The 144,179-nt window shown below is 42.3% G+C and overlaps 6 protein-coding genes across 8 annotated transcripts; 2 read left to right on the top strand and 4 right to left on the bottom strand.

Moving 5' to 3' along the window:
• Nucleotides 1–22,096: 22,096 nt before the first annotated feature.
• Nucleotides 22,097–49,915, top strand: phldb2a (pleckstrin homology-like domain, family B, member 2a). Of its 2 annotated transcripts, none has more exons than XM_056284994.1 (17): nt 22,097–22,159; nt 25,328–25,450; nt 26,942–27,924; nt 28,519–28,851; nt 32,489–32,623; nt 33,032–33,169; nt 37,178–37,324; nt 40,302–40,412; nt 40,929–41,018; nt 41,188–41,325; nt 41,478–41,577; nt 44,635–44,833; nt 46,860–46,950; nt 47,036–47,182; nt 47,365–47,584; nt 49,009–49,094; nt 49,356–49,915. In XM_056284994.1, exons 2-17 carry the CDS (start codon nt 25,405–25,407, stop codon nt 49,494–49,496), a joined length of 3,105 nt encoding a protein of 1,034 aa, XP_056140969.1. In that variant the 5' UTR covers nt 22,097–22,159; nt 25,328–25,404; the 3' UTR covers nt 49,497–49,915. The 2 variants fall into 2 exon arrangements, with proteins under 2 accessions (XP_056140969.1, XP_056140970.1); XM_056284995.1 differs by lacking the exon at nt 22,097–22,159 and adding an exon at nt 23,513–23,568.
• A 12,968-nt stretch (nt 49,916–62,883) lies between these two features.
• Nucleotides 62,884–73,241, bottom strand: LOC130117280 (organic solute transporter subunit alpha-like). The gene is made up of 8 exons (XM_056285489.1): nt 73,130–73,241; nt 71,685–71,836; nt 70,540–70,613; nt 64,634–64,792; nt 64,264–64,375; nt 63,994–64,140; nt 63,532–63,637; nt 62,884–63,214 (listed from the first exon to the last, which is right to left on the bottom strand). The coding sequence occupies exons 1-8, from the start codon at nt 73,203–73,205 to the stop codon at nt 63,048–63,050; spliced, it is 993 nt and encodes a 330-aa protein (XP_056141464.1). The 5' UTR covers nt 73,206–73,241; the 3' UTR covers nt 62,884–63,047.
• A 13,106-nt stretch (nt 73,242–86,347) lies between these two features.
• Nucleotides 86,348–96,938, bottom strand: LOC130116962 (palmitoyltransferase ZDHHC20-B-like). Its single transcript, XM_056285076.1, has 13 exons — nt 96,815–96,938; nt 94,573–94,667; nt 94,212–94,332; nt 93,592–93,661; nt 93,444–93,476; nt 92,896–93,016; nt 90,797–90,929; nt 90,498–90,624; nt 90,089–90,175; nt 87,939–88,018; nt 87,652–87,692; nt 86,857–86,904; nt 86,348–86,368 (listed from the first exon to the last, which is right to left on the bottom strand). The coding sequence occupies exons 1-11, from the start codon at nt 96,930–96,932 to the stop codon at nt 87,658–87,660; spliced, it is 1,020 nt and encodes a 339-aa protein (XP_056141051.1). The 5' UTR covers nt 96,933–96,938; the 3' UTR covers nt 86,348–86,368; nt 86,857–86,904; nt 87,652–87,657.
• A 3,386-nt stretch (nt 96,939–100,324) lies between these two features.
• Nucleotides 100,325–106,543, bottom strand: LOC130116586 (choline-phosphate cytidylyltransferase B-like). The gene is made up of 8 exons (XM_056284534.1): nt 106,420–106,543; nt 104,049–104,148; nt 103,089–103,205; nt 102,372–102,523; nt 102,185–102,263; nt 101,929–102,071; nt 101,603–101,791; nt 100,325–101,469 (listed from the first exon to the last, which is right to left on the bottom strand). Exons 1-8 carry the CDS (start codon nt 106,495–106,497, stop codon nt 101,209–101,211), a joined length of 1,119 nt encoding a protein of 372 aa, XP_056140509.1. The 5' UTR covers nt 106,498–106,543; the 3' UTR covers nt 100,325–101,208.
• A 7,066-nt stretch (nt 106,544–113,609) lies between these two features.
• On the top strand, nt 113,610–120,740 carry LOC130116585 (lipase member H-like). 2 transcript variants are annotated; one of them, XR_008810588.1, is made up of 11 exons: nt 113,610–113,692; nt 113,803–113,887; nt 114,342–114,712; nt 115,468–115,576; nt 116,750–116,851; nt 117,018–117,107; nt 118,181–118,348; nt 118,761–118,850; nt 119,958–120,066; nt 120,204–120,372; nt 120,513–120,740. XR_008810588.1 is itself a non-coding variant. In XM_056284533.1 (11 exons), the coding sequence occupies exons 2-11, from the start codon at nt 113,830–113,832 to the stop codon at nt 120,598–120,600; spliced, it is 1,359 nt and encodes a 452-aa protein (XP_056140508.1). In that variant the 5' UTR covers nt 113,610–113,692; nt 113,803–113,829; the 3' UTR covers nt 120,601–120,740. The 2 variants fall into 2 exon arrangements, 1 of the variants encoding a protein (XP_056140508.1); XM_056284533.1 differs by having other exon boundaries at nt 120,199–120,372.
• Nucleotides 120,741–129,826: 9,086 nt separating this feature from the next.
• Nucleotides 129,827–143,813, bottom strand: si:ch211-114c12.2 (uncharacterized protein LOC336578 homolog). The gene is made up of 9 exons (XM_056284677.1): nt 143,770–143,813; nt 137,766–137,827; nt 136,798–137,532; nt 135,842–136,462; nt 132,809–132,933; nt 132,288–132,399; nt 132,079–132,151; nt 131,168–131,236; nt 129,827–131,057 (listed from the first exon to the last, which is right to left on the bottom strand). Exons 2-9 carry the CDS (start codon nt 137,804–137,806, stop codon nt 130,917–130,919), a joined length of 1,917 nt encoding a protein of 638 aa, XP_056140652.1. The 5' UTR covers nt 137,807–137,827; nt 143,770–143,813; the 3' UTR covers nt 129,827–130,916.
• Between the last annotated feature and the right edge of the window lie 366 nt (nt 143,814–144,179).

The following is a 144,179-nucleotide window of genomic DNA, read 5'->3' as shown; positions in this document are numbered from 1 at the left end:
TGGTCAATCTTCGTTCCAACCCTCACCTATGGTCATGAGCTTTGGGTCATGACTGAAAGGTGAGATCGCGGATACAAGCAGCTGAAATGAGTTTCCTCCATAGGGTGTCGGATCTCAGCCTTAGAGATAGGGTGAGGAGCTCAGACATCCGGAGGGAGCTCGGAGTAGAGCCGCTGCTCCTTCGCGTCGAAAGGAGCCAGTTGAGATGGTTCGGGCATCTGATTAGGATGCCTCCTGGGTGCCTTCCTTTGGAGGTTTTCCGGACATGTCCAACTGGGAGGAGACCCTGGGGTAGACCCAGAACTCGCTGGAGGGACTACATGTCCAATCTGGCATGGGAACACTGATCCCCCAGTAGGAGTTGGAGGGCATTGTTGGGGAGAGGGATGTCTGGAGTGCCCTACTTACCTTGCTGCCACCACGACCCGATCCCGGAGAAGTGGCTGATGAGATGAGATGAATATGCGGTAATACCTATTGCTCTCATTTTTGCATTGAGGATACTTTATACTCTTTCACTTTTAATTACAGTGGTATTGGTACCCTACTCTGCCTTATATGCACACAATCAGATCACTATTTTCCACATTTACCACATGATATTCTCACATGTGCAGGCCTGGGTATGCGATACATTTGAGGCATCGATCAAATCAAATCACATCAATATCAAGTAAATCTGCATGTTGCCTTGCTAATTTCAGCCTCAATCTTTGTAGCTTAGCCATATTCTTATATTTAAGTGCAGAAGCGATGCCTTCTTCATCAAGGTGTGCTGTCATATGCACATCTCTGCACATCACGTCCTCTTGTCTTATCATATTTTGTTTTTTTATTTCTGATTACAATTTCTGATGACACTATAAGATTGTATCTGTTCATCTGTTTAATGTTTAATGTTCTCTACCATATGATTTTGTTTTCTTATGCATCTTAGTGTATGTTTTCCGATCATATGTGCTCTTCTACTCATCTGTAATTGGTAATTATATATTTCCTTTAATGTCTTCATGTAGAAATTATTTTGACTAGCATCTGAAACCTTATTACCTTTATGTGTCCAGGCATCCAGAAGGTTTCTGAAGTGAATCGGATTTATGAACTCTTCGATGTCTTGCTCTCTCACATACTGCAGGTCTTCCTCTGTCTCGACTCCTTGCTATATCAGCTTCTCCGCCATATGACCTAGTGACTCTACAGGGATACTGGGAAGTGTAGAGAGGATACCCTCCCTGGTCAGATCACTTAAGTCCAGCATCCTATAGAAATGGAAAAGAGTCGTGGAGTGAGATCACTGACAAACCCAGCATATTATACTGTGGCAGGGGATAGAAGTATATTAACCTTTTATGATCAGTGCAGACTTAGTATGTACTTTCTGTGAGACAATAAACCCCTTGATCAACAAGGCGGACAGATTGGCACTTTCCTGTGACAAAGTAGACAGCAGTAGCATTGTGAATTAAAATTAACTTAATCCTGCCAAAGACAAGTCCTTCAGGACAACACACAATCTTTTTATAGAGTGTGCCTTTAACACTAGCTTCATGTGCTGCAACAGTGCTACTTGGCTGAAAGATAAGAGGAGCAACTGGTTTTTGTACCTTATCATTGTATAGTCCTGTACACACAAAAAAAGCCTTTTTCAATCCAACACATGGCGGAAGGACATAAACACAGCATCTACTGCACGTTGTCCGTCTTGGGAGAGAGATCGCTGCTCTGTTGCTCTCCCTGATGTTTCTTCCTATTTTCCTCCCTGTTAAAGGGTTTTGTTTTTTTAGGGAGTTGTTCCTTATCTGATGCGAGGGTCTAAGGACATGATGTTGTGTTGCTGTAAAGCCCCTTGAGGCAATTTTGTAATTTGTGATATTGGGCTATACAAATAAAACTGACTTGACTATGGTAAGCTTGCAGAAGCTGATACTTTTCAGCAAGAGTGGAGCAGAGGTTTTGGAAGTTGTGCAGTTTGCGAGCACACTGTTTGAGATATGTATGCTTACTCTCAAATCATAAAGTCCATAAACGTATAAGAGGCCCAAAGCAAAACAGTTAGGTCTGGGTAATGAGACAAATAATGGTGTTTTGGTTTCAGTGGCTGATCTTAGAAGCTTTACTTTCCACTTAGTAAGTACTCCTCTATCAAAACTTTGAAGTATGCTATTTGACCAGTGGTTATCTTTGGAGCATAAATCAGCTCGACTATTTGTCTGAGTTGCAGCATCAGTTGTCAGACATCATTGTCCGTTGGATTGTGAATCTTGTCCCCAATCAAGACTAGCAGAAGTCTCAGTAGACACCAGTTCTGCACAGCGTGCCTTCTCAGTTTCTCACTTTCAGGATTTACATCACTTGATTTGTTGTTGGCATCACTGCCAAGGTAACAAAAGTGATTTATACGGCTGTTAAGCTCTATATAACTGAAATCATTTTGCTTTGTTATAAGATGGCTGATGTACAGGGCCAGATCACAAGACACAACACCTTCAAACAGATCATGGCCTGAACAAGGAGGTAGTCCATGTTGGCATACATGGAAGAAGGAAAGATAATTGAATTTTGAATCAAATTTGATGCCTGCAGATGAATTTAAGTCTGCTGTAACCAGCTGCTGCACATGGCCATTGTAGGATTCAACTGTCCTGACTGAGGCTTTTGCCAAGGTAGAGGAAGTGAATGTTTCACGGTCAGTATCACAGAATCTGCAGAAGTGAGTACTCTCTCTTCCTAAAGTTCCCACTGAAACCACCAATACTGTGTGATCCCAAGTTGTCACCAGTGATGGCACACAGCGTGCCTCTGTACACCTGTCCATCAAACATGACCAAACCAATTTCTTCTAGATCTTTCAAATCTCTTATAAGAGAGTTAAAGACTTTTTTTGGCCAAAATATTAGTAACCCTGCTCTCGATATAATAAAGCCAGTTGCATTTGAGCCACACTTGAGCTGTTGTGTAATACAGCAGAATACTGTTCAGATTTCACTGTAAATTTACATTAACGATTATCATTATGTATCAATGATCAGAGGCAGTGGTCCATTTCGTCTTGAGAAACGTATCCTCATCTGCGACTGGGCTTGATCCATCAAGGCAATTCAAAGATCACACTTTAGGCCATAGACAACTTACCCACTGACCTCCTGTAGTTGTTTTAATCAAAAGAATGTGCAGACTATACAGATACAGATATCTGATGTTCATTTTAGCAATAACCTAAAATGAAAAACGGGAACTCTTCCCTGTATAATCCACACAGTGTAGTACCACAAAACCATAACCCTGTGCATGGCAGATACCCCAAAACTGGATTGTATCAAAATTTACAGTGAAGAATTGACAAGGATGTAATGATAGGCAAATATTTCATTCCGAATTAAAGTATGTAATGGTCAAGTTCAGTTTGCTTTGGTTGGTTACTCTGACCAGCAGTCTGTACTTAAGTTAAGCTGTCTGTCATGCTACTTCCTCCGGTCTTTCCTTTTAATGCACTTGCTCTCTTCTCAAATTTGCAGAGTAAAATACAGCGGAAGCATTTTGCAACGAGAACACCACTCTCCAGAATTTAATCCATGTGGGGGTAGATATCATATTTGACCTGCTGTTGACTGTATCAGCTGTAGGTCGCTGTTGATCTGTAAGTGGACAGAAAACTCATTTCCTGACAGATGATGAATACAATAATACCCACCTGCACATGCGGAGGAAGCGGTTTTAGAGGAACATTTTTGAACATGCTTTTTGAAAAATATTTCACCACCTAGCAAAATGGAGGGAAATATGGGTTTAAAAAGTTGTAGATATTAGTTTTAGGTATGCTTTTTAAGGCAAACTTTTTGTGCATTCATTCAGTTTTTTTGTGCATTGGCTGTGCAATACAATGTCTATTAAGACTAATACTTTATCCCACTACTCATCCTATTTATTTTTTAAATTATTCAGTTTGATCCAAAGGTCAGGGGAATATTGAGAAATGCTTCAGCAATATATCATTAATTACGTATGTTCATCTTAAAATGAATGAGGCTTTTATTCAACAAAAATGTGGCAAATCAAATCAAAGTTTAATTGTCAAATGCACTGTAACAGTACAACACTGTTGTGGTAGACACTGGTACACTAACTGCTTGATCTACAAGCTCAATAAATGACTGTGTGCCACTGAGAGTGGTGTGTTTCTCCAAGATAAACACCTTTACCACATGTGGATATGGCACGGCAAAGTTCCTCAACAGTTTGAGAGGAACAAATACATACTTTTAGGCACATTTATATTCATCAGTTAACTATGACGGCCACATGTTTTTTCCTCAGTTATAACTTAGTTTTAGATGCATTTCCCAAATTAAACAGTTTCAGAACGGGCCGCCATGCAATGTCCACCACTATGTTGACCACTTAGAGGGACGCTGGTTAAACTTTTACCTCTCTAGTTAATTAGTCCGAGTTTTATTGGTGTTAGGGAAGGATTTGAAATGGAATCACACTGAGAAACACTCACGGTTCACTGCACATCAATGTGCACACACACACACATGCATGCCAATGTGTACACACTCCCACGTACTACTATCACAGGATTAACTCTTCACAGCAGACCCTCTGAAATGGCAGAGACACATGGACTTGTAACTGTGCTTCTTATGTTCTTGGAGATACTGTCGCTGACAGAACCAAAAGGTAGGCTATTGTAAGAGGAAAAAAAAACCTACTCATACTTTATTTTAGAGAAATAACTTTTTTTCAGATACAACAGAAATAATCATTTTTGCAAGGAACCACTGAAGTTACTGTAAACTTAGTCTATCTACAGTAGATGAAAGTTCATAAATAATTTGTTGATTCTTTGAATGATAAAACAGACCATGGACTGCACATTTCAATTTTTCAATGTATGCTACCAAGACTACTTGTCTGAGTTCAGTTTACCCATACAATGTAATCTTAACATAAGTTTGCAACAAAGCATGCATGATTTGGGCTTCGGTCAATTTTAGATTTGTGAAAAAGTCTTCACTTAATTAGTGCACTGTGAAAATGAACAGCCAGACTAACATCTGGCACAGCCACTCCCACCCCAGAAAGAACACAAGATTCTTTACTCAATGGAAATATTTCTTCACTATTTCTGTAAATCATACAAATTTTGCAACAAACTCAAAATAGAGAAAATTGTTCTTGAATGATCCCATTTATAAAAGCAATCGATCAGCAAGCAGACGGTTCATGAGATGGCTTCACACGCTTACCGGCAGGAGGTTGCAGTTTGGCAGTCGTGCATTGCTTGAGTCTGTTCATCTCGCTGTCCACTTCATGGTCATCCTTGCTGTGCTAAATGTCCTTCAGATTAGCTGTAGGTTGCAGTCAGATGTTGCTGTGAGAAGCATCAAGAAATGGAGATAACATGCTGTTTGAGGAGCTTTGACAGTAATCATGATATTGATGCCACATGGTCAGGATGGAGCTCCCTTTGCAATATGAGCCCATTCAAAACTCGAGGGATCTTGTTTTGACAATTTGTTGGCTCCAGCAGGGCAGGAAGGATGCAATCCTTGTGGAATGCTGTAAATCCAAAGAATAAAAAGAGGAAAAAGAGGGGATGTGTTGCAGTCATGTGGGTGGACTGCAATCCACAACATATTTGTGTCCGAACACACTACTCTCACCACCTGAAGCCATCAGGTCAAGTTGATAAGGTTATGAAGTGCCTTGAAATTTAGTATCACCCCACATGGCATTGGTTAAACAAATGGGTGAGAGACTGAGAATTTACCATAGGAACAAACCCACCTTTCTCTGCTTTTCTCCACCCTGTTTGTTAGGAATTATTTCAAAGTACATTATTGGAGGAGACAGGATGAAAACAATGTGGTTTACTGTGTATGGAGAACTGAAACATACTGTTTCTGTTCTCCTCGAGCGAAAAAAAATAAGAGACAATTAAACGTAAATGCCCCCCTTTTGAAGCCCATTTCACATCCTCCATCGTCTGTGCCAAGACATCTTTCAGCAAAACACTGCATTCCTACTAATTTCAGAAGAAAGTGATCTGTGGTTGACCATGTACTGTGGAGAGCATTTTCCCTGTAGGAATCAATATGGGATCGAATCTGATTTATCATAGTTTACTGTACTTAATCTGGCATACTGCAGCTTCCATTTATGAACAACGATTACAACTGTACACTATTTTCATGTTGCATTTTAGATTGTGAGGTGTAATTCTGGAAAATATTGCACATTAGGGAAAACATTAGGACATAACACAAATATTTATTTTGATGTTTTCAAAATGTTGAGTGGAATAGCCATCCACTCTTCTCCTAAAATAGGTGAGCGTTTTAAAGATTGAAAGCGGTTGCTACGTTAATGAGTGTTGGACTTAAAGTCCATAATTTGGTGAGATTGATAAAAATAAAGAAAATAAATGTTTGCAAAAGAATCCAAAGCCATTGCTTTGATGAACTGTTCTCCTGCGTTCCTCAAACCCCACTGCAGGTTAATCACCAAGTTCTCTTTGCTTCTTTTTTTTACTTCACGCCTCTCTATTATCCCATTAATTTGCTGTTCTTACTTTTATCTATTCTGTTTAGCTAATTTTACATTGTATAGTGTCCATGAGCTCTGAAACTATACAAATCTACTATTATTACTACGACTACTACTACTACTAGTACTACTACTACTACTACTACTACTACTATGTTCGGCTGCGGATCATCCGTTCCCATTTCTTCCTGTCCTCTGCATCTTCCTCTGTCCCACCAGCCACCTTCATGTCCTCCCTCACCGCATCCATAAGCCTCCTCTTTGGCCTTCCTCTTTTCCTTTTGCCTGGCAGCTCCATCTTCAGCATCCTTCTCCCGAGCCATCTGAGCCATCTCAATCTTGCCTCTCTTCCTTTGTCTCCAAACCGTCCAACCTGAGCTGTCCCTTTAATATACTTGTTCCTAATCCTGTCCTTCTTGGTCACTCCCAATCAAAATCTTAGCATCTTCAACTCTGCCATCTCCACCTCCACCTCCTGTCTTTTCGTCAGGGCCACTGTCTCCAGACCATACAACATAGCTGGTCTCATTACCATCTTGTAAACCTTCCCTTTAACTCTTGCTGGTACCCTTCTGTCGCAAATCACTCCTGACACTCTTCTCCACCCACTCCACCCTGCCTGCACTCTCTTCTTCACCTCTCTTCCACACTCCCCGTTACTTTGACCAGTTGACTCCAAGTATTTAAACTTATCCAACTTTGTCACTTCTACTCCTTGCATCCTTACCATTCCACTGTCCTCCCTTTGGCAATTAGGCCATTTGATTTGGCAAAGGTTTTACTTGCGAGGCTTGGGACCGACTATAAGAATGCACTGGCTTGTGCGTCCTCAGTGGCTGGGTTCTGGGACTATACAAATACATGTTATTATTTATTCTGTTTTTTTATTCATTTGTCTTTCTTCTTTTTTTCCAGAGGCCAATGTGACATGTATTATCCATGATGACTGCATACTTCCCTGTAGCTTCAGGCCCACTGGCACTGTGGTTATCCATTGGTACAAGCAGATAATCCCTGTTCACAGCTATTACTACAACAAGGACCAGTTTGGACTACAGAACAAGCATTTCAGTGGCAGGACGTGCTTGTTCAACTCTCAGATTACCAATGGCAACGCTTCCCTACTCCTGAGGCGGGTCAAAGTTCAGGACAAGGGCAGATATAAGTGTTACACCAGTACAAGAAAGGGCAACCAGGAGACCTTTGTAAACCTGGAGGTGAAAGGTCAGTAAAACGTGACATAGTCACACTGACAGTGGTACATTTTCCTTCAGCGTGTTGTAAAAGGTTGTAGTGTGAGTATAGCCAACCCCCTTTTTCAGCAAATTACAATGCTTGAATAATTTTTCTTCTAAACATTTGTACAGGTACAACTCAACAACTATGCCATTCGCCAATACCTAATGTTGTCTGGGTCTGTGTATGTCAGGATAGCTGGTGCTGGCAGTCTGCCCTATCCTTTAACACTGGAAGTACACGTGGCAGTCGAGCATTAGAAAAAAAAATCAAGAAGCCATTAATTTTGTTCGTTCTTTGTGGGAGCATGAAATAATTTACTAAACAACTTAGATAAAGTAATGTTTATTCAACTGCTTCCATTTTCATAGTTAATCAAATGTATGCAAAATCAGAATGGGGAAAGAAAAACTCCTTAAGACTCGTGAGTAAAGATATGCTTCATTTTGGCAAAATAAACGATGGTATATTTGCAAATAAATTGAAAATGCAATTAATTACAAATTATGCTTGAAACCTCTGCTGGTTTCCTGTTATGTTGCAGCCTTTCAGCATAAAGCTCTGGCAGCACATTCCTGATATAATATCCACTGTTCTTTACAAACCATGTACTCATCACTTTCAATTTAACTTTGCAATGTTCTACTGAAGAACCTAATTTATATCATTTAAATGGCTGAATGCAAGGCCTTACGAAAATGGAGATGAAATGATAAAAGATTAAGTTCTGATTATTAAGAACGTGTGGATAGGTTTTATATAATGTAATCTAAATAGGTAATCTACCCACAGGTTTCAAGTTTAGTTGTCATATATGAAAAGTAAGTTATGGTTGTTCTCATAATGAGGCGCTCGTTTTGCAGGCTCAACACACCAGTGGCAAATAAAAGTACTTAGCGAGTACTTTTACATACGATAAGGCTGTGCGTGTTAACACTGACACACATCATAATCACATAGGACAAAAAGAAAAACAAAATGCAAATGTCAAGTCTTTGTTGCTCTTCCTAAGCATGGATCACCCGCTTGAACCATAACTTGGAGTGAAGCCTTTATATAAATGGCTGCACCAGCACATTGGGTTTTGTGATAGGTAGAAGAATTTTGCCACATACAGATGAGAATATTCCTCACTTGGATATTGAGGCACCAGATTTTCAGTTGGAGAGAGAGAGTGGAGCAGAGATTTATGCATGTCCCCATCAAAAACCAAAAAAGAGCATACTTAGCCAGCTCCTAATGTGTCTTGTTCCCCTTCATTTTCCAGCCCTTATTCAGTCAGTGAACATTGAGATGACTGAAGACACAGTCTCCTGCTCTTGTCACAACGTCTACCCTGCCCCTCAAGTGACATGGGCAACAGAACCTCCCTCCTCCTCAGCAGCACAGCAAAACTCCACCACGAAAGTTACTGACTACAAGGGTCTGTTGAAGGTGGAGAGCGCACTAAAGATTGTGGGTAACCTCTCTGATCATGCCTACATCTGCACTTTTACGTCGGCTGACAAGACCCAGGTGTGGACTGCCTCTAGGAGGAATCAAGGTATGTTTAGTTCAGAAAATTGTGGGGGTTTTAATATATATAACAACAAATTGTCACAGATGCAGAGTACAACTGCTGTGTGACTTTACTGTAAATGATATGGAAGCAATGCCTAAAGTTTGTAATTGGAAGTTTGCCAAATGCTGACTGCGTCTTGTCAATTGAGTAGCTAAGGTTACGTATTCTTCAACTTTATACTATCCTGATTGGACGCTCAGCACTGACATTGTAAAAGAGATGCTTTTACACCGGTTCAACAGAACTGAAGTTAGCTCATGTGAATTATGTTGTTTACATAACTGACTACAACAATAGGATTGTTGTTCCTAGTTTGTGTTGTTCCGGGGAACTATTAGTGTGAAACAGACCACAAGTAATGCTGGCTGGAACCGAGTCTAATGTGAAGACTGTTATGCTAATAAAGTCAAAAGTAAGCAAGTTCAAGTGCTTTAACCATCCATTCTGTACAGTTTAGAAAGAACAGAACAGAATGAAACACTGACAACCCAGAAAAGCAAGCTGACATGTCAAAAACACTTAAAAACTTCTTAGATCAAAAGACTGATTTGTGTCCAGGTAGTGTAGCGGTCTATTCCATTGCCTACCAGCACGGGGCTTGCTGGTTCAAATCCCTGTTACTTCCACCTTGGTTGGGTGTCCCTACAGACACAATTGGCCGTGTCTGTGGATGGGAAGCCGGAAGTGGGTATGTGTCCTGGTCGCTGCACTAGCGCCTCCTCTGAGCGGTCAGGGCGCCTGTTCAGGGGGGGAGTGGGAACTGGGGGGAATAGTGTGATCATCTCACACACTGCGTCCCCCTGGCGAAACTCCTCACTGTCAGGTGAAAAGAAGTGGCTGTACACATGCACCGGAAGAGGCATGTGGTAGTCGGCAGCCCTTCCCGGATCGGCAAAGTTGGTGGGGCAGTTACTGGGAAGGTTCGAAAGAGTGGGATAATTGGCCAGGTATAATTGGGGAGAAAAAGGAGGAAAAATAAAAAAAAGAAAAGAAAAAAAAAAGATTGATTCGTTTGAGCGCATTAAAAGTGATAGATTATATATCTTACATCTCTGTAGATGGTGTTTCTGTGAAATCCTACATCAAATGAAACCTCGTGGGCAATACCAAGTGATAAAATACAATGGAGAAGCTAAGAGAGAACAGCGGTGGATGTACAAGATGTATATTTCCAATCTTACCAGTGATGATTATAATGTCAATTAAAAAAACAAAGTCCTCATGAAGTGCTTTGCATCTTAAAATACAGAACAAGAGGAAGTTATTTTTTCTTGTAGATACAATGGCAAGGGAAGAGGGTCATAAATTATCCATCCCGTGCATCTCGCCGCTCAGTCTTCAGAACTTCTCCCTCACCTGGACCTTCACCAAATCCAGTGAATCCACGGTCATACTGCGGTACGACAGCAGAATCAGACACACCTTCAACTTATGGGAGGGCCGGGCCGAGCTGGACCAAGACTTGGTTCTGGTTGGGGACGGATCTCTTCTGCTTGACAACTCAGACAGTCAGGAGCATAGTGGGACCTACACCTGTATGTTCTCAGGCCCGCAGAGTAGACACACGGTCCAAACAAGAGTCAACCTAACCGCTGCCTCAATAAGTGAGTACCAGACTGCTCCAATTAGAAAGGAAAATGCTTGTGATATCTATAATATTGTCAACATTTAGGGAGAAGAAAAATCAATTATTATTCTAGATTGCTCTCAAAAACCCAACAAACGTTTTCTTGATAGGTGTGGATACGCTGAGCATGGAGAGGTCATGCTGGAGCACTGCAGCCTCTGTGGCCTTTGTCCTGTTCACCATCTCTGTGACCTTTGCTCAGTGTTTGAGACATAAAGGTAAGCTTTAAAGTATTTACCAAATGATTTGATGTGACAAAATCATTCATATTTATGAATCAATTATTATCTACATATATGCTGCACTGCCATCTTAACACCTACTGTCAATCCAAAGGCAGGCTCACATAATCAGAGCCTATAAGACAAATCTGAGGGGGGGTCATGTAAAAATATGTTTTTTCATTTGAAACACAACTTTTAATAGGAACATGTACAGACAGTCCAATCAGAATTATAGTTTTTTTTCCATCATTCATATTCAGAGGAATCATCAAAATGTGCAAGTTAATCTGAAAAATGGGGAGTACATCATATCAGTGTGGGCCCACTTATTATTTTTTCAGATAACTTTTTAGGGAAGTTGCCCAGAAAGATGAAAATAATTATTTTTTACGAAATTGTACTACCACACTTGCAAATTGTGAAATAGAAATGAGATTTGTTAAGAAAAAAAAAGTGTATTAGAATTAACAAAATTCTTGTGAGACTCATCCTTAAAGCCGATTATCATCAGGGCGAAAATTCACAGGATTGATTTGGGAGTTTTAGAGGCCAGTAGTGTTGATTACAAACCCCCTCTATTGAGAATTGGGTCCATTCTTTTAATACTTCTTGCCTTTCCATCCACATCTATGAATGTGGTAAGGGGTTTGCTACAGTTATGGACGTATTTTAAAGCGATACGTATTTTTAAAAGAAGTGTCTTGCTATTGTAGTAAACTTTGGGTGAGGGCGTCCGGGTAGCGCAGCGGTCTATTCCATTGCCTACCAACACGGAGATCGCCGGTTCGAATTCCCATGTTATCTCCGGCTTGGTCGGGCGTCCCTACAGACACAATTGACCGTGTCTGCGGGTGGGAAGCCGGATGTGGTTATGTGTCCTGGTCACTGCACTAGCGCCTCCTCTGGTTGGTCGGGGTGCCTGTTTGGGGGGGGGGGGCAGGGAACTAGGGGGAATAGCGGGATCCTCCCATGCGCTACGTCCCCCTGGTGAAACTCCTCACTGTCAGGTGAAAAGAAGCAGCTGGCGACTCCATATGTATCGGAGGAGGCATGTGCTAGTCTGCAGCCTCCCCGGATCGGCAGAGGGAGGTGGAGCAATAACTGGGACAGCTCGGAAGAGTGGGGCAATTGGCCGGATACATTTGGGGAGATAAAGGGGGAGAAAAAAAACTTTGGGTAAGTGATTAATGGCCCAGTGAAATGTTTTAATCTAACATTAGAAAAATAAAAATGACCAAATATGAAAATGTTAATATTTGTGCAGGTTGTCTCTCACAAGACAAAAGGTGAGGGTAAACGCACGCTCAGTTAACAAGTTAAATGGACAGTGCTTGGAAGGCCAGAGCTGTCCAATCTACATCAGTTCCAGCGAGAAAGGCTCCATGAAACCTTTTATAATGGGTCATTGCAAGTCACTATCACAGGGTATGCCCAACAGCCCCAGAGAGTCATCTGGTATCAATGATGAAAATGTCTGTTGTTCCTGACTTCAGCTGGTTCTGAACAAGAGCCATGTCAGGGGATCTGTAACTGGTAACTGAATTCAATTTAACAAATATCTGCAGCTGTGCAATAAACCATGCTGTTTTTGCCATGTAGATACAGCCATCGAGACCAGGGCTACCTCACACAGACAAAATGGAGTACTTCCCCATGGAAGTGGACCAGATGAACATCTAAGTATCGCAGCTTCACATTTAACTGGGCCACATACAGCTGAAGCCATCATACTTCAAATACAATCTAAGGCGCAAGAACTGGAGGATTGTATGCCAGACATAGGGGGAAATTGTCCAGTGGAATCATCAGCAGGTACTAAGATAGAGCAAACAGAAGGACCACCTGTGGCAGAAAATGACGGACTACAACCCTGCAATCTTGAGTGTGTTGAATGTGGAAGCATTCAATCAGGGCCTCATGTTCCACAACAGCACCTTGTAGAAATGAGACCGTGTGCTCAGGAAGGAAACTCAGTGGTAGACTGATGATGGACAACAACTCACTATCTACGGTACATCCACATTAAGAGGTCACCACAGATCAAACGCTAACAGAGGGGAATCTTTTTAAACAATCTACTTAGGCAAGGAGAAGATACAAGTAAGCCAGGGTTTGCCGTGTAGTAGCACATCTGAATCTTGCAAAGTGGAGAGAATTAAAGGGCTCCAGACTTTTAATGCAACTGTCCCTCGTGAATTTCAAACCATCCCTTCCCATCACAGATTTTGGATGCCAGTGATTCCTCCTGAAAGGGGAGGATGGTGTAATTAACCAGATGGAAGTCACTGAAATATCTCTAGAGCCTCCCAACTCTGTACACCTAAATCAGTGTTGCCAGATTGGAGATTGGGCAACTTTTTATTGAATTGGGCGGGTAACAATGGCTCTGATAAACATAATTATTATTACATACATACACCGGACGGACAGAGAAAGCTTCTACTAAACGGCAGTTAAAAAAAAGGGCTATTTTGGGCAGGTTTGTGGCTCTGATTGGGCTATTTAAATCTGGCAACATAATTCTAAACTAATTTCAGCCTAATGGGGTTAATCTCAGTAGCCTGGAACGCTTCCCGTTGAGGTGCTCAGAAACACAGCTGTATTTACAACTCAAAGCAAAGAGATGGCGACATTGCTGAACTGTGATTGTCTGTTGAGCAGTTCAGAAATCACACACATGTAACAGAGGTTTATGTAACAGCTTCCCTATCTGAAAAAGATTGACTTCGAAATAAACGAATGAGATGAACAGCTTTTTTTTGGGGGGGGGCATTTTAACTGAAATTGAATTAATTTGTTGTTTTTGTTTTGGCATTATTTACTTCCATTCTCTAGACAACATGCATTTTACTTTCATTGATCATAATGCCTCTGAAACACAGTCGGCATGTTGCATCACGGTAAAGAATTCCCAGGCCATACAGTGACGTGACCAGACTTCTCTCGGCGGTGCTCGGCGATGCCGTTTCCATTGTGGAAAACAGCTCAGTTTGCCATCAATAGTGAATGGTTATCTTACCAATCTACCTATCTAACTTAATATTATAATATTAAGCAAACCACTTTGTGAAAACAGAAGAAGTAAATGCTTTAAGTCACATCTCTAAGAAAACATAATAGTCTTAATGTGACTGGGAGCCTCCTTTGTTGTAGCTTTTCTTTGTTTATGTTTTTTTGTTTTTTTTCCAGTACCACAACTACAAATCTAGTTTTCTCTTACTGTCTGTCTTCACTGAGGTTTTGAATCTCCTCGTATATCTAACCATGAGCCTGCGAGAGCAGAACTCCGTGCTCGTGTCTCTGCGGTCAGGGAGAGACAATAAATTATATTTTGTTGCGTGTATTTTTTCAGCTTGAACTTTGAATCTCCACTCACTTATTTCATGTTTTTTTTATTATCTGGGAAAATACTGTTAGACTTCTGATTAAACAGTTGAATATGCCTTCAGCCTCTTTTTGTCTTTCAATGTTTTTGAAATATTGAATATTTTCATTATTACTCGTTCCATGTTATATATAAAACAGTTGACCTCTGGATAAAATGCTCTTAGCAAAGAAAGTATGTCACACATGCAAAAGTCCCACCAAATTTTACCATTGGATAATGTGATATGTTTTCCAGGTTGTTGTAAATGTGTTGCAGTTACAATAGGGTTTGGTCCTTTCACTCTCTATGTAATAAAACATGATGTGGTAAGAGTAAAACACCTGCAGCCTTGTGTATTCACTTAGAAAGAATACATAATATTGACCATTTACAGTCAGACATTAGCTGATGCTCATGTGTTGCAACATCCCAGATGTGTTCCTACCTACACTGTTGTCTAGCTGTTAGTGTACCGGTTTGTCCACTTGTGTATTGTACATGCCCCAGCATCTAGGTTCATCACGCACATTAAGACTTGTGTCACAGACTTCTCTACTTCTACTACTTTCGGCTGCTCCCGTTAGGGGTCACCACAGCGGATCATCCGTTTCCATCTCTTCCTGTCCTCTGCATCTTCCTCTGTCACACCAGCCACCTGCATGTCCTCCCTCACCACATCCATAAACCTCCTCTTTGGCCTCCCTCTTTTCCTCTTCCCTGGCAGCTCCATATTCAGCATCCTTCTCCCAATCTACCCAGCATCCCTCCTCCACACATGTCCAAGCCATCTCAATCTTGCCTCTCTTGCTTTGTCTCCAAACCGTTCAACCTGCGCAGTCCCTCTAATATAATCATTCCTAATCCTGTCCTTCTTCGTCACTCCCAATGAAAATCTTATCATCTTCAACTCTTTCCCCTCCAGCTCTGCCTCCTGTCTTTTTGACAGTGCCACTGTCTCCAGGCCATATAACATAGCTGGTCTCACAACCATCTTGTAAACCTTCCCTTTAACTCTTGCTGGTACCCTTCTGCCGCAAATCTCTCCTGACACTCTTCTCCACCCACTCCATCCTGCCTGCACTCTCTTCTTCACCTCTTTTCTGCACTCCCCGTTACTTTGGACAGTAGACCCCAAGTATTTAAACTCATACGCTTTCGCCACCACTACTACTTGCATCCTCATCATTCCACTGTCCTCCCTCTCATTCATGCATAGGTATGCTGTCTTGCTCCTACTGACTTTCATTCCTCTTCTCTCCAGGCTCTCCTCAACCTGCACCCTACTCTCCCTACAGATCACAATGTCATCCTTAAACATCATAGTCCATGGGGACTGCTGCCTGATCTCGTCCGTCAACGTGTCCATCACCATTGCAAACAAGAAAGGGCTCAGATCCGATCTTTGATGTAATCCCACCTCCACCTTGAACCCATCTGTCATTCCAACTGCACACTTCACCATTGTCACACTTCCCTCATACATATCCTGCACCACTCCTATACATATACTTCTCTGCAACTCCCGAGTTCCTCATACAATACCACACCTCCTCTCTCGGCACCCTGTCATATGCTTTCTCTAAATCCACATTGTGTCACAGACTTCAATCGATGGAATTTGCGGTTTGTAATCCTCAAGAGGACATTTTATAATCTACTTTAGGGCGCCAAGTTGCTCAAGGTCTTTGTCGACTCCCTTACCACAGGCATCTCTGAAGTCATCGGAAACAACACAACAGAAATTGTTGAGGGGCTACTCGAACCCCTCTGAAGAGGTTAGGTGAATTATCTAAATTGTTATCCTGGATATTACAAGTTTTTAATTGCTGATGATTATGCTCAGAAATGAGACCTATAATTACTTTGTTTATTATTGTGTCTTTTAATTTAGTAAAATATGTTTCTGGCCTCACCCACACCAAAAGGAACATACTTGATTTAGTTTTTACCTTGGGTTTAAATCCAAATTTAAATCCATTTCTTTGCTTGACTGATGCCAATGCATCCAATCGTTCAAGTATATTTTTGATTCTGTCACCCAAATAGCTGTCATCGACCACAAGCAAATCCCCTTTCATATCATTATGGATGAGTTTCCTACAAAACTCGTTTCTATTTTCACAGGTCTGGGTAAGAGCATGGCTTAGCCTGACCACATCAGAATTTATTGCTACTGTTAAATGTCATGCCCTTGGCTGAATGGTGGAAATGTATTGATTTAAAGGGGAACGCAGAAAGGCTGGGCATAAGCGGAAAAAAAAACTTCCTCCAAATCATCAAGTCCACTACCGCCCTATTAAAGTCTTATCTTTTTAAATGAAATTACCAAAGATGTCAGCACTATTGATTTTCATAAGCCTAACCCTTGATTTCTGCTCTCTGGCGGCCTTGTAAAATCTGTTCCCTGTGTGTTTACTACTTCACCGCTTTAGGGATGTGAAAAAAAATCTTTCTTTCTAGGAAAAAAAAAATCAATGACGACAGATCCCTTTCTGGGTGAACTCTTTCCTACAGTTCACTGACACTGACGATTTTCACCTTCAGTATGTCTTTGCTGGGCAACTGATAGTGTCAAATTTAAGATAATATTGTATTCCTCTGGGTTTCATTCTCATCAAATTCCTCAATCAAGTCCTGGGTAATGTGGACAGAAATGTTAAGTTAGTTTGCGTGTAATGCCTCTTCTTAAAATAAAAAGCCTAGCCACGCAAAGTCTAAATTTGGATTTATTTGCATCTCTATAAGCAACTCTTACAAGCAACTTGAAATGACCGACTCAGGAATTTATCAGTATTATAGTCAAGACACCTGCCTGTTATAGTTCAGAATTTGGTGAATGTTTCAATACTGTTAGATTAGTGTGGCCTTTCATACAATTGATTATACATCATTGTTCAACAGGCTTTAGGCAATTAGTTGCTATATCTGAGGCTGCCCTTAGCTAATTTGGTAAGGTAAGGAGGTTAATTTGCATATGAAACCAATCATTGATTTCAGTCGTTCGGTCGTATTGTTTATAAGGGTGGGGATACCTGCAGTCAGTTGAGACTGAAGAGGTCACTTAGATGAGTGATGAAACGTATCTGTCAATAAACATGTCCAGATGAGCTGATTCAACTTTCTGTGACGCTTTGAGCTTGTTGTCCTCTTATTTATCAGATACAAATGCGTTGTTTGTTGGTAAAAATGTTTCATCCTTTTCTTTGATTACTGTGAGGTGCCTCAGGAGTCAATTCTTGGACTTGCTCTGTTTCTGTGACACAAAAATTGTTTCAAGAGATACGTTTTTTTTAAATATCTGCATTGCGGCTAATAAAGAAAGGCTTTGTTTCAATTTCTTCCAACTGAACTCTGACAAATTATGTTCTCATAGACTCCTCTAAGAAATTGGTTGTTTAACAACACAAAGAACGTTCTGCATGTTCCTGTGTTGTTGTTTTTTTAAAAGAGAAGAAAGTCATTTTATTTGACATTGTATTCTTACAGCAAATTGTATTCTTACAATGAATTTGTTCTCTGTATTTAACCCATCCTATTGCATAGGAGCAGTGGGCAACTGCAGCACCCGGGGACCAGCTCCAGTTCTTCTTTCCATTGCCTTTGTCAGGGGCACAAGCAGGAGTATTAACCTAACATGCATGTCTTTTTGATAGTGGGAGGAAACCAGAGCACCCGGAGGAAACCCATGCGGGGAGAACATGCAAACTCCACACTGAAAGGACCTGGGACAGCCTGGGGTTCAAGCCCAGGATCTTCTTGCTGTGAGGCAACAGTGCTAACCACTGGGCCACCATGCCATCTTGCTCATGGACTGCTACTTAGCTTTGTTTTCTTGCCTCAAACTACTGTAGCTTGACTCAAACTGATTAAAATTGCGGCAAACCCCTCAGTTTACAAATACCAAACACAAGTCTCTCATTAATCCAGTGTGTATGCCATTCCGAATTGGCAACCAAAGAAGTTTAGAAACATTCTAATTTTAATTTATTGTGTTTGTAATTTGCACAAACATATTGTATTTATTTGGTACTACACAGTAAAGAACTTGGCAATAATTCGACTTTCAAATCATTCCTGATGAATGTGGCAAAACTATCTCAACCCTATATTTACCCAATATTTACAGTCTACAGATAATTATGTTGGTGAATGACTTATGTTGCTTAAGAATTCAGCAGAATGGTTCACATTGTTCTTTGGGATTACCTCATTTTGTTCACAAAGTAGTCTACCCAAAACTGGCCATATGGGAAAAGCTATGGGGCGGTTCCTGTGGTCCTTATTAATACTTTTAGCCATAAAACAGAGCAGAAGTATCGGAATCATTGGGAAGAAAACCAAGATGTGGATAAATAAAAAAAGACAGTGAATAAGAAGATGTGGAAGTGTTTACTCTGGAGAATGCATCCCTTTAGCTTGATAAAGCACAGTCACGAGTGGCCTACCAGTTCACCATGGGAAAAAGTCAGAACTTGCAAGGGTAGAGCACTTTCTACTCATGGGGTCAAATTAAATGGTAAGTAACACAAGCTGTTTTCCGCTGTTTTATGAACTAAAAAGAAGAAGAAGAAAAAAAACAGACAGTTGGGTTTAGCCTAGCATGCTGGCTTGCATACCCACCAGCTGACTAGCAAAATAACCAAAAGAGCAAAAAGGTGAAGAATGTCTTAAGGTCCTAATCAAGCACCAAATCTCCTGTTGAGTTGGTTACCGTGAAACAAACTTAGGTAATGGATGATTTCCTTGGGTGGTGAACCACAAAACCTGACCGTTGCTAATGCCAGGCTTCTTGCGATTGGCGAGAGGCACTTGTTGGATTGAATTTTTTCGGTGTGACTCAGACCTTCCTATCATTAGTAGAGTCGATACACCCACTCCCACCAGAATATGAAACCCACTGTCTTCCACCATTCCCTGGCTCCTCTCGCCTCTGGTCTGTTCCCACCGGCCTCCACATTTTCAGACGCTTTTTTTTTTCTTATTTTACCAGACGCGAGGGAAAAGTTGTCTGCAGCTCTGACTTTTCTGCACGCGCACACAATCTTTTCAGCTAAAGCAGACATGCTGTTTGCATGAATTATACCTTCATGATTCCCTTACTTCTTCCCCTCCTCCACACAATAACATTCCACTGCTCAGCTTCTTTAGTTTTTGTCCCTGGCAAGGCTTTTAATGTAATTTTTTTTAATGAATATAAGATGTATGAGTGTACATTCATTTTAGGGAGGGGGGGTAGAGGGGGGGACGCAGAGAAGGGAGAGTGGAAAAGTAAAGAGAGAGAGAGAGAGAGAGAGAGAGAGAGGAGAGAGAGAGAGAGAGAGAGAGAGAGAGAGAGAGAGAGAGAGAGAGAGAGAGAGAGAGAGAGAGAGAGAGAGAGAGAGAGAGAGAGCGTACCCACATGTAGACTTAAAACAAAGACCCCCAGATCTGCGTCTGGAAATAATCAGTGAGTCTAGGCCGAGCTCCAGAGCCTCCTCCCTGTGATGTAATTGGAGTTTTTAGTATGATGTGAGCTTGGCGCTTTTGGATTTTCAACTTGAATGCAGCGTGATATCTCCAAACTAACGTTCATTCATTCTAGTCACTTAACCGGTACTGGTGATACGATAATTCAGCTGCTCATCCGGAGCTGAGGGGGTCATAATATATGTGTTCAGCTTTCATGGGTGATGGTGGCATTCACTTTTGATGACCCCCCCCCCAAGGTGTGTGTTCGGTGGAAGGGTGAACGGAAGTGGGTCATTATATTTTCTTTATGCGGCCCTATGGTCTGCACCCCCCCCCCCTCCCCGCTGCTTACAGCTTACACAGGATTTGTCCCTTTTTGGAGCTGCGTTAGTTGTCGTCAGGGGGAATAGAAACGGTCATTGTTTCAAATGGTGCCATGAGCGCTGCTCTCGCCTCGACATCACATCAAATGATAGCTCTTTGCTCTGTAGCGTAGCCACCACTGCTCTCACGGACTAATGGAGTACAGCCATGGTATGAGGATTTGGGGAGATCCGCAAAGGTGGGTTTGCCTGTGAGGGATTGAGCACTGTAGAGAGGCCATACAAAATGTTCATTGCAAACTGAATCATAATGGCAAATCATTGCTGTCTGGGAGAGATTATCTAGGCATATGTGTCACAAAATGAATGTCATTTGCTAAATCATTAAACACGGTGGGGGGAGATGAAGAGAATCTTAAACGAAACCGCTTAAACAATCACCAACCGGACGACACTGCTCGTTTGAACGAGGCTGCATTCTTGGCTGTTGTTATCAGCTTGCGTCATGGAGGTATAATAAGTGTGATAGGCTGCAGATGGCGGTGATGCTGTTTGAAGTTTTTTGATCATAGCAGGAGACGATCTCAAATACACGGAGAGAGCTTTCGCAGTGACGCTGACCCGGGATCTGGATGCAAGAGGAGGACACAGACCACAGCCACACTTATATGTGCATCCAACATGCCCCACCTCTATCCAAGGGATGCTTGAAGGTGCCCACCTAGAAATGACCCATGATGCTTTTTCACAGTATGAATGTTCTGCTGGTGTCGACAAAATACTGTGGACGATAAAGTATCGCTGCAGGTGGAGAAGGAACACAAACATGGAAACCCCCAACCCGCCTGCCATTTATCTCGTAGGCCAGGATAATGCCCAGTGTACTTAAGCCGACATGAGCGGCCCGTTAAAGTGGAAACTATTCACCAAGTCTTTAAAATGTATGAATGAATAAAAAAGCATGCAGAGAAAAAAAAGGGGATATTAAGGATTTGTTAGGAACTTTCTTATTTTCTTTCTCTTTCTTTCTTTTGCTTTCTTTCTTTCTTTCCTTTTCTCTTTTGTCCTTCTTTCTTTCTGTCTTTCTCTTTTTTCTTTCCTTTTTCTTTTCCCGTCCATTCGTTATCATCTTTCTTCCCTTCCTTCCTTCTCCCCTTCCATCCTTTCTACCTTCCTTCCTTCCTTCCTTCCTTCCTTCCTTCCTCTTTCCTCCCTTCCTTTCTTCCTCCCTCCCTCCCTCCCTTCCTCCCTCCCTCCCTCCCTTCCTTCCTCCCTCCCTCCCTCCCTTCCTTCCTTCCTTCCTTCCTTCCTTCCTTCCCTCCTACTAGGATATGAGTACAATTCTTTGTTTAACCGAAGGAAGGCAGCAATGAGCTTGTTGCCTGATGTAACTGTCTACTTCACACACGCGCACGCACGCACACAGAGACACGGCGAGAGACCGAAAGACAGTGTGTGTGTGTGTGTGTGTGAGAGAGAGAGAGAGAGAGAGAGAGAGAGAGAGAGAGAGAGAGAGAGAGAGAGAGAGAGAGAGAGAGAGAGAGAGAGAGAGAGAGAGAGAGAGAGAGAGAGAGAGAGAGAGAGAGAGAGAGAGAGAGAGAGAGAGAGAGAGAGAGAGAGAGAGAGAGAGAGAGAGAGAGAGAGAGAGAGAGAGTTTGTATCGGGGAGGAGTGTCTGAGGAGCGAGTCAAGCAAGGTAGGAGGGTGTACCGTATCATGTCCATTCCTTTGTCATGCTAATCTCTGGGATTTTACTCCGCGACTTTCGGCAAAGGGAAAAAGACTCGAGAGTCAGTCAGCACTGTGAATGGGACAGACAATTAAGGTGAGTCTCTGCTGTCCACCCGGGAATAGAAGGCGAGCTGAGGGAAGTCGCTCTGGTCAGCGGAAGGTGGATAGGAAGATCTGGGATGTCCCGTTATCAGCGCCGCGCGCGCACTTTCCCCCTCCAAGCCTCCTGTCCTAATTTGCACCATTTCGTTAGGGGGATGTGTTGTGTTTGGCTAGTTTCAGAGCAGGAAATAATAACTTTACAAAGTTCAAGTTTAACCGGTCCGGGTTATTTTATTTTGCACAGTGTAATACTGAAAACAGACGATTCAAATAATTTAATAATTTAAGAAACTTATTAGCGCGGCAGAATGTGCACAGAGTATTCCTAAAACCAGGCTATGAAAACTTTCAAACTAGTTTCAAGTTCGCCAGTTTTGATAACAAACCATCTGAGGATCTGTTGGGAAGACCGCTCTGTGATATTGTTCCATCGTCTGTCACCCTGTCTTTCCTTTCAGGCATGTGCAACAGATTTTACAGCCTTTTTTTAAATTTTTTATTGACGTATAGCTGAAGTATAGTGTCACATACATTCTGAGCAAGTACAGATCATTTAACAAGCCCAAGATGGGGCTTCAGTGGAATACTCGCCTTAGCAGTTTCCTCTGTCTTGGATTCACATTTGAAGTGGGAATGCTGTGAAACAGCCTAAAAGAACCAGTATGGACAAGCTGCTTTCAGGTGAATCATATGTCTGCCATGATGCTGCTGTTGTGCAGAGCCTATTGGTCCCAGAGGGACCTTGAGTCAAATGATAGAGCCCTTCGGCAAGTGTGGGACCATGTTGAGGCTTATGTGCAATGTACCAACACATATTTCCACAATAGAGTTATCACATCTCTAATGACAACCATGTCAACAGTGCTAAGCAGTAGGTCTTCAAACTGTTGGGTAAGTGTGTGTGTGTGTGTGTGTGTGTGTGTGTGTGTGTGTGTGTGTGTGTGTGTGTGTGTGTGTGTGTGTGTGGGTGTGTGTGTGTGTGTGTGTGTGTGTGTGTGTGTGTGTGCGTGCGTGCGTGTGTGTGTGTGGGGGGGCAGTTGCGTGCACCAAAAAATATCTTGGTCTGTTTATGCTCTGAGCTGCCCTGCTGGCCTGAAGTCTGGATGATGCAGTAAAAAGTCTTGCCTGTGACACGGGGCTGGGTTTCTTCAGGGGGCTGAGGCATGAAGTCATGCTGATTGATTGTTGGCCCTCAGTGACTGTGTAAAATGATACCCCACTTCCTGTAAGCCGTCTCTCCATCCAGGAAACCTTGGTTCAGACATCCCCGTCTTGCTCTTGCCTGTGTGTGTGTGTGTGGGGGGGGGGGTGTCTATGCCTGCAGATTGAGGCAACAGTAATGTGTCCCCTCGAAAGTAACTCTACTGTCTAACCAGAAACAAAGGATAATCCCATTCACTGGTATGTATGGGTTTAGAAGGTGGAGTTTTTAGAAATAATTTTTCACTTTTAATCTTTCTTGTACCCCGGACGTGTTGAATGAGCACGTTTGCTTTTCTCAGTCTTACTATTTATTTTTTTTCTTGCTTTAATACAGTTACATCCACATTTAGGAAACGCTCCAACTCAACCGCTGTCTTCTCATCGGAGAATGAGCATGCCCAATGAAAACACTGAGGACTGAGGGCCTTGCTCAAGGGTACTCAAGTGGTAGTAGCTGAACAAGGGGATACTGATCTTTTTCACCTCCCAAGTCCAGCCTTTCTGATCCGGTCCAGTGATTCGGTTTCAGCCTCTACTTTTCGGGCTATACTCCCAGGACAATGAAGTCTGGGGGTCTGAGGGGGTCTCCTCTCCAGGTCTGGAAGTGGGTTTAGACTAAAAGATTAAAATCACAGTTCAAGGGATATAGCACTTTTTTTTTCCATACATGGTTTTATTGGTAAGAGTGAAGTGGACTTTGTTTCCATCTCTGCCAGCAGTATCATGAGAATCTAAATGCTTTCCCCCGGATCTGTTTTTCTCCTCAGTCCTCAGCCAGCGCACACTTCTTCCATTCAGTGCTCACATCCAGTCAGATTAGTCTGAATTTAGGCTGTTTTTTTTTAAATTTATGAGCGCTTTAGGAGGCTGAGATGCCATAAGAAGCGGGCTTGGTGTACGTAATGTACTTTTAAATCTTGCTTTCATAGATTAACACGTTGCTGCGATGTGTGTGTGCACAGGGATGCTGACCCAGCTCGAAGGTGGAGCAGAGAGGTGGATATTAGCGTCAGACTTTTTGGTTGATATGTCAGTATTTCAGCATGTAACTATAGCAAGAGTCCGTTTTTACGTTATCACACGCTGTTTCATTTTGATAGTGATTTTCTATTAGAGTCTTACCACCTCAGAGGCAGGGTAAGACAAATCCATGCATAGACTCTTATAATAGTTTATAAGCAGAATGTGCAAAATATGCAGGCAAAGGTGCAAAATAGTCCTATGGGTCCTGGTTTTTCTGTGATAAACCCATCAGAGCACAGTACAAATGAAATATCATTCCTCTGCAGTTTATTGTTTCTTACAAGATTGCCATGTGTGAGCGCAGCGTGGTGGCTAGCACTATTGCCTTACAGCAAGAAGGTCTTGGGTTCGAATCCCAGGCCGTCCCAGGTTCTTTCTGTGTGGAGTTTGCATGTTCTCCCCGTGTCTGCATGGGTTTCCTCCGGGTGCTCCGGTTTCCTCCCACCATCAGAAAGACATGCATGTTAGGGTTAATACTCCTGTCTGTGCCCCTGAGCAAGGCAATGAGAAGAAGAACTGGAGTTGGTCCCCGGGCGCTGCAGCTGCCCACTGCTCCTAGCTACACAGTTAGGATGGGTTAAATGCAGAGAGTAAATTTCATTTGTATGTCTGTACAAAATGACAAATCAAGAGTATTCTATTCTATTCTATTCTATTCATGCGAGAGTAGCATCGCCTTCAATACACAAGAGAGCAAGAAAACTTAACTATTATCAGACATACCCGGACTAGCAGGCACGCTATAATACACACACGTACGTAATACACCAGGCTCCCACACAACTGTGTTCCCAATGCACATTAGAGCTCTATTTATATCTGACAGACTTATTTACAACGTTCTCAAATGCAGAATATACTTATTCCATTTTATTTTTTCCAGTCTTTGTTTTTAATGCAGATTTGTTTGTCTTTTCTTTTTTTTTGTGTCCAGGACATTAAAAACGTAGGAGCCAGGTAAACCTCACCTCATCGAAGTATATAAGGAACAAGGCCAGTCGAGATAATAAGATGCTCCCTCAGAAGAGTCCTGTCATCACGTTGGGCTATGGCTCAGGTAGGTCAACCATCGGCCAACAGTGCCGTCTCGCTGTGATGCATGCAACATGAATCCTCACGTGAAAACCATGTGAAAACCAGAATGCACGGTTTTGTTCTCTGGTAAGAACTGAGCTCACAAAATCCAGCCACGTTGAAACTGTAACTTGTTTTATTCAAGCACGTGTTGGCTTAATTTGATGTAAGTTGATGTTTCATCCTGTTGGTGCAGTTTCATTGCAGAAGGTCAGAGCAGGCAGCTGCCAGCATTTTCCGTCACATGGCATCTATTGGCATTTTCGCCAAGCCCTCTATACTGATATTGAAAATTATCTCTTGGGAAAGATTAACTCAAATATAATCCAGGGTTACTTTAGATATGCGCATGAGCCAAATCCTGTCAAAACAGTATAGGAATGGAGATCTTGGAAGTGAACTAGCAAATATCTTGTCTGTTTCGCTCCATAATTTCAGGGCCATAATGCTTAAAAGAAAGCGCCACAGAACCGTCCCTGTGTTAAGGAAAGCTGCAAGTCTCTGCCAGTGGCTTTGCTTGGTTGTTATTCCACTATATTTTTCCAGATGCAATTATCATATATTATCAGATCACATGTTCTTTAAACTTGGAAAACTTTAGCTTGGAAATTTGGAAAACTTTGCATGTAAAGTATCTGCCATGTGGTAGTACTTAAGTTTTCGAGCCAATAAAAAAAAAAGTGTCTACAAAGACTGTTAGCACGAGAGAGACATTACAAATAGTCAAGGTTGAAAATAAGGAATTTCCCTTTAAGGAGCATTTGTACTTCCTGCTTTGACACTGTGGTAACTTCACTACTCCAGATGGTTGTTTATTTAGCTGAATAGCTTTGCTTAGTTTTGGTTATACTGGTAAATTGTCTGCGTATGTGCGTGCGTGTGTGTGTGTGTGTGTGTGTGTGTGTGTGTGTGTATGTGTGTGTGTGTGTGTGTGTGTTTGGGGGGGGGGGGTGATAAAAACATTCAAACTGTCCATGTAAATTACACAAGAAATTCCCCCATTTTGCCCCACTCTGGTCCTAAGTTTATTTAGCAACAACAAATTCCAGTACACGGTCAAAGGTAAACAGTGTCCAAATTAGGTCTAGCTCCCCACATCTTTGTGCAGCATCCTTACAATACATGTTAAGTTGTGTTGGCTACAGTGGGAGGTGTTCTCCCGGGTCCAGCCTTTGTCTTTTGCATGAGAGAGTACAAAGACATTTTGGTCTGTCTTGGTCCACCAGAATACTTCCATTTTTAGAAGAAGCTTAACCACCGAGCCAATGTTTGTATTGGGCTCAGAACTGTATGAGAAAGCATTCTTCGCTGGTTTCCCCCTTCTTAGTCAGCACACGTGTGACTGTGCTCCTTTCAGCTCAACCGGCATTTATTGAGTAATGCACATTTAACCTGGGGCTATGGTACGGCTCCAGAGAGAGCCAGGATTACAGAGTTCTGAATTTGCAGACTAATTACTTGCTGTTTTCAACAGACTGTGTGAAGATTGAGCAAGGCAGCAGTGGCTCAGTGGGTGGGACATTGCTGAGGGGCTCCCGTTCGAGGGCAGAGCTGCAGGAGCTGATGGAGACACTGCAGCACAGGAAGAGTGCATTGGAAGCCAGTTTAAGGGCAGCTGAATGCAGCCGCAACTACCTCAGTGCACCGCCACCTGTCGGGCCCCTGTCCACCAGGCAACACCTGCAAGGTCCCCTCTCAATCCTCAGCAACGCCGATCGCCCTCCATCCGCCACCAGAACGTTCTCCTACATGACCAGCAGCAGCGTGCCTCCTTCGCCTCGCCAAGGGGAACGCCCGATTAGCCATGTTCACTCCCGCCACCAGTCACAAGATAACCTGCTCCTCTCCAGCTTATCGGATGGCAGCTCGCTGCTCTCCACATATGGAGACCACTTGCCTCGTTCACCCAGGGTGAAAAGCGGAGCAGCCAGCATGCCCTCCAGTCCTCGCATGACGCGCAGGATTTACTCTCAGGGCAGAACGGGAGATTCACGTCAGAGGAAGTACTCCACTGGATCCCTCAATGGCCTGAGCACACACAGCCGGTCCCTGCCGCGCCTCCACCGGGTAGCCGACACGCCCGCGCTCTCATTGCCCACGCGGCATTCGATGGGTTCCCAGAGAGGAGAGCGGATAGTAGTGCCACGGCGTAGCCTGTCCTCTCTTGAGCAACCACCGGATGTGACTGTACCAGCCAGTGTGCCCAGTACCCCCAAAAGGGCCAGTCTGGCCTCTCTGTCCTCTCTGGGCTTTGAGATGGAGTGTGAGGGTCTCAGAGACTCCTCCACATGTTTAGACTTGGGCTTGGGAGAGAGGAGGTTGTCCTTTGGCAAGGGTGGTCTGGGACCAGGCCAGAGGATGGGCAGCATTAGCTCTCTGAATGGGAAAGAGGAACTGAGAGACTACCACCAGCACCAGAGAGATGAGAGACTGAGGGAGCAGAAAGTGCAGAGACTGGTGAGTCTTTTCCCACTCAACTTAAAAAGTAGAGTGTTTTGTTTTTTTTCTGCTGAACTTTAATGGCAACTGGTAAAGTGTAGGGCTGAACGATGTTGGGGGGAAAAAAATCTATTTTACAACATTTTTACATCAGACATGTATTGCTGTATTAAAGAATTGAAATGGGTTAGACTATTTCACCAGATATATGCAGCTTTTCCAAGCACCATTTGCAAAGGATTTATCACTCGTACAATGATCAAGGTGATTCTAAAGGAGGAAATAAGGCAGTTGTCTAAGGAGTCATTAAATCAGACTAAATTATATTATTTATCAGATGCAATAGGATATTTTTCTTTAAGAGTAGTCATAAAAAAGCGGTTCTTGCTGGATTTTGTTTTTGATCAAGCAAGAATTCTTGCCTGACATTATTGATGGGCCTAATTCGCCTCATATTGCATGCTTTACATGTATATTACAATGCCAATGCTGAAACAATACATTGCTCAGCCCTAGTAGAGTGGTAGTTCTTTCAATGATAGGTTCAGGGATTGGAGCTCTGCAAAGTAATTTACTGTGTTTTGAATTTACGCTCTTCCTCCCTGCTTGTAGGAGTGCCAGCGTCTGGAGACCATTTTGAACCTGTGCACTGAGCTTGGCCAGGTGGAGCGAGAGCCGGTGGGCTCAGCCGTGTCAGACCTTCAGAAGATTAACAAGGAGTTGGAGAAGTTACAAGTCTCGGATGATGACTCTGTGTTTTCGGAATCTCCCAGCAGCACGGCTCCAGAGAGCTGCTTTGGGGCCAAAGCCAGGGACTATCAACTTGCAGAGGAGCAGCGGGTCTGCCAGCGTCAGCAGATTGGCTATAGGGATGCAAGGTCCCAGTCACCTGCCATCAGCCTGCACAGTAGTGCCCCTTCACCTTCCTCCCATCACAGAACCAAAGTAAGACCCTCCTGCTTCTTCCAAACCATCATCAGTCTCACTGATATAAGGTCACAGGCACTGTTCATAGAGAGTTGGGAAACAAGTCGTTTTCAGTTGAGTCTGTTGCGAAACGGATGATTATCCTTCAAAATTCAATTCCTGGAGGCATTTTACCATAGTAGATTCCATAACATCATTTATTTAGAATCAATATTCAATATTTGGAAATTGCTGTTTCAGTTCACATTATGAATTGCCTTTACCTACAGCAGGTAAATAATGTATTTTTGTATTTGCCTATAATATTCCATCTGTATCCTTGTACCCATGTCCCACTGAATGTCCTGTGTCAGTGGTTAAAGTATGTAGTTGTACCTGTGAGCCCATGTATGAGCGAGTGCACACGTGTATATGTATGGAGGTAAACATCTATCTATCTATCTATCTATCTATCTATCTATCTATCTATCTATCTATCTATCTATCTATCTATCTATCTATCTATCTATCTATCTATCTATCTATCTATCTATCTATCTATCTATCTATCTATCTATCTATCTATCTATCTATCTATCTATCTATCTATCTAACCCTCTCTGTGTGTCTCTATCTATCTATCTATCTATCTATCTATCTATCTATCTATCTATCTATCTATCTATCTATCTATCTATCTATCTATCTATCTATCTATCTATCTATCTATCTATCTATCTATCTATCTATCTATCTATCTATCTATCTATCTATCTATCTATCTATCTATCTATCTATCTATCTAACCCTCTCTGTGTGTCTCTATCTATCTATCTATCTATCTATCTATCTATCTATCTATCTATCTATCTATCTATCTATCTATCTATCTATCTATCTATCTATCTATCTATCTATCTATCTATCTATCTATCTATCTATCTATCTATCTATCTATCTATCTATCTATCTATCTATCTATCTACTACAACTTCTTCCTCAGCCCAATTCGTTTTTAAGATTTAGTCAATAGGTCTCTTTACAGCCAAAATGAAAGACAAATTTAGCCAAATCAATAAATTATACTGCTACGATAGTAGAGCAACACATTTCCATGGGTAAATCAGCCAAATGTGTACATTGCCCTGGAAAACTGTATTGGGGATGTTTATCACGGTTGCACACAGACAGCCAGTGTTTTATGCATCATGTGTGTCCCCCCACCTCACCGCAGTTCTACACCTAAATGTCCTCCGATGTGTAACACAATTGGATTAGGACATCAGCTGTCATGCGTCCCCTAATACAGTAAATCCTCATTAGTTCATCATTGGCTTTATTTAGTTGTGAAGATGCTTTAAAATTATAGGTGTGATTATGAGAAGCAATCATGTAGATTCACCTATGCACAGACGACAAGTTGTACATTTCCTGATGTTATAATGAGGTTTTACTGTGGCCATGATGGTGCGCTGCAATTTAACCAGTCACAGTGCATCTTAGTGCAAAGGTAAAATGCAAAGTATATATATATATATATATATATAAAGTTTGCTGGATGTTTACAAGCAAGCCCCTTCAGGTTTGATTCGTTCTCAGAGTTAGGGTGGAGCACCTCGGAGAGCATTCTGTACCATATATGTGCTGTCACTATACTACTGTCTGCATCTTTATCTAGTTATCCACATGAACTATTTTATTGCCATTTTTGAGCCATTTCCAATGAAAGCATTAACTGAATTTAGCAGCTGTGGTTGCTTTGCAAGTTGTTAGAAAAGCAGGGTTCCTCTTATTATTTTGCTTTTTTTGTTCTTTCCTTTGTGTTTTGCTAAGCTAGCGTGCATTTAGGGGTATTCCCCCCCCTTTTTTTTTTACATATTGGGCAAATAAGAGTGCAACTGCATTTTAACACTTTCATCATAGGTCTACTATCTGTAAGAAAAATATCCTTGGATGGCTATAAAGACAAATCCAAAAGTGGGCGCACTTCTGCATTTTCCTCTCAAATTGAAAGGGTAGTATACAAATACAAAAAGATACAATATTGAAATATTTACCTGCAAAAACTGCACTGAATTGTGCAACTGGCAAACATACAAATTTTCAACACAGTCGCTAAATGCTCATAACCGGTGAACACACACATGCACAATTATTCCTATCAGGTGTTGGTATAGTTGGTTTCTGAACTGTTGATAGCAGCCTTTACTGTAGCATACTGTCTCGTGGAAAAATGACAAGGTATTGGTATTATGGTATCGTGACTGTGAGCTGGGTGTAGATGCAATATAAAGTGGACTAATCAGTCTAGAAATTGGGTGTAGAGAAGGGTGGTTCTGGAACTCCAAAATGTACTGCTGAGCCCTGTGGAGGTGTTATGAGCTTAGTTCAATGAAACATCTGTGATGGGAGGGGCCCGCTTCGCATCCCACCCCTCTCTCCCTTGTAACATCCAAGATTTCTACATAACTGCTAGGACACACACACACACACACACACACACACACACACACACACACACACACACACACACACACAGTCTTCCTGGACTTCTGCCCCTAAAAAGGCCTGTATCTTTTAGTCATCTTAGTCGTAGTCTCTGTAAAAGTGTGGCCGTTTTCCACTGTAGAGCAGTAACAACCTGATGGTGTGTCTGGTTTTAATGAAGAAGTTCTCCCTCAAAAAGTTTTGCTACAGCAGTCAGCCATTGAAACTCTTCAAGGAGGAAGGACAGGAAATGACTTTATCCCCAGAAGAATTATTCTGTGTGTGTGTGTGTGTGTGTGTGTGTGTGTGTGTGTGTGTGTGTGTGTGTGTGTGTGTGTGTGTGTGTGAGTGAGTGAGTGAATGTGTACAGCTAAGGTATTTCATTTTCCAGATGTCTTACTCTTTACAGTAAGGCTGAAATAATGGAGAACCTTATAAATACTATGCCCCTGCTACTTTATACAGCAACATTACAACATGTGCCAGTTTGTCTACGATGTGTTAAAGACACCATTTTAAAACTGTTCCTCAGCTAATAAATGATATTTCAGAGTTGTTATAACATTTTTCTCCACACTCTGAGGTTTATAGACACCAGTCAGCGTTGACGCTCCCAGTACCCTGTCCTCCATCTCGGACATTCCTTAGGGCAGCAGTGTGCCAGAAGAATGAATGCTCACATACCGCCAAGGAAACTACCTATAAATCCTCAAACTGCTTGCCATGTGAGACAGTAACATTCAGAGATAAGTGTCTCTTGGCTCCTGTAAGAGAAATAGGACCTAATATCAGTGAGTGTGAACGAGTGGTGTGACAGATGAGCACTAGGGGAGATCCCGCAATGTGATAGTAGTCTATTGCCCGGATATTTCCCGGGCACAAAGTGAAAAAGACCACCCACTTATTGGTTGGAACAGCTTTTGCATTTCAAAGGCTTTGCAGTGGCAGGTAAAACTGATAACGCGAAATACGACGAGAGAAATGATCTATGTTCTGATAGGGTTGGTTCTTAAGTTTATAACTCGTATCACCGGCTCATTCAATATGAAATCGTCAAGAGGCAAAACCGCCATTAAAGTCAAGGCGAAGGCAGTGACCGAGGTGTTGTTTTGATAGTTTAAGTGCAGGATTTGCACACAATGCTATATTCTGGAGCTACAAAAATGTATGGCGTTAATGTGATCCGCAGGCCTTAGAGAACTTGCAGCTGAAACAGGAAGTGACGCATATCGAGGAGGAGAGGATTCAGGTTCTGAACAATATTGATGAGCTGGAGCAGAAGATCAAAGACCTAGACAACCAGATGGAAGAGTCCATTAGAGAGGTATGCCTCTGATCATACATCTCTCTCTGATGCCTCAGGAAGAGCGCTGGCAAGCGCCAAACACAGCTGAACAGCTTGTTTATGTTTCTCTCAAATGTTTATCGTTCCAAAACTCCCAGTTAAAAAAAAAGAATAAAGAAAGCTGGACATGAGAGGTGAGCTGAAAATGCTAAAAATGTCCACGCTTAGAGGCGTCACTCATCATGGCATGCTTTCATCATTAGAAGTTGCATATTTCTTTAAATATGTAACATACAGCTCTAGCTGTGCTATGCTATGCTTTTAGATTGTATCATCTGATTATATATTATCACCATTTGGTTTATTTTGTACTTAACCACAGCAAGGCCAAAGGCAAATATCCCATGTGTAGACAAAGTTTCTCCCTCTCGTGTCTGTCGTGTGCAGATGGAAGTGGAGTGTGCTTTGCTGGAGGGCGAACAGGACTCTGAGATGGCCCAGCTGCAGAAGGAGAAGGAGATTCTGGACCAGCTCAATGAAAAGATTCACAGCATCGACAAGAAAAGCCTCATTGACAAGTCATTGGTAAAAGTGTATGACATTTTTCAACAATTGTGATCTCTGTTTAAAGAAGTGTGGGGCAATGTTTATGTAGAGACAGGAGAGAATGACTAGATAAGGTTTTGTATGAAACAGCTAAGAAGGAAAGAAACACACACCATCCCAAATTACTACACCCAGAATGGTGTCACAGCCCTCCAATAGAAATCCAGCATCACGCAGTCTCACAGTGGACCAATGCCTATGAAAACAAAACAGCACATGGTGCTCCGTATTTCATAAAATTTAATATGGACCTAATTAGGTTTAGTCTTTTCTGCAACAGGAGTATTATAAAGTGAATGTATTGTTGAAGGAATCACCCATGAGTACACATTTCTTTTTAAACTCTGGCTACGACTGTTTTAAAACTCTCACATGCATTTATAATTATAAACACTAACATATTTTTTTCCAAATCTTGCTGTTTAACTATCCTGTAGTGTAAGTATGTAAGTTGTTCCTTCACAATAAGTTAAAACCTATTTATATTCACAGTAGTTTGAAATGTGTGTATACCAAAGATAACACATCAGAAATATCTTCACCATGGAGTAAACACAACATGTTAGCCCCATAGGGTAACTATTTCCATCCTGATTTGGGTGGCATGTTTTAGGGGTTCAGTGCCATCAGCCACCGAATGTGAGTGGTTATTTGATGTGCACAAATACAATATTTACTATGGTCATATGCTGTGGCTAACTGTATAGTATGGCTGTTCCAGTTACCAGCTCTCTACCTAATTGAGCACTTATGTAAGGCCCTGGAAAGGCGCCTGAGACAGCGTTTTCCACCGCTACCATCAAACCACCAAACGATGGAATTTCTTATGGAAAAATGGTGTCACATCCCTCCATTAAAGATCCAGAGTCTTTTCGAGTCCACGCCAAGGTGCACTGAAGCTGCTCTGGCAGCCGATAACTGCATATTTGCTGGCTTTGTCATTTGTCTTCAATAACTAATGACAACTCATTTACTGAAAAGCCTTTATTACTTTACCAATGTTGAGAAGCATGTCATTGAAACTAAGATGTGGGCAAACAGTGAACTGTTACATCATAAGTGCAGCTTGCGAAGTACAGCATTAACACTTTATCAACGTTCGACACTCATATGTAAACACTGTCTTAAAGCGGCAGTAGACAACTTTTCAACTTTGCCCCCCTTGAATTTCCAAGTGGTATTATTATTGTTTGCGTCTGGAGCACTTTCCATTTATTAAAGCACTTTCCATTCATTAGCATCCTGGCTACTGTCCAAAGCAAGAAACAACTGTCAGAATACCAAGTTGAACTAGAAACCCCGATCTCAGTGCTATGATAAAGGCAAAGTAAAACATCCAGTAGTATTAATAAGTAGGCAGGTTGTGTTACGTACTGATCCAGCAGAAAGAATGCCATGTGAATGTCGGTTTGGAACACGCTCAAGACCCCGGTGTTGTATCGAACTCTGTTTCTCTGTTGAGATCTGCCCCCCCCCCTGCCCCCAGCCACAGTTCGATAAAACACCGGGACGCTTGATTAACCTTAACCATACCCTAACCTCAACCTAACCCTAACCTAACGCTTACCTTAACCTAATCGTAACTTGATAGCTAATCTGTTTCCATGCAAACACTTTCATCTGGCTGGGGGGGGGGGCAGATCTCGATGGGGAAACAGAGTTCGATTTAACACCGGAGCTCGCTCCATCGCCCGTTCGAGGTTCACGCCTGATATCTGCCAGGCGGTAGCTTGGAGCAGATCATGCATTTGGTTGCGTGCGTGCGTGCGTGTGTGTGTGTGTGTGTGTGTGTGCGCGCGCGCGCGTTTGCAGCTAATCTTGCAAACTACTGGACCTATTAGCCTAAAGGTTTTTGTGCAGTTATGACTGTATGAAGAAGAACCTCTTGTGGTTTTGGTGACGAAATACCTGGAAAAAACATTTGTTCTCATTATCGCTGCTCTCTCTCTTCATTTACTCTCTAGCTTGCTCAACCAACACTGCTCTACGTCACTGCCCGCCCTGAGTCAAGCGTGCACATGTACGACTCACATCTATGGCTGAGTCAGATCAGGCAGCAGTGATAATGCCAAAACCAAAACACGGTGTATTTGCGTATGATTCTTGAACGTAAACGAGAAGTCGATCGTGTTTTGCAAGCCAGCAAACAATTCACTGCTGATCTCAGCACAGGAGAACTGGAGGAACACTGGATGAATCAAAAATAATTTGCCTAATTCACGTCGCTGCCATGCGGAAGTGCACTGTCTCCAATGTTAAAACGCCACTATAAAAATACAATTTCAATAGATCACAGTCACAGCTGGAAAATATCTCAGTAGCTAAAAAAACAAATCCCATGGCTGAGCTGTTTTCTTACCGTTGTTTTATGAATGAAAGTCAATCAGCAGAGGAGCCATCCGCTTAAGTTAATTGTATATCATGAAAATCATGAAGTTAAACACATTAGAAGTCTTTTAATAAGGGCTTTGAAATGATGACAGCCTAATCGCTGTCATTTCATGTCAGACTTGGTCGCATTCACGCGAGACTGACAGGCAAAACGTGTTTATTATGTAGGTGTTTTAGCTTGAGTGCAGCATATTCACAACTTTTTTTTCTGTATTTCCCGTTCAATCGACTTGTAATTGCAGGGAAAACACTGGTTTTCCGTCATCTCCTTGTAGGCGAGAAGGGGGGGGGTGCCGTCTAGTCTGAGCACCGGAGAAGGGGAGATACTACGTGTGCCTGGCGGAGATCTGCAATCTACTGAGTGTTTCTATCCCTCTTCGCCTTCTTTGCTTCCTCTGTCAACAGGGCTCTTTTTCTCTTGCTGGGTAGGGTGTCCACTTCGGTTGTTCCACCTTCCGCCATTTCTGTTTCTGGGGATTGCTACCGATACCTACCAGGGGAAACAAAAGCCCTACCCTCTTCCTGTTTCGGCTGCGAAGTAGTCGACGCACTTCCTTTGTGCCATAAATCGAGCTTTCGTTTTCCCTCGGGATCGTACCCGGTGGCAGACAGAACGGCATAGTGAAAGTGAGGCTTTTAGGGAACCAATCTACTCTCAGATGGTGTCACTGTTCTACAGCTATTACACTGTGCAATCAGCATTTGCTTGATACTGATAATGTAAACTACTAATAAGACATGTTAGCCCCTACCCATTAGCAGAGCGGTTAGTGACGTCGCCTTGTGTTGCAGTACACCTCGTATCGAATCCCGCACAGGGCAAGAAAAAAACTGGTTATATTAAGTTAAAGTAAACAAGTTGTCTACCGTCACCTTAAAAGTAACAGAAACATAATTAACAAAATGTGAGATGTTCTTTAAGCTTGTTTAATTCATTTCATAGAAGGGGATAGAATAGTCATAAAATAGTGTGACTATTTTACTGTTAATCAAGTGTAAACTACTAATAAGACACGTTAGTCCCTAGCTTACGGGTCTGGCCTTTTAGCCGAGCGGTTAGTGATGTCACCTTGTGGTGCAGTACACCCCGTATCGAATCCCGCACCGGGCAAGAAATTAACCGGTTACACAAGTATGTCTGAAGTATCATGACTAGCATTCAATGACCTATTTGAGGGTCATTGCCACAGAGGAGTCTCAATGCCTGTGTAACCTACGAAAAGACCCACTGGCCGATCGCCAAAGTCGGCCCGCTTTAGTCGAGCGGTTAGCAAAGTGGTGGTGCTGTACAAGCCTGGATCGGATCCCGCAGCGGGCAGAAATTTGCTCGGTTACATTGGTGGGGTCCGGAAGTGTTCATAGTGCGCTTTGTTATTCCTGAGGAGAATAATGTAACCTACTACTGTAACCTACAAAAAGACTCACGGGCCATTTGCCCGGGGGGTCTGCCCCCCCACCTTAGTTGAGCGGTTAGCGATGACACATTGTGGTACAATACAACCCAGATCGAACCCCGCGGCGGGCGAGAAAGTAGCTCGGTTACACCTGTTTGCTTGCAAATTCACTGAGTGTGTGTGTGTGTGTGTTGTTTCATAGGAAGCTGAAATGCAGACAAAGTCTATTGAGGACCTGGAGTTCCAGCGGCTGGAGAGAGAGATTCATCAGGATGAGGTGAAGGAGAATCAGACACAGCAGCTACTCAGAGAGATAGCCGAGTACCAACGCAGCACTGTCACCCGCAAGGTACAATGTGTATGAGTTCATACACAACCATTGTAGCCAGCAGCTGTGGCGCTTATAACACCTCTGAAAATTGTGATTAATATACATAAATGCTATGAAAAGGGTTTGTTTTGTTCTTTTTAATCTTCCACCACCACTCCGCCAATATAAGTTTCAAATTGTAAGTGCGCCTTTATTTGAAAGGTGTCATTTCAGCTCATACATCTTTTCCAACAAGTCTAACATTAAAAAAAATTGTGTTAAAATATCCTTTCACCTTAGCTGACCCCAGTGATATTGGCAGTGAAATAGTGAAATAGTGCAAATTCATAAAAATCATTATTAAAGAGCCCCTCCAATGAAAATCAAGATTTTTTTAACCTTGTTAATATGTACATGTGGTGTTAGGGTAATGTTACAAGACATATCAGGGGCAAAATAAGCAGTCAACGCCATGGCTGAGCATATCTGCTTTGAAACTGCAGTATAACAAAGACAGACTCAAAAAATGGATTCACAGGCAGGATTTCATACGTCACAAGCCCAAGGAACCAATCCGGTTAGTGAACAGGGTGGCGCTTTACATATATTATATGCACCCGCTTTCGTGATGCGAGCCGAAGGAGAGGCCGGGATCGGTTGTAGCTACTTATTGTAATTTTGCCAGCTACAAGTTTCATGACTTTCAAAAGATGGCAGAGATGTTTTGTTTGCAAAAGGAGAAACGGGTGAGCTGTCATATATTACCGAAGGATCTGAAAATCGGAGCGAAATGGGTGCAGTTTATGTGGAAAATGCCCCAGCCAAACTTCCTGAGAAAACGGGGATTTGCAGCCATTTTCAAGAGCCTCGTTTTGAAAATTTAATCACCAAAACAGATGGGTTTTGCCACAAAATTCATATTGAACCTCAACGCTTTATTTTGAATGTCCCCATTTATCCTGGGTACACAGCGAGTAGCCCTGTGATGACCTGGCGGCCTGTCCAGGGTGTCTCCCTGCCTGCCGCCCAATAACTGCTGGGATAGGCTCCAGCATCCCCGTGACCCTGACAGCAGGATAAGCGGTTTGGATATTGGATGGACACAGCAAGATGCAGAGGCGGATAGCAGAGCCGGGCCGCACCGGATGAAGGAGCGAGCGCAGGCTGGACTGCACCGAGCTTGGGGACCAGCAGGCAGGCAGATGAACCAGAGTGGTAATACTAAACACAAGGAAAAGGTGGCCAGACTAATAAGCAACACCACTGGGCAAATACTTTTGCCGAGCACATGAGACTTACGTAGTAGCTCAAACAACGATCCAGCGATGAGTGGTTGAAGAGCCGGGTTTCTTGTGCTGCTGGGATTGATAATCATTATGGGAAGCAGGTGTGTGGCTGAGCCGGCGAGGTGACTGTAGTTGTAGTTCATAGACTCGACATTTCTTTTAATGAGGGAGAAGGAGTGGGTCAATCAATCATCCATCCATCCATTATCCAAACCGCTTATCCTGCGCTCAGGGTTGCGGGGATGCTGGAGCTTATCCCAGCAGTCATTGGGCGGCAGGCGGGCAGACACCCTGGACAGGCCAATCAAGTTGCATTTTATATGTGATTTTAAAAGATTTTAACAACATAATCAAACTAATTTTGCAGAAAAAAAAACATATCAGACAATTTATTATGTATATCAAACAGCATTTTGAATGTATTAAAACATGACTGGAGGGGGGTCTTTAATTGATGATAAAGCCATTGCAGTTCTAAGAATATCTTGAGTTGTCCTGTCCAATTTGTTGTTTTCCACCTCCAAGTACATAACAGACGGGTTAGAAAATATAGAGAGGAGAAAATAAACCTCAAAAGTGGTCCTATTAATAAAAAAATTTCAAAAAATAACAACAATTCTCAAAATGAGTACAGCTTTCCTTAAATCTCTAATTATCTGGCGGCCCAATGGTTAGCGCTGTTGCCTCACAGCAAAAAGATCCTGGGTTCGAACCCCAGGCTGTCCCAGGTCCTTTCTGTGAGGAGCTTGCATGTTCTCTGCGTGGGTTTTCTCTGGATGCTCTGGTTTTCTCCCACCATCAGAAAGACATGCATGTTAGGGTTAATACTCGTGTCTGTGCCCCTGAGCAAGGCAATGGAAAGAAGAACCGGGGTTGGTCCCCGGGCACTGCAGCTGCCTACTGCTCCTATACAATAGGATGGGTTACATGCAGGGGACAAATTCCATTGTAACCATACAATGACAAAATAAAGTGGCTTTCTTTTTTCTTATCTATCATTAGCCTTACAAAAGCTAGAGCTGGATGCAACTGGTTTAGTTTAGCATACAGAGCTAGCCACTCTTAACAATATGATTTTGGCTCCTTGATTAAGTTTTAAACTGTCCACAGTCTGAACAGCCGTGGTGAGTACTTCACTGGTTGGCGCTTCTTTGAAATACAATTAACATGATAACATAGAAAACCACCGGGAAACACATGGTTACCGTTTTGTCAAACACTAACTTTCAGGGAAAGTGTGGTTTGTCGCTAACACTCATTCTGCAGATTGTGCATTAAGGAGTGGTATGCACAATGTACTTTTAGATAGTCACAAGTGCCAAAAGAATAAATAGCAAGAACAGTCCCATGAGAAGACAATACAGAGGCCGGAGTGTTTGCATCTTGAAACAGAAAGGCCCATTAAAATACTTCCCCACAAGAGACCGGCTCAAAATAGTAAATAAGTTTTATTTGACTTGAAATGGATACAGAGGAGTGGTTACGCAGGGGGAAAAAAAAATCCATAAAACCTCAGAAATCCCCCTCCACCAAATGGGAACTTTTCCCTTGCCGGGTCTGCTACTACTTAAGAATAAAACAGCCCCGCAAGCACACTGACACGAGTCAAAACCCTCGTACCTGTTCCCCATCTAGTGTAAAGGCATTACTTTACTGTAAACACACTGTACTGTTTGTTTATGAAAGTTGTCTAATATCCTTGTGATGTTATCTTGTTTGGTTTCCCACAGGAAAGAATCATGACCCTGAAAAAACAATCAACGCAGATCACCCTCCAGGCTCAGCAAGAGAGAGAGAATTTCCAGAAAGAGAAAAACAATTTGCTCCTTATGCTTCAGAAGGTAAGAGGGGTCCTTGCATGCGGATGTTGTACTTTATTCACATTTACATAATCTGTACATGATAATTTATTTATATTCAGCTTGCACTGCTCCACACACTTTTTACTTGTTGCCACAAATGCACTTATTGTGCAATAGCTGTTCATATCATTTTGTAGAAATAGTTCATTTACACTTAACACCACTGTGGTCTATGTGAGTGTCCCCTTGCTTGCTACTGTAGGCATGCATGTATGCATGCATGTATGCATGCATGTATGCATGCATGTATGTATGTATGTATGTATGTATGTATGTATGTATGTATGTATGTATGTATGTATGTATGTATGTATGTATGTATGTATGTATGTATGTATGTATGTATGTATGTATGTAAGTTCATATGTAAAGTACAAAGTGAGTTCTGACGACCAAATATTAATTCCTTGTCCTGTATGTATAAAAGCATGCTTGGCCCTAATAAGACCTGATTCAGAGTGTCATTTGCCTGAATGACTGTTCTGATGTCCATAGGAAAAGGAGAATCTGGTGTCCTTGGAAGGGAAGTATGCCGAGTTGTCAGGTGGCCAAGCCTTAGCTGACAGCCCTGCATCCATTAAAGAGGTATAAAGGTTCAATATGTCTATTAGGTCATTACCATGCACCTCTGTTTTACAAGAAAATACCTCACACAGTGGCTATCTATCTGACAGGTTAAGAATTCAGGATGAGTGCTCTCGTTTACTGTCATCTGTGTACTGGGTTTGTTTTTCTCGGTTCCCGATTCCCGCAGCATTTGCACTCTTTGAAAGAAAAGAGAAGGGGCAGCAAAGAGAACTCGTCCCATCCAAGTGACGGTCTACCTCCCAAGAGGAGCCAGCAGCTCCTCAGTCCTTACAGCAGATCCTTGGGACGTAGTCTGCCCCCAAAGGTGAGCTCCAGGATACAAATCAATTCGTCCATCTTAATTTTTTTTTGGCTGACCCAAATTCAGACATAGGTGTAGATAACCAAGATTAGAAGTTGCTTGAATCCTGAAGAGCCAAGTCCTAACCACCATGTGTGTTGCTGCATGCTGTGTAGTCCCATCTGCCGCTGACCCAAACCTCCAGCTGTGGAAGTGTCATCCCACAAGGCTTCTCCATCTCCTCCAGGGACCTGAGCTCCCGTCGCTTGCTCAAGAGTGAGTCAGAGCGCCCAACTGCTCATTGCATCAAACCTATGCACCCTGACCAGCTACAACCCTCAGGATGTATACATTGAGGAGCTATGTAACCCAATTTACTGATGCTTTCATGTGCAATAGCTCTGCAAGGCGTGTTTATTCATAATGAATCAGAAAACCTACCTTATAGTAAGCAAATGTTACTCTCCTAAAGGAAACCTATTCATAAATACCTGAAGAACCGTGGTATTGAAGCTAATATTTTGCTTAGCAGAAAGAATTAATGTACATATAATCCCTTTATCTATGCTCCCTTATTTTAGGATCATGATTTAGTATGTTTAAGACTTGCCTGATACTATATCAATTGAGATACAGATCCTTTTTCTTTGGCAAAAAAAATTCTGTATCTCAAAAGATGTCAAAAAAATAAATGTTCTCACTGCACAAAGCACTCTTTCACATCATAAATCAAATAAAAGTAAATGGACAATGTAGTACAATACCAATTAAGGGGGAAAATAGTATAAAGACTTATTTAGTAAGTCTCTTTTAGTTCAGAGTTTGAACTGGTCATCATAAAATGCTATCTGTTTGGTGACCTCGTCCAGCAGAGTTTGGACTTTTTTGCAAATTATTTGTTATGAAACGATGCCGTATTGCAGTATCTTGTGAATAGTTGTCCATCAAACCTGTGGATACAATGCTCCATAATGAGTGCACCTACTGCAGTATTGGTAATCAGACTGGGTATACTGCAGTATAGTTTATTAAGAATCAGAATCATCTTTATTCACCAAGGTACATTACATGCACCAGGAACTTTACTTGGTGTTCTCCGTGCAGCTCAGTACAGTACAGCAGCTAAAGAGAATACACATTTAATACAATACAGTGTGCAATACAACAGTGGATATGAGACGTACAATATACAATGCACAATACCAAACCTACATTAAACAATACAGTATACAATACAACATACAGCACCACAGATAGTGGGTACTATTAATTGAATATGAATATAAATGAATGCTAAATGAGAGATGATGTGTAAAATTCACAGAAGGTAAGAAAGAATTACCTCATCACAATCTGCAGACTAACCGTCCAGTGTGACTGACACTGGTTTACCTTTCACATTCACATGTCAAAGCATGATCCCAGTTTGTACATAAAGTCAACATTTCAAAGTTTGACATTGAAATGGCATGTTATTATCTCCCACCTGTTTAGACGTATTCGAATCAAGAATCTTCAGGAATGTCTCTCTGACTCCGTCTTTTTTGCTGGACTTGCTGTAACTCAACTTGATTCAAAATGTATTCAGCAGCACCCATCTGTTGCTGTTGTGTCCTTGACAAAATGCTGCTCAAAGGGTTATTTTTTTCTCATTGTGATTCTTGTCACCCTGCTTAAACGTGCAAAACAACATTGTGCAAATTTTAATTTGAAACTTGCACCCTCAGTTAGTGAAATCTGGACTCGAGCTGTGTTCATGTGACCTTACAACAAAAGAGAGGAGTTTACATTTTCACTGTTTAACTGATATTTTACTGGAGAAGAAGAGAGGACTCACAACTTTAATGAAGGGTGGGGAACGGAGACCTGCTTGTCAAAGCATGACGAGATCCTCACCACATGGTGTTATCGACCTCCAGTTGCATGGTGAAAGATGCAGTCTGTGCAGAGAGGTTAATGGCAGAAACGGAGGGAGAAATATTACAGTTACATCAAATTAAAGGAGGAGGATTTGAACCACTAGAGGGAGCAACAAGCTTGATGTTCTTTGGAAATATGGAACTGTATATAAACCTATAAGTCATATCTGTACAACGTTAGGAAGACGTCTTTCATGTTTGCAAGGCAATATGCATGGATTTTTATCAGGAGATAGATGGATTTAGTCTCACCGTACATCACCGTCATGTTACTGCAGGCAACACCTTCACATAAAGGGGATTACTGGACGCTATCAAACACTGTGCTGTTATGTTAGCTGCAGCACGATCAAGCATACATTGCAAATTATGGGCAAAACAATGACAGGAATACCATTGGACATATAAATGGTATTCATACAGTTTTTGTCCTCACAAAGATTTAGTTTGTCGTGAACATTTGAGGTAAAGCACAATCTTATGTTGTCTCTTTTTCCAACTTGGTGAGTTTTTGGGAAGCAACCAAGCTCTCTGCGTCTCCCGTTGAATTAAGGAGAATTAAGGTGAAGGATTCATCCTGGTAACATCTCTACACCAGTGGAGAGCCATTTAGGGTCTAGGCATGACAATTCATTTATAGACTTCCTGTTTCTTGACTTGTTCACAGTTTGAGTCGTGGAGATCCTATGGATGAAAGGTCCTTTTTTGTATACCACAGGTACAAATATTCCCCAATTCAGAAAGAATCTTATGGAAGTCGCATAGCTTGATGACCCTTTAAAGACACTCTTAAGGTTTGATTTTATAGAGATTTGTATTCTCTGAGCCACAAGTCTAGAAATAAAGAGTGGCGTCACGTGACTAAACTCATAAATGAAATATAATCTGTGACAGAATGAGGACACTGTTTTTGAAGATATTTTGGGAGCCATTACTTATTTATTCAGGTTAAGTCAAGTCAATTTTATTTGTATAGCCCAATATCGCAAATTACAAATTTGCCTCAGGGGGCTTTACAGCAACACAACATCCTGTCCTAAGATCCTCGCATCGGATAAGGAACAACTCCCTAAAAAAACATTTAACAGGGAGAAAAAATAGGGAGAAACCTCAGGGAGAACAACAGAGGAGGGAGTTCTCTCCCAAGGTATTTTGGGAACCATTACTTATTCATTCAGGTTACTTATTTATTTGCATCTACTCTATCCCTTTTATTATCCTTGACGTTTTATATCCAATTGTGTATCTGTCCTTATCTATATCTTTCTTCCCCTGGCCAGGTGGAATCTGTCTCATATCATCCTTCCTGGGCAATAGTTTCGTCTTCTTTAGTTGCAGTTGGTGATGTGTTGTGATGTGATCATCCTCACTGAGGGCATTTCCAATTCTTCTCCGTCCTATTTGGTTCTGTCAGCAGGCAATAACCATGTGCAAATGAATGAGGACAGACAGAGACGGAGCGACTTCTGCAGCAGGGCAGTCTCTGAGTCCAACGTCTTCCTGGACCCTTTCTCCTACACAGACAACAGCCACACCTCAGACACGGTCAGTGTGGACAGCTCCGACAGCCTGGAGACCAGCTTCTCTGCTTGCTCCCCGGACAACATCTCCAGGTCCGTGACTAACGATGTTAACTTACGGGTAGAGTTCAGACCTCCCACATGAAAAAGTGATACAAACACCTAAAAAGGTTTTACTATCATTTACCACGGCACAGTGGTTAGCGCTGTCGCCTCACAGCAAGAAGGTCCTGGGTTCGAACCATGGGGTTGTCCAACTTGGGGGTCATCCCAGGTCGTCCTCTGTGTGGAATTTACATGTTCTCCCCATGTCTGCGGTGGGTTTTCTCCATGTGCTGCAGTTTCCCCCACCATCAAACAGACATGCATGTTAGGGTTAATACTCCTGTCTGTGCCCCTGTGCGAGGCATGGCAAGACGAACTGGAGTTGGTCCCCGGGCGCTGCACAGCGGATACCCACTGCTCTTAGCTACACAGCTAGGATGGGTTAAATGCAGAGAAAGAATTTCACCACGGGGATCAATAAAGTAGACCAAAATCAAAAATTAATTATGTAAAACATACTGTGCAGCAATATTCCTTATGAGTCTCATCTCAATAAATGGGCCACAGTTACAGAATGTAATTTTTGCGCGTACAATATGTATGTGGTTCTTCAGTGATGAAATAAAGTTGGACTCTGAAGTGAATTTGGTCGTGATTTCCCGACAGCAGAAACTATATGTTTCTCATAATGCTTTTTCATATGCGTAAGGAAAACTGATGGCTTCTTCATGTTTGTTCCAGTTAAAGGACAAAACGTTGATTAGAAGACACAGACACTTTATTATTTGTCATTGTGCATACATACAATGAATGTGTTCTCTGCATTTAACCCATCCTATTGTATAGGAGCAGTGGGCAGCTGCAGCGCCCGAGAACCAACTACAGTTCTTCTTTCTGTTGCCTTGCTCAGGGGCACAGACAGGAGTATTAACCCTAACATGCATGTCTTTTTGATGGTGGGAGGAAACCGGAGCACCAAGAGGAAACCCACGCAGACACAGGGAGAACATGCAAACTCCACACAGAAACGACCTAGGACGGCCTGGGGTTTGAACCCAGGACCTTCTTGCTGTGAGGCAAAAGCTGGGCCACCATGCTGTAGGGATAACACGCCATTTGCAGCCATAATACTGAGCAGTCTTCTGAGTGCCTTCGAAACACTGCCGAAATTATGATGTCACTGGATATTTATATGGCATTTCACTAGCAAGGACCATGCCACAACAATGTGAGGTCTGTTTAGGCCGGCCTGGGACATCTTGACATACGGTGGCTGAGGAGAAACAGACTGAGGGTGGGGGGTCAGTCTCACGGGATGGTTTTCCCGAGTCGTCAATACCCCCCCCCCAAAAAAAGGAGGCAAGAAGGGATGAGGGATGTGAAGAAGGATGGGTAGGGTGAGGGATGAACGATGAATGGATATGAAGAGGGATGGGTTGGAGGAGGGATGAGGTAGGAGTGTGAATGCAAGAGAGGGAGAGAGTGGGGAGTGGGAGGGTGGGGGTCAAGAGAACGGAGATAAACAGTGATAAACGTGAGTTGAGCGGATATAAGCAGGCCTACCAGGAGATTAGAGGAGTGGTTGAGGCATGGCCCTGCTCCCGAATCTTAGTGAACAAGCTAGGTGTATTCACTTTAACAGCTGTGTGCAATCATATTTGTAGCATATTTTGGTGTAGCCCACCTAAGATAGATCATCACACTTCTCAGCACAATCCCAGAGGCACACAGAAAACCGCTCTGTATCATCCCTACAACATGTATGTGTAGAGATAATGCTGAGGGTCGCGATCATCTCCCTTGAATGGTTGAATAGCAGGTAGAGGAAGACTTGCAAAGAAGAAAGAGCCGGTTGCAAGCGTGAGAAAGCTAGCGGGATGTTGAGGAGCATGAGTCACCCTGTTTTGTTGGGTGTCAGGTCTCAAAAACATCTGTTCACATATTTGTATACCCCCCCTCCCACACACTCCCACACACACACTTATAATTTATTGCACTTGTCTGAGTTTTCATTGGACACTTTGCTCTTCCTCCCGCTGTGTTTGACCGATGGTGTTTCTTGTGTCTCTCACAGTGCCAGTACATCCAATATGGCAAAGATTGAGGAGATGGAGCGTTTGCTACGAGAGGCCCATGTTGAGAAGCAGAGGCTCCTACAACACAGGGTAACGTGTCCAGCCTAACCCAAGAAATATCTTGGACAGAGCACAAGTGATACTGTGTCTAATTCCCGGTATTTGGCATCTTCAGGAACGTGAGATGGAGGCGCGCAGGCTGGCACTGGAGGAGGAGCGAAGAAGGAGGGAGGACCTGGAGAAACGTCTGCAGGAAGAGACAAACAGGAGGCAGAAACTCATTGAGCGAGAGGTGAAACTACGGGAGAAACAAAGATCACAGGTGAGCAGAGCATGAAAAATACAAGAGGTTGGGGCGTGATCGTATTCCTTCACAGTTTCCCTCTATAGAATCTCTGATGAGACAGACAAACCTTTGACAGGTTTTGTTGTTGTTGCTGTTGTTGTTGTGAAATGACCCATGTGATTTAGGTTGGTAACTTATTTTCCTTGGCTTGTCCGCAGTCCCGGCTGTTGACACGCTACCTCCCCGTTAGGAAAGACGACTTTGATCTCCACGGCCATATCGAAGCCGCCGGGCACAACCCAGACGCCTGCTTCCACTTGGCCATCACCGATAAGACCTGTCGAGGATTTTTGGTCAAAATGGGCGGCAAGATCAAAACCTGGAAGAAACGCTGGTTTGTCTTTGATCAGAATCGTAGGACCCTGACCTACTACGCAGGTGAATACATATACCCCTCCCTCTACATCCATCTTTTTTTCTTTTGTGATCAAACATTTTAAAAAAAAATTATTTTCTCAAAGTAGAGAAAATAAATTACATCCAATACACATATAATTAGAGAGTATGCAACATTTGTAACCATTTTACTCCAGTTTCCCTGCAAACCTTTTGGTGGCAACCCCCCCCCCCCCAGATCTCAGGATAAGTTGAAATGTTACAGCATCATACTTGCAACAAAAGACAGACACCACCCTCATTTCACTATCTCCTTTACCTTATTGTACGCACCGGCCCATTGTGTAACAGCTCTCTCACTTGCGCCATGCGTTCTAGCCACCGAGCTCTGAAGCTGTTCGGCCATTGTGGATGTGTAAGTGTGTGAGGAGGTTGCCAGCGAAGAGCCAGAACTTTCTTAGATGCGGTTGGGCCTGCTAACAATACACGTTTCCCCGGATATAACTGGAAGTCATCTAAGAGTGTGGCTGTGGGTGAACATGGTACTACAGTTCCCAACACATCTGATGGGACAGCTGACTCCAAAAGTCCATCAGGGCAGAGATCACACAGTGGGGGGGGGGGGTATATTTCTCTGTCTTTTATGCATAAGGGGCTGTGGCAATTTGCTGCCACTACCTGGGTTACCCTGTACAGAGCCACGGACACAGATCGAACCTCTTGGACAATGAAAAAAATCATTGTCCAAGAGAACGAACGCCAGGATGGATTACTGTCAGAACTGCCGGGCTAGCAGTTAGCTTAGCCTGCCGCGCTTCCGCGTCCTGTCAGACCGCCCTTGGTGTTTCCTGCTCAGGCACAGCTCCAGGCAGGGACGTGGTCCCTGGGCCCACCGGACGCAGCTGACCAGGCTCCCCCACCCAGACACCTTTGACACACCTCCCCGCACTCCACATGATGACACCTAAAACAGTCACCGCGAGACGAGGCCGCCGCCAGACCACCCTCGGTGTCATCAGAACTGCCGGTCTGCATGGGCTAGCAGTTAGCTTAGCCTGCCCTGCTTCCGCGTCCTGCCAGACCGCCCTCGGTGTTTTAGTGTTGAATGAGGGCACAACAGCCCATTTATTAAAACAATGATTAAAAACACCGGAGCTGAAACCACATGAAAAAGACTGAAAACAAAATGTTCATTAAAAGTCCCCTCTGGCTTTGGCATCTTAATTTGGGGTTGTGGAACTAATTTATCTGTCCTGAGGTAATTAGGACCAAGTCCGAACAGCTGCTCCACACCCCACTCTGCCACGGGGGCTACTAAAACCAAGCACATTGTGGCAACAGTGACATCACAATGAAGCTGTGGTGGGATTTGGACTCGTTGGATGCGGAGTGTTGGCTTTGATCACAGTGTTTGTGTTGCGCTGCCTATACAGTAAACAGAGTTCTGTGTCTCCTCTCTGCTGCAGACAAACATGAGACCAAGATGAAAGGAGTCATATACTTCCAAGCCATAGAAGAGGTTTACTATGACCATTTAAAGAATGCACACAAAGTAAGTAATGCATGTTTGTGCATGTGTGCGTGTGTGCATGCACATAGCCCCACATTAACAAAGCTTTCAGTGTGTTACAGGACATATATATCACACTGAAGCTTTTTCAGGAACGTCAGAGATATACATGTTTCCTACCTTTCCTCCAGCATTGACTTTCCCTGTACATCCCCTCTCACACACAACTTCCCCCTCTCCTCTCCCTACCGTACTCTTCACCAGGGTGTCCGTCTCTAAATGTCCTTTGCTTCCACACCACAGAGCCCCAACCCTTCACTGACGTTCAGCGTCAAGACCCATGATCGAGTCTACTACATGGTGGCTCCTTCTCCTGAGGCCATGCGCATATGGATGGATGTCATTGTTACCGGTGCTGAAGGACACATGCATTTCATGGTGTAACACCCCCCCCCCATTGGCATATTAGACACCTGTGCAGACCACACTCATGACTCAGTGTTGTCTTTGGGAAATATGTCTTCCCAACCAATCAGTGGGGTAGAAACCAGACAACATGTAGATCCGAAGTGGATCCTCCTCAGGCCAATAGGAAGTGTACTCATCCACAGATATAGACGGTGTGTACTCCAAATAACAGCACCATGGTGCCGAGTAAAAAAAGAGGCACGTCAACACATAATAAACTACAATAGATTATAAGGCTGCACATATATATACCTGTTTCTGAAATATCAGCACATCCAAACAAAAGCTATAGCCATCACCTTTTCCAGCTGACTCCCTCCCAAGCTCTTTATCGCTAATCAACATGTCAAAACTTCTTAAACCAGCCAGTGGTGTCTCTGATGACAAGTCTGTGAATTACCAGCAACACATTTACTGTATGTGAAAGATTTCATCAGCACCTATGTATGCAACCGCTCCCAACACACACACACACACACACACACACACACACACACACACACACACACACACACACACACATACACAAACAAAACTACTATATGTAGAGACGGTAATGTCCAACAGGTTTAGCTTGTTCCCCAGATGAGCCACTTCTAACTCTCCCAGCCACAGTAACCAACTCACACTAACCAAGCTAGCCACAGTATACAAAATATACTCTCCATTTTGATTCAAATGTGTGTGGTATCAGGTCCGCAACTCTTCCATCTAAATGGCACGTGTTCAAATTACAGTCGACATTGAAGGCCAAGCCTTCTTCTTCTTTTTTTCCTCCTCCTCTTTTTGCCCCCCTCCGGGTGTTTTCCAGTAAAAATGGCGTATTAAATCAAATTATTTCCTGCACCCTCCCGGAAATCTTATCATTGGGTTGCAGTGTCCCATCAGACCTTGCTCACCCAAACTGTATTAGTGGTTGTGAGATGACACAATTTTTGATCTTGTTTCAGTTTTATTATGTTCATAACATTTTCACTGGTACTCAGACATCACGATTATAAGTACTCTAATGCATTTGCAGCTCACAGGAGTATTGCTGTTACCGTGGCTATGAAATACCAGGATGCCAATTTGTCTTGTCTGTTCACTATTTGAATTAGGTAGGCATCTATTTGATCATCTCCAAACCACCCAATTGTTTATAAAGAAAAAAAACCTTTTAGGTCACTGCCCTCCACTTTTTTGATTCATTTCTGTTGACAGACGTGTTCCTTAACCTCTTTGGTCGTTTTAAGTAAGGTTTAGGATATACTGCTCCATCAGCACGCTCTGCAAGAGACATGGGAGCAAATCATTTAAGTGGTGGTCATCCACGACATGCCATTATATGACGACGAGGGGAGATAATTATACACCCAGTGGACTTTTGTATGCAACATATTTTGTATGGATGACCAAAGTGTCAGATTATTTCACAAAAAATGCACACAGCTGTACAATTAATGTGCAATCAATGTGTATATCGATGAGTGTACGATCAGGTTCCTCGGTCTGCGACGGGGTTGCTGAGACTGCTAACCAGCATGAAGAGGCAGCTGTAGGTTGAATGAGGAGGCCATGTTGTGCAGCACTGCTGGGAATCTACGGTACTGTCTCCTATAGCCATTTGTTTCATCCCGTGCTTCCCCAGCAGAGGTCCTCAGTGCTCCTCGAAGATGTTGCCTGCACATGACGTCATGGGGTTACACTCCTTGAGTAAATACAGTTGATAGGGATAACAATGGAGCACTGACACAATCTCAGCTAATCAATAATATACACCAGTTATGAGATTTATATATTACGCGTAATCAATATATCTAATATGAGACTTTATCTTCACGTGACAGTCGGCCACAGGAGTCAGCCGTTCTGTGGTCAAAGAGAAATTATCATGTTTCAGGGATGAATTTGTACACAGAGACTGAAAGTATTTTTGAAAATAGGCTATCCAATCCAAAATTAGTATTCAGTGTTGCCTATTTTTCACAGTCAGACTGTTGTTGGTGATTTAGGGAACTTTTAACTAGTAAGTGTGACTTGCTGCCGTTTCACAATACCACAAGGCTCGCCGTTTCAGTCGACTGCTCGTGTTGGTTGACTCAATAATACAGGAGAGGACGGATCCGGTGACAGGACTGACAGTGCTGCAGATGTGTTCTCGCCCCTTTCGGGCGTCCCTCCGTGTAGACAGGTGCTTGACAAGGTCTCCGGTGGCCTGTTAACATTAATCTCGTCTCCAGACTGTCATCCAGTATATGGTACTTCTTCACATTATCAAAAAGCCTTGCAACAAATAGCTGACACATTGAGATATAGTTTGCATACAGTTGGTGTTTTCATATTTTGTATATGAACAAAGGTTATTTCAATGGACACTACTTTTTTTTAAATTGATGTATGCCATGCTTCTTTCTATACATATGAGAATAAATACTTTTCTCGTTAATCACCTCTTTCGGTTATGGTTAATCTATCTGTGGGATGTATTTATTTACATTGCAAAACATGTTGCATGTAATACATATTCTAAACGACATATTACAAGTTAAGCTTCAACTGTTGCTGTGGTGTAGTTTTTGGGGGGGGTGGTAGAGGTGAAATGAGGCCATACAACTTAGAAGGGTAAGCTGCTGTGACGTCATGCAAGAAGAGAGGACAGGGATGGGATGAGTATGTCTTGTTTGTTGCAAAATATGAATGCATCCCAAGGCAGAGATTACAGCACTAAATTGTTTTCTTTTTCTTTACTGGACTGACTTACCGCACAAATTGGATTTTGCAGACAAATGTGAAACGGCATATGCTATTTATGTTATTTATTTAGTATATGGTATTTGAAGTGCGTGCAGCATATTCAATTAACTATCACAGCGGACGCAGTCGTTGGAATCTTCTCTGGGATAAGTCGATGTCTAAACTATACGAAGTCTCTGAAACATCACTGAATATCCTATTAGTGTGTGTGCTGTATGTGAGTGCACTTGTTCAGGTCCTGATGGGTTTAAACCCCACCTCCCCCACATTCACGACATCTCATTGGTTGACCTAGTGGGGTTGTCATGGAAACCCAGAATGAAGCATGCTAAATTAGGTTCTAAAGAAGCATGCATTCTCTCTGGAGGCGGAGGCAGACACAAACATATGCTCACAGAGGCCATAGGCTCGATCGCCTCCGTGCACGATGGGTGTTGTAATATGTGTAACATCTGGGATGATGGGTTGGCCTCAACAGTAGTACAACCACTTCGGGGGAAACAGCAGCATAGACATGCAAGTTAGGGTTAATACTCCTGTCTGTGCCCCTGACCGAGGAATGGCAAGACGAACTGGAGTTGGTCCCGGGTGCTGCACAGCTAGGGTGGATTAAATGCAGAGCAGATTTCCCAATGGGGATTAATAAAGTATATCAAAATTTAAAAAAAAACAACAACAAAAAAACAAGCTGTCTAGAGATGCCGAGACAGCTTCTGTAACTGAACAGCAAGAAATTGAGTAGTACTCCAGCATCATAGTTCTCATTAATTCTTTATGGTCATTCTTATGATGTGTCACTTTTATTATTGCACTGATAAGCACGGAGGTAGCATCACTGTGGGATCACATGAATAGGATTTAAACAGAGGGCTCTATTCATGGAACACATACATACACACACACACATATTATATATATATATATATATATATATATATATATATATATAACTTTGTTAAAAGAAACACTCAACAGTGGGAAAAGTGCTCAACAAGTAAGGAGCAAAATAATCCAGTGGTGACTGCTTATGGCATGAAACAGGCTTGTACTGTCTCATAAAGAATTTACTTGATTCACTGGATTGAGTGAGAGAGAGCGATTTTAACATTACAGCATCTATAGTCTTCTCAATGTTCACTTTAAAACTGCAGACTTAGTCTTCATCTCAGCAGGCTTTAAAATGCGGAGCATAATTACATTTATAATAATGCTTTACAATGTGGTGTAATGTGAACCGTCCCTTATACATGATAACAGTTGGGCCCCTGTCTTTTTTTACAGTTCATGCTTTTCATTTAAAATCACAAGATCCTATTTGCTGGTGAACTTCAGACCCCATGCCCTAGTCAGTTTCTATCAATACCAAATCCCCGGTGTTACTTAAACCCACCATGTCTTGAGAACGAGCCTGAAGGTGATATTGTTCTTTCTTGCAGCGAGGTGGTTTTACACTTCACTGCTGTTGCTGACGTCCACATCAGCATCTGATGTGGTGAAACCCCTCGTGTTTTCCTTGGACAAGTGATTTCCTCTCAGCTAATGGCCTTTGGCTTCACCGGGATACAGAGCTCTTTTTGTTTTGCCCGTGTGATGCTTTATTTGTGAAAATTCACCCTTTGTTTCTTGATCATCATTTTTCCAACAGAAGCCTCTGCCGTACACCTCCTTATGACCGAGATCAGCCCCCAAACCCTAAACCAAGGTTTAACCCTTTTGTAGGGTCTTGTAAAGTTCTTCTTCAGAGCTCTTCTTTGAATCAGTGCAGCAAGTTTTCAAAATGCTTTCTCTCTGTACTTCGTTGCTGTGTATGAAAAAAACGTAGGTGGGCTATAAATTATGCTCTACTTCCTCATAAGATAATTACAACATCTTTGTTCAGCCATTGTACTGCTATTCAAACAAAGTGGTGTGCATATTTTAACGTACCACAATGGTTCATTAACACTGAGATGTCCAAATCGCAAAACTCACCCAGTTTCAGTGGGAGAGTTAGTCACTCAGTGCAGTTCACACTAAAAATAGCAATGACACACATTCATGAACCCTTTTTTTTTTTTGCCTGATAACAAACACTGTGTACGTGAATTGTACTGGCTCTCTGAGCTCATTGGCCAGGCTGTACTGACATTCATGCATTACATATTCAGGTCAGTGAGCATGGAATATGGAAAATGGCGGAATAAACTTCGTATAATGACCCGCTGAGCCCACACTACAGTCATCCATGTTAAACAGTGGGAATTCATTGGTAAACGGGAAGATGTCCTTTTCTCATTCCTTCGTTCTGGCCCTTCTCCCTTAAATTACATAATCTGGTCCCACTTCACATTAAGTAACATGGCATGCTGCACACTCTTGCATGCATATGCCTTGGTGTCGATGAAGATCCATCTGCCTGGCTAGCGCTGATGTGCACAGTTATACAGACACTAAAAGCCTACATGTTCTCACCACAGAGGAAATTAGATGCAACTCAGGACTGAAACACGGTTCATTTCGCTAAGGGGTATCATATTGTTTTATTGATTAAATAGGAAACAGGACAACATAGATGAGACTATAAACACAGAAACGGTTCTCATCCGAGTATAGCTATAAGTGGGATAAGGAGTGGGGATGCACCTCTGTTAGAGTTGAAGATCTCATCTCAGCATCCATTCTCAATGGCTGCTGCCTCATGTCTATATCATCCAAAGGGGTGGCCATTTGCACCCCCGTATCTAAAGCTGCAAGCTTTCTCATTATTCACAGTGTGATTTGATCGTGTTACTTTAGAGCAGGCAGACATACAGTCTTTGTATGGTCAACATAATGTGCAAAATTTACATGACTAAATGTACAGTAGAAGATGGAGGATATATCCCCTTGCTCATAGTGGCACACAATATGCTACATACAATACACCCCGAGACGGATGCTGAATATGAATTGATATCTGCATTTGTTTATAGGTAAGCTGCTGATTCTCTGCTGATAGGAGTGAGGAAACAAAGTCACAAGTAGATATCAAAGAGATTCACTGTAAAGAAAGTCATAGGGTTTGAACGTCCTACAAAAAGTGGAAGTAACAAAAGTTAAAAGTGTCGTAGAAAAGATTGATTTCATTCTGACAGTCTGTAGGAAAAGCACCCTAAAAAAGGCACTCGCCTGTGTAAGTGTTTGAGGCTTCTGTGCCCTGTCCTTCAGCTGCACATCCCAAAAGATGTTTTGCTATGCTTATTCGTAGTTCCATTTCTGCTGTGTGTTCAGGTCTGCCCTGAACCGTACCTGAGTTCATGTCCAGTTGATCAAGCACAACAGAGCCAGGCTTGGTGCTTTGGCTCCCTGTGGTGATGCTTTGTGCTTGAGTGTTTTCAGCCTCCTTAACTTTTTTATACCATTGCATGGATTATGGTGTACTTTTGAAACCAAGAAATGACAGAGACAAAAGCCAAGAAATGCAAAACAAATGTCGAATTAGCCAAGGGTGCTCATGATGTTATATTAAAAAAAGCCATAATATGTGTTATTGATTGATTCAGTCAATTGTTTTCATTTCCTTATTTGGGTGCTGGTACCTGCTGCTGTGGTCTTATTACCAATCCTGCGCACAGGGACCCTGGATACTGGTATCTTCGTGCGAGGAGGTTCTTTAGCTTGAGGGATCTGCAATGTGGGGTGATACTGTGCACTCTGCTTTACAGGGATCTTTGAATCACGCGGCAAACTGGTGATGACTTTAGGCTGGTGTTGCTGCTGACTCTCCTCTTGGCTGTGTTTTGCAGTGGTCACACTTGCCTCAACAGGACTTATTTTATCTTTGCTTCCTTCATCTCGCAAAAAGAGACGTGGGCGCTCCTCTTCCAGCACTGGAGTCGGCGGGTCCCAGCTCCCTTCATCATCAATATGTTGGTTTTCCCGGACAGGCAGCTTTCCTGTTCTGCCCCCTCCAACCACGGGTATTTTACTGAGTCCTGATGCCTTCACTGGAAGTGTCTTTCTTTCTTTGACGCTGCCCCGGGGGGTAGTATGTGACTCATTCTGAGGTTCTTCTCTTTTGGGTGATATGGTCTGGGCCTCCTGAATATTCATGCCAGTTGGACTAACCAGTCCTTCATCCATGGAGGCCTGCCCGCTGCTCTTCCACTTAGCAGAGGCTGGAGTTTCACCCAGTAATGGGGTAGGAATAGGAGCAGGAGATGAGACAGGACAAAGGGCAGGGGAAGCAACAGGGGGAGTTTTGGATAGGGAACTCATGGTTGAGCCCGGTATAATGGGAATAGGGTCTGGGAGAGAATGGATGGGGGTTGGGGTAGGTGGGGTTCGGGCTGAGGAAGATGATTTAGGAACAGGGGTAGTTGAAACAAGAGCTGGGCTAGAAAGTTGGGGAGCTGGGGTAGATGAGGTTAGGGTTGGGGTAGTCAGAACAGGGGCTGAGGTAGACAGTTTAGGAACTGGGGTAAGTTGACCAGGGGCTGGGGTAGATGGTTTAGGAACTGGGGGAATTGGACCGGGGGCTGGAGTAGATGGTTTAGGAACTGGGGGAAGTGGACCAGGGGCTGGGATAGATGGTTTAGGAACTGGGGAAAGTGGACCAGGCGCTGGGGTAGATGGTTTAGGAACTGGGGTAAGTGAACCAGGGGCTGGGGTAGGCGATTGGGGAGCTGAGGTAGGTGGGAGTGAGGTTGGAGTAGATGAAACAGGGACTGGAGTAGATGGTTTAGGAACTGGGGTAAGTGGACCAGGGGCTGGGGTAGACAGTTTAGGAACTGGGGTAAGTGGACCGAGAGCTGGGATAGGCAATTGGGGAGCTGAGGTAGGTGGGATCGAGGTTGTAGTAGATGGAACAGGGACTGGAGTAGATCGTTTAGGAACTGGGGTTAGTGGACCAGGGGCTGGGGTAGACGGTTTAGGAACTGGGGTAAGTGGAGCAGGGGCTGGGGAAGACAATTTAGGAGCTGAGGTAGGTGGGGTTGGGGTCGGAACAGTTGGAACACCGGCTGGGGTTGATGGTTTAGGAACTGTGGTCGGTGGGATAGGGCCTTGGGTTGATGGTTTGGGAGCCGGAGTAGGTTGGATTGGGGCTGAAATTGGGGCTGGAGTAGGTTGGATTGGGGCTAAAACTGGAGCTGGAGTATGTTGGATTGGGGCTGAAATTGGGCCTGGAGTATGGGCAGAGACAGCAGTAAGAGTTGATGGAAGTACAGAAGGTATCTTATCCACAGACAGTGGCACCAGCGTAGGTGTAGTTGTGGAAGGAACCTTGTCTGAACAAACCAGAGTAGGACTTGGCACAAATCCAGGGCCAGGTTGGAGCTTGTCTGAACAAACCAGAGTGGGACTTGGCACAGATCCAGGACCAGGTTGGAGCTCAGCTGAAGATATCAGTGGTGAGGAAGGTTTAGTGGTAGGACCTGTGGTAGGTCTAAAGGAGGGGGGATTGTCATTTAAAGCCATGGGAGAAGAGGGCTTTGTAGGATCAGAGCGGCTCATAGGTGGGGACTCTCGGGCCGTTCTACCTGTAGTTACAGTTGGTATCATTGAGGTGACAATGGGGGCAGCAGATGACGGCTTAGTTGAAATGGCACAAGGTGGTGATGCTGATATTGGAGCTTTAGATTCACCTGCAACTGAACTTTGGAAAGGTTTGTGGATGGAGGTTTGGAGGTTCAAGGCATTATTTGAATTCAATTTAGCAGAAGGGGTATGAGTAAAAGAAATAAGGGTGGGAGGACTTTGGGTTGCTGGAGCTGTTTTATCTGAGGCAGGAGGTGCAGCAGCTACTGTATCAGGTTTACTCACTGGAGTAATAGTTGGAATAATTTCTGGAATTAATTTAGCAGCCAGAGAGGGAAGTATAGAACTAACTGAGGGAGCCATGACTGCAGCTGCAAGGAGTGTAGAAGAGGTTGTGGTGGCAATAGAGGTGGGGCATATTGTTGATTTCATTGTAATTGAGGGGGAAGACATTTGCAGAGCTGATAGGCTTGTTACATGGGTAGCTGAAGGTTTTGTAACATCTGTAGAGGTAGGGGTTAATTTGTTGAGAGTACTCGCAATAGACTCAGTGGCTGAAGTAAGGGCTGCATCAGATTTAATTGAATTAGTGGTCAAAGTGGAAGATTTGGTTGAAACGGAGGTGAACAAGCTAGGTTTACTAATGGGAGAAAATGCTATTGTTGGCTTTGTTGTAGTAGTAGAAGTTTGGGCAGTAGTCGTGTCGAGTGTGGTTGAAGGAGAGGGTTGTGTAGTGGTGCTAATGGAGAGAGCAGAAGTAATCGGAGATGACAGGAAAGGTTTGGATGCTACAGTTGTTGAGGAGGACTTCTCTTCAGCACCTAATGCACTGATAGTGCTGCTGGCCTTGCCCCATTCTGCCTCCACATCAGCAATGATGTCTCCAACCCCTGATATTGAGTCAAAGGTCAACAGCGAGGAAATGTCTGCGAGCAAGCAGCTCAAACTAGTATCACCAGGCTCCATAGGCAGCTCAGTAGTAGGTGAAGGCAATACATGCTCATTAGTTCTACTCACATTGTCTGTGGCTGTCTGGGGAGTCTTAGTCTCTGTTGGGGTTGTGGCTGAGCTGTCCTGTGTCATTAAGTTGTTGACTTGCTCACAAGTCTCAGTGTCATGACTGTCAAGAGAGCGAGGCTGTGGTTTGGGAGTGAGTGTGAGGTCCTCTTTGATTATCTCCACACTGTTAGACCGGGAGGACATGAGAAGTGGGCTCGGCGGAACATCCTCCTTGTTCTCCTTATCCTTCTGACGAAACTTCACATTACCAAAGAGACCTTTCAGTCCCCGGCGCTTTTGACCCCCTGTCTGGGACACTGTGTGGACTCGCCGGTCACCTCCTCCTCTCCGGCTACCCCTCAGCAATGACAGGAAGCTCAGGGACCTGACAGAGCAGGTTGATGAAATGGAGGTTCGAGGAGGAGCGGCAGCCATATAGCCTTCCTCATATAGGTGCTCCTCCTCTGTCTGCCCATTCTCTCCGTGACTCACCTCCAGTTCCTTCTCCTTGTCCAACTCCTGCTCTGACTCTGGTGCAGCGTTCTCCGGTAATCCATCTTGGGTTATGGCAGTAGGTGACTCTTTGTTTCCATCACCTTTGCTGCGAATGGAAAAGATGCTACCTGGTTTGCGTTTGCCGAACAGCTTGAATCCTTTCCTGATTTTTCCCGTCGGCTGGGTTTCACCAGGCAGGGGGTCACTGTTCTCCAATTGTACATCCATCTCGCCTCTGTTTCCTCCAGTCTCTCTCTCCGTCCACTCTCTTATATCCCCACTTCAAATGCAGAAATAATCCCTACCCAGCCAGCCAACTGAGTGTTCACGTTTTTTCCTGCTATCTTCTCTCTTTGCCTCCGTAGCCGCCGCTCTGTTTCTTTCGGTTGTCTCTGTCCCTCCCTCTGTCTCTTCCATCCAGCTCTTTCTCCTCTATTTCTCCCTCCAATGCCCCTCCCCTTTGCCTCTTTTTCTCTGGCTGCTCCTGCCAGTCGCCATAGCAACTGAGGAGCTAAGCAGCTTTCGTCAGCAATGCAGAGCCAGGGGCTATCATCAGCCCACCCTGAACACAACTCTCTCTTCCTCTCTCTCTCTCTCCATCTCACTCTCTCTATCTCTCTGTTTTCCCCAATGACTATGTTTACATAAGTGGCATAGGCAACTTAACTGAACCCTGATCTGATTAAAAATTCAAAGATGATTTTTCGCATATCAAAAATTTTTTTTTGAAATTGATAGCACAACTATACTCTACTTAAGTGCAGCTGAGCAGTAATTGGGCTGTTAATGTTTGCATAATGTTTACTGATTTCATTCTCACATTTGTCTGCACGAACTGCTGTTGTTTTACGGGATTTTTTTTTGTGTAAACGTGGATTCATGTCTCTTTTCTTGTAGGGCTGTGTCTAAGTGCTTTTAGAGGACATGTGAAAAGTAAATCTTGTTTCGTGAGTGACAACAACTTTCAGTGCCAGGGGGTTGTACAGTGTAAATGGTGATGTTACCATTATTATCAAATCAATGAGACCGAGAGTGAACCCAGACACTTGCACGACCTTTTGAATAGTTTATCGAAGTACACATCAGAGCTGAAGAAAAAACAATCTATTCAGGCTGATTACATAAATCTAACCGAATCACACTGGGCTATATGTAAGCGGTATGGGGCCAGTTGAAGAGTATTGAAAACACTCACGCAAAAACTAACGCTGATATGTATAATTTCCTATTTTTAATTTATTCTTTCCTTCTTTGTCTTTTTCTCTTACTTCTTCGATATGATCGCTCAATGGGAGCCACATGGACAACGAAAGAAAAAAAAAACGTAGTCGATGAGGGGAGCTGCCCTTGTCTTTCCATTTACATAAAGGCCTGAAACCTGGTTAATTTGTTTACCCTGCTTTGCTGAACAAAGTTACAAAAAGGACCCATTAGGTCTGGAATTAATTCTTGGTCACACTTTTAGATTTCCTCTAGGGAAAAAAAAAACGAAAAAAAAAATCAAGATACTTAAAACAGACTGAAATCTAGAATGACGTTTGTGTGGGAAAACCTTTAAGGGTAATTTCACTTTTCCCCCCCCTTTTCACTTTCACTAATTTCACTTAATAATTAATATTTAATTTCACGTTCACTTAATTGATCTCACTTTTTAATGTTTTAATTTAATTTAATTTTTAACTTAATTAAAAAAAAAATTTAATTTCACTTTTTTTTTTAACTCAGACATCATTAAAACATAGTTGGTCTTTTTTTTTTTTACTGTTGGTTTCAATACCAATAAAGATTCCACTCTACCGAATCTTGTCACTGGGCCTCAGTACAGTCCAAGTAAGCCTTCAAATTCCTTTATCAGCTTCATTTCAAGAACAACACTGTGGTGAATGCAGGGGAATACAATATTCAGTTGTCCATCTCTCCAGCCATTATCCAAACCGCTTATCCTGCTCTCAGGGTTGTGAAGAAAACAAATGTGAAACAAAATACTCATGCAGTAAATCACTGATTCATATTCTATTTGACCTGTCACTTATTTTGATCTTTACCATGTTTCAGCGAAATAATCTATATTGGCCAATGGACGGGTAGCACAGATAAAACACCACTATCTGAGATAAATTAGTTTCTTCAAATTTCTTTTATAAAAACAAAATATGAACGATGTTTTTTATTCTGAAAGAAAATATATGAACATCAAATTTGACTCTTAAGTTTCATAAAAAATACATCAATAGAGTAAGGAAAACCCTGTGTGTGTGTGTGTGTGTGTGTGTGTGTGTGTGTGTGTGTGTGTGTGTGTGTGTGTGTTTTTGTGTGTGTATGTGTGTGTGCAGGGGGGGGATTACATATTCTAACAATAAAGTAACTACATAACTAACCAGGAGTTATTTATCCAGTCTAACAGGAGGTTTGTAACGTGAGCATGACCTCTTGTGGAGTATTAAGGAAACATCACGTTACGCAGACTTAAATCCTAAACTTTTACCTAAGTTCAAACCATTGCTTTTACCTTTGGGTCTCGCTGAAAGAGAAAAGGCTGCCGTCTGCTCCATAACACTCACATAAACGGAGAAACTAGACTACTGCCCTGTCACCATCATTACCTTTACACCATGCTCCGAGCAGAAGACACACCTCCTACGTATCTGGACAATCGATTGGCAACAACATTGCTGGCGTTAAGTCTAGCCAACTAGACGCTAGTCGTATTTTTCCTGTGACAAAGTTCTCAACCTGTTGGGATGTTTGCATCTACTGCATGTGTTGCACAAGATAAAACACACAACAGTAGTCTTCAGTTATGCGGGGAAGCAATATCAGCACTGCCAACAGAACATCCTCATTTTGGGAAGACATTCTGCTGATTTATGCCAATGTCATGTAGTGTCTATGAAGATATGACGGGGCCATTGCATGATGAGTTATGAGGCGGCGCTAATGTCAAGTGTTACCCTCAGAATACATGAGTGAGTTGTGATATACTGCGCATAGAACAGATCACAAACAGCACAACAGTTTATTTTCTATTTCTTGAACACAGAAATAGGCACAGAGGTCAAATGCATTAGCCTTGGGCACAACTGAGAATGTCAGACTACCATGGAGCCAGACAACTGTTAACAGAATCTGAATGTTAAATCAGCGTATCTGGATCTTTCCGTGGTGTATTTCATTAGTATAATTTTTAAATGATGACTTTTTAGTTTTGAATTTCTTTAGAGGTGAATTTAGCTGTCGAAATTTCATTATTTGTCATTACTAGTTAAAAAAGAAAATCAGATTTGACCAGCTAAATTCACCTCTAAAGGAAATTCAAAACCTAAATGTCATTATTCAAAAATTATAATTCTATTGACAGGTGGCTCTTTAGACTTATTTCTTTCACGAGAAGAAATCACATTCTCAACCTGATAACACCTAGTTAATGAATCTCAAACACTAAGCAGAAAAACACTTGTGGTAAACCAATGGTCTCTTTCTCTTGAAGTCAAACACACACACACACACACACACACACACACACACACACACACACACACACACACACTAATAAATAGGTGAGCTTTTTACTTAAATCAAGGCATTTCTAACAAACCCCCTGCAGTCCCTCCCAGTCTTTAATCCAACCAGTCTTAAATCCAGTGGCTCATCCCAGAATGACATGAATTTCAGTGAGTTTTATAAACCCTTGACACAAGTAACCCTATCATTATTCATTACATCATTAGCAGTATGTGGACTTTATGCACAGAGCCATCCTCTTTGTTGCTTAACTCTCATCTCCCTTCTCTCTTTTCCTTCTTATACTATGGTGTCCACCTGATTGGGCGGCAGGTGAATTTTGAGATTCCTGTCGTTGTCATCAGCATGCACGTCGGATGGAAGTGGGTCGTAGGTACGACGGTACAAAATCCGGGTGACGAGAGTGATGATGAACATCTCCATGATCATCAGCTGCTGACTTAACACTGTAGCAAATACAGAAGACCAAGTTTGGGGACTGTTCACTGTCATTCGTCTCACAGCTCAACGGTCCTCAGTCATGTACCACCGATGACCATATATGCGCTGGCTTTCTTTCCAACCCAACAGTACATCGACTGATTTCTCAAACTTGCATGCTTTCAACCAAAATAGGGAGAACTAATGGGTGAAATCAGCCGGTGTGGTGTCGGGTTGGAAAGAAAACCCACACATAGGCTGCTCTCCACTGTACAATATTGAGTACCACTGCTTTAGCTGGTACAATATAGAGTATATTGTATGATTTTGAGATGTTTCTTACTGGATGCACGGGCTTGGGAGGAGAAGGGAGGGGCACAGGCAATGGTTCCATCCAAGGCCAGGATGTTAATGATGGATGTCTGCAGCTGACTCAGCACAAGCACCAACTGTGGAGAAACAGCCATTTCTAGATAAGAAACATGTCTTTTTTTTTTCTTTTTTTTTGCATAGTTGGAGAGATACTTTGACCTTCGGTTTCCTGTAATTCTCCATGGCACACTTGACTGACTATTATTGGGGGGAAAAAATGCACTGACTTCATTCTACTGAAAAAGGGCATTTCATCTTTGTTTTGAATCAACTCTGAAAACAAGGGATCCAACCACTTGAAGAAAAAAAAAATCCAAAATTTGAATTATTTTATCTGTCAAAGCACGAGTAATGTGTTGAATCAAAATAATTTCCTGAACCCGAAAGCCCTATAGAGTAAATACAGTAAGCCTGTCAGTTGTGTTTGACTTACTTGATACATGGCGTACTTTGGGATCATCTTCACCCTGCGCAGTGTGTTGCGAGTATTCATGAACATAATGCCGACTGGCCAGAGGGAAGTGATGGTGAGCACACCGATAAATGGGTTGATCCATATTGCTGCACCGGTGATCTCTAGCTAAAAAGAGGCAAGGAATATATAAATAAATCACATAATAGACATCAACGGCATTAAATATAAAGCTCACATACTTTTCTATACAAACAGATATTTGCAGAAACTTAAGAAAAAGAAACTCACATCAGAAAGATCAAAGTTTCCATTGGTCCACAATATTATGGAGAGGACTGAGAGCACTGTCTTCAGGATTGCATACTGAAGAGCACCCAGCTTCATTAAGAACAACATTCTCCTGAATGAGACAGCCCAAATGAGTGATATACCCCGCAACAGAGATATATGTAAATCATATTTTGACAGTAAGTGCTAAAAAAATGACAATACTTACATATCTGGTTTGTCTTTTGAACAAAGTTAATCAAGGAGAATAATCAAAGAATATTATATTGCACTGAAAAAATTAATATGTTCCATAACACGTTCCATTGCACACTACCTAGCCAGTATTGCATGACCAACACATATATTACAAGTGTACGTGGCTAAATACCTTGTCATGGGCACAAGGGGTAAACAGAGGCAGCAGCAGCAGCAGGGTCCTGTGCTGATCTTGAATCTCTCTCCAGAGTATTGCTTCAGAAAGGCATCACAGCCCCCAAACTCCTCTATCATCAGAACCAAGACCTTGTACACCACTACTGCAAAGTAGCTGAAGAGAAAAAGACCAGGGAAGGTATAATTTGAACGTGTCAACAAACTTGCCATTCTCAACATTTTGGCTTTTTGTGGAAAGGGAGAGTGACCTCCAGCTGTTGGACTTGGGTTCAAGCACCCAATCTCCACAATCCACCCTACTGAAGTGTACTTGAGCAAAATACGCTGACACTGGAGAAGTTCAATACGGAAATCATAAAAATGGTATATCATTATTCTCTGTCTCTAGATGAATGCTATGTCACTGTTGGTTTTTAACCTTTTCAGTGGGGGTACCCAAATAAATAAAAGTAAGTTTCTTGATGGGTACCAAAGCACATTAAAACACATTCAAACTCTTGTCAGAGTTGGAGATCCACCAAAAACAATTCAGATCCAGCCATACAGTTTGAATATGGTCAGGGTTGAATACCATCAAGTGAAAATCCTGCTGGCTATAGTGCTAATGCAACACTGATGCATTGTTCATAGCTTTGTAAAACACATGAAATAGGCCATGAAGTACACAAGATGAGTAAAGCCAATGGAAATATCCTGCTTTTTATTATACCACTTAACATTCTCCATTATGTGGCGTGATCTTTGCTCCCACACACCTGAGAGTGCAATGTTTGTTGGCTCAGTTGAGTAAAGGTTAAACTATACGAGAAATTGACAAGATTCTTTCGCTTTGCCTATCTGTCACTGAAGTCATTCAGATGACTTACTTATTTAATGCAAGTTACGATGGCTGGCGATGGTCAGAATTCAGTGTCTCATTCAATTATGCCTCAACATGGCACGTGGCTACATATGGGATCAAACACCAAGAACATCGACACTGATTTGCTTACTTCATTTCTCCAGTCAGTGTAGTAAAATGAGGACTTAATTCTAGGTTGCCTGAAAGGGTTATTTTTTTCTCAGAGTTGCTTTTTAGCCTCTTAACAGAGTCTGCAAGTAAATGAACTGAAATTGAATTAAATTGAATTCAGACAGCAAAAGGCAAGGCCAGGACATGTGACATGTAGGAAGATTGCTCAACTAAGGCTTTGTTCAGTCTGCAGGCAAATCGGATTTGTTCCTCAAATCAGATCCTTAAGACGGACTGACCACACTGTTATTTTGAAGTGGTCAGATCGGATTTGTGTGTCCAGATAGGTGCGGGTGTATCGATCCCAAAATATCGATACTACGATATGTTTTTGAAGATCGGTTCTAGCATCAATAGGATCGATACCAGTTGAAGTTTCAGTTTCTCTCTTCTATGTTGTACCCATTTCATCAAAGAGCAGAACTGTGTGTGTGCAAACAGCGTTCTGTTGTCGCCAACATCTCCGAGTGCGTGCACTCTGCTTCCCCACTGCTGTTGTCTGTTCCGTGCACTCCAACTAACTACCGGCACCAATTGCTGGGTTTCAGTCACGTGACTTTTGGCCTGTGGTTTATGTTTTACCAGCAGTACTGAAAACAAAACTTTTTTTCCGCATTCAGTTTAAAATAATTAAAAAAAATGTTGTTTGCCTTTAAAAACCGTCCTGTGTTGTGTGATTAAGTAATTAACAGTGGCAAGCAACAAAAAAAAGGCTTCATTCATTTATGAAGCACTTTGTAAAAAAAAGGTGCTACATAAATGAATGGAGTCAGTTTTGCTTGCTACATACACATTTGGGAATCAAACCAGGGTCTCACAGGTGGCAGGTAGAACTTCTACCACCCACCTTACAATGATTGCTAACCTTTGGCAAATCATAATGAATTCAGATTTGACATATTGATAATGCATTCACCTCATAAATAATGACACACTGTTCTCCCTTACATTAAAGTACATAAGCTGCTTTTAATAATAAAAAAAATCGGTATTGATATCAGTGATTCTGGCCCTGTATTGCTTGATATTGGATTGAAACAAAATTTTGCAGTATCTCCCACCCCTATGTCTAGACATCACCAACCTATCTGCATGGGTTGCTGTGTCAATGACAGAGGCATGAAAGGCAGTAGGAGCAAGACAGAATACATATGTGTGAATGAGAGAGAGGACAGCGTAATGGTGAGGATGCAAGGAGTAGAGGTGATGAAGGCATATCAGTTTAAATACTTGGGTCAACTGTCCAAAGTAAAAGGGAGTGTGGGACAGGTGAAGAAAAGAGTGCAGACAGGGTGGAGTGGGTGGACAAGAGTGTCAGGAGTGATTTTTGACTGAAGGGTACCAACAAGAATTAAAGGGAATGTTCACAAGATGGTGGTGAGACCAGCTGTTATATGGTTTGGAAACAGTGGCACTGACGAAAAGACAGGAGGCGGAGCTGGAGGTGGCAGAGTTGAAGATGCTAAGATTTTCATTGGGAGTGATGAAAAAGGACAGGATTAGGAACAAGTATATGAGAGGGGCAGCTCAGGTTGGATGGTTTGGAGACAAAGCAGGAGAGGCAAGATTGAGATTGTTTGGACATGTGTGGAGGAGAGATGCTAGGTATAATGGGAGAAGGATGAATGAATGAATGAATGAATGTCTTTTATTTGTCATTGCACAGCTGTGCAATTAAATTAAGTGCAACTCCCCAGTGGTACAAAATAAAAAAATAAAATATATACAAACAGTCAAAATACAAATAGACACACATTTGCAGCACAATCAACATATAATGTATGTGTGAGTGTAAAAATAAGTGTAATATCTATTACACTAGATAAATAGTCTGTGTATCGCACTTACTCGAGTTAGCATATTTCTTTTGCACATGCCAAATGTACAGGTGTTATTGTACAGTTTCAGGATATTATTGCAACCTTAGAGTTTTTTAACAGAGTTCCGTTCTTTAATGGCACTTGGGAAGAAACTGTTCAAAAGTCCGGAAGTACAGGTCTTGAAAGACATATAGCGCCTCCCAGAGGGCAGCAGAGTGAAAAGGTGGTTGCCTGGGTGAGATGAGTCCTTGATTACGTTTGTGGTCCAATGTAGGCAGCGGGATCTGTATATGTCCTCAAGTGAAGGTAGCTGCGGGCCAATGGTTTTCTGTGCTGACTTAATCACTCGTTGCAGAGCTTTCTTATCAGCCACAGTGTAACTGGCATACCACACTACGATGCCATAAGTGAGTGTGCTTTCAATGGAGCAGTGATAGAAGGCCACCAGCAATGGCTGGGACAAATTAGCTCTCCTCAGTGTCCTTAAAAAGTAAAGCCGCTGCTGTACTGTCTTCACTAGGGAAGTTGTATTGACAGTCCATGTGAGGTCCTGGGAGATGTGTGTGCCAAGGAATTTTAAGCTGGTTGCCCTCTCCACCATGTCTCCGCCAATGCATAAGGGAGCAGGTTCCTCTTCCTGTTCCCTGAAGTTGATGATGATTTTCTTTGTTTTGGAGGTATTGAGTGCCAAGTTGTTACTGGAGCACCATACTGACAGTTTGTGGACCTCATCCCTGTAGGCAGATTCATTGCCATTTTGTATTCGCCCCACCGCAGTATGTCATCTGCCAATTTTACCATGGTATTTGTACTGTGGGTTGGTGTGCAGTAATGTGTGTAAAGTGAATAGAGAAGGGGACTCAGCAAGCAGCCCTGTGGAGCTCCAGTGCTGAGTGTCAGGGTCGATGAGTGTTGTGTCCCCAGCCTGACAGTCTGTGGATGATTTGTTAAAAAGTATTTTATCCATCTGCATGTGGACAGGCCGACACCCAGCTCAAGCAACTTGATCACCATTCTGCTGGGGATTATTGTGTTGAATGCAGAGCTAAAGTCTACAAACAACATCCTCACATATGTTCCCGGGTGCTCCGGATGTGTCAATGCAGTATGGAGAGCTGTGTTACTGGCATCCTCCGTTGACCCTTTTGGTTCTGTAGGCAAACTGGTGTTCCTCCAGAGTGGGCGGGAGTGCAGATTTATGTGTTTTAGGACCAGTCTCGCAAAACACTTCATTAGAGTGGAGGTGAGTGCCACAGGTCTGTAGTCATTACGGCTGCTGATAGATGTCTTCTTAGGGAAAGGCACAATAGTGGCAGACTTAAAGCATTTGGGGGTAGTAAATAATGACAAGCAGAGGTTAAAGATGTTGCTGAAATCCTCTGCCAGCTGATCTGCACAGTATCTGAGTGCCCTCCCTGGAATGCCATCTGGGCCGGCAGCCTTCCTGGGATTGAAACTGAGGAGCACTCTCCTGACATCATCTGTGCTCACATGAAGTGCCAGGCAGTTTGTGGTTGGTGTCAGTGAAGTCTCAGTCTCCGCCTCTTACACCTCATTCACCTCAAAATGGGCAAAGAAGTGGTTGAGTTCCTCAGCTAGTGAGTCGCTGAATATGGAGCTAGTAAGGATGCTGAATATGGAGCTGCCAGGAAAGATGAAAAGAGGAAGGCCAAAGAGGAGGTTTATGGATGTGGTGAGGGGGGACATGCAGGTGGCTGGTGTGACAGAGGAAGATGCAGAGGACAGGAAAAGATGGAAATGGATGATCCGCTGTGGCGACCCCCAACGGGAACAGCCAAAAGTAGTAGTAGTTGTGTGTCCCATTGCAAGCGACACAAAATAATGAATAACTTTTATATAGCACTTTATCTAGACACCTAAACTACGCACGAAACTCACCTCAAGCACCACCAATGTGTAGCACAAACCTGGGTGATGCACGGCAGCTATTTTACCCCAAAATGCTCACCACACATCAGCTTGAGGTGGAGAGGGAGGAATCATTGAGCCAGTTACATGGGGGGATGATTAGGTGGCCAGATGGAGAGAGCCAGTTTGGGAATTTTGCCAGGACACCGGGGGACCCCCTACTCTTTGCAATAAGTGCCATGGGATCTTTAATGACCACAGTGAGTCAAGCCCTGGGTTTAACATCTCATCCGAGGGACAGCATCTCCTACAGCAGAGTGTCCTAGTCACTGCACTTGGGATTTTTTGTTGTTTTTATTAGGACCAGAGGGAAGACTGCCCCCTACTGACCCACGAACACCACTTCCAGCAGCAACTCAGGTTTCCCATGAAGTCTTCCATCCAAGCACTAGCCAAGCCCACATCTGCTGAGCTTCTGTCATTCAGCAGAACCAGGGTACATGTTGGTATGGCTGCCGGCAAAAGACAGTTTGAAATCCGATTTGAGCAGTCAGAGCATCCAGACTGAGACGAATCTGTAGAAATCCGATTGGAATTGCATTTTAAACCACCCCCAAATGTGGTTTAGATACAATTTGCAAAAATCACATATCATGTGGGGTTTTGGTTTTTTTTGCTGTCCAGACTTTCTAGAACCAACCTCGATACGATCTGGACATGCCAAAAAAAAAAAATTTTGGGCTGGTAGTCTGAACAAGGCCTCTGAGACTGCTGGATCCTCGTTGACGCTTATCTCTAAACGTTTTGACAGCTTCAATGACTGTGTTAATGCTGCCCCCTGTGTATGTACAAATCTATGCATATTTGCCTTTTGTGAGAGCAGCTAGTGAAACACGCGTATATGTTAAGCTGAAAATGTTAAAATGGTGTGTCATTTTCTATTACGTGTTCTAAGATGACGTTATATCGCTGTATCTTTGAATCAGGACAGACAACAGACCAAGAAAGATTGCAACATAAAATCGTTTTGTTTGTCAGTCCTTTTTTCTTTTTGCCTTGAAACATGAAATGAGTATAAATGCATTACGTCCATTCACAGCACTGTCTGGTAATACAAACTTTTAACTGTGACATTTTTAACAGAGCTTTCATTGTCCTTAAAAGTCTATTTGCCTGTCTAGACTAGGAAAAAAAGCATACCAGTTAGAGGTCATGTCTGTAAACATGACTGCCCGAGGGACCCACATTCCAAAACAGGACATGGTGGCAATAACCTGAAACAGAGAAAATCGACCCATGATAAATATCAGTCTTTATTCAGTTGGTCAACAGATCAGTTATGGTTGGTGCGGACATTTTTGAGACAGTTTTTCATTAATCATGACTTTATACATGTCTTTATTAATGGGATATCACTTGAGAATAATAAGAGCATTACTGGCATCACAGCATTTCCATTGCCATTCTTCTTAACACTTATGTGGGTATTTTGTATAGTTTATTTTCAGGGGCAATTATCCAAATTCACAGATTTGTCAAGTATACACACTATACACTATACAGTTTGTCAACCGAAGCTTGTCACTTAAATATTTTACTTACTGGTAAGAGCTATATAGATTACATGTATTCAATTTGATTGTGTTTAGTTTTAAATTTGGTTTTATCTCATTGTTACGCACAGATTTTTCAGTTTTAATTATTTTACCAGGTAGCTCACTTTCTGTCAGTTTTTGATAAGTGCCCCACAAATAAAGTCATTATTATTATTATCATTAGTATTAATATTAGTATTAGGAGAAGTTGCAGAGGTAGTATTAATATTGATAGTGCTAGTAGTAGTTGTAGTAGTCAAGTCATGTTATTTTTGTATGGTCCTAAACCGCAATTGCAGTCTTAGAGGGCTTTACATTTACAGTGAAATATACATAGACAGCAGATGACAATAGACAACTAGTAGTAGTAGTAGTAGTAGTAATAGTCATAGTAGTTGTAGTAGTAGCAGTAGTAGCAGTAGTAGTAGTAACAGAAGTAGCAGTAGTAGTAGTAACAATAGTAGCAGCAGTAGAAGCAGTAGTAGTAGTAGCAGCAGCAGCAGCAGCAGTAGTAGAAGTAGTAGAAGTAGTAGTAGTGACAGTAGTAGTAGCAGTAGTAGCAGCAGTAGTAGTAGTAGCAGTAGTAGTAAGTGAAAGTGCTAATAGAATTAACAGTGGTAGTATTAGTAGTAGCTGGTGTTGTGCTAGTACTAGTAGCTGTAGTAGTGGTAGTAACTAGAGTAGTAACAGTACTAGCAGCATCAGCAGGAGCAGTAATAGTAGCACATCAAAAGATGCCTGAATGCTTACTGGTGCTGCACCATTGATCCAAATAATGGTTGTCTTCTTGGGGTGGGGCAGGTTTCTGTACACATATATACATTCATCCAGATAAAGCAGTAAGGACAAGGAGGACATTAAGGTGAGTATGGAGTATAGGCAAATCTCGAACAAGTCCAAATCTGTTTGATAAAGAATAAGAGGAGAGAAACAGAAGATACAGAGAAGAAGTTTCAGATTATTTTACGTAAATGAGAATATATGAAAGTATATCAAATCTCCACTTTCCCCCTGTTCAACGGGAAAGCATTGCCTCCCATACAGTTAGTAACCCTCAAGCGAGTTTACACACAGTTGTCAGAAAAAGATGAGCATCTATTTATGCAGCACACACACAACTGACTTTAGATTTAAAGAATAAATCTGAGTACAAATAAAAATGCTGACAAGCTCTATAAAGTCCTCTGTAAATTCATTCATAATAATGAAGCCAGGTGAATGGAGGAACATTGCAACAGCCCTCTTTTATAATTCCTAATCCCAGATAGCAAAATTGCTGTGGCCCGGACCAGTCCCACACTGACACTTCCCACATACCACATGGAATAATGGCACTTGAGCGGTTCGCTCCTGTTTGCCAAATCTGGGCCAGAACCAAGCCATAGCAATACCACATGTGCCACATATTTGTCAAACATGGCCCATGTTTGTTTTGTGATATTTGGGCCATATTCAGCATTTACCACACGGGCCACTTCAGAGTCACATCCGGATTACATGTTACTGAGAGCACTACATCTTTGCCAAAAAAGGCCCATATTTGATTTGGCATATTTGGGCCATATTTGCTATTATACATGTGGGCCACTTCAGGCTCACATCCATTTTGTCAGGGCCAGAAGAAGGCCACCAGTGCCGCATCATTGCCTGAAGTGGCCCACATCCGGATGCTATCTGGGTTGTGACACAAGCAAGTTGAAAGCTGGCAGATAGCTTGTATCTCCCTACGTTACCTTTTCTCATATTATTCCCCTTATTAAAAGCCACATGGAAATTACATGAGTTTGTACACATGCCGTTTCTAGGTATGTGTTTATTTCGCATATAATTGTGGTTCAAACGTGCATTTTACATTTGGGTGTTTCACGTGTTTTCCACACAATTTCAGTTCACATCTGTGATTCAAATCACACAGAATTCATAGAAATCCTCATGGAAAAAACTGCACAATGTCTTCACTTTTCTTCTTTTTTTTTGCAGGGGTTATGGTTTTGTTTTAGGGCTATCCCCAACATCTCATCACACGGCTTTCCAGCTTGCAAATCTGCTTATTCATTCAATGCAATCAGAGAGAGCTGCCCGACTCACAAGGTGTGCAGAGAGAGCTGCTGACTGAGTCCCTTGAGTTATTAGGTCAGTTCAAACGATAACAGCACATTATCTGCAGGGCAGGTGGGATAATATAGGTCACTTACGCCTTATCACGTCAATAGCCAATGGGGGTTCTTGTAAACAAGCCGGATCAATTGTGATGTTGAGGTTTTCCTCCATTGCACGTGTAATTTCCTCCCGTGGAAACCTTGACTTGTAGACACACTCATAAAACCAGAGATCCGAAAAAGGTGAAAACTTCACTTTGTCTTCTCCCCCGAGTAGAAATGTCCTCCTTGACAAGTGGGACGTTTAAACTTCACTAGCCCGTGCTATGTGGGGATGTAGTATTCTAGGTGGTAGCGAGTGATGTGAGGAGACAGACAGCAAGCTGCAATCTCCCAACAGTTCAGCTGACTTTCAAGGAATGAAGGGGTGATGACGAGGGTAAGGTTCCCAAGTTTATGAGAGCATTTCTTCACATGACTGAGCCTTGTTCTCTGGGAGGCAATTGTCTGTCATTCATTCATTTTCCCTTTTATTGTCTCTCGCAGCATTGCAATAGCGGTTGAGGCTGGAGGAGGTCAGAGTGACGACACTGTCGTAATGTAATGTTCTGTACACAGGCGTTATAACAGCTACGTTGACGGCATAACACTCTCTTAGCTGCCATGGGATTCTGACGGAGGTGGGGGGGGGGGTGTAAGCACTTATTTAAATATGATGCCTGCCTTACGACAGCGTCCCAGGAGGTAGAGCAGGTCGTCTGGTAACTGGAAGGTTGCCGGTTCGATCCTCGGCTCCTCCTTGAAAAAATGTCGAGGTGTCCTCGATGAGCCCTGCATGGCTGACACCGCCGACTGCGGTATAGTTCGGTTTATAGTGGGATGTTCGGACTTGGAGCTTCAATATAGCTCACGACCGAAAACTTCAAAATGAAATAAAAACACTAAAATCTCAAAACTGGCATCGTAGGCAGTCAGCTACTGCCCCCCCCCTACCCCCACCATAAATAGTTGGGGTTTATAACTGGAAATCACATTAATCTCTGTGGCAAAGCGTCAGCGCGCCGAGTGTTTAGGGATCGTCAACAACGACAAGAGGTGTAGAGATTGAAAATGCCTAAAGCTTCCGGTGAATGTGAATATCCCTTAAACTCAACCCACTGTCCAAGGATCTTGTGAAGATAATAGTAAAGCGTTTACGTTTGGAAAGTTCACATTTATTAATGTATTTTATGCAAGAGAGGGATGTACCTTCTGTTTCATATTGTTTATGTTCTTATAAAAACAGCTTTTAAACGAAGACAACTTGTCTTGGTATTTTGTTGCAGTTTTTCTTGACAACATTATTTCAGGTTTAAATTCTGAAATCTGAGAGTCTGACTATTCCCAGTAGGGCTGATAGCTCCCATAGTATACATCCCAATTAACAAGCTGCTAGATTATCTTTATTTGGCCTAATTGATACGAAGACACGATGTCTTTGTCTAAAAGCTGTTTTTATAAGAATATAAACAAAATGAAACAGAAGGTAGCTACATTTCCCTTTTTCATAAAATAAATTAAATGTGACATTTCCAACCTAAACGGTTTATTGTCTTCATATTGTTGACGGTCCCTAAACACACAGCGAGCTGACGCTTTACCACAGAGATCAATGTGATTTCCAGTTTAAAACCACAACTATTTAGTAGGAGGGGGGGAGCTGTAGTTGACGATGCCAAGTTTGAGAAGTTAGTGTTGTCATTTCATTTAAAGTTTTCGTGAGCTCTTGCAGCTCGAAGTCCGAATATGCCAAAACCAACATCGCCGTGTGTGTGTGTGTGTGTGGGGGGGGGGGGGGGGCACAAATGCAATTTATTAAGCATTTTATCACTAAAGCGCTTCGTGTGGATGGCAGTGAAGTCAGCCCCCTCCCTCCAGCAGAAAAACAAGCCAGGATAAGTTAACCTGGCTACAACACTATGCAAATATTATTAAAACACTTGTTAAAAACACAAGAGGAGATATTTTCGTCCACCGACTGTAATTTCTAAACTGACATGCCTCTTGACAGTTTCATGAAACTCAAACCGCTGACAAATTTTCAGCTAATGCCGGAGCCTGCGCTGCAGGACAGATTTACCATGGACATCTTTTAGCGGTTGCATTGTGTGTGTGTGTGTGTGTGTGTGTGTGTGTGTGTGTGTGTGTGTGTGTGTGTGTGTGTGTGTGTGTGTGTGTGTGTGTGTGTGTGTGTGTGTGTGGAACATAACGAAGTCCATTTACTCAAGTACTGTGCTTAAGTACAAATTCGAGGTACTTGTACTTTACTTGAGTGTCTCTCCGTTGTACGCAACGTCATACTCCTGTTCCACTACATTTCAGAGGCAAATATTGCACTTTATACTCCACTACATTTGTCTGACAGCTTTAGTTACTAGTTACTTTTCAGATTACAATTTTTCATACCCTTCCTGTCTATTGAAAACCATGTGTCTCCCATTTTGGTGATTTTGAATTTGATTTTTTTTCTGATACACTGGATTAAGTGTTCCTTTATGGGTTGAGCAAATTCTCCTACTTCTTACGTTGAATAAACTATTTAAAAACCCTCTTGGATTAGTTGGAAAATGCCTTGTCACCAAGCTGAAAGCAGGCTGTTTTTCTGAGCTCATGAAAAGTTGACTTTTACGTGGTTCTCACAGGACAGCAACGCTACAAACATATGAGGATCTTATAGAAGGTGGTGCATCGCTGTAGATTAAACTACCCAACAGTATATAAAGTACTTAAAATAGCTCAACCTTAAACATCTACAGCAGCAGTAATCCAAAAACCATCATATATAATATTACAGACAGGGAAGGGACCATTTTTCTACAGAATGAGTACTTTTACATTTCATACTTTAAATACATTTTGCTGATAATACTTTCATACTTTTACTTAAGCAAGGTTTTGAATGCAGGACTTTAACTTTGTAGCATTTGTGAATTCTTGTAAATGTATTGTACATTTTTAATTTCAAATATGATTTTATTGTACATTTTATTGTGATTTTATTCTGCGTCTTGTACTGTATGTCATTTCTTAAATCTACCTGACCAGTGACTACATATAGAAATTAGCTATTAGCTAAAACTAATACAAAGCATCATCGAAAAATAATAGGAACATACAAGGAGGAAATCAGCACAAAGGGCCAATCCCTTATTAACCACAATCTGACCTTAGTGGGACACAGTGAATCACACCCATTCTGCCCCTCACTTATCAGTCTTGACCTTGAGATAAGAAACAAGCCCAACTTGAAGCTATAACCCCACCAAGAGACATCCATATAAAACTGCCATGTCGCCATACAAGACAATATTCTTTGTAGGCAAACCATGCCTCATTTTTAATGATCAGTCTAAAGTGTAGGGTGTGGGCTCATCCTTGTTGGGTCAATGACATCTCGTTCAAAGTTTCTCCATTTGTGCTGATACCACTTTTATTTGTGCGTGTAACGTGCTTATCACTTCATTGCTGCCTACAGTGTGACAAGTTATCTTTAAACAATGAGTGATTAGAGAGCCTGCTAGGCTTAAATCTAGTGCGGATGTGGAGTCAACTAGTTTAATTCATGTGCATAGTTAGGGAATTTCTAATGCACTATATGTACAAAAGTATTGGGACACCTGGCCATTACACCTACAGGAGCTTTTATGACATCCCATTCTAAATCCATAGGCATTAATATGGTGTTGGTCCCCCCTTTGCAGTTATAACAGCTTCCACTCTTCTGGGAAGGCTTTCCACAAGATTTTGGAGTATGTCTGTGGGAATTTTTCCCCATTCATCTCAAAGAACATTTGTGAGGTCAGTCACTGATGTTGGACAAGAAGATCTGGCTCGCAATCTGCATTCTAGTTCATCCCAAAGGTGTTTGATGGGGTTGAGGTCAGGGTTCTGTGTGGGCTAGTCAAGTTCTTCTACACCAAACTCACCCAACCATGTCTTAATGGACCTTGCTTTGTGCACTGGAGCACAGTCATGCTGGAACAGAAAAGGGCCCTCCCCAAACTGTTTCCACAAAGTTGGAAGCATAAAATTGTCCAAAATGTCTTGGTATGCTGAAGCATTAAGATTTCCCTTCACTGGAACTAAGGAGCCAAGCCCAACCCCTGAAAAACAACCCCATACCATTATCCCTCCTGCACCAAACTTTATAGTTGGCACAGTGCAGTCAGGCAGGTAACGTTCTCCTGGCATCCACCAAACCCACACTCATCCATCAGACTGCTAGATAGAGAAACTTGATTCATCACTCCACAGAACACATTTCCACTGCTCCAGAGTCCAGTGGCAGCGTGCTTTACACCACTCCATCTGATGCTTGGCATTGTGCTTGGTGATGTAAGGCTTGCATGCAGCTGCTCGGCCATGGAAACCCATTCCATGAAGCTCCCGGCACACAGTTTTTGTGCTGATGTTAATGCCAGAGGAAGTTTGGAACTCTGCAGTTATTGAGTCAACAGTGCGTTGACTCAATAACTATTATGCACTATGCGCCTCAGCACTCGGTGACCCTGCTGTGTGACTTTACATGGACTGCAACTTCGTGGCTGAGTTGTTGTTGTTCCTAAACGCTTCCATCATTCAAATATACCACTTACAGTTGACTGTGGAATATCTAGCAGGGAAGAAATTTCACGAACTGACTTATTGCAAAGGTGGCATGCTATGACAGTACCACACTTGAATTCACTGAGCTCTTCAGGACGACCCATTCTTTCACAAATGTTTGTAAATGCAGACAGCATGGCTAGCTGCTTGATTTTATACACCTGTGGCAATGGGTCTGAATGAAACACCTGAATTCAATGATTAAGAGGTGTGCCCCATTACTTTTGTAAATATAGTGTAGTATAGATTATCAGATTGACAACTTGGTCTATAACATTGACCCATATAGAAGAAAACTATCTATATGAACCTTTTCAATTGGCTTTAAGTGCCTGTCACTCCATTGATACTGCACTGACCAGAGTGGTGAATGATCTTTTACTAGCTATGGACTCTGATTCCACTTCTGTGCTTCTACTACTGGACCTCAGCTCAGCCTTTGACACCATTGATCACTGTATACTATTAGATAGAATAAACTGTAATTTTCATGTCTCTGGCTTAACTCTCTCTTGGCTTAAGTCCTACCTATCTGCAGTGGCGCCCCCAAGGGGTGGCCAAGGGTGGCCACGGCCACCCTGATACTATCCCTGGCCCCCCTGCTGGCCCCCCCAGCCACAAGTCGCATATGCAGAATATGCTTCTGATTATGCATAATATGCTTCTATCTGATATTTTACATTAGGTGCTGTTCATTTAAATCAATAATGTATATTTTTCTTAACTCTCATATTGACAGTTTTCAACTAGCCTATACAGTATACTACAACAGCATCATAGAACTCCCGAAATTCAGTCATGGCTTTTGGTTTTGGAGTGCCACCCCAAGATTTTCAGTGGCCCCATTTGGCCACCCCTATGAAAAATTTCTGGGGGCTCCACTGCCTATCTGGAAGAACACATTGTGTCTGCTGTAATAATATTGCATCAAAATTCTCTGATGTTAAATATGGTGTACCTCAGGGCTCATCTTGGGAGAGAGATCCCTCCTCTGTTGTTCTCCCTGAGGTTTCTTCCTATTTGTTCTCCCTGTTAAAGTTTTTTTTAAGGGAGTTGTTCCTTATCCAACGTGAGGGTATAAGGACAGGATGTTGTGTTGCTGTAAAACCCCTGAGGCAAATTTGTAATTTGTGATATTGGGCTATACAAATAAAATTGACTTGACTTCAGTTGTCTAAAAAGTTAGCAATTTTCTTAATTGCTTACTGCTACACACTTTATACCATTTGTTCAGAGAAGACACAAAGATTGGATTTCAAAATCTGTGCTTTGTTTAAAAGAACAATAGACTTTACACTTTAGTGTTAATACAAATGCATTAGATGCTTTTTTAACATGAACAACAGCACATGGCGGTCCAATCAAGTCAAATGGAAAGATACAGTAGAAAGTGAGAGCGTGAGCATGCATGCACACATGTGCACACCCATATGCCAATTTAAACACACACACACACACACACACATACACACACAAAATATTGCTCTTGAAATATTTATATGTCATGCCAGTTATGATCTGGATCGATGTTTTCACTTTGCATTGATGATATTGGATCGTTGATCATCAAATTGATAGATAGATTACACGCCTACTGATTTTTTTTGTCTTTTTTTTGGAAATCATCAATAATTAAAAGTAGCTACTGTTATGTTCTTGTAACTGATGTTTTATATGGGGAACATATTACATGATTGGTTGTATTTATGCTCCAAATATCTACCAAAGGGAATTCTACTTGACATTATTAGCTGAAGTTTGCTCTCTTTCTTTTTCCTATATCGTGTTAGCAGGTGACTCCAACTGTGTCGTGGAGCCTGAGGTGGACCATAATCCCCCAACCAAGGCTGCTCCTTCTAAAATGACAAGGGCTGTGAGGGCAGTATACTCAGATCTAGATCTGTTTGACAAGTGCTCCATCCCGAACAAAGGGACTAGACCTTTATGTCCAGCCCTTATCAGCGTTTTTCCCCGAATAGACTATTTCTATATTTCGAGGCAGGTGCTTGATATAGGGATGACATCTCTACTTTAGTTACGCCATCATTCTCTCGACTTCCCTCATGTCATTGGCATTTAAATCCTTCCATTTTTTAAATTTATTTCTCGTTTTTCCCTTATCCCACCCGATCAATCCAATGGTATATGGCCGGAACTCTTGTCGAATAACTCCCCTGGCTCACGTTTCCACAGGAAGAAGATAGTCGTTACACCAGCTTTCTTCAAACTCGTGTCGGCTGCTCTCGCTATTTTACACGCTGAAGCCTCTCATGGATTGCATCACCTTCAGGCCGCAAAGGAGGCGTAGGGAGAATGCTTTCGGTTGCTTGGCTGCAGGCGCCCGGATGGGCCAGAGGGGTCGCTGGAGAATGACGAGTCCCCGAACACTACACCGATCTACACCCACTATCCCTCGGGTAAGGGTGGCCTAATGAATGCCTTACCCTGTGGACGCCCTGGCCGTGACCGGTTATGGCGAGTCTGGGATACGAACCTCCCAGCCACATGACGAGCAGGTTGCAAGAACGGCGGTTTATTCCGCTCGGCCATCAGAGCGGCCTAAATCCTTCCATTTTGAGCAGCCCCTTTTCCATGGCCTATTTAGAAGAACAAATTGAACTTTTTCTTTTTTTTTGCAACTAATGATAATGCAGATACAAATCCTTCAAACACTTAAGGCCCATTTGAGGGGGGGCTATTATCTCATATTGTACAGCCAAGAAAAGACAGGCCTTAAAGTCTCAGCTCTGTTTACAAAACCAGTCATGAGAACTTGAAAAGCAGGTAAAGGATAATCCATCTGAGGCCTTGCTTAGCAAAACAGACATCACGCAATCAGCTCTTAGACAAATGTGAACTCAAAAAGCTGACACGGGAGGTAAACCTGGGCGGCTGCTTACACATTTAGCAGCAGGTAGACAGAAATCAAACCCAATCTCATCATTAAAAGATGATTTGGGGAAGAACCATCATGAGACTACAGGAGCGGCATGGCTCAAGAGGTTGAACGGGTTGTCTAGATTGGAGTCCACCCGTAGTAAATTCAATTGATTGGACATGATTTGGAAAGGAACACACCTGTCTATATAAGGTCCCACTGTTGACAGTGCATGCCAGAGCAGAAACCAAGCCATGAAGTCAAAGGAATTGTCTGTGGACCTCCGAGACAGGATTGTATCGAGGCACAGATCTGGGGAAGGGTACCAAAAATTTTCTACAGCTTTGAAGGTCCCGAAGAGCACAGTGGTTTCCATCATTCGTAAATACTAGAAGAAGTTTGGACCCACCAGGACTCTTCCTAGACCTGGCCGCCCAGCCAAACTGAGCAATCGGGGGAGAAGGGCCTTGGTCAGGGAGGTGACCAAGAATCCGATGGTCACTCTGACAGAGCTCCAGCATTCCTCTGTAGAGATGGGAGAACCTTCCAGAAGGACAACCATCTCTGCAGCATTCCACCAATCAGGCCTTTATGGTAGAGTGGCCAGACGGAAGCCTCTGCTCAGTAAAAGGCACATGACAGCCTGCTTGGAGTTTGCCAGAAAGCACCTAAAGGACTCTCATACCATGAGAAATGAGATTCTCTGGTCTGATGAAACCAAGATTGAACTCTTTGGCCTGAATGCCAAACGTCACGTCTGGAGGAAACCAGGCACCTCTCATCACCTTGCTAATACCATCCCTACAGTGAAGCATGGTGGTGGCAGCATCATGCTGTGGGGATGTTTTTCAGTGGCAGGAACTGGGAGACTAGTCAGGATTGAGGGAAAGATGAATGGAGCAAAGTACAGAGAGATCCTTGATGAAAACCTGCTCCAGAGTGCTCAGGACCTCAGACTGGGGCGAAGGTTTACCTTTCAACACGACAACGACCCTAAGCATACAGCCAAGACAACGAAGGAGTGGCTTCGGGACAAGTCTGTGAATGTCCTTGAGTGGCCCAGCCAGAGCCCAGACTTGAACCCCATTGAACATCTCTGGAAAGACCTGAAAATAACTGCGCAGCGACACTCCCCATCTAACCTTATAGAGCTCGAGAGGATCTGCAGAGAAGAATGGGAGAAATACCCCAAATATAGGTGCGCCAAGCTGGTAGCTTCATACCCAAGAAGACTTGGGGCTGTAATCGCTGCCAAGGGTGCCTCAACCAAGTACTGAGTAAAGGGTGTGAATACTTATGTACATGCAATATTTCAGTTTTTTATTTTTAATAAATTTGCAAAAATTTCTACAAAACCTTTTTCTTTTTGTCATTATGGGGTATTGTGTGTAGATTGATGAGAAAAAAAGGAATTTAATCCATTTTGGAATAAGGCTGTAACATAACAAAATGTGGGGAAAGTGAAGGGGTGTGAATACTTTCCGGATGCACTGTAATTAAGGTACATATTTGGACAAGGAGCGACTCAGAGAACGAGCGCATTTGCTCTGCACCGTGTGTGTTTTCCTAATTTGCCATCGTATTTCCACAATTACTATTACTATTTTTTATAATGTGTAGTTTTTATCTGTTGTTGCTTTTTGTATTTGTTTATCTTTGTACATTGTCCTTGAGTGTCCAGAAAGGCGCTTGTAAATAAAATGTATTATTATTATTATTGTTACTACTATTAGTATTTAATTAATTACATACTCATTCAATACAAATAAAAGGATGTACTGCAGTGTATGCATGGGCTTACCTTTACTTGAAAATGAAGTCCATTCTCCTATCCTTCAGCACAAAAATCTCCGTGACTTTGTTGTAAAAGTCCTCCTTATCTTCTTTTAGTTTTAGAAGTCTTTCCGTCCTGTAAACCCGTGGGCTCACGCATACGCCCCCTTCAGTGAGGCAGAGGTACTGGCTGCCTCATCTCGCGCATTTTCAGTGCGGTTTTATGTAAGATCAGCAAGACTAAATATGTTATACACATACATGAAATACATTAACTATTTTAAGGAAAGTGAGGACATATAATACAAGTGTCTACAAACATTACATTGGTGACAAACAGTGAGAAAGCAAAAGGCACGCGCTCAACCCAGTTTGTGAGGGATTGCGCAATCCGAGGTGAGGCTCCACTCCTCGCTGCCTCAACTCGCGTATCTCCCCTCTAATTGAACAGGAAATATGCAAATTCAGCGATTTTGATAATCAAAATTATTGAAATTATTGGAATTGTACATAAATTACATTTATAGCACAGATCAGTAGACCAATATTAATATTTATTTTATTTTATCATCATTTGTTTTTTCTTTTCACGATGAAAGGCGAGGTTCTGCCTCACCTGCCTCCCCTGACTGCACGTCCCTGCCGGAGGCCCAGCTACAATTCACTCTATGAATGATTTGTATGTAAGCAATAGTGTGAGAGGAACAGTGTGTATATGTGTATAAAATGTTTCTTGCTATGATTAACATGTGTGCTGATGATTTCATTTTCTCTTTTATTTTATTTTGTACTTTTTCTTTACTAATTTGATATTCATCTGTTAACTATTTTATCAACCTTAGGCCTGCAACAAAAAATATAATGTTGCTATTAATGTGAAAAATAATACAATTTTATCATTGAAAAAAGCCTCTAATATGTATTCATTTTGAACTCTTTATTGACTAGAATCTGTTTTTTAGGCACGGAGAGTTAGTAGGCAGGTGGTTTTCAGCTTGCGTAAGTAGTACAGGTGAGCTGAACAGGCTGAACTGAGGAAAGGTCACCGCTTTATGTGGGCAGACATCATCAAAGGTACATCCAGTAATCTGAAACCAACCCTTGAAGGTGTGAGGGGCAGGCCCGCCCACAGAAATGGCACACCCCTGAAAAGATCCAGTGAATCCCCCCCTGCCCCCCCCCCCAAAAAACTGCTTTACATGTATCAATGCATGCGCGTGCTCTCTCTCTCCTAAACACATACATGTGAACTGAGAGAGACTTACTCAGTAACGGGGACTACATAGGCATAGGTGCGCGCACACACACACACACACACACACACACACACACACACTATAACTCTTTGACACACAAACACACCGAGGTCAACAAAGATCTACTACACTTACACCACACATTTCTTTGGAGAAAATGCAATTTCTTACCTTATGGCTTCATCTTTGCCTCTTTTACAGCCATCTTCCTTGTCTTACTGGATGCAAGTTCCTTTATAACGTCTTTACCATCCATCTGTTTAGCCAGTTCACACTCACTGGCAAGTATTGCCATTATCATTGTTTATATTTAGGGTGAACATGATTAGTTTTGGCCTCCATACCCCCCCCCCCCTTTATGGCCGTACCTGGTGAGGGGCAATCAGATGGGCAGTGTGAAGAATACCTTGAAGCTTTCATCTCCGCCAAAAGGTCACACATGAGGAGTTAGTGTCATTCGATGATTTTTAACATCGGATAAGTGTAATAATAAACCTTCATATCATCTGTATGCTGGTATAACAAGTCATACATACAAAATCTCACTTAAAACAGAGAAGTTCCTTTTCCCATGCAGTCATGTGTCTGAGACCATACACAGCAGTTACATTTAGAAATGACGGCAAAGCGGCCACAACCAAACCAGTGTTGGAGATGAAGAACCACATCTCATTAGTTTCTCTCATTACATTTATTGTTACAATGTGGATCACATGTTGGAAAAACAAAGGAATAATAAAAAAATAACATTTGCACCTCATGCCAAAAGGGGGTGCACTAACAGTTTAGAGTTCAGTCAGTCTAGTTAGGAAAAAAAGTAAATCCCCTTTTATGAGGTTGTATGAGTATACTTAAGTATCAGTCCTCAACCATCTGATGACCCAAGCACTCCAACACTATGTCAATTCCAGTCAAATGCAAGTCACAAAGTCATGAGTAGAAAAAAAACGTTTGTCCCGGAACAAAAACTGCTCATCCATTAACAACTACTTTGTAGAAGGTGAAAAGAAAACAATTGAAACCATAAAAGATTCTCTGCAATAAATAAAAAGGGAACATGATGAGCTTAATATTACACTTAATGAATTTCAAAAGCAAATTTAAATACCTATAAAAATCAATACAGACAACAGCAATTTAGACTTGGAAAAGCAATTTCCATGAACTTCTAAATGCTGGTTTAAAAAAATATATACAGAAGATATGTAGTGCAATGAAAGACAACAAATTCACTGGTAATTAGCCCGTAGTATGAACATCTACTTGGTTAATACTTGGGGTCAACTGTCCAAAGTAACGGAAGAGAGGTGAAGAAGAATGTGCAGGCAGGGTGGAGTGGGTGGAGAAGAGTGCCAGGAGTGATTTGCAACAGATGTGTACCAGCAAGTGTTAAAGGGAAGGTTTACAAGATGGTTGTGAGACCAGCTATGTTATATGGTTTGGAGATGGTGACACTGATGAAAAGACAGGAGGCAGAGCTGGAGGTGGCAGAGTTGAAGATGCTAAGACTTTCACTGGGAGTAACGAAGGACAGGATTAGGAATAATTATATTAGAAGGACAGCTCAGGTTGGATGGCTTGGAGACAAAGCAAGAGAGACAACATTGAGATGGCTTGGACATGTGCAGAGGAGAGATGCTGGGTATATTGAGAGAAGGATGCTGAATAAGGAGCTGTCAGGGAAGAGGAAAAGAGGAAGGCCAAAGAGGAGGTTCATGGATGTAGTGAGGAAGGACATGCAGGTAGCTGGTGTGACAGAGGAAGATGGAGAGGACAGGAAGAAATGGAAATGGATGATCCGCTGTGGCGACCCCTAACGGGAGCAGCCAATAGAGGAAGAAGATGGATGTCTACTTGGTTAAAATTGTTAAAGCAAGGTCACACCATTATACATATAAGAACATTTTAACGACCACTCTTAAAATTACCTCATCAGTACTACAGGCTGTGATAAAGAACACTCAAATTTCCATAGGTAGGATTTGGTCCTCAAAGCTTAAGCCTATAATCATCGGTGGCTTTCCTATCCCCTAAAATTTGGAATGCTTAAAACACAAATCATAAAACTGTAAACACAATGACATTTCCCTTAACTTCACTGCTTTTCATAGCTGTAAACTGTAAAGTAAATTAGATTACGTGAAAAATTACGCTTTGTAATTGCACCGTGCCAGACCCTGAGCTAGCAGTTACAAGCCAATGTATTACACTCAATTTCAATAGTATTGAGAGGTATTGCCATTAATGGAGTCATCAGCACTAGAACTCTTGTTGATCTAGAAAACAGACGTTGCTTTGGAGGTCAGCAGGGTCTACTTAAATAGCTTACAGGCTTAACTCTTAATACTGGCATAATACTGATAATGCCTATTTTACTCACGCATGAGGCGTAAATAAATTCAGAGTGATGACACAAAAAGTGTTTTGGCTTGAAAACCAGTTCTAGAGTAATTCAGCTGCAATTATTAAAAAGTCATAAAAAAAACAAAACAAATACGCTGTGTCCATACTTGAGTCGAGTGCAGTCGGTGAGGTTATCATAGTGCGGTCCTTTTTGTCTATGGTAAAAATGATATGTACTCAGAGAGAGCAGCGCATACCAACTGGCAAAAGGGAAAGTGGTCCATTGAATGGTGATATGTGGCTTGAAGCTACACTGCCAAAAAAATGAATCAAATGATGATGGAGGAGGCTTCCGGTGGAAGAAGACCTGCTCCTTGTTTAAGGCATCAGCTGACGGTTTAGATTCCTCATTGGTCATGTCTTCACTGGTGTCTCTATGCCCTGCGGTAAAGGGGGGAAAAAATACTGACTTGTAGAATCAAGACAATTCTTTTGGGGGGGGGGGTTCCCCAATTGTATCCGGCTAATTACGCCACTCTTCCAAGCCTTCCCGGTCACTGCTCCACACCCTCTGCCGATCCGGGGAGGGCTGCAGACTACCACATGCTTCCTCCAATACATGTGGAGTCACCAGCCACTTCTTTTCACCTGACAGTGAGGAGTTTCACCAGGGGGATGTAGCGCATGGGAGGATCATGCTATTCCCCCCAGTTCCCCCTCCCCCCTGAACAGGCGTCCTGATTGACCTGCAGACACGGCCAATTGTGTCTGGAGGGACGCCCAACCAAGCCGGAGGTAATACGGGGATTTGAATGGGCGATCCCCGTGTTGGCAGGCAATGGAATAGACCGCCACCCCACCCAGACACTCAGAAGCAAGACAATTTAACCAACAGTTTTGATGTTGGGTTTCTCGCACACAACCTGTACCTGTCTATGATTCGCTTTCCACTGTGACAGAGACGATCTGAGCTCCATCTGAAAGGTAAAAAATGTGAAGGGGAAGTCAGTATCAAGAACCACGTGATGGGGACACATAAGGCTGGACGAGCACTAGAAGATTTCAAATGCTGATGGACTGTGGAAACACACAGCATCACACTCACAAGGGCAGATTTCACAAATGCTTTTGTCCCCAAGTTGTAACTGTGTTCACAGAAGAGAGATTAACGCAAACAAGACATCATAGTCTACAAAGAATACCAGATTAATAGTCCAAATCCTGACAGGTCAATGATATTAGGGCATCTAGTCTCATGGGGAACTTACATGCACCATTGGGAAACCAATCAAAGTAACAAGGGATAGGGCAATAGACATTTTTAAATTGTATGGCTGTCTACTACTACTGTTATTTTCAATGTTATTACCCTTGACCTTGGATGATTACGTGAGATCAGAGGTGTTAACATCAGTAAAAAGTCAAGAATTGTCAGGATAATCTCATTTATATCATTAAGCATGTGAGACCCCTTAATTGTGATGATACTGACAACCGAGAAACCAGATTTCAATGTATGTAATGTGTATGATGCAATAATTTTCCCAATCACATTTTAAAAGTCTTCTAGTATGTCCCAGGCAGACAGATGCTTTTTGGTAAAGATGGACCTAAGATGATTACATGAAAAAATGTGCTATGGTATAGAAATTACTCAACATGGAAAAGAGTGGAAAGAGTACCCAAAAATCCCAAAAATCATTTGAGTAAAAAGATTTAAGTACCTGATATTAAATGTACTCAAAAGTATAAGTAAAAGTAGATCCTGTTAATCCAGGAAGAGGACTTGTATTATTATTTTTATTAGTGTTCCGAATTTAAGATTTAGATTTAGAGAATATAGTGAAGTAAAATTACCCCCCCCCCCACAAAAAAAAATCAAACAAGTACAAATACACCTAAAAATACTTGGATAACAAAGTATTTTTTACTTAATTACTTTACACTACTGTTTGAAATGTGGGTTTCTTAACCAAAGAAACAAAGTGGAAATGTGGGATCAATAACGTACCAATTTTCTCTGCATTGCCATCCATTTTGTCTTGCATGTTGTTACCAAGCATACAAGCATTGCTTTCATCATCAACAGGACTGAAATAAGACAAGTTTAGAGATTACTACACAACAAAGGAAATATGAAGAGAACCAGGGACAGTGGCTTCAGAACGTATTCAGACCCATTCACTTTTTATACTCTTTGTGTTGTATATTTAACTTTAAATGGATAAAATTGCCATTTTTGCTCATCAAGCTACACTCAATAACCCATAATGATGAAGTGAATACATGTTTTTAGAAATTTATTAAAAATCAAAAACTGAAATCTCTCATTTACATAATTAGTCAGACCCTTTGCTGTGGCACTCCAAATTGTAGTCCGGCACATCCTGTTTGCTTTAATTATCCTTGAGATGTGTCTAGAACTTGAAGTCCAAGGAACTCTATGCAGACTGCCGTAATACAGTTGTGGTGAGGCATAGATGTGGGCAAGGCTGCTGCGTACCTGTGTCATCATGTGCATCCAGGGCTGACGGAGCGGCAGCAGCAGCAGGAGTCATTGGAGTTGGACCCTCCCTTGACCCAGAGCCCAGCACAATTGACCCGATGTTACCCCGGTGTCAGCGGCCCTGTGTGTACCTCTATCCACATGCTTGATTAATGATGCTGTTGCATCTGTCAGCTGTGTGTGTGTGTGAATATGTGGCCGCTGTGCCAGGCTATGCGATTCTGTTAATGTTCATCTTGGATCCTGTAACATTACCTCTGATGATGTATAAGGCTTGTATGATTAAACTGTGGTGCATTCAGGCAAGTATAGTTGTAATGGCGTATTTTGGTTAACATCTGCATTTCAGAACTTATTTAAGTATGATTGGTCTTGGACGGGCTTGGCCCACCTGATTTTTTCTGTACCCACCCACCCTGTGATTTCTGCCTATGCCACAGGAGCAAGAGTAGAAAAATATTTCTAAAGCTTTGAGTGTTCCAGGAGCACAGTGGCATCAATAATTGTGAGATGGAAGAAGTTTGGAACCACCAAACACTCTTCTAGCCAAACTGAACAACCTGGCAAGAAGGGCCTTGGTCAGGGAAGTGACCAAGAACCCAACAGTCACTCTAACAGTGCTTCAGATGTCCTCTGCAGAGAAGGGAGAACCTGCTGGAGAGATGACCATCTCAGCAGAACCCCATAAACCCGGCCTTTACGATAACGTGGCTAGACAGAAGCCACTCGAGTGAAAGGTATGACAGCCTGCTTGGAGTTTGCCAAATGCCATTTAAAAGAGGCTGAGGGCATGAGGAAAAAGATTCTCTGGTCTAATGAGACAAAAACTGAACTCTTTGGGCAGATCTCCAAGCACTATGTCTTGTGAACACCAGGCACTTATCATCATCTAGCTAATACCATCCCTACATGAAGCATGGTGGTGGCAGCATCATGCTATGGGGGTGCCTCTCAGCAGTAGGGACAGGAAAACTGGTCAAAATTGAAGGATGACTGCAGCAAAACAGAGGAATAAATCCTGCTCCAGAGTGAATGCAACCTCAGACCGGGGTTGACGGTTCCCCTTTCAGCATGACAATGACCCAAAGCATACAGCCAAGCCAACACTGTAGTGGCTTCGGGACAAGTCTATGACTGTCCTTAAGAGGACCAGCCAAAGCCCAGACTTAACCCCAAAAAAAAAATCTGTGGAGAGACCTGAGATGGCAGTTCACAGATGCTTCCCATCCAATCTAGTGGTGCTTGAGAGGATCTGCCAGGAAGAATGATACACTGCCCAAATCCAGCAGGGATTTACCCAAGAAAACTCAAAGCTGTAAATGCTGCCAAAGGGGTTTCTACAAAGTACTGGATTAAGGGTATGAATACTTATATAAATGAGAGATTTCAGTTTTCAGATTTGAGTTGATTTAATAAATTTGCTAAAATTTCTAAAAACGTGTTTTCACCTTGTCATTATGGGCTATACAGTGTAGAGTGATGGGGCAAAAATAGAAATTTTATCCATTTGGAATTTAATCTACAGCACAATAAATTGTGCAAAAAGTGAAGCGAGCTGAATATTTTCTGAAACCACTGTATTCTGAAACCACTGGCCTGTAAAAACTGTTACTTTCAAAATAACTTGATATAAAAGAGTCACAAACCATACTCACATTTTGCCGTTTTGCTTAAGGATAGCATTTGCATGCTCGGGTTCAATGTGCACCAATCTCGTTATGAAGGAATGCCCGTCACCCAAACTGACAAAACAAAGACAGAGGGTCAGCTGATATTTGGACACTGGGGGGTACAAGGTTCATCTAGCTTCATGATTTTCAGTAGTTTAATCCCTTATCATTAAAAGGGATTAATGCCTACTCTTGATCAAACTTCTGCTATTGGCATGAGGTTTGCAAGTTTGATATACACCTTATTTTTGGGGTATATATTCTCGACCAGTCCTATCTAGTTTTTCGTATTGTAGCAAAATGTTTCTTCTGTGCCTTGTTTTAGGTAACTTTATTGGCCTCTTTATGACTGAAGCGGTCCAAAAAACATGTATGTTGAGTGCAGTAGATTTACCTGGTGAAAACTGGAAACATCCAAACCTTCTTCTGGTCACCAAACACCTCAGCCACATTTCTGCTAAATCCCAAAGAAAATCCGTTTTTGTCTGCGCCATAGCTGAAGACAGGGGCCCTAAATGCCTCTGGAAACAAACAACATGCAAATAACATGTCACTTTTTTTGACAAGGATCTTAACAGGTCAGTGAAAAAGCAGTAAAACATGTGGTAAGTTTTAAGGGGAAGTTTTACTTTCAGCATTCTGGTGGTTACTCATGTAAATATTTGTTTTTTGAAAAGCATGACTGATAGCCACCTATAGTGGTCCTGTTCTTTCCCACAAGCCATAGATGGTAGATGAAAAGTGACAGGATGCTGATACAGAACATGGCCGCCACGAAAAACAGAAACAAGATGTGGAATTTGGCATGAGTGTCAGGCAGTTGTTTCTTCAAGGAAGAAAGGAGAGAGCATAAGGGTTAATCACATCACTCTATCTCTGCAACAGCAATATTCACATTTGGCTTGTACACATAAACATTTCCTGTTGATCTCAAGCCATCTTTACAAAGCTGACCTCAACAAAAATGTGGGCACCTGTGATGAGAAAATTTCCTTTTCACACCAGATAGGGAAACGATCTCACAAAAAAGATATTATTCAGAGTGCAAGAATAGGATCTGATTGTGAGAGCAAACATAAAGCTTTGTAGAGGTCAAGAAATGCCAAAGAGCTCCTCCTCTATAGCTCGAGTCCGACCTACTACTTGAAAATCCTTCAGGCTCCTTGAAGGGAAGGACTTGCACAGCACAATACAGCAGAGAAATGCGAGGGTCTCAGCAAATGTGCCTTTTATAGCTTATTCGGGGCACTATTTAGACTCCTCATTCATCTTCCATCTTATTTTCTTTCTATATCTAGGAGAAAATCTCCAATAGACACCTTTAATGTCTATATGCATATTAGGCAGGATGAAATTCATGGATTTATGGTAAAGTATGATTTAGATGTGTTCCACAGTATATATATATATATATATATATATATATATATATATATATATATATATATATATATATATATAAACTATCCACAAAAAGGTGATTAAGTAAATTCATCTACCACAACGGATGGAGTATTCAATTTAAATGGAAAATTAGTCAATAATGCTGCGGATTATTTCATTTTTTTCAAGTGCAATGCAGGGTTATTATGCTGCTTCCGTGACGGCAGTTACGTAATACAGTTCGGGCTAACACTGGCAATTTTAAAGAACCGGAGTAAAAAGAATAGAAACAAGGGAATTCTAAGCAGGCGATTGAAACCATCTTCCCATAATCCCTCTCACCACTGGGTGAAATGACAGGGGCTTTTGTCTCCTGTAATGTAGTATGGTAGCAGATGCTGGGAGACAGACCTAGGCTTAAGCTCTCAGCACGAACAAATAACAATAAGATCAGACACTGAAGAGGATCCTCCAATAAGTACCCCCATGTGACCCACTTGATCGTCAAAGTGACACTTGTGTAAACCACTTTGGTCGATGACATCTCTGTTCTGATGCATCACCGATTGTAAAAGAAGAGGATATAATTTATTTTAAGCTAAACATAACGCACAGATGACCTGTACTTTTGAAAGTTTTCACAAAGCAACATTCTTATGTTTGACGTGCCATCATATTGATCACCACAGACTACCTGCTAACAGTGAATGCATTTCCTGCAATATTTCGCCTTTAATTATCCATGAATCTCCCTGATGTTTGAACATTTTGACTTTCTGCAAGTCCACTGTAGTTCTGCTTCAAGTGAAAATGGAAATACTACACATTTTAAGCGTCAACTTGTCGATCGGTTTAGGGTTGTTCAATAAGATTGGTCATCATAGGTGACTTGACCTTCTTAACCATTTAATTTTCTCCTCTTCAACTTGCTCAGCTAGGGGGACCCTATATGCCTCAATAACCAGTCAGTCCAAATTATCCCCCTAACATTTCCTTGCCCCCAGACCCTTCATTCCCCACTCTGCACTGCTGATGGTTCTATTCAAGCCAAGTCAAGTCACGTTTATTTATATAGCACATTTAAAACAACCACAGTTGAGCCAAAGTGCTACACAAGCTTAAAATACAATATAAGATAACTGACCCATATAAATATAAAAATATATGTAAAGAAGACAAAATAAAATAAAGAATATAAATTGTAAACAATAAAACATAAGAGTAAAAGTATATTTGCACAATAAAAATCACGGTGTCAAGCTCAACTTGAACTGAATGCCAGCGAGAAGAGGTAGGTCTTTAACATATTGATAAATTAAATAGGTGCCAAAGGACCCTACACCCATCCCATGCATGACACACGACAATCACAACCCCACACCTGAAGAGAACAACACATATGTACTTACTGTCCAGAACTTGATGAAATACTGGATGACTGTGGAAGAAATTACAACACAATACAGCATGGCGTAGGCCAGGAACAAGACAAAGTACTTGTAGTTTGAGAATCCAACACAGTTATTCACCCTGAAAGAAAGGTAGACATGGATAGAAATAGGAGGAAAACCCAGAGGAAAAAAAGTGAGGAATCAATGCAATGCAAACCAGCCCATCGGCTCCCTAAAGACTAAATCAAAAACATGGACACGATATCACAGCCCACAAGGTTTAGGAGAGATTTTTAATCAAGTCAAATCTGATTAACAGTAATACTTTGGGTAAATATCACTGATGGAGAGGGGAAAAAAACCTTGTGCAATCAATGCAACAAAAAAGTTCATCTTGCACTAAGTGAGCTATCAAACGGCACAGTAAACCACACAGATATACTACAGCCTCCTTTGAATAACACCTCTGAAGGCCAAGCAAACCATATTAGCCACATTGCGGGGGAGGGGGGCAAATAATACTAATACTGCATTTATACTTGATTATTATGTGAGAAATAGCATACCAGGGACAGTGATGGTCCATCTTCAGTACACACCTGTGCGGTGGGATTGGAGGTGAGAAACCAAGATACTGCATTATTAAAATCCAGTAAGACATCAAGAATAGATCCTGAAGTGAAATGTTCATTAAACCAGAAAGAAGCCACTTACATCTCACAAGTTGAACAGTGATGGCAGCGGTCAGGTTTGATCACCTGACAGTGGTCACAGTATCGGACGGCTGTCGAGAGGAAATTAGAAAGGAATCATCGTCGCGTCGAACAAATAAATCCGCACCATATTTCCCCCCATGCACAATGCCTACACAAACAAATTAGTGCAAACAGAAGCAACAACACCGCCATGCTGTGCTAACAGTGACCGATAATAAGGTGTGGTGTATTTCACCAACACTGACTCATAGAATATAATTCTGCATTTTCTGATTTTTTTTTCTTTCCCTTTTGTTTAAAGGTTTTAGGAAGCTGTTGTCACGATTGGGGAAATTGATGAAATGAAAGGATGCATGAAATGAATTGGATAAAAATGTTATAGAACCCTATTTCCACATTCCTACACAATTCAATATTGATCCTCGACAGTACACGTCTACAATTATTTTCAATTCCTCTACATTCTCATCTATTTCCATAGAATCCCCTTTCAGCTCTTCGGGGAAATGCAACTTGACATCAATGAGTAACTAACCACCTAAAGCTCTTTTATAACAGGGATCAGCTTTCAAGCAAGTTGCCAGTAGGCTAACTTGATGTTATAGTTGTCAGCCTCACCTCCTCCTGCTGTGCGAGTATACACAGGTAAACCCTTGGCCACTTTTTTCAGGATCTCCACTTGCGCTTCTGGTTTCTCTTCTTTCTCATACTGTTCCTTCTCCTCTTTGGGCAAAGAAAACTGACAGGATGCAAATTTGAACAAATCAGAATCTTCGCAGCCAGGCAATCATTTAAAAATAAAAAAAGCTCTCTCCCTCTCTCTTTCTCTCTCTCTCTCTCTCTCTCTCTCTCTCTCTCTCTCTCTCTCTCTCTCTCTCTCTCTCTCTCTCTCTCTCTCTCTCTCTCTCTCTCTCTCTCTCTCTCTCTCTCTCTCTCTCTCTCACACACACACACACACACACGTACAACGTTGGCCTACCGCTTTGGTGGGGCTGGCTGGCCTGGTACAGATGGTCTTCCAGTAAGACCAAATAAACATGATGAAGAAAATATGAAAGATGACCAGGTAGCTGACTTTTGAAAGTAGGATGGAGACAAACACAAAGAGTGTCCAATGTAAATATGCCCATATTCAAGAGAGAACGTCAACACTGTAGTTAAATCATAAAATGCTGAAATAAACAATACTGCAAGCATGTGTTTTAACAAGTAATGTGAATATATTGATGCATGCTCAATAATCCAGGTGAGAAAATCAAAGAAGGTTGAATCAGTTCATCTGGATACAGCGTTTACTGGCAGATGAGTTCCATCACTCAACTAATGCCCCTTTTCCACTACATGGTACCGGCTCAACTCGACTCGACTCGCAGAGTGTCGTTTTCCATTCCCGAAACAGTTCCCCCTCAGTGTAGCTGGTCTGCATTGATTTTGGTATCCGCCCCAATTTTTTGGAACCTCGACAGAGGTGGTACCAGAAAAGTGGTAACAGTTACCAAAATGCTGCTACTTACCAGTAATGGAAAACGAAAAAGTCGAGTCGAGTTCAGCTGGTACCATGTAGTGGAAAAGGGGCATAAGTGACATCTCTAGTTAATGGTCACGCCCATACTTGCATATGAAACTGGTCGTTGGTTTTGGTCGTTATGCAACTGTATTGTTTATAAGGGGTGAGGATACCTGCAGTCAGTTTAGACTGAAGAGGTCACTTAGTTGAATGATGAAACCTACCTGCCAATAAACGTATCCTGATGAACTGACTCAACCTTTTTTGAAGTAATGTGAATATGCAAAAAAAATGAGGTTGTGTGCAGGTGCATGTTGCTTACTTCGCTCTGCATTATTTGGGATGGTAACTGTTTGTGACGGAAAGACACACACACACACACACACACACACACACACACACACACACACACACACACACACAAAACAAACACAGGATTAGAAAGAGCAGGCTAGTGTATGTGCTGGACATGTATATATTATACATCTCACACACACACACACACACACACACACACACACACACACACACACACACACACACACACACACACACACACACACACACACACACACCAACCCCCTACACTAGCCCAACCCCCACCATGCTTCCTGTTCCATGTGGCAGCAGCCTGGCACGGCCAGCAGTGGCCCACCCATAAGAGAGAGCTTTGTTTTGCCAGCAGGGATGTCCCTATTCTGACCATGCCAATGAGTGACAGACAGACATTTCAGGCTGTATGCCATCAATGGTATAATCAGTCCAAGGCCAAGAGGAACCAATAAAAGCTACTGTATATTGAGGCCTTGAGCAGGTCTCATGGCTATACAGTACAGCTAAAAAAGAGGGTATATTTCATCTGGATGTAAAATTGCTCAAATTAACAAATATTCATATGGATGATGAGGAAAGTATTTCCCAAGCCTAGGGATTATAGAAAGTCTGAAATCAATTTAATGTGAGGTTGAATCGAATTGAATATGCAGTTGACTTCACAAGGTCAAGGTCTACCTTGTCATTACATCTAGAACAGTTTTAACTGTAGTTTACATACACTACCACATATAGGACGTTTGACTTAAATTAATCATAAATGCATGCTATGCACCCAACTTGTGGAAACTCAAGGAAATCTTCACATCACATTACCAGAGGAATAGCACCGAGAGCCAAACTCGAGGGGGGGGGGCAGTCTTGAAGCAGGGAACCTTTCATTTGAAATCATTCACAATGTCACAGAGTCTTAATATCACTCCTGAAATACTGTTTTTCAAAGGCATTCTTCCACAATTATATCTACTCGGACCCCTAGTGGTTTATCCTCGTGTTCCAAGCTGGCCATCGTTCTCTTTTGGCTGGACTTGCGAAATAAATTTATTTTGACAAAAACAGCCAATTGCAATTATCAATGGGAATAACACACTTTAAAAACTTGACAACTGCCCTCATCTTCAACCTATCATCTGGCCAAGTAGTAACGTGTTGCAGGGAATCAACACTAAATGGTTTTTTGTTTTTGTTTTTCATGTTTGTTCCGCAAAAAGAAATGTAAATAAAAAGGAGGTTATCTGGGCATGCATAGGCGCTGACGCTCGCATATGACGGGATCGATGCAGAAACGCACTCCGGCCAGCTGACCAAAGTTGGAGCCCTACACGTCGGTGTGTCACTGACAGGAGTGATTATGCCAAGAGTTCAGAGCAACAATACTTACAGACACAGAGCTCCACGACGTAGGCATAGTACGACCAGCCGACGACAAGGTTGATAAAAACAACCGGTATCCAGTTGAGAGCCTTTTGACAGCATCTTAGTACATGAGAGGGCGCCATCTTTAATCCTCGTGTGGAGCCGGAGGGAGCGAGCGAGAGCGAGAGAGCGAGCGAGCGAGCGAGAGCGAGAGAGAGAGAGACTAGTTGTGACGTCAAAGAGCGGAGCTGGCTGGGGTTGCAACACGGGCCGCGGGGTTTTTTGTAGGTCGTATTTCTAAATTACACACTCATTTCAGCGGTATTCTCTGTAATGTGTGAATGTATGTTTGTACTCTCTTCTGTCCACTTGATGTCTTTGTTATGTGAGAACAAACGCATCAGGTTAAAGAACAGTGAGACCTTCTTTTTTTTAATATTGATGTTCATTAAAATGTCAGCTGTGTGTGTGACAAGTCAGCCATGCTGAATCTCATCGTCTTGGGCTTCGGCGAGGGAGTTTGCCCACTATGTTCACTCCGACCGTGTAATTATACTCCCGGAATAGGATTTTCCCTCTCTCTGATTACTATGTTGACTGTAAATGAATGAACATGCGTACAGATAACCACACATTAAATTCAATGTACACAGAGCAGTTGGCAACGTTGCCCGTGCACCATAGGGTTCACGACTTAAGCACAAGTTCTGATTTCATCGGTTAAGAAATGAACACAGCTCAGGTAAACACGTTTATTATTTATTCCTCTCACATACATTTGTCTGTAAAATACAGTAAACCCACTTTCAATAATAAGCCATTAAGCATCAGTGCCATCTCCAGGGCTTCACTTGAGCCATGATGACCCTATGTATTAAGCCTTGAATTTACTATTTGAGAGCCCATTATGTATATACTCAAATTTAAACTCAAAGTCTAGAAGGAACTGCTATTTTTAAACTTTTTTTCTACCACCTCAGACTTGTTCAAACTAATACATTCTGTTTTGAATGTACTTGCAAGTTGATATAATGCAGCTTTTTTTAAGGACTATAGAGGAAAAACTGAAATTGGATGGTTTTCTGTATATACATTTTAACTTGAAAATACATTTTATTAGCATTTGGATACAACCAGTAAACGTTTTTTTTTCCTTTTCAGCATCCCCGCGACCCTGACAGCAGGATAAACGGTTTGGATAATGGATGGATGGATGGATGGATGGATGGATGGATGGATGGATGGATGGATGGATTATGCAAATACAATCAAAGATGGAGCTTCATATCTTCCAGCAGTTAAAAAAAAACTGGAGTAGTAAAAGAAACAGCTATCCGTCGCTACGATGGATTCCGTCATTTGGAGTCCATGTAGGCCATCTATGAGATCAGTGTAGATCCGTGGAGAAAAAATATGGGGAGGGGGGGGGGTAACTTCCGATTCATTCTCCATCCACCCATCCATTATCCGAACCGCTTATCCTGCTCTCAGGGTCGAGGGGATGCTGGAGCCTATCCCAGCAGTCATTGGGCGGTAGGAAGGGAGACACCCTGGACAGGCCGCCAGGCTATCTCACACACACACACACACACACACACACACACTCTCTCGTTTCACTATCCTTATGAGGACCCTCATTGACTACATTTATTTCCTAGCCCTTAACCCTAACCTTAAACACGCAAACTACACGCCTAACCCTAACCCTTACCCCAACCTTAACCTAACCCTACTTCTAACCGTAACCCTAAAACCAAGTCTTAACCCTAAAATAGACCCTTTTCCTTGTGAGGACCTCTGAAGTGTTCACACAAGGTAGGTGCTCTCAGGTTTTTCTATCCTAATGAGGACATTTGGTCCACATAAGGATAGCTAAACATGTACACACACACACACACACACACCTAGGGGCAATTTAGTATGGCCGATTCACCTGACCTACTTGTCTTTGGACTGTGGCAGGAAACCGGTGCACCCGGAGGAAACCGACGCAGACACGGGGAAATCATGCAAGCTCCACACAGAGAACGACCCGGGACGACCCCCAAGGATCGACTGCCTCGGGGCTCCAACTCAGAATGAGGCGACCGCGCTAACCACTGCCCCACCGTGCCGCCTGTTCATTCTGTCAGTAAAATTACATATAAATGGAAGCTCGTTTCCGCCAGTGAAAAAAAACGAATCAGGTATAATTTCGATTTTTTTTTTTAAAAAAATCTCATAATTGTGACTTTTTAGCTCAGAATTATGATTTACCGTGAGCACACCCCCCCCCCCCACTGGCGGAAATTGGCTCCCATACGTCTCGTTTGTAAGGTAAAAAAAATAAAAAAGTGCGCGCTACATCCAACCACATGTTGTTCTTCGTAGATGGTCAGATTCACTAGCCAATGGGATTGTTAATAGCTCATAGCTTAGCTTTAGCTAATGGTTCCCAAACAGAGCATAGCTTAGCTTTAGCTAATAGCTCCCAAACAAAGCATAGCTTAGCTTTAGCTAATAGTTCCCAGTGACCGGTCAAACGTTGGAATTCGACATGACGGAATAACAACGGTACGATTCGCATAACAACGGTAAGATTTGTAATATTTTTGTGGAATGTTCAATCAGTGAAAACGAGTTAACACAAACAATGGACAGCTAGATGACGGTTTGCTACAGGTGGTAGCTGGACAGCTAACGTTAGTCTTGCGCTTGGCAAGTTCACGTTTAGCTTACCAGTTGAAAGTAGATAACGCCAAACGCAAACTGCAAGAGCAGATCCCCGCCTGGCGCATCCCCCCTTCTCCGGTACTTGGACTTTGCGACCCCTTTTTTCGCCTACCCGGACAAGGGAATATACAGAGGCACTGCCTGCTTATCCCCCCTTCCGCGTTGCTCGGATTTAGGCAAAAAAAAAAAAACAGCCGAAGAGTTAGCACCCAATTGCGGTATAAAACAGGCTTCGCAAAGGTTTTGAAACAGTAGGTAAGAACACCAGCTTTCCCGCCGGAGATCGGGGGTTCAAACGCCGGTTGGAACGAGTCTCCGGCAACAGTTCGGGGCTTAGACTTCTAATGCCATACAAGCCAACTACTATCTCTCAGATATACGTCGCTTTGGATGAAAGCGTCTGCTAAACGAAATTATAATTGTAGGACGTTGTTCCTTTATAATTTACACATTTTTTGTTTTAATAACATTTGATGTCACTGAGTCAACCGTAGATGTGGGTCGCGCATGCGCACGGTTGGCTTAGCTTGGGCCGCGACAGAGAGCCGCATTGGTCGATCGAGCTGCTAGAAAGTGAATGAAGAGAGGGAGCAGCGGTAGCGAGAACAAACGTTTTTCAAAGGTTCTGAATCAATCATCACCAAGCTGTAATAAGTTTCAAATGGCTTAAAGGGCTGCAGTCTCAACTCATTTTAACTACTTCCAGCAGAGGCCTTGCAGGGTCTAGGAGAGTTTCTAACCTTGCTGAAATATCTTAGACGTTGTCCTTGATATTTAAGTACTTTTTCACTCCATGGCCAAATATGAGCACGTAATCATTCTTCTTTTCTGTTTGGTTTATCACATTCTAGCTGTATGCAGTTGATAAATGATAGATCTGTCAAAGACTGACTTTTGGAGTTGTGGGATGCATACTGAAAGACGTTTATTATGTTTATTAGCTGCAGCATTAGACATGGGTGTTGACAGGTGTGTGCTAAGGACTCTAGGATGCTAACTAAGGTCTTCCCGAATGACGGGCCTACCAGAAAAAGCTGTGGTCACTTTGGTTTCATTACACTACAGCTGACTTCTGGATTACATATAGCAAGGATTTCTTTTTTTATGTTACGTGATAAGAGGCTCACATTGTTAACATTGTTTTGTTTCAGTTTGGTGTTATAATATAAGTAAATGTGTGTGTGCTGAAAACTTATGTAGATGGTTGATTATTTGAAAGAGTAAAAACAGACAAGCTTTGCAAAATGGCATTGAAATGAAAAAAAAAAAGAAAACTGGCAATAGAAAAGCTGTTCAAAAACACAACTGGTCTAGAGTATTTAAATTTGATGGCTGCATTAGAGAACAGCGGCAATGGGCATGTGTGGAGTGGTGCTGAAATCTCATACTTTTACATATTGTGTTATTTGTTAAGCAGTCGTCAAGTAACGTAACCTTTAACATGTTTTACAAATTGCAAATGGGGAATAGGACTTGAAAAAAATGTCAGTGAAAAGTTTTTTTTGTTTTGTTTTTTTGTTTCTTTTGCTTTAATCCCTGTAATCAGTTTCACAGTGGTATGCAAAATTTCAAATGTGCTTGGAAACAACAATAATGAATTGAGGTGCCCGTTATTTGTGACTGTCTGAAAGCAATTAAGTCAAAGATCAGTGGACAACTCATCAAGTCATACAATGATGTGTCCAAAATATGTGTGAATATCTGTGGTCACTGTACATGTCTACTGTATCTGGAGGCTGCCTCGAGGGAGGAGGAAGGGGCTTTTTTCCGACGTGAGGTGTGGGAGGAGGGGGATGAAGGGGAGGAGGAGGATGATGGGGAGGATGGGGCGGAAGAAGAGACGGGGGAGGAAGAGGAATCGGGCGACAGGGAGCGTGTTCTGGTGGGACTACTGCTGGGGGAACCTCGAGGTGATGAGTAAGGCGATAAGGCCTGGAGCATACGGCCACTCCGCTCCTGAATCGCATGCTGAACAAAGAGACAGAGATAAAAAAAAGAAATTCCCATTTAGCCTTACAGAGGACAAGAATTAATTAAATCATTAGATAATGAGGAGACACCCCGAGTGCTCCACTGTGGAGTAACAAGCAAGATAAAATACCCATGCTCCATCTGGACCAAAGAGCTCCAGGAAGTTGCCAATGAGCTCTCTTGACTTCTCCTCCCACTTGTGGATGAGGTCTTGACTCTTCTCCTCCACTCTGTAAACAAAGTGCTTGGATTTTTCCTCCACTGTCCGCACTGTCTCTTTCATCTTATCCACCTGGTTCTGGAGCCTGTATTTCTTGTCCTGTCAAAACAAAGAAAAGAAAATTCAGAATTTGCAAAATTTACCATTGATACAATTTCATGAATATTTCACATTTTATTCCAAACAATCTGTGTTTGAATTGAAATTGAGTATGTATGAAAGAGAGTTCTTTTTACATTAATGAATCCAACGTTTAGCTCTCGGGCTGTGTAGCCTCTTTGTAGGTTGCGTCGGACATAGACGTCATAGTCCCGGACTATACGAGTGATCAGGTCAGATGTAGAGATGCCTTCCGTCCTCTGAGTGGCCACAAACATTCCTGAGACGAACCCACAAAGAAACACGTACAACTCACTCTAGGCAATATGACACAGGACATGAAGATTTCCATGCTATGGTCATGATGGATAGTATGATGATCCATCTCTTCACCTGCTTCCTTGATGTGTTTGTAGACATCCTCTGATCCAGCCGAGGTGTAAGGAATATCGTCATGAGCCACAAAGTCAATCTGTGATTATAACATGACCGCTTTCAGAATTCAGCTTGTACACGGCCTCTTTGTTAAGCTCTACACCATTGAAAATGTAAAAATTTAATTTTGCATTGGCAGTATGACCTTATGTCCCCGGAGGAAATCTGTACTGAGGGTCCAGGGAGCATCTCGCACTACCTCATCAACATAACGGCAGTGTCTCAGTGCTTCGTAGCGTTCATCCTCTGTCATCACAGTGTAGCCCTTATACTTGTGAGTGAGTTCATCACTGCAGACTTAAGGCACAGGTTGCATGGACATGTTATGGATTGACTAAGAGAAACATCAGATAATTACATCTAAATCGGACTCAAATCTCTCCTTCTCTCGCTCACGCATGAACACATATGCACGCGCACACACACATACACACATACATACACACACACAAACCATTCATCAGATTCAAACAAATCGTTATTCGACATTAAAGCTGATTTGACAGAATCTACTTTCTCATAATACTACAACTGCCTAGCAAAATTTATTGTGGAAGTATATTTGCTTATAGTGCCTTCAGCGCTTTAAAGCCATAATTTTGAATGCTACTCTAATTACATTCCAGGTAAAGTCAAACTGTCCTAGGGGTAAAATTCATTCGTTGCCAAGATTGACTTATTTATATGTAGCTGGCCTCTACATACCAACACTCATACGGAGTTTATACATAGCAAGATTCATTCTCAAACTGCATATAGTAGTTTACTGTTAGCTACATTTACAATATCCTATGTTTCATATGTATGCAAGATGTTGATTTGTTTTTTTTGTTTTGGTTATATGCCTGTTTTCAAACTTTACCTCCTACTATCAGGTGTGTGTTAGGGAACAGGTTTTTGGCCTGCATCAGAGCTCGTGCATGTCCCGAATGGAAAAGATCAAAGATCCCGTCAGCATAGACTCGCACTGGGCGGTGAGCTAAAGGATACAAAATAAATATGCATGTACTTAAATAAAAGAAATTCACAAGAAACCTATAGTCATGAAATTTTGTCTGAGTTTGGAATGTCCGACCACTTAAGTACAACAGCAAAATTTTTCCCCCTTTATCTCCCCAATTGTATCCGGCCAATTACCCACCCTTACGAGCTGTCATGGTCGCTGCTCCACCCCCTCTGCCGATCCGGGGAGGACTGCAGACCACCACATGCCTCCTCTGATACATGTGGAGTCATCAGCCGCTTTTCACCTGACAGTGAGGAGTTTCACCAGGAGGACATAGCACGTGGGAGGATCATGCTATTCCCCCCAGTTTCCCCAAAGAGGCACCCCGACCAACCAGAGGAGGCACTAGTGCAGCGACCAGGACACATACCCACATCCAGCTTCCCACCCACAGACACGGCCAATTGTGTCTGTAGGAGCGCCCAACCAACCCAGAGGTAACACGGGGATTCAAACCGGCGATCCCCTTGTTGGTAGGCAACGGAATAGACTGCTACACTACCTGGACGCCCAGACAGCAAAGTTTTTTTCCGCGTTATTTTCCTCTTTGAATACATGCAATTATGCAGGAAGAAACTGCTTCAAATCTGGTGGTTATCAAAGCCACAGCACCCTAATTATCATTTTGATGACACATGGATAACAGTGTTCTGGAAAACAGGGGGGGGGGGGTCCTCCTCTGCTAGGTTCCCCTTCTTCCTTGCTACCATAAGCCGAAATGGACCTGATGTGGTATAAATATATTAATATACCCAGGAATAATGTGAAATGATGAGGACAGTGCCAAGGAGAAGATGTGTGATGATGAGTAACCACCTGGTGTGCCCCTCCTGGCCTGGGCCAAAGTCAGCTTGTCATGTGGGACCTCTGATTCACAGCCGGTAACTTTAGCAAAAATGGCAGGCTCCTTTAAAGCCTAACAGAGAAAGAACAGAGACAATAAGTGAAATAAGTCAGAATGAAGTTTTAACCAGAGCTGTAATTTCAGTTTTGCATCAGTTCATTTCAATTCAGTTCACTTCAGTTCAACTAAATTCAATTCAGTTCAGTTTTATAGTCACCCAAGTGTGCAATAAAATGAAAAACAAATCTCTATGCATCCATACAAGCAGAGAGAAAAAAAGACAAAAACAAAACATTGCAAACAGACAACGTGGGACAACGGTGCAGCAATATTGTGGGCCAAGTGTCGGGGATTGAATAAATGCTGTTGAGATATTAATACAGCAATGTTAACAGAAACACCATGAGGAAGTGATGCCACTATCTAAGTATTTGTATGAAAGCAAACAGAGAAAACATCATTTTCAAAGATATAGGGTTGCTCCTCCTCGCATTGCGTCAGCATATTGCCTATCATTAGCTGATAGATATGGATGACGTGCATTAACTCCATTATGCAAGTAGTCACACCATCTTGCCAACCTGTTTGGATATTATCCATGTCATGAAATTAAGAATTGTGACGCAAGATAGACCATAAAAAGACTGAATCATATTTAGATCATGCTCTAATAAATGTTTGGATAGTCGTGGATTTTTTTTAGAATTATTATTATGTGTATGCAGATGCAGTATGCAATAGACAAATGTACACAGCATTATCTGAAGTGTTGTAAAGTACACTTTGAACCCTTGAGCTGCTGAAATGCACCCTTGACTTCAGGGTTAAATAATGCTCCTATGAGGTATTTGAAAAGAATGGGGAGTGTCACGAATGCATTTTTTAATGGTAGGAACGTTAGTATGCTGCTACATTTGTCTCATCTTGTTTGTTAAGCAGTATAATAGTAAACTTTATCTACTGCATATTGCACTTTTCACAAAACATAGTTATGAAGTGTTTTACAGAAGACAAACCGTAAAAGCCCTGATACAACAGCAGCAGAGCAGGTAGTAAACTGAGGATTGAAATTAAGATGATGAAGTGAGAAGACGTGTAGAGCAAAAAAATAAATAAAACTGTAGAATATTTGAATGATAGAAGGCTTACAGCAAGGCCAATATAAAATAAAATAGTTTTTACAAGTGTTTTAAAAATTGACACACATTTAGCTTCAACCTATTCAAGTTTGCAGAAAGTTAGAGATCAGCTACGTATTTCAGGGCTAACGTGATTATGGGGGCAATATGCTTCCATTTCTTTACCCCCATAAGGTGTAAAGCTAAGATTTCCTTTGGACAAGCTGGAGGAACAAGATTTGCTTCTAGCTAGACAGAAAAAGAGTGAATTACAATAGTATAGGGGCGAGGGAAAAAAGTAAGCATATTTTTGTCTATGTCACTAAAAGACAGGAAAGATCTGTTTATTGAGATAATGTGACTTTTAAACTGCTCACTGAAGTTTAGCTCTCTGTCAAATATTATGTTACCAGAGGTCTTCACGTGTGGAGCCAGGGAGCCCAGACTGTTTCCTGAAGAACTAATCAAGTATGGTTGGCTAATCAGGAGTATTTCAGATAACAGTAAGTTGTCACTTATTTTATGTGGAGTTTTTTTTTATGTCTGGTGGGGGGAAAACTTCTTGCCTTCTCTTTGTGCCCTCAAAAATAGCAGGAAATCAACATCGACTCAGGCCATACCCATGCAGCACATCTCCAAAACTGTGAAAAAGATATATGTGCTAATTGAACCAGTAATGAATCTCACCTTACCGCAGTGATTGCATGCTTAAAAAAACTTTAACTTGTGCAGCGTCGTCAAAAGTTTCAAGATAAAATGACATTTTTGATTCTTGCATTTGTGTCAGCTTATGTGTTACTTTATATTACAATCATTAAAAAAACACATTTCCTAACACTCGGTAAGAGAGCAACCTCTGAATGGCCAGCACACAGTGGGAGGTTACTGCTCCACTCCCATGTGTGAAACTAATGGCAACACAGGATATAACAGCCATAAACATTTATCAACTCAAAGTTAACCACAAAGAACACAGAAGAACAGAGATACCAGTTTCGCTTTTACAACAGACATTGTCCCACTTCATATGTCCTCACAAGGTAATGCACAAACACAAACATTTGAGAATACTGACTCAAGTGGTCCCTTTTCGAAGCTTTCTCTCACTCAGTTGAAAAATTTCATTCAATGTTTTTCGCGCAAGTGTTATTACATCCGACAACTTTAAACTAGTGAGACGCCAATTGACAACAATTACTTTTTTGAGAGTTATAACGGGACTCACCCTGCGAGGGCCTCCTCTTTGACTCTGTGGAGTCTGTTGTGGGACATTGTGACCCCGACCTCTTCTCCTTCCAACCATACTTATACTGTCACGATGCCAACCTGCAGCTGCAGTGCTCTGCTGTCTGTTGCACAGGAGCCCTCTCTTAAGTCTGTGTTTTTAAATATGCAGCCTACTGACCTGCCTGACCCTGATGACGGGAGGACTCAGCGAGCAAAGTGCAAACCAACTTGGTGAAGTCACTAAAGATTTTAGATTGCATTTGTCTCAAATACAGAACAGAGTTGGACTCAAGGCACTTCACTGAAGAAATTGTGGGCTGAAATAATATAATAATAATATACACAACAATAGAGTAGTGCACTTTATTAACATAGTGAGACGTTTGCAACCACCCTTTGGAATAAGATTCATCTTTTGTGCTGACAAATTGGAAACCGTTCATGTAGGTATTGTGAGCTTCTAATTAGTTTTACTGTTTGCTGGGATAAAAACAAAACTAAAAGTTAAGAGCTTTCCAGCGGTACCATTGACATTGACAACCTTTGGACCCAAACACCATAGGACAAGCTGTCCCAACACTCCACAAAGCTGTTATATGCTGGATAGCATTACGTCACGACTATTATGCAACGTTTGTTGTGATAATTGTCTTATAAATCAAACTCTTGTCCAAGAGTGATATGATCGACTACAGTCAACTTGTCACTGCCTGCCTGTGAGTTGCTACCTGCATGTTAGCGGTTCATAGTGTAGTGCTGAGGGTAATGTGTCAGTGCTCTGTCACATTGACAGAGAAGTCAATGCAAAGGTGACTCAGGCACCAGCTTTCATTCTCTTGATTTTTGATTGAATCGAAAAAAATACTCAAAAAAGTGTATCATTCACATCATTCTTCACATCATCCGACAGACTCATTCTCTCATACACTTGTCTCACCATGTATTTATAAAAACACGTAAACATTTGTTCCTCATGTATTCACTTTAAGTGCCGAGGTGTTCCTGATCTGACGTGAGGGTCTAAGGACAGGATGTTGTGTTGCTGTAAAGCCCGCTGAGGCAAATTTGTAATTTGTGATACTCGGCTATACAAATAAAATTGACTTGACTTACTTGCGATTTACAGAAGAGCTCTGTGGTCTTTGGTGAGCTGATCATTTTATTTGTAAAATTAGATAAAACAGTTTGTATTGGAGGCTCTATGGTCAACATCACTCAAACTATACTAATTTTACTGCCTGACTTCTTTGTTGACTTGCCTTGTTTTTTTTTATAGTGCCCTCCCAAGCACTGTACTTTGTTCCCATGTTGCCAAGGTGTGGGTGTCTGTGCATGTGTGTGTGTGTGTGTGTAGAAAGCAAAACTATTGATGTAAAATGTATCTATATAACAATGTATTTACATAGATGGATCTGTAGTATATCCAGTCAAAATCCCTTATCTGAAATATGCTGCAAATTCATACTGCTGTGTTTATATATGCATACATACAATGTGGAAACACATCAATCAAGGCTTCTAATCGCCTACTATTTCTAGTTGGTATTAGAACTAGATTATCTTGCTCTCTTGCAATTTTCTGAATGCCCCTGTCCATGGCAGTCATTCAATCTCACTGTGATTTGTTTATTTAGTTATTTACCCCACTCTTCCGAGCCGTCCGGTCACTGCTCCGCCCCTCTGCTGATCCGGGGGGGGGGGGCTGCAGACTACCACATGCCTCTTCTGATACATGTGGAGTCGCCAGCCGCTTCTTTTCACCTGACAGTGAGGAGTTTCACCAAGGGGACATAGAACTTGGGAGGATCATGCTATTCCTCCAAGTCCCCAGTCCCCCCTCCCCCCTGAACAGGTGTCCCGACTGATCAGAGGAGGCGCTAGTGCAGCGACCAAGACACAAACCCACAGCTGACTTCCCACCCGCAGACATGGCCAATTGTTTCTGTAGGGATGCCCGACCAAGCCAGAGGTAACACAGGGATTCGACCCAGCGATCCCCGTGTTGGTAGGCAACGGAATAGACCGCTACACTACCCGGGCGCCCCCTGTCACTGATTTATTTTAAAAATCAAAAGTTACAAACCTACCTGTTAGCTAGGAAACATCTACACAAACATTTTAAAGAAGATGAAAATTACAAATGACAAATGTTTGTGTTATAGTGTGCATGTAAAAAAAAAACAGAAATCCTTTTCCAACTCCTCTAATTGCAGAGATAGGTGTTGTTTTTTTTATTTGATTTTGGACATACAGAGGAGATCAACCAGAGAGTAGAGACAGCGATGTTCTTGATAGCTGACAAATGGAAACAACCCACTTTTCTTTCATTGGACTATTCCAGCTTGTCGGCCAAGGTCTAGCTAACGGGAGCCTCCTGGTAGTCGTCATACGTAACGTTACAGTCGTCTATCTCTGTGCTGCAATGCCGGATTGCTCTGCACAGATGATATAAAATCCCTGAGGATGTTACAGTTTCGTTTGTTCCACCGCACAGCAGCACAGATTAAAGGGTAAACACAAATCATGAAGTACTGTTTACTTTTGATCTCTCTTAGGATCAGTGTCAACTTATGCAAAGCAATATCTAATAAAACAACCCTGGAAGGCAAGAAATCTACATGTCCTTCATCTCTTCATGACCAGACTGCATGAACTTAAACCATTCAGAGGGCCTTGCTAAAAGATTCTCTTGGTTAAAGACCATTTAAATCTCCCAACCCTCATCCAAACCAACAGTAGATGAAATATCCCCCCCCCCTTTTCTCCCCGATTGTACTTGGCCAATTACCCCACTCTTATGAGCCATCCCGGTCGCTAACCCCCCCCCCCCACACACACACACACACACACACACCGCTGATCCAGGGAGGGCTGCAGACTTCCACATGTCTCCTCCGATACATGTGGAGTCGCCAGCCGCTTCTTTTCACCTGACAGTGAGGAGTTACACCAGGGGGACGTAGTGTGTGGGAGGACCACGCCATTCCCCCCAGTCCCCCCCCGAACAGGCTCCCCGACCGACCAGAGAGGCACTAGTGCAGTGACCAGGACACATACCCACATCCAGCTTCCCACCCACAGACACAGCCAATTATGTTTGTAAGGACCCCCGACCAAGCTGGAGGTAACACGGATTCAAACCGAAGATTTTTCTGTTGGTAGGAAACGGAATAGACCGCCACGCCACCCGGACGCTAGTAGATTAAATATTTATAGGCTGTCTTTTCCAAGTGTGGGTCATACAACTGCTGATATGAAATGGTATTGAAGAGGCTAAGAGTCTTGTTGAAGGCATCGCTGATGTTGAGTCCCAAACAGGCAGACGGATAAATGGTAAAAAGTGAGCCACTAAAAAAAACACACTGGAAAGTCAGAACTGTGGATGCGGTGTGAAATTGGTCCATCTGAGGTGTAAGCACTTCACTATGTTACTTTTTCAGGGACTGTCCACAGTCTCTTATAATCCCTTTCAAAGGGCTCAACACATTTCAATGAGTTATACCCTCCTCATGCCATATACACCAGCCTGCAAAGCCACACACATAGAGTATACATATATATATGGATATAGAAAAATGTAGATATAGGTATTTAAGATATAGAGGTTAATTATACACAGGTGTTACCTTGTTGGCCAGGTGAGTTTAAAGCTGCTACAAGGGGTTTTTCGCTTATAATAATAATGATAACAATAATAATAATTTTATTTATATAGCACTTTTCTAAAACACCACCACAAAGTGCTTCACAAAAAAAAAACAGACAAGGCAAAAACAAGGGTAAGACCAAACAAGTAAGAACAAAAACAGTCAATTTATTTATTTTATTTTTTTTGGAATTTTCCCCTTTTTTCTCCCCAGTTGTATCCGGCAAATTATCCGACTCTTCCGAGCTGTCCCTGTCAATGCCCCACACCCTCTGCCGATCCGGGGAGGGCTGCAGACTACCACATGCCTCCTCTGATACATGTGGAGTCACCAGCCGCTTCTTTTCACCTGACAGTGAGGAGTTTCGCCAGGGGGACGTAGCACGTGGGAGGATCACGCTATTCCCCCCAGTTCCCCCTCCCCCCCGAACAGGCACCCCGACCGACCAGAGGATGCGCTAGTGCAGTGACCAGGACACATATCCACATCTGGCTTCTCACCCGCAGACACAGCCAATTGTGCCTGTAGGGACGCCCGACCAAGCCGGAGGTAAAACGGGGATTTGAACCAGCGATCCCCGTGTTGGTAGGCAACGGAATAGACTGCTACGCTACTCGGACGCACACAATTTAATTTTGATGTAATTCTGTGTAAGTACATTGAGAGCCACTACACTGCAGTCACATTCCTTGTATGTGTAAGCATACTTGGCCGATAAAGATGATTGTGATTGTGATTGTGGTGCCTCTATATGACCGACATAAGCAATTGTGATGATCAGCAAGATTGGTTATTGCTATAAAATGATCTCAAACGCTCGTCACCAGGTTGGATTCCCTGTGAAGTCGGTACAGATTTGCAGCACAGAGACAGGATAGCTGTGATTGGAGCTACATCACCTCATTGCTGTATATTTTGTAAACGCCTGTTTTTCCAGAGCACCGCTCCATTTCTCATTCTTCTCGAAACAAACACACGATCTATCTGGGGGGAAATGGAGCTGTTTGAGACAAAAGGCAGTGCTTATTAGAAATGGAGTTGTGTGTTTACGTAATGCTCTCTAATGTTAGCGTACTGAGGGATCATGCAGCCCCAAATTCAGCTTTTGTCACAGCCTGTGTTGTTTTACCTGTTTCTTTGTATTTATGCTTATCTGTTCTACTTTTTGCATTGGAAGAATGAAATTGCTAACAAAGAGCAGTAGAGTAGTGCTACACAGAATTGGACAGGGCTCAGGAAAGGACCTGATAGTCAGAGATGAACAGAGCCTCAGGACTTGGACTTGGACTAGTTAAATTAAAGTCAATAAAAGCTGCCCTGAAGGGTTGAGCAGATGGCCCACCAGCATAATCTCGTCCGGTTTCAGATCTGCATGTATTGCTACACTGCTCTGCAGAGGTGTAATGTAATGCAGAGGTGAAACTCAGCGTCACGTAGTCCCGAAAGTCCATCATACTAAATGCCAGACAAGCGTCACAGCAGAACATACTGCTGGGAAGCCCGTATCTGCACGTACTTTTTTCTGATTTATTGAATGCATGTCGTTACACAGTGGCGCAGTGGTTAGCGCGGTCGCCTCACAGCAAGAAGGTTCTGGATTCGAGCCTCAGGGTAGTCCAACCTTGGGGGTCGTCCCGGATCATCCTCTGTGTGGAGTTTGCATGTTCTCCCCGTGTCTGTGTCGGTTTCCTCCGGGTGCTCCGGTTTCCCCCCACAGTCCAAAGACATGTAGGTCAGGTGAATCGGCCATACTAAAATTGTCCCTAGGTGTGTGACTGCTGGGATAGGCTCCAGCGACCCTGAGTGCAGGATAAGCAGTTTGGATAATGGATGGATGGATGGATGAATGAATGCATGTCAATTTTTTTAGATCACAATCCATGTAGCAAGGACTTTTACCTTGCATCCAAGTAATTGAGTAGGAAAAAAAAGTGTGTATGTGGGGCGGGGGGTCAGTTGAGCTGACTGTAAACAACTTTTTTTTTTCTTAGTGTGAGACTCTCCTTGACTTTCCTTGTAGCGCTGGAATATAGGCTTTAATGATGGCCTGTATCTGCACTGCTGACTACTGGGCAGATCATGGGCTTTGCAGAAACGTGACTCTGTTGTAAGACAGTACTTTTTACTGAAACTGCCCAACAGTACTAGCTGACTTAAGTTACCCTATTCTGTGTTCTTCTAACATGGACACCTGGGTGTACACAATAAGTTAAAGATAGTCAACAGGTGTCAAACAAAACAGCGAAAATGAACAATCGAAATCACAAAAACTATGAGTACCTCCGATGTAAAAAAAAAAACGAACGAGACCTCACAGATGTGTGCACATGTAGTCTGTCCTCCTCCCAGGTCTCCATGGTGACAGCGGTCACCACCTGGACACTGCTTGGCATCCCTCTCATCACTTTTTTTTTGTATATACCCATGTTATAAATCCATATAATTTTGTTATCCTATTTCAATGTTGTATCCCTCTCTCTCTCTCCGATGTGTGACTAATATTTTTCTTGTCTCTTCTCGCGTGTATGTGAATGGTATGATGTGAGTCTCGTCTGTGTGCATGTGTAGTCTGTCCTGACAGGTCTACATGGTGATGGTGGTCAAGTGGCTTGGGTCCTGGGCTGTTCCAGTGGCATCTGGACACTGCTTGGCATCCTCCTCATCATATTCTTCATGTATCTTATAATTCCATTATAATTCTGTTATCCTCTTTCAATGTTGTATTCTGTAAATTGTGTTTTATTCTGAACACACGACATCCGTTACATGTTTGTCCATCTTGGGAGAGAGATCTCTCCTCTGTTGCTCTCCCTGAGGTGTCTTCCTTTTTTTCCTCCCTGTGAAAGGTTTTTTTTTAGGGAGTTGTTCCCTATCCGATGCGAGGGTCTAAGGACAGGATGTTATATTGCTGCAAAGCCCGCTGAGGTAAATTTGTAATTTTTGATAAATTTGTGATTTTTGATACAAATAAAATTGACTTGAGTGTTTTTCTTTGATTTTTTTTTCTTCCTTCTCTCTGTTCACCATTCTCGTTGATGTCCAATTTACGAGACCTAGTGGGACCAAAGGTTCCCTGTTGCAGGACAGTCCCCAGCAGGTTCCTGTTTCTGAGGTACTAGATTACTCACTGGATTTTTTTTTCTTTCCCCGATAACAGTCTGCTCCAGAATTAGTAAAGCGGTGGAACTCCCCCCACCCCACCCCCTGTAAGTTTCTATGTAGGTGGAGATGAAAAAATAAAAAATAAATCAGAGAGAATTCTTTTGTGAGGAGACGCCCATTCAATTCGATAACCAGTCAAGTTTCCCACAGAATTGTCAACACGTGGAAAGCAATGAGCAGGTGACTCACATGGGCAAATTACAGGTACATTTCAGGTTCACAAGTAAATTCAGTCGTCATCAAACTGGTTTGGCTGCATAGTTATGGGGAGACAGGAATTGTTCGGATGTGTCCATAGGGGCCTGAAGCAGGGAGGCGTGGTAATCCCTGTAAATGGGTGGAGAGGAGAGAATTGCTTTACTGAGTCTGTTCTCACTTCCTGGGTTGTAGCACTAGATACAGTCACAAACATGAGGATTACTCTGGACCTGTGACACTGCCAGCCAAGAAACCACAGCGAAGGTAACACCTCTGATCACAGCACCGCTATGTTAAGCCTCTGTGTTGCCGCCGCACACTTAAAACTGTTACAGGCACTGGCCTGACTATCTGTTGACTCTCTCTGTTTGTAGATCACTTGCTCATTGTGAGTCTGAAGCATGTTTGTTTGGCAATACCTGACACTGCTCTTGCTGATAACAGTTCGAATATACAAAGGTACTGTTTTAAAATCTGCATTTCTTAGAAGCAAATTTGGTTTAAAGTACGTTTTAGCCTTATTCGTGTACGCACACACACATATGAGTCATTTGCTATTCAACAGAAACAGACGGTAGGGGTGAGGCAATGCTTCTCTGTTAGATATTAACTGATTTGGAAAGAGTGTGTAATTACATTGTTGTTTTCTCTGTTGTGTTTATCTGTAGTTGTGGATCACTTAAATAAAAATGCAATGGCTGTTTAAGTCATGATAGGCGAGTTTCATTTATTCTTTTTTCTACTCCTCGCACCCTGGCGCCGTATCCATTTATGAGCATGTCTCTCTCTCTCTCTCTCTCTCTCTCTCTCTCTCTCTCTCTCTCTCTCTCTCTCTCTCTCTCTCTCTCTCTCTCTCTCTCTCTCTCTCACCCCATTCTCACCCCATTATCACCCCTCTTTTCCCCACATCCAGCCCAAAAATGTGATGAATTCACAGATCTAGATTTTCACCACTCATTGATCGGAACCAACCTTGAAGTAAGGCTGTTGCTGTACACCAGGGCACATGAGACCTGTGGCAAACTGTTGTCCCACTCCAACCCGGTTGCCAGTCCCCACTTCAATCTGTTCGGAACCACCACTTTTGTAATTCATGGCTATCGGCCCAGCGGGTCTCCACCCGTGTGGCTTGGAAGGATCACACAGCTACTCCTGGCCAGGAAGGACATGAATGTTGTGGTGGTGGACTGGAACTACGGTGCTGCTAATTTGAATTACTTCAAAGTTGTGGAGAACACGCGGCAGGCAGCGCTTAATCTCACAAGCTTCATTAAAACCATGCAGGTATGAGACGTTCCAGTGTTTTCTGTGGTGCTGACAACTATGCCATCTTTGTTTAAACTGGGATTCGGTTCCCTGTTCGCCTTCGATTCTTCCCTGCTTATCACATTCTCTACTTTTGAATTTTTTTTTATTCGGTTCAATTCAGTTAAAATGTATTGTCATTGCTCAAGAACAAGTGCACAAACAATGAAACATGGTTTTGCATGCTCACAGAATTGCAGATTTTGGTTATGTGAGAGAAAACTAAGCTGCAAGGAGGCACTATTGACTACTAATGTTACTTTTAGCACTAGTGGTATTATTGAAATATTAATATAATATATTTTATAATATTTATAATATATTTTTATAAATTTTTTTGTAATATGTTTTTAGGACAAGCATTACGTAGTCCCTTTGTGATCCATGGACTATCTTTATAATTCTGTTTACTGTTGAATTGTGCGATTAGACAATTTTTATCATAAAAGGGTCAAAATATGCCCTGTGATAGACTGGCAGCCTGCCCAGGGTGTCTCCCTGCCTGTCGCCCAATGACTGCTGGGATAGGCTCCAGCATCCCCGCAACCCTGAGAGCAGGATAAGCGGATAATGAATGAATGAATATAATGTAATATTTACATGGTGCAAATAGAAAAATGTGGTAAAGCTTTCTATTGTGGTTAGACTGTCCTGTAACAAAGAAATATCTATAAATCAAAGATGGTGTTTCACTTATTTTGTAAGCAAAACAAATGACCATTTTATATTTATAGGAACATGGTGCCTCTCTGAACTCCATCCACATGATTGGAGTAAGTCTCGGAGCCCATATGTCAGGCTTTGTAGGGGCGGAACTGAATGGGAAAATTGGACAAATTACAGGTAAGAATATTTCTTTCCGTCTTTTTTTTATGGTGCCTGTGTAATAGAAGGAAACCAGGGAGCGGCATTTATTTCTGGTCCATACCTGAAATGTGCACTACAATGACAGAGACCTCATTTACAACCTGGGCTGGTACATGACATAAGGTGATCCCTCTTTACCCACGAGACCCAGATTCAAGCCAGGGCTGCCCTACTGTAGAGTCTTTGAGCAACATGAATGTCCCAACATAGGGATGCTGCCGTGTAGGCTGCCTGAGATTTGTCTGGAGTAAAGCAACATGGCAACGTCCCTGCAGTGATCAAATTAGCAAAAACATTTTCCAAGATGTTACAGAACCAATAGGAAAATCATATTTAAAATGTATCTCGGGCGTCCGGGTGGCGTGGTGGTCTGTTCTATTGCCTACCAACATGGGATCTCTGGCTTGAATCCCCGTGTTACCTCCGGCTTAGTCGGACTTCCCTACAGACACAATCGGCCGTGTCTGCAGGTGGGAAGCCGGATGTGGGTAGGTGTCCTGGTTGCTGCGCGTGCACCTCCTCTGGTCATTCGGGGAGCCTGTTCGGGGGGGGGGACTGGGGGGAATAGCTTGATCCTCCCTTGTGCTACATCCCCCTGGTGAAACTCCTCACTGTCAGGTGAAAAGAAGCGGCTGGTGACTCCACATGTATCAGAGGAGGCATGTGGTAATCTGCAGCCCTCCCCGGCTCGGCAGAGGTGGTGGAGCAGTGACCAAGACGGCTCGGAAGAGCGGGGTAATTGGCCAAGTACAATTGGCAGAAAAGGGGGGGGGATCCCCCCCCAAAAAAGCTTATAACACAGTACAGGTGTAGTCATTGACATATATTTATGTTTCTGTTGTCAGGCGAATGTGAAACTATACAAAAGTGATATGATCAGGGGTCACCTAACTGTTAGTTGCAATGCTTTGAACACAATTACAGTTGTATTCTGTTTCAGTTAAAAATTTTGAGTTCAGTTCTTGCAGTTATATTTCCTCTGAATGCCCTTTTACTTTAGCCCACCTGTCATCATACTTTAATGGCAGATTCAGCCTGAACCGACATCCTGGCCGTTTGGGTCTGTTCAGGTCACTTCTGATCCTGTTGGTTCAAGGTCAGGAATAGATTTCAAAATCTCTTTGTGCCTTTATGATCTCATTTTTTCAGCTCTGGATCCTGCTGGGCCAAAGTTCACTGGCACTGCCCCAGAGGACCGACTGGATCCCACTGATGCACAGTTTGTGGATGTCATTCACACAGACATGGATTGTAAGCTAAAACAAATTGTACCACTAGTGACTTACACATTTTATTGTTTTTAGTGCTAAGTAAACTTTCTTTGTTGGTAACCATTTTTTAAAAGAAAAAAAACGTATATATGACACTAGCGTTATAGTTGTTCTTGTTACATAAAGTATCAACTTTGCAATTTCAGCTTTGGGCTTCAGAGAACCAGTAGGTCATATTGACTTCTATGCTAACGGAGGAGGGGATCAGCCTGGCTGCCCAAAGACGATCTTCTCTGGTACGTTGATCAAAGTGTGGGAGTTAAATTTTAAATAAATAAATAAGATATATATATGTGTGTGTGTGTGTGTGTGTATGTATGTATGTATATATATATACATGTGTGTGTGTGTGTGTGTGTGTGTATATGTATGTATATATAAATTGATAGTCCACTTCTCATATATGTCGACAGCATGAAACAGGCTTGTAGTGCCTAATAGAGAATTTACTTGACTAACTGGATTATAAACTTAGCACAAAAAGTAAGGGAATTTGTGTTTGGTAGATTATTTCTTTGTTGTAACATGCTTCTTGGCAATAAATCTTATATCAGGCAGCTGATTGTCAGCACCTGGGGTACCAGAAGCTCAAAACAAGAGTCAATAGCAACAGCAAAATAAGCTGTTTGGCATTGGCAGAGAAGATTTGGCAAACTTTTCATGGGCACAACCCACATACTCAGCTCTGCTGCTCATCCCACAAATGCTTGTTCCTTACAAATGTGGCGCCATTTAAAAGGGAAATAAACAGGCTTTCCAGCGGTTTAAGATTTATTACCAAGAAGCATTGTTACAACAAAAAAATAATCTACCAAACACAAATTTCTTTACTTTTCGTGCTAAGTATATATGAAGAAAAGGTGTGTCTCAAGACACACCGAGCACTCGACCGAGCACTCGACCTGCTCCCTCCCTCAACTCCCTCCCCAACTGCATCAGACACTGCTGCGGTCTGCCCACATTCAGGTCATTGGTCGGGTCTCACCTCTTCAGACTTTGTCTGTGATTTATGATGTTTGTTTTTCTTTCCCTTTTGTATGTGTTTAAGTGGGAGAGCACTGCTGGCCTCATGTGTAGCTGCCGCTTCTCCCTCTCGTAGCCCCGCTTCCCATCCACCCCTGTATGTCTGTGTTATGTTTATCTGTCATCTTGTTTCACCCCATTTATTGTAAAGCAACTTTGAGTATTAGAAAAGTGATATATAAGTTTATTATTATTATTATATATTCATTTCATTCATTCATTATCCAAACCGCTATCAAATACTGGAGGAATAATCTACTCATTTCTTTTCTCCCTCCCCATTTAGGACAAGCCTATATAAAGTGTGACCACCAGAGATCAGTGTTCCTCTATTTGGACTCTCTGAACCGCACATGCACTATCAGGGCCTTCCCCTGCTCCTCTTATGCAGACTTCATGGATGGCCGCTGCTTAAACTGTGAAAAATTCGGTGCTGCTGGATGCCCTGTCTTTGGTTGGTACAAGGATCGCTTGTCAGTTGATCGAATAACATGATCTCCCTTTTACCCACAGACCTACACTTGTCTGCACATTTCAAATCAATGTTCTACTGGGTATTACCACAATATCTGTATACACAGAGCCACTGAAAACTAGGAAGGGATCAGTTCAGTGTAAGACAAGATGCTCCCCATTTGAGAAATACAATACCCGTTCTTTATTTTAAAAAAAATTGACAAGGAGTAAAACCTTATCTTGAGGCATTGACGGTTTTGCGGATATGATTATTTCTGTTTGTTTTCAAATAATAAGTAATCAAAGTGGGCTAATATTTCAACTTTTCAAACTTGGTATGCTTTAGAATGAAACTTTTCCAGAGGTTGTGTTGCTTTACTGCCTAATGCAGCTTTCTCATTCAATCCCAGGTTATGATGTCACAAAGTGGAGGGAGACCTTGGTGGGTTTGCCCCAGACAAAGGCGTTCTTCACCACCAACATAGGGTCCCCATTCTGCAGTAAGTAGTAAATATCATTAAAATGACTAGATTAACTTCTTCAGAGATTCTGAAAAAAGTAAGTTACCAGAAAACAAACATGGGACAATATGCACACTGCAAGTAAAAGGAAACAAAAAGTACATTAAATCCCCCAAGACACAAAGAGAAAATAGACTCAGGATAGCATTACAAGGAAGTAGGTCTGTACAAATGTCAGCTATTTCAAAGGTCATACCGAGGCTCTCAAGGAATGACAGTAAAATTAAAAAAAATTCCCCAACAGCGGAACGCTTGAAAGGGCGAATTGCAAACGCATGCCATGGCCTGTGGCACCAGGGAAGAATGTGGCTCCACAACGGGGTGGCTTCATTTTGAAAAACCCACCATATACTATATAAGAGATTTGGTGTGACTGCCTGGGATGACCCCCAAGGAGTTGTCCAACCTTGGGGGTCATCCCAGGTTGTCCTCTGTGTGGAGTTTGCATGTACTCCCTGTGTCTGCGTGGGTTTCCTTCAGGTGCTGCAGTTTCTTCCCACAGTCCAAAGACGTGTAGAAATGAAAACTAGAGAAATAAAAACTAGAGAAATGACAACTGGACAAATGAAAACTAGACAAATGAAAATTAGAGAAATGAATACTAGAGAAATGAAAACTAGAGAAAGAGGAAACCAGAGCACCCAGAGGAAACGAGTTACCTTTTTTTCTTTTTTTTTTGGTGAATCAGCCGTACTAAATTGTCCCTAGATGTGAATGTGTGTGTCAGCCCTATGATGGACTGGCCGCCTGTCCAGGGTGTCTCCCCACCTGCCACCCAGTGACTGCTGGGATAGGCTCCAGCATCCCACGACCCCAGTTGGGATAAGTGGCTTATAATGGATGTATGACTGCTACCTGAAACCAACTAGTTGATATTTCATCACGTAGGAGCATTTTATCCACTTCTGGAGTAGTGTCCTTGTTTAAAAGGCAAGGTCCTCAGATCAGCTGATAGATTCAATAATCGCCCATAACGAGTTGTACTTTGATTCCAGTAGTTAGTTTTTTGGGGGGGGGTTTAATCGCTAGTTTATTTCAGATGGTGGCTCTCATGTTTTTTATCAAACTGTACACATGTTCCCCCAGGAACAAACTACAGGCTGGATATACTGACATGGAATCAGGAAACACGCTGGGGCTATATTACCATCAAACTGTTCGGTGATGGTAAAGATGCAGTGGCAACAATTAACCAGTAAGTCTTCAGTCATCAATCAATATCAATATAAAGTGTCAACATCCCACAAGGATCCATTCCCCCACTCAGCCATTTCCTCTGTGTCATCACTGAGATTCTCATCTCTGTTGTTGTTGTTTTTTGTCCTAGTAAAGCATCAAAGTTCAAGAAGTACACAGAGACCCAATTGTTGGCTCAGTTTGACAAAGATCTTCAATCAGTGCAAAAGGTCTCCATTAAGTTCTCTACTGTGAACAAATTCAAGCCTAAATACAAACTGCGAGTCCTCCGCATCCGCCTCAAACATCTTGAACGCAAGCAAAGGTGAAGGTTGTTTGACTCACTATAGAGATTATCAACAATAGCTTTTTTAGCGCCGGCGTCACCTCGAGTACCTGTCAAATCATTACAATGATTTGTTCGAAAATGAATAAATTGGTCATTTGTTGTTTTGCTGCATACAGGCTTCTGTGTAGATACGACGTTGTACTGGAGGAGAACGAAGAAACAACCTTCAGACCCCTTCCCTGTGGAGAGGAGAGCAACTTCTGAGGCCCCATCAGACAGATTCGCCGTCTAGCCACTGAAAACAGACGCTACATTCTTCCATTGATGTTCAGAGATTTTTATAGATATATTTTTAAATTAAACAATCAAATGTATGTATTTCATTTGTTTGTATTGTTTCTATTTTAAGACAAAAAAAGTGGTGACAATAGTGTTTCAGCTCATCACAGATGAACCTCAAACACACATTTTGCGATTACTCCACTTTAAAGGGAGAAAAGTGATGAGTAAAGAAAGTAGCAGTGACATAACATCTACTAAAAGATTGTTAGTTTAAAAAAAAAGTTTTCTTAAAGAACATTTTTACCCTAAACAGACTTCGGCAGTATCGTTCGGGTAGGTTTAAAAGTACTTATCGTCATGTTCTTACCATTTCCCCCCCACTTTTCTCCCCAATTGTACTTGGCCAATTACCCCACTCTTCCGAGCCATCTTCTTGTATTTTTTGGGGGGGGGGGATTTTCCTCCTTTTTCTCCGGCCAATTACCCCACTCTTTTGAGCCGTCCCGGTCGCTGCTCCACCCCCTCTGCCGATCCGGGGAGGGCTGCAGACTACCACATGCCTCCTCCGATACATGTGGAGTCACCGGCCACTTCTTTTCACCTGACAGTGAGGAGTTTCACCAGGGGGACATAGCGCGTGGAAGTATCACACTATTCCCCCCAGTTCCCCCTCCCCAACAGGTGCCCCGACCGACCAGAGGCGGCACTATTGCAGTGACCAGGACACATACCCACATCCAGCTTCCCACCCGCAGACACGGCCTGTAGGGACACCCAACCAAGCCTGAGGTAACATGGGGATTCGAACTAGCGATCCTCGTATTGGTAGGCAACGGAATAGACCGCAACACTACCCAGAAGACCCCTTTATCGTCATGTTCGCCATCAAATTTAAAGATGGGGGGGGGGGGACTCGTACAGTGAGTAAAGATAATCAAGGAATCTAATTTGGATCATTTCCTTGAAGAGTTGTTATGCTCGCCAGTATGGTCGTTTAAGGTCAAATCTGTTTTAGGTGTTTTTTGGGAATGGCAGCAGAAACTGCAGATTAGTCAAAGTGGAAAAAGTGTTGACCCGATTCAAAATTTTCCAAAAATGCTGAAAATCAGATAATAAAAACACCTCCAAATTGCTTTGAAACCACTTACTACCCTAAAACAGCATAGATTTCAATAGTCTTTATTTTAAAAAAAAAAGAAATACAGAGGAAATATACATTAAAATCTATACAAACACCAATTTAGTTCAACTGATTTTTTCAATAAGATTTTTTTTTTGTTATAACAGAAAATAATGACATCTAAATTGAGATTGCCAAATCTCTTTTTTAACCTTTAAAGATAAACAACACAATCACATCCATACACAGGTTTGTTTTTTGTGGGTCTTATCAAGATCTCTTGACTTTGTTGATGCGGATCCGCTCTGTTGGGTTCATTTTGACATATGCTTCTTTATGCGTTGGATTTCCATCTGGGACAGGAAGGAAAAATTAAACTAAGAGTAGAGTTGCAATATAATTTCAACTGCAGTATTCTATTAATAATGATATTCTAAATAAATAATATTCTAAAGGTCTGGGTGAATAGTTACTTAAATTTTTAGCAATTAAGTTGAATAAGTTCTGTTATTTTAAGACAATACATTCCTGAATTTAAAAAAAATTCTTTGAAAAAATGACGAAGAGTACTTTGTACAAAGGTGTGATGAATAGCATCAAAATGAATAATCCAGTACATGTTCAGAAGGATGTGGGCTGTCCTAAGTGAATACGGCTATTTCATCCTCAACAATTGCTAGCAGATGTATAAAATCAAGCACACCACCGTGCTATTTCTCTAGACAAACGTTAGCACTAGAATGGGCTGTGCTGAAGGACTCACTGACTCTCATCGTGGCACTGTGATAGGATGCTTCCTTTCCAACATGTCAGCTCATAACATTTCTGCCCTACTGGAGCTGCCCCAGGTGACTGTAAATGCCTGTAATGTGAAGTGGAAACAGCTAGGAGCAACAGCAGCTCGGGCACACAAGCTCACAGGACGGGACAGAAGAATGCTGAATCCCATAGCGGGTCCTCACTCGGTTGCAACACTCAGGACCGAACATCAAACTGTCTCTGGAAGCAACATCAGCACAAGAACTGTTCATCGGGAGCTTCAAGAAATGGGTTTCCATGGCCGAGCAGCCATACACAAGCCTAAGATCACCATGTGTAATGCCAAGCATTGGCTGGAGTGGTGTAACACACACCGCCATTGGACTCTGGAGGAGTGGAATGGTTCTTTGGATTGATGAATCACGCTTCACTATCTGGCAGTCTGATGGACCAATCTGGGTTTAGCAGATGCCAAGAGAATGCTACCTGTCTGAATGCATAGTGCCAGTTGTAAAGTTTGGTGGAAGAGGGAAAATGGTCTGGGGCTGTGTGGCATGGTTTGGGCTAGGCCCCTGAGTTCCAGTGAAGGAAATTCTTAATGCTACAGCATACAATGGCAATCTAGAGAATTCCATGCCTCCAACTTTGTGACAACAGTTTGGGAAAGGCCATTTCGTGTTTCAGCATGACAATGCCCCATGCACAAAGACATGGGTTGTTGAGATCACTGTAAAAGAACTTGACTGGCCTGCACAGAGCCCTGACCTAAACCCCATCCAACTCCTTTGGGATGAACTGAGAGGCCGACTGCGAGCAAGTGATTAGGCCGACTGCGAGCCGGGCCTAATCTCCACAGATTAGGACCGGCTCGCAGTCGGTATAATCACTGTAATTCAGTGCCCGACCTCATTAATGCTCTTGTGGCTGACTCGGAGTGAATCCCCACAACAATTTTCTGACATCTAGTGGAAAGCCTTCCCAGAAGAGTGAAGGCTGTTATAGCAGCAAAGGGAGGACCACCTTCATGTTAATACCCATGATTTTTAAATGAGATGTTGAACGAACAGGTGTCCACATACTTTCTACCACATAGTGTACTTATTGTACATATGTGAAATGGCTCAGCAATTCATACTGACAGTATAAAACTAAAAGCAATCTAATATTTGAAGATTATCAAGATGCCTTTTTATGTTTAGGTCATACCTGCAATGTCAAGCGAATCCTTTTCTCTTCATCTAGCTCGTTCATCAGCAGTTTAATCTCTTTGCTGCAACACAAATAATTCCCTGAATGTCAGAATACCGTAATCAAAAATGAACTCATGCAAATTAAATGAAAAGCATTGGTGCAGGAATGAGAAATTGAATAGGACACCAAGCTTTGGAGAGTATGTTCCAATTAAGCTTATGAAAAATTCCCTGAGCAAGCTAGAATCTGATATGGGGCTACTATCTTCTTTTCTTTTTTGGGAGACCCCCCCCTTTTCTCCCAATTGTATCTGGCCAATTATCCCACTTTTCTGAGCCGTCCCGGTCGCTGCTCCACCCCCTCTGCCGATCCGGGGAGGGCTGCAGACTACCACTTGCCTCCTCCGATACACGTGGAGTCACCAGGCGCTTCTTTTCACCTGACAGAGAGGAGTTTCACCAGGGGGATTACGCTATTCCCCCCGTTCCCCCTCCCCCCTGAACAGGTACCCCAAGCGACCAGAGGAGGTGCTAGTGCAGCGACCAGGACACACACCCACATCTGGCTTCCCACCCGCAGGGACGCCCGACCAAGCCAGAGGAGGTAACACGGGGATTCGAACCGGCAATCCCTGTGTTGGCAGGCAACGGAATAGACCGCTACGCTACCCGGATGCCCTATATATGGCGGCATTTGTATATGGGGCTACTATTTCAGGGGGTGTAAAGGTTGGTGGTCACATAAAAGTGTAAGGCTAACACCTCAAATTTTAAAGTCTTATCTCTGCAATGATGCCATCCAGCACACGTATAAACAGTGAGGAGGGAAATCATACTTATGTTGACTTTTCATCTGTTCCATCTCATCCCTCAGGTCTCTCAACTCTGTCTGCAATTGTTGCAGGGTTTGGGGGCCATGTGTTGAAGGACCCCCACTGGTCTTGGGCTCATAAGGGAGGCCTGCAGGCACAGTAGGGTGCAGAATGGCAGAAAGAGCCTCAGGTGATAGACGGGAGAAGGGGTGGGTAGGACTGGTGGAGGGGAAGGACATGGGAGACTTCGTAGGCGTATAGGATTTGGTTTCAACAGCCTGTGGAGAACATAAGGTTTGGCTGAACCAAAACAGAAGAAGTCATGTTCCAATTCATATTCCCATGCAGCAAAACGGTGTCATGAGGGAAGTTGTATATAATCCGTAGACTTATTTTTGGTACATACATGTGGGACAGACCCATCGTTAGATACTGGCTGAGTGTTGGGTGGTAGTTTTAAGGTGAGGGTGTCCGTGTCCAGGTCCTCTCTCTTTTTATCTGTCTCTTTGTTCTCCACCTCCGTCATGAGTGTTGCCTGTAAGTCAGGTCTAGTTTGAGATATTTGATAAGATGTATACTAAGAGGGAGATACAGCCATAATATATAGGAACTTGGCACTGTCGCCTTCGGTAAATTTACTGTTAACAAGATTTTGAACATTGCCTTTAGTTAGGGCTGGGCAATATATCGACATTGTATCGATATCGTGATATGTGACTAGATATAATCTGGGATTTTTGATATCATAATATCATGATATGACATAATTGTTGTCTTTTTCTGAGTTTTAAGGCTGCATTACAGTAAAGTGGTGCAATTTTTCTGAACTTATTAAACTGTTCTAGCTGTTACGTATATTATTTGTTGGCATTGCTCAGGGGGTAGAGTGGGTCGTCTAGTAATCAGAAGGTCACCGGTTTGATCCCCAGAGCGTGTTGAAGTGTCCTTGAGTAAGACACTGAGCCCCTAACTGCTCCTGATGAACAGGTTGGCACTTTGAATGGCAGCCTCCGCCATGAGTGTATGAATGTGTGTGTGTGAATGGGTGAATGTGAGGCATACACTGTAAAGCACATAGAAAAGCACTATATAAATGAAGCCCACTTACCATTTGTCTCCACCAGTTTGGACATCGTATCCACATTACTAATGAGTGTTAATCAAAAATGTCATTGTGTAAATATTTAGTGAGAGCACCAATAGTCATCTCTACAATATCATCAAAATGTTGATATTAAGGTATTCAAGTCAAAAATGCTGTGATATTTGATTTTTTCCACATTGCCCAACCCTATTTTTAGTGGTTGTGATGAGCAATTTCCTGCCAGAATTTAGAGAATACAGACATATTATGGGGAAACTTGTCTTTCAGTTGGGCGTCACATCAGATATCCTCCTGCTGTGTGGATATGTGACTGTGCCATCATCTCAAGTTGCTGGCTTGAAAAGATGAGTTTACACACACTTTATAGTAAGTAATTAACATTCGCCACAACAGAGTGCAGGCACCCTTTGCACTGAATGATCTCCATTGTGATGCAACGTTGAGTTAAATCATGTACTGGTGTTAAACGTCATCCAGGCATTCCCTAATACTGAAGAGCTAGTATAAAAATGTACTTCCCGAAGATGGAAGCTCTGACTGTGAACTTTCATCTGCCAGTCGAGCTGCCAGCTCATTCAGCTTCTCCGTGACTGACGCAAGTGAGTCAAAATCTTCAATGTCTTTGAGAGAAGTGGAGAATAAAACTATGTTAATGCAAGGCTGGTCTCATTTAGAGTCTGAACTGAATCAATCAATCAAGTTGCATTTTATAAAGCACTTTCCTAGCTGCAGCAGCCACTCAAAGCGCTTTACACAAACATATAAATTGAAAAAACAATCTATCCATGAACAGCTGTAGAGGAATTTTGATTAGACCTTTGACATGGGGGCCCAGCAGAGTGCATTTCATACACACACACACACTCACACACACACACACACACATATATGTATATATTAATATTTTGTGGGTGTTTTTTTTTCCTCCCCAGTTGTATTTGTCCAATTGCCCCACTGTTCCGAGCCGTCCCGGTCTTTCCTCTACCCCCTCTGCTGATCCGGGGAGGGCTGCAGACTACCAAATGTCTCCTCCGATACATATGGAGTCACCAGCCGCTTCTTTTCACCTGACAGTGAGGAGTTTTGCCAGGGGGATGTAGCGCATGGGAGGATCACACTACCCCCCCCCCGCCCAGTTCCCCCTCCACCCTGAACAGGCGCCCCAACCGACCAGAAGCAACCAGGACACATACCCACATCCGGCTTCCCACCTGCAGACACGGCCAATTGTGTCTATACCAAAATGGCAACATTACTGTGGCCCGGACCCATCCCGTCCCACACCCGACACTTTCATGCGGCCCACATACCGCGTGGAATGATGGCACTTGGACAGTCTGCTCCTGTTTGCCAAATCTGGGCCAGAACCAAGCCATAGCAATGCCGTATGTGCCACATATTTGCAAAAGGTGGCCCACATTTGTTTTGTGATATTTGGGCCATATTCACAATTTGCCACACGGGCCACTTCAGGGTCACATCCAGATTACATGTTGCCGAGAGCACCACATCTTTGCCAAAAAAAGGCCCACATTTGATTTGGCATATTTGGGCCATATTTGCTATTATCCATGTGGGCCACTTCAGGCTCACATCCATTTTGTCAGGGCCAGAAGAAGGCCATCAGAGCCGCATCATTGCCTGAAGTGGCCAACATCCGGATGCTATCTGGGTAGGGACGCCCGACCAAGCCAGAGGTAACACGGGGATTCAAACCCGCGATCCCTGTGTTGTTAGGCAACAGAATAGACCGCTACGCCACCTGGACGCCCTAATATAGATTGTTTTTAAGATTGTCTTTCCTGATTTCAAAGCTTGCACTGACATTCAACTTGAAGCATGCTTGTGTTGTAAACTATGTTCAGCAGTAAGTGCAAGGCTTACCAGCAATGAGGGCAGATCTATAGTTGCCCATCGTGACGGGGAATACCAACGTAATGTGTAGAGGGTGACAGAGTCAGAGAGGGGAAAAAAGCTGCCGTCTCTAAATTTCTAAATCTACAAAATGATAACAAGTTGGGATTGAGTCAGCTGAGCAGAATTCGTTCAAGTTATTTCCAAACAGCGCACACATGAATCGGCTCGGTGGGAAGCTCTCAAGGTTAGAAAGGAATATTCACCTTGGGAAAAATAAATGCCAGCCAAAAACATTAATTACCCTGTTCTTCATGACACAATGCAAACACAAATTGTGCCTACAACTGTGACTATTGTTATTATTATTAGCTGAACCTAGCAGGGGTGGCGTAGTAGCGGTTAATTCATGCCATTGCAGTGACTCACAAGAATGTGTTGCACATGCCAGAAACAACACAAAGGACGACAGTGACCGAAATTACAAAACAACGGAACGCAGAGAAGTCCAGTGACAAAAAAAAAAAAAAATATTCTCAGTTGGTGTGAAGGACTTGGTGCATGTACTCACCTTGTTGGGCCAGTGTTAAAGCTTATGGAATACAGCCCCGCCGGTGGCAACTTGATACCATCCTCCCGGGGTCTCATTGTAACCCACTGGTCTTGGAGGCATGTTGTGATGAGAAGGGACACGGTCAGAGCTAAGTTTAGCACAGCACAGCTCTGTTCACAAATAACACTGGGGGAAGACACAGAATGGACTACTGTGGCGGTGCCACTCCACTTGACTGAAGGGCAAACTGTAATACTGAATGTTGCTGTAAGTCAGTGGGGGGACAAGGCAAAAGGAACTCACCAGAAAAAGCTCCATATTGCACATTTCCATCAGTGTTTTAAGAAACTCCAGGGACTTCTGTGAATGGTGTTCACCAATGTCCGAGACATCTTTTTGGGTACTCTTCAGTCTCAAAGACTGAATGAGTACCTATTATCATTTTATACTAAGTGAGGTAACGTCTTCTGTGCTATTGATAACATGAGGTCAGTCCAAACGACTGTATATTATGGCAGTTTCTCTTATAAAGGCGCAAGTCCTCCTCTTCCCCACACTGATATATACACCAATCAGCCAAAACCATAAAACCACTGACAGATGGGTGAATAACTATCTCGTTACAATGGCACCTGTCAAGAGATGGGATATATTAGTCAGCAAGTGACCAGTCAGTTCTTGGAAGCTGATGTGTTGGAAGCAGGAAAAATGGGCAAGCATAAGGATCTCAGTGACTTTGACAAGGGCCAAATTGTGATGGCTAGATGACTGGGTCAGAGCATCTCCAAAATGGCAGGTCTTGTGGGGTGTTCCCAGTATGCAGTGGTCAGTACCTACCAAAAGTGGTGGTCCAAGGAAGGACAACCGGTGGACTGGCGACAGGGTCATCACCCAAGGCTCATTGATGCATGCGGGGAGTGAAGGCTAACCTATCTGGTCTGATCCCACAAAGAGCTACTGGAGACCAAATTGCTGAAAAAGTAAATACTGTCTATGACAGACAGGTGTCAGAACACAGTGCATTACAGCTTGCTGTGTATGGGGCTGCATAGTAGCTGCAGACCAGTCAGTGCCCGTAATGACCCGTCCACCACTGAAAGCACCCACGGTGTGTACGAGCATCAGAACCGGACCATGGAGCAATGGAAGAAGGTGGCCTGATCTGATGAATCATATTTTCCTTCACCTCATGTGGACGGCCGGGTGCGTGTGCGTAGTTTACCTGGGGAAGAGATGGCACCAAGATGCACTATGGGAAGATGATAATCCAGCAGAGGCAGTAATGCTCTGGACAACGTTCTGCTGGGAAACCTTGGGTGCTGTCATTCATGTGGATGTTACTGTGACATCTGCCACCTACCTAAACATTGTTGTAGACCAAATACACCTCTTCATGGCAACAGTATTCCCTGATGGCAGTGGCCTCTTTCAGCAGGATACTGCACCCTGCCATACTGCACACATTGTTCAGGAATGGTTTGAGGAACATGACAAAGAGTTCAAGTTGCTGCCTTGGCCTCCAAATTCCCCAGATCTCGATCCAATTGGTCATCTGTGGGATGTGCTGGAAAACAAGTCCAATCCATAGAGGCCCCACCTCACAACTTACAGGACTTAAAGGATCTGCTGCTTATGTCTTGGGTGCCAGATACCACAGGACACCTTCAGAGGTCTTGTGGAGTCCATGCCTCGATGAGTCAGAACTGTTTTGGTGGCACGAGTGGGACCTACACAATATTAGGCAGGTGGTTTTAATGTTTTGGCTGTTCGGTGTACGTTTTTGATAAGTGAAAAGTCCCATCACTCGTTTCCTGCACATTGAGTTTAATGAACGAACTGCTGATCCATCAACCCACAAATTCAAAACATGAGCACAGCATTGGGTGCCCTTGAACAATAAACACCTATGTTCTGTTTTTTACATTTGTACATTATACGTTAGTCATAATCTGTATTATAGTGTCAACATTACATTAGTAAATATGTGAAAAAGACCAGACTCAAAATCAAGTCCAGTCTTTTATTTGAAGTCTCAAACACACTCAAAATCGGACTATATAACATAACGCATAACAAGTAACGTCTAAATGTCCTTACACAAGTCAAGAAATAATCAAATTTTAAAAACCCACAAATCGTCAAAAAGGAGAGCAACAAACCTTTGGATGAAAATAAACCTGATTTAGGTAAACTTTACAATGACTTGGTAACTCAAAATCTGCTCTTCTCTTAGCTGTTAAACAAACAAAACACATGCTAAAATTAATAATCATGAAATTGTGATTGTTAATATTACAATCAATACTCCAAAACTTAACAAGCAGGTGGAGGAAGAACACAGGAGAATGACATACTTTGTAAGCAATAACACAAGAATCAAAGTAAATTCAGACCACTACCATTGCTTTCAGTTTCCATCCATTATCCAAACCACTTATCCTGCTCTCAGGGTCGTAGGGATGCTGGAGCCTATCCTAGCAGTCATTGGGCGGCAGACGGGGAGACACCGCTTTCAGTTTACAGCCATCATTTTGATCCAACAAGCCCATTGGTATCATCAGATGTTCAATTATTCCATATATATTCAATTATGCTATAGTGTGTATGATTATGGCATTTCATAAACAGATTAATGCCCACCCAATACTAGTTATTAAAAAAATGTGGTTGCACTTGTGACAAAATTAACCTATGTCAAAGAAAACTGATACATCAACAAAATAACAGTTGCTGTTGTGATAATGGCTGCAACTTTCCCAGCCAGGCAGCAAGCCTCCATAAACAGGGATACGGTGATAATGCTGCCGACGCTGACACCTCATGGATCAGATTCAAGTAAAGTTACCGGATCACACACATGGAACAGATCGTGGCAGCCAAAAATTGTTGTAGCATACCAGAACCATCACCAGCGTTGCTGGTTGGGTTCTCGGTTGTATGGTACACGATTGCGCATCGCCTGCATGTTGCGGTATTTCGACATTATGCTCTGGCTCTTCCTGAACACTGGCTTCTGCTGTGGGTAGGGACGTGGCACAACACTCTCCTAAAGAAATACAAAACCAAACTATCAGCAATCAGGAAGACACCAGCAAGGAAATGAGACATGCAAGTGTCAACGAGCAGGCAACTGATCACTTAAGAAGCAATGCATACCATAAGTGGTTTTCGAAAATTTCCAGTTGATTCGGGGGCTGTCCTCCTAGGACCACCAAACTTCTGCATCTGCAAAAAAAAAAAAAAAAAAATGCAAAGGAAGCACACATGAGAATTTGCTTCCACTTGATTTCTTGTGTTTCTAAATCAGCAACAGTAGAAAACTTCTAAGCACATGTGTTACGACTATTGTCCTATAATCATAGGGTATTCATGAGTTGGGGTATGGTTACAATGTTTTTAAGCTTATGGGTGAGATTTAATAGTGATAATCCCCCTATTATAGGATAAAAAAAAAAAAACAATAGTCAAAGTGTACTTTGTTCTTGAAATACTTTGTGTAGGTGGGACAACGCACAGGTTATTTAGTGTCAACCGAAACTGTTGAGATAGAGTTGCTGGCATGTGAATCTTAACATGAAGTGATCCTACAAATGATAGCTATATTTAGAATAAAAGTTGACAACTCCCTGATTGTTAATTGAAGGCTGATTTCAAACCTTCTAGAGGAAAAAAGTTTACAATTCATTGTATATTTCATACAATAAACTCAAAGTATTTTTCAGGGTTATATCAGGATTTAGCTGGAAGATATTTTTTTCCTTTCAGTCACCATTGCTTAGCAGTTGACAAATTGCTAAAGGATGTGATCCTTCTTGGGTCTTGCGGTGTGATGTTCTTGTACTTTTCCCCCACTATATCCTCCAATAACCGTTTTTCATTTGAGCTACTATATAAAGGGAGGCACTCTCAAGGACTGAGACGGCGATGATAAGCACTTTCGCTGCCTTCACTATTGTTAAGCTACTCTCCTTCCAATTGTAAAGGTATTTTATAATTCTTAGTTTCTTTAACTGAAGCAGCTCATCAAACATGGCTGCATAATGTGTATTGAGTCTGATGCCTCTCACCTGAGTGGGTCCAGGTCCCAGCTTTCTGAAGGGTCTTCCCAGTCTGTGGCTGTCCTGTGTAATATTCACTGATCTGAAAAAAGGTTAAATTCATGAAAGGACATTTTTTAATCAGAGTGAAAAAACCCAAATGTTTTAGCACAACAATGCTATAAAGCACTTTGTCTTACAATTTTAAAGAAGATTTGAGTGGATTTTCAACAATTTACCTAAAGGGTTTCTGATTTGGAAAACCTCCTCTATGGTAATCGCATGCTGTTTTGAAGTCTTGAAATTTTTGAAATCGGTTGTTCAAAGGGACATCGGAAGAGTAATTGCGTTCTGAAAATCAGATCACATAGGCACTTTGTGAACACTGGGAAATTGGGTTTTCCATTACAGCATCATGAGGATAAGCACAGAAAAGTAGGGGGGAAAATACAAAAAAATGAGATAAACCATCTTCAAATAAGAGATAGCGTGATGAAACTGAATCTCAAAACAAAGAGGATGACAAAAAAAACTACATGTCAACTTCATTACTTTAAGATACTCTGCGATTGACTTCACTTTCCCCAAAGAGCAACAATGAGGTCTCATTAGTAACATGATGATCAATAGCACAAACAAATAAACAATACATTAACTAACATGTTATAAGGTACTGCAAGACCAGTTTATATCATGTCACATCTTCAAAGCTCGATGAATGGACTGACAACTCACAAGACCAAAACAAGTGTTCACCTACCAGTCTTCAGTTTAGGACTTCGATCCCTGGGGGATGAGCAGCCTTTAGAGCTTGAGCTCGGCGCAGCTTGCCAGTGGGACACAACTACAAGGTCAGACACCAGATGTTTGTCTATGGGAGAAGAGCTGAAGAGAGACCAGCACAAGCAGCATGGTAAGGACATCAGTATGTTTGCTTGCAAGGAATAGTCAAGGACACAGAATGGCAAGCAGAGTCTAGCAGAACAAAATCACTTCGGATTTATAAGATGCATGGCAACATATACTGCTCACAAATAGCATTGCTTTTATAAGAGATAACCATTAAGCTGAGCACTGCACACAGGTACTTACAAAAAACATGGTATCTCCATCCTTCCATACTCTTTATATCTGTACCCTGAATATCTTTGAGCTCAGTAATTTGAGGCGGCTCTCATTAACTTGAGGCAGCTTTAAGGGATTCGACTAATGCACTCGTTGCTGCTACAATGTCCACAATCTTCCATCAATCATTTAACTGTGAAGCCTTGGAGACATCTTGACAAGTCTGGTTTTCAAAACCTCATCTCAAAGTCACTGTTTATTGGTCCTGTGGCCGTCTTTGAATAATTTTCACTGGGCTAGGAGGGAGCATAAAGGAGTTGACAGGTATTATGAGCCTTGGGAAAGTCTGTAGTTTTGATATGCACAGCTGTCCAGGCAAAGTCCAGTGTTGAAATACGTAAACTTGATCCTCTTCTCTTCACTGAGCTATTGTAATGGTGAATGTCTGTGAATGTTCTCATTCATCGGGGTCATAGTTATCCAAAGGAATTGAATCAAGTGCAACTGGACTTGGTTATATATCCGTGAAGACGTTTCGCCTCTCATCCAAGAGGCTTCATCAGTTCTTGCCTACCTGACTAGACCAAGCTAGTCTGACTGGCTGGTGATGAAACTCAGATATTTAGCCTCTTTGAAGTCGTTATCAGAGCTATTGATGTCAATGGCTCTTCTGTGTTCCGATGTTTAGCAACAACAGTCGTTATCAGAGCTATTGATGTCAATGGCTCTTTTGTGTTCCGATGTTTAGCAACGACAGTCGTTATCAGAGCTATTGATGTCAATGGCTCTTTTGTGTTCCGATGTTTAGCAACGACAGTCGTTATCAGAGCTATTGATGTCAATGGCTCTTTTGTGTTCCCTAATGGTGAATCATCGCTTAGTGTTTGTTGAAGTTTCAGAGAGCAATGCTCAAGGCCTTTGCAGTGCTCACACCTTTCTCCTGGTTCTAGGTCTTTTTACCTTCAGACTTTTCCGAAGTAAGTTGGGTTTTGGGAGACTTGGTAGCCATCAGCGGTGGAGTTACGGAATGGAATAAAAATACAACTGATTAAACAGCAAGATCTTGCAGTTGCCTCTCCCTTTGAAATGCTTTTAGCATAGGTGGGGGAAAATGATACTTTTCGTCTTGCATCAGAATTATTTTGCCACATCTACAGATCCCTTAATCACTAGGAAGCAACACATTTGCTGTTAATGAGTGTCCATTGAAAACTTAAGATTTTCCAGTTTCTTGGACAGAGTTATGATGATGGATTACACATAATCCACCACAGCAGCAGGTCAACCGGTAGGCCCATGGAAAATTTAGTGCTGAATAATATCTTAAAAGACATTGATGACCTCAATGATGTCCCTTCGTAGCATCCTCAGGTTGGAAGTCTAGCCCCTTACATTCTCAGAGTTTACCATTTAAATTACTTTGGGTGGTCAATTCCTTCCAGTTCCTTCCCTTGGGTTTGCTGTGTTGTTTCAACTTTACTTCTCTCTCTAGGGCATCCTCATTTTTGGTCTCGTTATGCTGAGTTGAGCCACTCTCAAACATCTTTTCCAGCTATTCAAAGTGATACTTCAAAACCGGTTCCACTAGAGGCATTATTCTCTATAAAAGAAGCAGGGTGACTGTGCTGTTGGAGACATCCTTTTGCTGTAGCATCAAAAGTTTTGATTTATTTCCACAGTTCATCGTTGAAAAAGTTAGGTACTGAAAGAGTACATCCAAAGTAAATTCAAAGTTAAAATTTATAATGCACTTCGGTGCAAGAAAGGGTTGTTTGCTTATGATGACAGTTGTCAAATTTAATATTTAGAGAGAATGCTGATGTGATATGTTCATCAACAAATCTTCAAATTGGCAAGTACTGGCTTTCTTCTGTGGCAAGTTTTCCTTGTTGACTTATTGGTTTCATTTCCGTTTGTCATCAATGGCATCATCAATCTTAATGACACTTGGACCAAATTTAAAATGTGAATAAAATTGTTATGGTACAGACTGGCTTTGTGTGGGGTTTCCAAGAACACCGTTCAGTAAGTAAACTTGCTGCTTTGTGCTTCAGCTATGACGTGAGATTTCTGAGCAGATGCTCCTTCTACGCCATCCTCAGGCCATGTTTTTGACATCTGAAATTCATGCATCGTTTTGGCCCATGATTGATGGGTGTAGACATGTTTTGACTCGTTTTTAAAAGTGCAGCTTTGTGCCAGTCTACTTCCTGTTGGTGCAGTCCTCTTCATATCCATATTTGTCTTGTTATTTGACACTAGTTTAGGCTATGAGTAGTAACTTGAGCTTCAATTAACCTGCGTTTGACCATCAATACTGTAGAAAGCTGGAATCCTTGAGAGACAGATCAGGCTATGCTCCTCTTGATGATATAATCAGGCACAATCTGGTTTTATGCCAAGCATTACTGAAGCTCTTAATGACTTAAGCACATAAATAGCAACTTATCTTCAGCACACTTGATATGAAGGTATTTTGAAACCTTTAGAGCAGACTTGTAATACATTTGACATGAAGGAATTAGAAACCTCTGTTGCCCACTTGATACCATGGCATATCGCAATCACTGTAGCATGTTTCAGCAATTGAACCAATGTTGTACATTTACAGATCACCACGATATTTCCTTTTTTTCCAGTTGGCACCCTTTCAAATTGAGATATTGTTTCTTGACTTCATAATCATCATCAAGCCCCTGCACACAATGTTAGAAGGAAAATACCGTACCTGCGTGTGCTCAAGGACCGATGGGACTTCACCTGCTCTTTCATGGTGTCAAAGTCTCTTGAGGACGTGCTTGTATTGCTGTCTGACTTGGGTGGTGACTGATGAAGCTTTGTCTTCCTCAGTTCAATCTTTCTCAGTGGAAGGGAATTGGACTGAAACCGCTTCATACGCATAGCAAGAATGGAACTCCGAGTAGACTTTCCAACTTGAGGGTTTGGTTTCAGGGGTGGTGCTCTGAGCCTCATCACAGACTCTGCGCTCATTTGTCTTCCCTTCAAAAAGTGACGTTTATCCTTGAGAGACATGGGTCTTCCACTGAATCCCCTGGAAACACTGGGGAGATGTGGTCTTTCTCTCCTGTGGTACTTTGGTCCATGTTCCAGCAAAGGGCCTGGGGGCACTGGGTTGAAGTCTGGTGTCCTCCTCTTGCGAGGGAATGGTACTTGGGGGGGTTTGTGGAAGGATGATGATGACGATGATGATGGACTTCCTTTCCATGAGGAGGATCTGTTAGGAGGGACATCAAAATGGCCTCCCTGTGCCTTCTCTGCACGACGGGATCTGTTGCCCTCACTCGCCACATCGCCAAGCTGCCTCCTGGAATCTTGTTCAGTAGACCACCTGCATATCCATTAAACAATAGAGAAATAGTTACAAAGGTAGATCCACTGCTGCGTGAAGAGGGAAACGGAACTTTAATTTAGCTTTATGCAGCCCCATCACCGTAATGCCATTATAGCATGAAATATGTAGGAGTTAAGGTGGCAAGTAGGGGACAGAAATTTTCATGAGCAAAACAGCTGTAACAATCTTCTCAGTTGCGATTGTAAAACATCTACATCAGAGCCCAATTAACACTCTCTAATAACTATGAGGTGGGGTAATCATTCTGACCCTTAGGACAAGGAGAGTTGGACTAGCTTCAGGCCTCCCATTTTATATACATTTTCTTTTACCCAGCCTGCAACGCTGCTTTACACTTGTACCTCTCTGGATATGAGGTTCTCCCATGTAACTCCCAGGGTTTCCTCTGTGAACCAGAGGGCCCATGCTGTCCTCTGTACTGATGAGAGGATGTTCCAGCTCCATTCCAGTGCTTCACACCATGAGTTGAGTGTCCATACTGCCTGCCTCTGGTACTGTAATGACCCCGAGGGTCTTGTTTCAGCTGCTCCTCATGAGGGTAACCTGACTGCCTTTTACTAGGGGTCCTGAAAGATCCCTTGTAGTGTGGTGCAGAGCCAGGTCTCCTGTCAGCTGGGTGGGTGTGATAATGTTGTGGCGAAGGTGACCTATGAACCGAAGATTGCCCATGAAAAGGTGGGCCCCTGTGGCCAGGGGATCTCTGTACAGGACTACGTGATGATGATCGGTGCAACTGGCTTTGTGGGGGTCGGGCTAAACTAGATGGAGAAGGCTTCCTGTGACTATGGTGTGGCTCTGTTTGGTCTGTTTGAGGGTATGGTTTAAATGAATCCTGGTTTGGGGACCTCCATTGGTTAAAAGGTGGTGCTCTTCGTTCTCCCATTATTGGGCCCCTTTTGGCAAAAGGGGGTCGTCCTCTGCCTCTGGATTCTCTCCTGCTGGAAGGGTTCCTTCCTGGATATTCCGGGATCTCTCTCTGACTATTGGAGTTGGGTCTATAGTGCTCTTCAGAAGACACAAAGCTGGGGCGATCTGTGTAGGACCGGCTGTAAAGTAAGAAAAAAAAAAGGTTTCAAGGAATACCAAGATCATGATACAAATGGAACTGAATATAAAAAAAGACCAAATACATAATTTCACCTGTACAAACATGCCAACATTTAGTTTAAATTTAACTTTATGCTAGCATTAATAGCAAGGATGCAATGTTGGCAGAATAACGCAGGAGACGGACTATAAACCAACACTTCTGGTTTTACACACTCAATAGCTACATTACCTGGGCTTGAAGTGTAGGGGTCCAAAATGTGGTCGAACCATCTTTGCCAGGGACTGAATAATCTATGAACAAGAAAGAGAAATTACTCTATAATTATTTCATCAAGGCCGCCTTAATTTCAACAAGACATGCTACCTTAGTTAAAATTATAGACCTGACAAGAGACATGATTGAATGGCTGAACATGCTTTATCCTGAGCTAACAAAGTGCAGGACAAAACTGGATTGTGCATTGCTAACTTGCTGTTGACACTTTGACACTCTTCAGTGGTCATTGCATTGTACATATGATCTGGATTGCCTCTGGTGGCATATTGAATTGATTGAAGGGTTTAACTGCGTATTCCCACTGTTGAGATTTTTTTTTTTTTTACCCTCTGGTTGGGGTAGAGGATCCACCAGTAAGTGTAGCGCCCCTGTACAAACAGCAGATACAGCTCACAACAGGATGGGGCGCATCCAGCGATGAAGAGTCTGTGTGTTTAAGAGGATCCGACAACCAGGGGGAATATATATGTAGGGGAGCCAATCAGGGAGATTGGGTGCAGATGCGCAGGACCGGGCAGGAACAGACCGTCCAGTCGGACAAAGGAGGAGTGACATTGGGCGCAGGTGCACAGGACAAGGCAGGAACAGCACAGCCAATCGGAGAAAGGGGAACAGGTGAGTGAAAACAGGCAATTAGGAGCAATCAGGGTCACTCAGGCAAACCAAAACACCAATCAGGGGATGGGGAACAGGCGAGCCCCGATGACCAAGATCACACAACCACGACATTCTTGGAAAAGTTTGACTTTTTTCTTTCTTTTTTTTATCCAAAAGAAGTGCATCCTTTAAATCAATGGTCTGGCCTTGGGACCCCCATTTTCCCAAGGTCATTTAGTCGTGACCCACTTTTATTGACTTCAAATCAAGTAATTTTTTTTCTAAATTAAAGCTTCAAGCAGCAATGAACGGGCCTCATGTGCTTCGGAGAGAGTGGCAGCCGTGATAACGCTAATGGACGTTGATTGACACAGCTCTGAATACAATTTTATGAATATTAAACACTGTAGGTCGGAGACAACTATCGCTTCCTGTGTCCACTATGCAGTGCTAGAAAACATGCACTAAATGTACAATATGCAGCTGCATATCAAATATAAGAGTACACACTCTAAATTTCATGTAAATCAAAGGGATTTTGTAACATAACGCTTGATTCCCTGCTACCAGTAGATGGTACTACACAAGTGTTTCATTAATGCAGCGTAGTGGAGGTCGCCTGATATGCATTTTCATGAATATAAGACATTGCACAAAGGAATTACATATTACTTCCTGTATCCACTATGTGACACTAGAGATCACCCACTAATTATGTTATGTTGCTGTATAGCAGGTTTAGACCACACACTATGTAAATCAAATGTTTTGTCACATAAGACTGACTTCCTGTTATCAATATGTGTCACTATGACTATCACTCTTCAATTCCTGTTGCTACTAGGTGCTAATAAAGTGTGTAATTAATGCAGCAATACATGTAGTGGAGGTTGCCTGACATGCATATGAATTTTGATGAATATCTAATCTTGCACGAAGGAATTAGATTTTGCTTTCTGTGTCCACGATGTGGTAGTACAGAAAACCCACTAATCATACATCAGTTGCTGTATATGTGTAGACTACACCATGTACATTTCATGTAAATCGGATGTTTGTCGAATAAAGCGGACTTCTTGTTGTCAGAAGGTGGCGCTATGACTATGACTCAATATGGGCATGTAGATGTCTTCAGGCCTGGACTCTTATCCAGCATGTGAAATTTGGACCAGAATGGACAATGTAAAGTCAAGTTAAAACAGCTTCCTCTTTTCACGGCATCAGCGTTCCTATCCCATCATCAGCATTAGCCATTTTAGCATAATTGTTGCCTGCTAGTGGGCCGTCGAGCACTGCAGTGGTCTCTTTTGTCCCTTTTGAGGATCTTTTTCGGTCACAAGAGAACATTGGTGTCTTTGTTAAGGTTTCTGAATCCTGTGTGAACTAAAGATAGAATTTAAGTAGCCTAAAAAGTTATTACATTACAGTCATTTAGCCGACGCCTTTATCCAAAGTGAACTTACAATAAGTGCATTTAACGCAGGAAATCGGGAGAACTACTAGTCATCAGAGGTCATAAGTGCATCTAAACAAGCATCTAAGAGCAAAACCAGTGCTAAAGTAATAGCGCAAGAAAGGGATTTTTTTTTTGGTAAAGGTTTGGTGCGAGAGCTTGACAAAGGACATCCGTTCAAGCCGCGATCTTGGAAGCCCACTGAGTGGAAGTGAACAAGCTGGCAGAGATTTTACCGGAACTATGTCAGCAGCACTGTGTGCATATAGTCTACTGTCATATAAACTCGTTTTCTACAACATAAGTGTTGAAACTGATTTGGTTGTTGTTGTTTTTTTGTTTCACATTCGAAAAAACAGGATTTACAGATTACAACATAAAGCATGGCATTTAATACTTTTGCATTAAACGTAGGTAGTAGACATTATTTTGACTGCAAACATTTGCTGCAACAGTGCCTCATGCTGATAGGCACATAGTCACGTTTGCCTATAACATTGATGTAGAATTAGTGTTGGCTTTTCTAGTGTTAAAATAAGTATTGTGTTTTGGGTTTTTTTTTGTATTTTAAACCACACACTCCACGACCCATTTAGAACAAACCACCAGTTAAGAAACACTGCTTTAAATAACTTGGTCAAGAACACTTATGGAAGTATGGCCGCATTAGGAAGGAATTCAGAGCCTTCGGTTGGGGAACGGCTGACTCAAGCACCTGGCAACTACATTATCATAATGGCACACTCATGACATCAGATCACTATTTAATACATGCCTGTTAAAATATTCTGCTCAAGATAAATATCACTGTAAATGTTTAAATCAGATACACTGTATGTAAATATACACTGATTCAACTTTCTGGGACTTCCTAACCTGGATTATTGAGCATGCATCAAGACATGCTATATAATTTACAGCACACAGATGGGACACATAAGCACAGGTAGAGATAGACATTTTGCAAACACCAATTTCTCCCAGAAAACCATTACTTCTCTCACTCTTCTCTTCAAAACAAATGAAGCCGTTCTTCTGTGAACACTATATATAACTGTCCACAGGAGCACGCAAGTCAACAAAAATCCATAACTCCTACCAGCTTTAAGTGCTAAAAATTCATTATTCATTATAATAGGCAGAAACCACGCGTTGATTTAAACATACTGTATCAAAACATTGTGCTGGAGTTCGCATTTTAAAAAGAAACATTCCAGGGTTTTACAACCTCATCTTCAAGACAGTGAGTCAGCAACATAATGGTTGCGCTACACCAGAAACTCAAAAGTCGCCAATGATACAGAGAAATTATTGACGCATCAATAAAGTCTGAGTTAGTCTGTAGAGCAATTGAAGTTCAAACAAAAGCCTTCCTTTCTTTATACCATTAAAAATCTAGTGAACAACCTACTTGCGTTAATCAACATCCTGCTTTTAATCATTCCCCTTTGACACTCTAATGGTCGTCTTGAAATTCTAACAACAATAATAATGGGTATAATTACATTTTGGAATCTCACTTATCATGCCTTTGGGCATAAACAAGTTCATCTTCTAATAACTTTTGGTCCTTGTTATATAGCCTAGTGCTTCTTGCCAAAACTGCTTGTCACTCTAGTCCCGCAAAATGACAGATACACACACATGCCCTTATATGTAAAAAATATACCATACTAATAATCATGATACTGTGGCCCTTCATTTCTGCACCAATGTTTACAGATGTTTTTGTCCACACTAGCCGAGCCCTACACACAGCACTACTAAGTGCCTAAAAGCTTTTCCCAAGGAAGGCCAGTCAATACACCAAAAGCAGTCATACTAACACATATGTCACAACTACACTTAGGCAATGCTTTATGATCATGTTCAGTCAAAGAATCAGGAATCAGGAACATGTATTTGTCATTTCACTCCATGAACCTGCACACATGAAATGAAACGGAATATTGTTTCCCCCAGCCCACAGCGATGCAACACAAAGACAAAAACACATATCCAAACTACAAAAACACATATATCCAAACTAAAAAAAACCACATATATTCAAAATATCCAAAAAAGAAAGAAAAAGGTTGAATCAGTTCATCTGGTCTGAATAAGTTCATCTTCTACGTGACCTCTTCAGTCTAAACTGGCAGCAGGTATTCCCACCCTTATAAACAATGCAGTGGCATAATGACAGACACCAATGACCTTTTTCATATGCAAATATGGGCGTGACCATTAACTAAAGTTTCAGTGGCCATATGTACTATTCACAGAGGATTCGGGAATGTTTGCAATTACGGCATTGTAAGACGGTAACAGACATACTGTTAGCCCCACCCACCCCCCGTTCTGGGATGGTCGCTCCCTCTTAACATAGATGGCCTCTTTGACTCCCCGTTCAAACCAGCACTTCTCCACATCAAGAATGTGCACTGTAGAGTACATCTGTTAATTAATAATAACAGCAAACATGAACAATTTAGTTTTTACAGTATAAGGCTGTAATTTATTCAATTACGCCTGATCACAGCGAAGCTTTGAATACTTGCTGCTGGATATTCAAAGCCCAAAAAAGGCATTTGGGACAGCCCTACATAGTAGTTGAGGGCATAATAATTAATCAACCGTAGGTGTAGGCCTACACTACATGGACATGACTCTATTTTTGTTTTGTTCTAATGTGTCTGAGTGTTTCTTTATCAGGAAAAAGGCTTTGTGATGGATTTTTCCCCATAAAAATGGCTGTCATCGTTATGATTTTAAGTTAGACCATTTGAGAAAAATACTTATGTGATTGGCTGAAAGCAATGTTAGAAGGTGTGATTATTTTGCGTTTGTGGTAAACTACTTCTGTAATTAATCAACACAATGAGTGGCAGCCCTGATTCAGGGATGGGCAACATGATCCAGAAAGGGACGTGTGGCTGCTTGTCTTTGTTCCAACCAACCAGTTACACATCTGAGTCTACAAATCAAGGTCCTTGGCAAAGACTATTGGTTGACTAATAGAATAAGGTGTGTAACTGCTTGGTTGGAACAACACTATTGGTTGACTAAGAATCAGTCGTGTAACTGCAACCACACCGGCCCTCTCTGGACCATGTTGCCCATTCCTTGATCTCATTCTGGATTAAGATTTAGCATTATCTCAATTACCATTAAGGTTATCGAGATATCTAATTACGCCAGGTTGGTTTAATCGTGGAACAGAGTCACATCAATTTGAAACCAATACAAATCAGGTTGTTTTCCTCAGTCTTCACTAGCATTTATGGTTCTGGATATGGATCATATGACAACAGCTGAGTGCAAATAAACCATAGGATCGATTGAAAATCCAGTGTGGCAGCGCCTCTGCTGCTTTATTCGAAAAAGCTAACACCTTACAAGGACTTTCGTTAGGAAGTAAATCGTTTTTGCAAAGTGTGTGCCTTTTACCAAGTCATATTCGGATCATAAGTAGCAGTTAATCTGACTCGGTACGGTGGACACTAGTGTGCAGTACATATTCGGAGGTTACATTTTCCCTTTTTTATATATATTAGCTTACGCGTTTCAAAACCTAAACCATTGTTCGTTCTCTAGACGTCGCCACTTGCCCGGATGTCATAGTATATTTGTGTAAAACGATTCCGTTGCCATATTCGAGAAAAGAATAAAACATATGCACGGTTAGCTTGCGGGGTATACTTAATACGACACAGTTGTCGGGCAAGACCGCCCGTTAAAAATACGCAAACGACAGCAGGCCTAACGTTAGCTGCTATCGCTTGCTAGCTATAGCGGCTATTTTGACTGGAAAGTTAATAACGGGCTACAAACGGCACATTTCGAATCGCAAACTACTAGTGGTCTAAAATGTGCATCTACGGAAAACGTAACTCGAGTATAACTACCACAAATGTTGACACGTACCAAAGACTGTCCGCTTGTACTTTCGACACAAGCTACACGCAACTGCTCTTCCTCTTTTCTGACGTTTTGCGGCAGCTGGGGCTCCTCAACGGCACATTACTGCCATCTCTGGTTCCAATAGAACCCAATCGCAACAAGCGCCTCTCTTCCGTCAATCATATCGAATAATCCCATTTCACCCAACACATTGCACAAACACCCTCGTTTAAATAACTCCCTTATTCTGAATCAGCTGAAATGTGACATTACCGTCCTCTTCTGTCACTGGGTTCCCTCACAATCGATGTATGATATTATTGTTTCTTCATATCATTAAATGTACAATGAGTTTATCTACTTAAACAATTAGACAAATATAGCACATCCATCGGAATTGTATAAATACGCTAAGCATTAATAACACAGTTTTG

Source organism: Lampris incognitus, chromosome 8 (assembly GCF_029633865.1).
Source record: "Lampris incognitus isolate fLamInc1 chromosome 8, fLamInc1.hap2, whole genome shotgun sequence".
Lineage (NCBI taxonomy): Eukaryota > Metazoa > Chordata > Actinopteri > Lampriformes > Lampridae > Lampris > Lampris incognitus.
Note: the sequence above shows the minus strand (reverse complement) of the source record. Positions and strands in the feature narration are given on the sequence as shown.

Coding starts and splice junctions, on each gene's coding strand:
- phldb2a (XM_056284994.1), top strand. CDS start 25,405: ATGCTCCCTCAGAAGAGTCCTGTCATCACGTTGGGCTATGGCTCAG. Junction 40,413..40,928: donor TGCTCCTTATGCTTCAGAAG/GTAAGAGGGGTC, acceptor TGATGTCCATAG/GAAAAGGAGAATCTGGTGTC. Junction 41,578..44,634: donor CTCCCGTCGCTTGCTCAAGA/GTGAGTCAGAGC, acceptor TGGTTCTGTCAG/CAGGCAATAACCATGTGCAA.
- LOC130117280 (XM_056285489.1), bottom strand. CDS start 73,205: ATGGAGGAAAACCTCAACATCACAATTGATCCGGCTTGTTTACAAGAA. Junction 64,376..64,633: donor CCCCTTGTGCCCATGACAAG/GTATTTAGCCAC, acceptor TGTCTCATTCAG/GAGAATGTTGTTCTTAATGA. Junction 64,141..64,263: donor GAAACTTTGATCTTTCTGAT/GTGAGTTTCTTT, acceptor GCCTCTTTTTAG/CTAGAGATCACCGGTGCAGC.
- LOC130116962 (XM_056285076.1), bottom strand. CDS start 96,932: ATGGCGCCCTCTCATGTACTAAGATGCTGTCAAAAGGCTCTCAACTGG. Junction 90,625..90,796: donor AAAGAACAGGACCACTATAG/GTGGCTATCAGT, acceptor GTTTGTTTCCAG/AGGCATTTAGGGCCCCTGTC. Junction 87,693..87,938: donor TGGCAATGCAGAGAAAATTG/GTACGTTATTGA, acceptor CTGGATTAACAG/GATCTACTTTTACTTATACT.
- LOC130116586 (XM_056284534.1), bottom strand. CDS start 106,497: ATGGTTGGAAGGAGAAGAGGTCGGGGTCACAATGTCCCACAACAGACT. Junction 102,524..103,088: donor CACACACCTGATAGTAGGAG/GTAAAGTTTGAA, acceptor CTGTGCCTTAAG/TCTGCAGTGATGAACTCACT. Junction 101,792..101,928: donor TAAACGTTGGATTCATTAAT/GTAAAAAGAACT, acceptor TTGTTTTGACAG/GACAAGAAATACAGGCTCCA.
- LOC130116585 (XM_056284533.1), top strand. CDS start 113,830: ATGTTTGTTTGGCAATACCTGACACTGCTCTTGCTGATAACAGTTCGA. Junction 118,349..118,760: donor TGCTGGATGCCCTGTCTTTG/GTTGGTACAAGG, acceptor ATTCAATCCCAG/GTTATGATGTCACAAAGTGG. Junction 120,373..120,512: donor CATCTTGAACGCAAGCAAAG/GTGAAGGTTGTT, acceptor TGCTGCATACAG/GCTTCTGTGTAGATACGACG.
- si:ch211-114c12.2 (XM_056284677.1), bottom strand. CDS start 137,806: ATGGTTCGACCACATTTTGGACCCCTACACTTCAAGCCCAG. Junction 136,463..136,797: donor AAAGCAGCGTTGCAGGCTGG/GTAAAAGAAAAT, acceptor ATGGATATGCAG/GTGGTCTACTGAACAAGATT. Junction 132,400..132,808: donor AAGTCCTAAACTGAAGACTG/GTAGGTGAACAC, acceptor TCTGATTTTCAG/AACGCAATTACTCTTCCGAT.